Raw genomic sequence first — 139,480 nt, forward strand, 5'->3', positions numbered from 1 at the left:
TCTTATGGTCAAACAAAATTTTATGGAATATTACCCACCATCACCAATCTCTAATGGTGGCTGAGAATATCACCAAGAAAATACAAATTCTAAGCACTCCAATCCATGGAGTTTTGCTTCAGAGAAACAAGATGAGCAAGAAAACCAGATGGGATATTTCCCTCCACCACAAAATGATGCAAGTCATGATTCTAATGGTGACTGGGAAGGGAATTCTAATGCTCCATATGATATTCATCCAAAGATATCATCACTTGACCATACTTCAATAGAAAGCCCCTTTCAAAACTCACCACTCACACAAACTTCCATGAACCACTCAAGTCTCTCAAAGCTTGAGTCCATGCTAAAAAGATATGAGGAGGAGACAATGAAAGTTTGGAAAGAACAAGAGAACTCCATCAAAAACATGGAAGTGCAGGTAGCTCAATTGTTGAGTGCAACGAAGAAGGAGGAAAAACAAGAGGAAGAGGCTACTGAGTCAAGTGAATTTTTAGTGAAGAAGGAAGAGGTGGTGGAAGTATTTGAACCTGAAACTGCACTTGAGATGACAAGAGAACATGAACACTCACAACCTCCTCAAACCACCCTGGACCAAAAAGCCTCAACAATTGAATCTGAGATTAAAAGATATGAAGAGGAGATGAAGAAATATTGGGAAGATCAACAAACCTCCTCCATGAAAAAGCTATTAAGTCAAATGTTGAGTGCAAGGGAGGAAGTGGAAGAGCAAGAAAGTGAGAAAGACAACCAAAGAATTTCAAACTCAAGTGAAGCAGAGAAGTACATAGAGGAAAAGATCATGGAACCACCAATTCAAAAGGCTCTGGATGAATACAAAACTTCAATAATCACACAGCAACCAAGTCTTGAATCCAAAGAAGTGAAGGCAACTAGCAAGAGCACCAATCCTGTCCCTAATCCAGCAAGCAAGATCAATCAAGCCATTTGCAAAAGGAAGATTACTGAGGAAAGGCCAAGACAAGGGGCAATAGCTGAATCTTCTCCTCTCTTGAGGTCATTCCTCTTAACAAATTAGAAGAAGAGGAAGAAAGTAAAGAACAACATGCCAACAGTAGGTAACGTTTCTCTTCTTTGCTTTGTTTTCTTTCTTTGCTTTGTTTAAATTCAATAAAAGGGCATATGGTTACATTCTAAGTTTGGTGTTGCCCTGCAACAAATTATTTTCAATCCCTTTGGATGATTGCATCAATTCTACATGGAAGTGTCACACTAAGATTCTATGTTTAGTGTGCCACTTATTTTTCTATCCAAGTTATCCAGTAGCACCACTTGTCTGCATAATCACAATGCCTCTGCAAATTTATCTTTCTTTTGGTTTGACACTTTGTTATTCTGTTTACTCTAGTTATTTCTTTATTTTTAATGCTTCCACTTATTTTGCTTCTTAACTATTTTTGTTAATACATCACAAAGAGATCTTTATTCATGACAGCTTTTTGGCTTGGCAATTGTATTCAACATATAACAGTTCCTCTTGTTTAGTATTAGGTCAAATAAATTGACATAAGATTGCATTCTAAGTTTGGTGTTGCTATGCAACAAAAATTTGGTTCCCATATCTACTAGATACTTGCATCAATTCCAAGTGAAAGTGTCACACTAAGTTTGGTGTGCCACTTATCTTTTATGCAATGTATTATGCACACCTTCTTATGCTTACAATCACAATATTTCTGTTTCTCTGTGCCTTGATGGTTATTCCTCATTTTTGCTTGCTTAGAACATATGTATTACTAATATTTCATTGTGTAAGACATTCATGATCCATCTTAGCCCCATAGCCATTGTTCTAATTATTGTTTGAGGATGAGCAAGCATTCTGAGTATGGCAAGGGAAAGAAGGAAAAAATAGGAGGAAAAGGACAACAGTAGAGAAGATGAATTACAAGGTTGAAAAGTTCCTTTTCCTCTCATTTGTTTCTAGCACTTTAAATTGCATGATTGTCTTTATATTCTCTGTATGCATGTGTGGTATGAATAAGCATAGCTTGAATCTTGATTTGTAACATGTTTCTGTGGCATTATGACTACCAACTTGAGTTTTGTGAATTTAAAAGCAGTAAAGCATCATGATTATAAACAAACAAGGCATTAAAGAAGAGTTTAGCATGTGCATAAAAGTATTGGAAAGCTAAGTATGATTAATTGTTGCTCAATTGCATTGAATTTTATTTAATTGAAGTTTTCATCTAGGACATTTTGTGAAATCTTTTGAAATCATGAAAACCTTAAAAGAAGTAAATACAAATTAAGGGCAAGAAAGAAAAAGGGAAAGAATGAGAAAGCTGAAAGCTCTGAGTACCAATGACAATATGTTAAGTACTTGTGGTGTTTATGTATCAATCAAAAAGCTTGAAAACAAAACACTTAGAGTCAAGATTAGGCTCAAAGTGCAAATGCACTCTCTCAAAGCTCAAGGCTCTAAGCATCAATGATTAGAGAGTCAAGAAAAGAAACAAATGAGCTTAATGAAGTCCTCTAATTAAATGCTTGTGGTGCTTATGTATCAAGTGGTAATACTTGAAAACAAAGCAGTTAAAAGTCGTAGCTTTGTTATTAACTCATGGGGCAAAGCACCCAAAAGGAGAAGCTAATAAGAAAATCAAAAGCTTGTTTCAAGGAAGAATTATAAGAAAAAGATTTCATAAATTGAGCTAGATAGAAGCATCACTCATTTATATTTCTTTTTGTGATTGTAGCATGCATAAGAAACTAGCCTACCATGAACATTAACTTGCTATTCTTCTTCCCTTGGATTGTCAATCTTAATTGCATGATTCTTTTCTTGCTTGGGGACAAGCAAGGTTTAAGTTTGGTGTTGTGATGACATGTCACCATGTCATGTTTTTCTATGCTTTTTCATACAAGAAATTGATGAATTGTGCTTAAATATTGAATGCTTTTGTACTTAATTAGTATATTTCTTTGATCTTTTAATTTTATAAATCTTGTAGGAAATAAGGAGAAAAAGAAGCCAAGAAGCATAAAATAAGCTAAAAAGGAGAAAAAAAAAAAGCTTTGGGGCACACTTTGAATTTGGAGCACACTTTGGAGCCTTAGGCCACACTTTTAAAAGCGTGGCCCATGACCAAATCAAGGAAGATTGACAATCAACACACAAAGCTCGGTTCATGCGAAGAGCCTAGCTTTATCGTGATGCAATTTCAACTTGGAAGCAAGAATTTTCACTAAGTTAAGCTTGGGCGCTCACAGCATGACCATGCCTCCTTCAAGGGGCTATAACTTGAGCTACAAATGTCCGATTGATGTGCTTCTAGTTTCGTTGGAAAGCCGACAATTAGAGCTTTCCAACGATATATGGAAATCCATATTTAGAATGAATTTGGGGCATGAGTGAAAGGCATCTTGAAGAACCAAAAATAAGCAAAAATAAACCAAAGTGCAACCACCAAGATTCGAAGGGGGAGACACAAGGAAACCAAGGAAGAAGCGCTCAGTTGGAGAGCTTAGAGCTCTTGGTAAGAGCTTTGTCATGCTCTCTCCTCATGAAAATTCTATGGAAAATGTTTGCTAATGCACCCCACAAGTTTCGAACTAAGGAGCTCCCACTCAAGGCATGCGCTAGCCTTGTTTTCCTTCACAAAAATTGGGCACCCAAATGCCTCACCAAGGACTCGAAGATGGACCTCATTCCTCAAGCAAGGAGTGCTCAGCTCTTGCCAAGAGCTTAGAGCTCTCACAAAGAGCGCTACCACAAGTGCCAAGGAAACAAGCACTAAGGCTCAGCTCTTGCCAAGAACCGAGCTTGATCCTGGGAGTGTAACCCACAGCCTAAAAATTTAACCAAAATTCCTATTTAATTCAATTCTTCACCAATTGAACTAAGGCCAACTGGACCAATCTCTCTTCAAATCTAAAGCAAGCAAAGCTCACATCATCACTCAAAGGCACAAGAACAAGTTAGAATAGGAATTTCATTTAGTTGTAATTTGTTTTCATTTTCATTTTCATTTTCATTTTGTAAAGCCTATATAAGGCATCATTTTCATCATTGTTGGGAAGGCTGGCTCCAAGAGGGAGCTTTGTACTCTCTAGTTTTTAGTAGAACTTCTGATTTCTGTTTGGAATTTTGGATTGAGATTGAAGAAATTTTGTTTCAATTCTTGATCTAAAATTCATCTTGTTCTTCTTCTCCATAATTCTAAAAATCAAGGAATTGAATCCAACTTTCACTTGCTGCTTTACTTACATTTCTTCTGCAATTTATTTTCTATTTGATCAAGAGAGAATTGAGATCCAGATCTGCTTCTTGAGCTCATTGCTATTTTTGGATCTTCAATTTCTCTTTTAGATTTTACAATTGAGCTAAGTTTCTTCCTGTTTTGTTCTTCAAGCAATTTTACCTTGCTGTTTAGATATTTTGCAGATTCACTTCTACATTTCTCTAGTTTACTGCACTTCATTTTTTCAGTTCCTTTAAATTCCCAGCACCCAATTCAATTTACTTTCAAGCAATTTAATTCTTCTACATTTGTTTGGCATTTTACATTTTTGTTCATGATCTGATTTACTTTTTCTGCAAGTTTAATTCTCCTGCAATTGCTCTAAGCTTTGATCTATTGCTTTCTTTAATTTCCAGCACCCACTCCCATTTACATTCACTGCAATTTACATTTCTTATCATTTAAGTTTCTGCAATTTACATTTCTTGCTCTTTAAGTTTATGTCTAATTTACTTTATGCACTTTAAATTTTCTTGTCATTTACTTCTGCTGCATCAATTATCACTCACCAATGTTAGCTTGACTAAACTAATCACCCACTAAAGTTGCTTGATTCATCAATCCCTGTGGGATAGACCTCACTCTAAGTGAGTTTTACTACTTGATGCGACCTGGTACACTTGCCGGTGAGTTTAGGTGTTGGAATTCGTTTCCAACCCATCAAGTTTTTGGCACCGTTGCTAGGGATTGATTTAGATCAACAATGATTAAGTGGGTGAGGAGTCTAGATCAAGCATTTTCTTTGTTTTTGTTCTCTGTTTTAAGTTAATCGCAAGGTGTTTGAGCTATTGCCTCACTAAGAAATTCTTTCTCTGTGACATGAATTTCAATTTTCATTGATGTCGCATTTTACAAAATACAAATAGAGTTTAACTCATCTTATGGTCAAACAAAATTTTATGGGATATTACCCACCATCATCAATCTCTAATGGTGGCTGGGAATATCACCAAGAAAATACAAATTCTAAGCACTCCAATTCAATAATTAGAGATAATCAAATTAATTTTCTTTAAAATTATAAAATAAAGTTCAAAATCTAATTATTCAAATTAGCGCATATAAAATCGTCATTGTTTTTAAATCACTAAAGCTTTAAATCAATAATTAAAAGTACTCAATTAATACAAAAATTTCTGAAAATATGCTTTCAAATAAATAAAATAAAACATAAATAATTTATTATTTAATTTTTAAAATATGGGATCTTACATAGTGGATTATAGGAGGTTAAGAAGTTACATCAAATTTGTAGTGGATTTAGGTTGAACTTTTTGGTTGCTGCTGATGCCTGGAATGAACCGTTTCAAATTGTATAGTGCATGCTGTTTTATCCTTGTTAATGGCTGATTTCAGGCCTTGTTTTAATAGAGCAATGATGATGATGGCCTTATTATGCTAATTTTTATATTCTGCCTCATTCTCCCTCCCCTTGCCATTTTCTGTTTCTGCTTCTTCTGCAGGTTCTTAATTTTTTCCCTGTTTACATTTTCTTAGTTTAATTTGTTTGTTCAGTTTTTGTTAAATTAGTAAGTTTAGTTATGCATGCTTAGTGGATTATATGTGGTTAGGAAGTTATATCTGATTTGTAGTGGATTTAGGTTAAACTTTTTGGTTACTGCTGATGCTTGGAATGAACGGTTTCAAATTGTATAGTGCATTCTGTTTTATCCTTGTTAATGGCTGATTTCATGCCTTGTTTTAATTGAGTAATGATGATGATGGCCTTATTATGCTAATTTTTATATTCTGCCTCCATTCTCCCTCCCCTTGCCATTTTCTATTTCTGCTTCTTCTGCAGGTTCTCAATTTTTTCCCTGTTTACATTTTCTTAGTTCAATTAGTTTGTTCAGTTTTTGTTAAATTAGTCAGTTTAGTTATGCATGCTTAGTGGATTATATGTGGTTAGGAAGTTATATCTGATTTGAAGTGGATTTACGTTAAACTTTTTGGTTACTGCTGATGCTTGGAATGAACGGTTTCAAATTGTATAGTGCATTCTGTTTTATCCTTGTTAATGGCTGATTTCATGCCTTGTTTTAATTGAGCAATCATGATGATGGCCTTATTATGCTAATTTTTATATTCTGCCTCCATTCTCCCTCCCCTCGCCATTTTCTGTTTCTACTTCTTCTACAGGTTCTCAATTTTTTCCCTGTTTACATTTTCTTAGTTTAATTAGTTTGTTCAGTTTTTGTTAAATTGATCACTTTAGTTATGCATGCTTAGTGGATTATAGGTGGTTAGGAAGTTATATCTGATTTGTTGTGGATTTAGGTTGAACGTTTTGGTTGCTGCTGATGCTTGGAATAATTGGTTTCAAATTGTATAGTGCGTGCTGTTTTATCCTTGTTAATGGCTGATTTCATTCCTTGTTTTAATTGAGCAATGATGATGATGGCCTTATTATGATAATTTTTATATTTTGCATCCATTCTTCCTCCCCTTGCCATTTTCTGTTTCTGCTTCTTCTGTAGGTTCTCAATTTTTTCCTTGTTTACATTTTCTTAGTTTAATTAGTTTGTTCAGTTTTTGTTAAATTATTGAGTTTAGTTATGCATGCTTAGTGGATTATAGGTGGTTAGGAAGAAATATCTGATTTGTAGTGGATTTAGGTTGAACTTTTTGGTTGTTGCTGATGCTTGGTTTGAATGGTTTTCTGAGCTGTTTTAATTGACAAATGATGGTTGTTGCAGTTTTGTTTCAATTTGTATAGTGCTGCTTTATCCTTGTTAATGGCTGATTTCATACCTTGTTTTGATTGAGCAATGATGAAGATGGCCTTATTATGCTAATTTTTATATTGCTACAGATTGCCTTCGCTTGCTGCCGTTTAATTCATATAAATTGATCCTGATTAGTGCTGATTTGATTCTAGTGAGTTCATATGGGTTGATTTTGTTGTTTGTTTAAATTCAGAAATGTCCTATTTACTGCTAGAATGCTGCCAAAATTTCTAAAAATTTGCGTTAATTGAATTCCAATTTGAAGTTAATTTGGTTAAAATAGGTTATGGATTTCTTATGTCTAGGCAATTTGTCCATCACTTGTGGTTACTTTTATGCTTGCGTTGAGTTAAAGAATCTTGACATTATTCTTAATCTCTACTATTTGTTTCGATGTTGTCAAATGATATATGCTTTTAGTCCAATTGTGTATTTACTATTATTTTTCTTCACATTAATATAGGCACATTTGCAAGTTGAGAATAAAAAGTCTAAAGAATTAGCAATTAGAGCTTTTTAATCCATATTTGGGAAAGAGAAGGCAAGGAGAGTGTGATGTCATGGAAGAGTTACCACACCAACTTTGTTGAAGAAAAATTAAGAAATTGCCACCCTTAAGCAGCAACATGCAACTGAGAAAGCAACATTAGAGAACAAGGTTGATGTGATGCAAAAAGAAGAAGATGAACTAAAATCGCTTGTTAAGATGATGCTGCAACAAAAAAGCTCAGGAGTGGACCTTGACATGTTAGCTGCTCAATTAGGAAGCACTTTAGGCAATCCGAAAAATGATGCGCATGAAGAGGTATTATTTGTTGTTAAAGTTTCTATATGTTATCATATCTTAAATAATGGTTGATTATGATGATCTTGATTCAATTGTTTTGTGTATCTAAATAGAAGAATGTTATGATATATATGTTTGTCCTCTCTCTCAAAGATTTTTATTTAACATTATTAGTATTAAAGATGTGTAGTTTTTATTTGATTTTTTTTGTTTACAGGAAAACTATGTTGAAGGAGAAATCGAACTTGATTAAGGTCAAATTTTTAAAAGCAAATGTTACAAAGTAAAAGTCATGAACTTGTGGACATGATGGCTATTTGCTAGTTAGCTATTTCAACTCTCTTTTGCTATTATAATTTTTGCAAACTTAGATGATATTGCGAATCTTACAACAATTTTTATAAGTTAAATTTGATGGGAAATGTTCAATTATTTTTCTTTAGTGACTTGATTCAAATAGTTTAGATTATTTATTGACACTAAATAATTAAAAAAAACTTAAATTAATTTCATTCACGAGAAAACTATTGTAAATAAAAAATTATATATAACAAAAAAAATTGTTGTCAATAGTTACAAAAGACAATGGTGTTGAAACCGTTGTCAAAGATGACTACATAATAAAACTGTTGCCAAAACATGACTCCAACGGTAACGCTTTAAAACCGTTGTCTTAGATGACTATAAAATGGCAATGGTATTAAAACCGTTGCCGAAAAATGACATCAACGGTAACGCTTTAAAACCGTTGTCCTAGATGACTATAAACTGGAAATGGTTTTAAAATCGTTGCCAAAACCTGGCACCAACAGTAACAGTGTAAAACCGTTGGCTATGTGAATAATAAAACCACAACAGTTTAAAACCGTTGCCTATTCAGTTACGGTATTAAACCGTTAGATCGTTAATAAGAATGGTTCTAAACCGTTGCTTATCGAGTAATGGATCAAAACCGTTGTTTAAAATTTTCCCTCAAAACGGTTGTCTATGCCAATAACTGTGGCAACAGTTTTTCTGTTACCGTTGCCTTAGGTAAAAAACCGTTGCCTTTGAGCATTGGTAACGGCCGCATATACCACAGGTCAAAAACCATTGCCAAAGCGTTGCCTAAAGGGGAATTAAAATACACAAATTAAAGGCTTAGGAAGCAAGTTTTCAACCATAGAACAAAACTAGGAAGGAATTGTAAAGCCATGCAAATAGTATGACTAACTGTGTAAAGACTTGATAAAAGCCACTCAAATCAGCACAAGATAAACCATAAAATAGTGGTTTATCAAGTTGTCTTGACAGAGAAGCTATCCATAATTGGAATTCTTTGGATCCTTGAGAGAGGGATGAAGAATTCATGCTAGAATTGCTTTCTCACATTGGATTATATTTGGGGTTGGATGGATATTATGACATTTAATCCTACCAATACTTTGATCTATGAATTTGTGTGGTATAATCAGTGACCGAACTTCAAGTCTTCTCATGAGTAATTAAATCAAGACATTGGGCAATTGTTCATGCTTAGGGAGATTGGTGAGCCAAGACATTAGGATCTAATCATCTAAGATTGCCAAGCAATGTCAATGAATGCATTGATTGAGGAAGAGATGAAAATGATTTGATCCGGAGAGTTCAATATCTCCTGAAACCCAATGAATTCCCATCTCTGATCTACCCATTCTATTTACATTCTGCTCTTTAATTTCATGATTAATCCCCATTCCCATTTAATCTCTTGCCATTTAAGCTTCTGTCATTTAATTTCTCGCACTTTAATTTCTATCATTTAATTTCTTGCAATTTAAGTTTCCCGCCAAATTTACATTCTGCAATTCTCAACTCAATTTCGATTTAGTTCAACTAGAACAATTCTCCAGTTAACCTTGATCAACCAACCAATCCCTGTGGGATTCGACCTCACTCTACAGTGAGTTTTTACTTGACGACAATCCGGTGCACTTGCCGGTAGAAAATTATTGAGAGACAGTTTTCGAGTGAATCTAGTTTATGGCACCATTGCTGGAGATTGGTTTTGCATTGACAATTACTAAATTGCAGGATAACTAGATTGAGCACTTTTCTTTTCTTTTGTTAATAGCTTTTGTTTCAGTTTGTTACTGCTAATTTCTGCAATTTTAGTCGGTTTTATTTGCTCATTCACTTGTTAGCACACTAATCACTAGCTGTTTGTGATATTGCCTCACTATAGAAATTCCAATGTCTTTTGGTGATTATTGTTTGAGACAGAGCCTTTTGCAAGAACGAAAGGAGCAACCATCATATTTTGGCCAATCAAATTTCATGGGAAACCTTCCACCACCACAAGATAATCCCCCACAGAATGATCCCTGTTATTATGCTCATGGTGGGTGGGAGTGTCAAAAACATGAAACTGGGTACTTTCCAAAACCACAAAATAGTCCATATTTTGGTGAAATTGATCACTACTCAAGTTGTGGCTGGGAAGATCAAAATCAAAGAGATCTCACTTATTCATACCCCATTCATCAAGAGCCATCACCTTTCAATTATCCAACCTCACCTCCTAGTTTTACATGTCCAAATTCTTCACCATTTGAGTATGTCTCAACAAAAAATTCCTTCCCAGATTCATACAATTCATTTCACAATCCACAAAACTCATTCTATTACCCACAAAAGTCATACAACTTTCAGAACACACAACCACAAAATAACCAATTCCATTCACAAGCATATCCCAATCAACCATCCCAACCTTCACAACCTCCCTTAGATACACTTTCTAGGATTGAACTCCTCCTTGAAGAAATGATAAAGATAAAGGAAGAGGAGAAAATAGCAGAAAAGGAGCATGAAGAAAAATTGAGACAGAAAGCACCACCCTATTCTGAAGAACAATTCATTGAAGAGCTAATATCACAAAGAGAGACCACTTCTCTCTCTCCGGAAACTGAAGAGTTCATTCAATGGCTCAGAGCATCGACAGAAGAATAGGCCATCACTTGAAGAAAAATTGAAGCACACTTAGAGCATATAGCAAAACACTTCGGAGTGGTGCTTAGGAAGGAGGATGAGGATCAAATGGAGGTTACTGGGGAGGAATCAGAAGAACAAGAAAAAGAGGCACCCATACCAAGTGAGATTCATATGAAGAAGGAGGAGGTTTTGAGAGTATACAAGCCTAAGGCTCCATACCCACAAAGGCTACTAGGGGTAAGAAAGGAACATGCAAACTCACTCCCAAAAGACTCAATGCAACATCATGTAGAACAAAGGGAAGAAGTTAGTAAAGGGAGTCCACACTCCAACGAAACAGAGAGTTGCATAGAAGGTGAGTTCAGTGAACCACCAATTCAAGAAGCTCTTGATGAAAAGGATGCTCCAATTAACGTTGACCAACCAACCAATTCCTGTGGGATTCGACCTCACTCTACAGTGAGATTTTACTTGATGACAATCCGGTGCACTTGCCGGTAGAAAATTATTTACAGACAGTTTTCGAGTGAATCAGTAACAAGGTTCTTTCAATTTCGAGATCAAACTCGGCTAAACTAGAATTCGGTTGAGACCGAGTCATTCAACTTAGAAATCATAGATCATGCATTAAAGGAAATCTAGACTAAAAACAAATTAATGAAAGCAAGTAAACTATGTACAATATTCACATATTCACATAACCAATATCAAAGCACAAGTTGTAACCATTCCCCGGCAACGGCACCAAAAATTTGATGGTAAAATTATGGTCGGCCTAGAATTTTCATCGATGGAAAATCATGTCATAGGATAGTCCTAGACCAACTTATAACCCTATCGTCAAATTTTGATTTGGTTGTTACAAAGTCAACCCCAATATAAAGTAACCGAGAGTATTGGTCTCGGATCGTCCTCAAGAGAATGGACAAACATGTGCGTCAATATTGGTTAGAATTCCGGGGTTGGGGACCATAAGTAAGAATTTAAACTACCAAACTAAACATGCAAGGAATCTTAAAGTGCAAGAAACTAAATCAAGCAATCAAAGCAAGGGACAAGTAATTTCAATCTGGCCAAGGGAAGACATTGGTTGGTTCATCAACAAAATATTGTGCCAATTGTCTCATTTGCTCTTCTTGATTTCTCCTTGAGATTTCCATATCTTCAATCACCTCTCTTATATTTTTCCTTAAAGACTCACTGAGTTGGGAAATGAAGAGATATCTTTTGGAGAGTTCTTCTATTGCAAATTCTAGAAGATTTTGTAGAGGTGAATAGGTTAGACAATTACGGGATGATAGTCCTTGATGAATGGGGTATGCAGCATTAAAATCCCAGCCAAAATTTCGGTAGTTATCATAACAATATGAACTATTTTGTGGCTATGGGAGGTATTCTATTTTATTTGATTGCTCATACTCTATCATTCCTTAGTGATATTCCCAGCCACCATTAGGATAATGACTAGAATCATTTTGTGGTGATGGGCAATATCCCATATGACATGATTGATTAAAATGTGAGGTAAACTCCATTCTTACTTGCAAAATACTTTGTCTCAAACAATAATCACCAAAAGAAATTAGAATCTTCATTGTCACAAATGAGGGATTTTTAGTGAGGCAATAACACAAACACCTTAGTAGCAAGAGAAAATTAAAAGAAATTAAATGACAAAAACAAAAAAGAAAGGAAAAAAAAGTCTAATCTAGGTAATCAACCAACCGGTAGTTTGTTAATCACAATTAATCCCCAGCAATGGTGCCATAAAACTTGAATGTCCACTATAAAGTATTATATATTTTTGGAAAGTCCTAGATGTCAGCTTTCGAACGCCACTGGAATCAACTCATTTGGACCTTTATAGCTCAAGTTATGCCCATTTGAAGGTGAAGAGGTCAGTCTGTCAGTACCCCAGCGTGCCACACCCACTCTTTGGCGTGACACGCCTTCAATGTTGCTCTCTGGCTATTAGAACAGGCGTGCCACGCCCAGAACCCGCGTGCCACGCCCATTATGAAAATAGAGCTGGCGTGCCACGCCTTCGATATCAAGTGGCACGCACGCCCAGGTTTTGCAACGCTGAATTAATGGCCTTTTTCACCTCCAGTTTTAACGTCCACCCTAGAGTGTTATATATCGTTGGAAAGCTTTACAACTCAAGTTATGTTCCTTTGAAGATGAAGAGATCAGGCTGGTAACTCTACAGTGACGTATTTTGCTCCTTGTGATTTCGGGGGCAATATCTTCCTCAATTCCAGTGTCTATTATAAAGTGTTATATATGGTTGGAAAGCCCTGGATGTCTACATTCTAATGGCACTAGAATCACCCCATTTGAAGTTTTGTAGCTCAAGATATCTATATTTGAATGAGAGTAGGTCAGGCTGGCATATGCCCTGGCGTGCTACGCCCCCTTCTTGGCGTGCGACGCCCATAGTGGGGCTCAAAATTACCTCTCTGGAACTTAAGCTTGGCGTGCCACGCCCATAGTACCAAGTGGCACACCCTCTTTGAGACTTGGCTTCAAAAGCTTGGCGTGCCACGCCCAGAGCTTCAAGTGGCACGCCCAGCTTCACACTCCCAACTTTATTTGTTGTTCTTTTCACCTGAAATTCAACAGAAACCCATTTCAAAACAATGTACCATAATATATATCATTTAGTTCATGAAATTGCATTGATAAATGAGATTATGCTCTTTTTATGGTCCTTTTAGATAAGAAAAAGGGGGTCGATGATGCAAGTCATCAGAGAGCATATAAGTCTATTGCTACTTTAGAACTAAGTAAACAACTAAACTAACTATAACAAGAATCAAGGAATTGGGATTTTTGGGTTTCAAGTATGAATAATAAAAGGAACTCTTGGCTAGGCATAGGAATCAGGGTCACCATCCTTGTCTAATAACCATATCTTGACAATTATGAGGAACCAAACTCATTAAGTCTACTTCTATGCTTGAATTACGTTAAAAGTCTACTTCAATGCTTGAAGTACGTTAAATGGCTTGATAAATTTCAACTCATAAGTCCCAATCCAACTACTAATTGGCTTAGTAGTAGATTGGTGTCAATGGGTATCAACTTGACCACTAAGGGTTCCCAAATCACCAAATCAACTAGACCCAATGACTCAAGATCACCCAATTCCCTTAGCCTAGGCCAAGAGTAAAGAAAACTACTCCATAATCAAAGAAACATTTCATGAAACACATGGTATGCATTAACAAAAGACATATTTAAATTGTAAATTAATTGGAAATTACAAGTACCCACTAACAATTATCAATAGAAAACAATTCAAATAACACTATCGATCATAGAAAACATCAATGCACTAATAGAAATTCAAAATCCACGAAGTTCATAAAATGAAAAGAAAAGAGAAATAACAAGAAAACATAAATTTAACACAAGATCTAAACAAAATTATAACTAGCGAACTCAAAGGAAGTAAAAAGCGAGCCTTAATGAACAGATTTTCGGCAAGCTCCCACGAGCCCCGCAGGGGTTCGAAGCTCGACTTACCCTACGTTGTGAGATATGCTTATGATAATTGTGTGTGAATACTTTACTAGGGGCGATCATACCGGCACTAATGCACTGGATCCCATCAGAACTCCGCAGTTAAGCGTGCTTGGGCGAGAGTAGTACTAGGATGGGTGACCTCCTCGGAAGCCCTCGTGTTGCACCTCTTTTTATGACGCTATCTTGAATAGTTTAGCTAAAGCGAGCCTTAATGAACTGATTTTCGGCAAGCTCCCACGGGCCCTGCAGGGATTCACAGCTCGACTTACCCTACGTCGCGAGACATGCTTATGATAATTGTGTGCGCATACTTTAATAGGTTCGATCATACCAGCACTAATGCACCGGATCCCATCAGAACTCCGCAGTTAAGCGTGCTTGGGCGAGAGTAGTAATAGGATGAGTTAAGCATGCTTGGGCGAGAGTAGTACTAGGATGGGTAACCTCCTGGGAAGTCCTCGTGTTGCACCTCTTTTTTTTTTTACGTCGTGCATACCCTCGTTCTTTAAACGACGCTATCTCGAATAGTTTAGCTAAAGCGAGCCTTAATAAACTGATTTTCGGCAGACTCCCACGGGCCCCGCAAGGCTTCGCAGCTCGACTTACCCTATGTCGCAACACATGCTTACGATAATTGTGTGCAAATACTTTAATAGGTGCAATCATACCAGCACTAATGCACCGGATCCCATCAGAAATCCGCAATTCAGCATGCTTGGGCAAGAGTAGTACTACGATGGGTGACCTCCTAGGAAGTGCTCGTGTTGCACCTCTTTTTTTTTTTTTTACGTCGTGCTTATCCTCATTCTTTAAACGATGCTATCTCAAATAGTTTAGCTAAAGCGAGCCTTAATGAACTGATTTTTGGCAAGCTCCAACGGGCCCCGCAGGGCTTCGCAGCTCCACTTACCCTACGTCGAGAGACAAGCTTATGATAATTATGTGCGCATACTTTAACAGGTGCGATCATACCAGCACTAATGCACCGGATCCCATCAAAACTCCGTAGTTAAGCGTGCTTGGGCGAGAGTAGTACTAGGATGGGTGGTGCACGGAATTGTGATCACACTTTTCACAACTCCGCACAACTAACCAGCAAGTGCACTGGGTCGTCCAACTCATACCTTACGTGAGTAATGGTCGATCCCACCGGGATTGTCGGCTTGAAGCAAGCTATGATAAAAATGATTTTTTGTTTATGAAAAGTAAATAACATGAAATAAATGATACTTGTGATTCAGTAATGAGGAACAGGTTAAGGTTCCGGAGATGCTCTGTCTTCTGAATCTCTTCTTTCCTATTGTCTTCTTCTCCAAACACGCATGGTTTCCTTCCATGGCAAGCTGTATGATCCTCTCGGATGAAAAATACCAAGCATGGTTTCTGCACGACTAATCAACTGTCGGATCTCTCGTCTCGGATGAAAAATACCAGGTACAGCTACCGCACGGCTAATCATCTGTCGGTTCTCACTAGTGTTGGAATAGGATCTCTCTATCCTTTTGCACACTGTCACTGCGCCCAACATTCATGAGTTTGAAGCTCGTTACACTCACCCTTTCCAGATCCTACTCGGAATACCACAGACAAAGTTTAGACTTTCCGGATCCTAGGAATACTGCCAATTGGTTCTAGCCTCTACCACAAAGGTTCTAATCTCACGGACTCGGTCCGTGGATCAGAGACCCAAGAGATACGCACTCAAGTTGTCTCCCAATGACTACGATGAGCTCAGATAGAACGGGAATGGTTGTTAGGTGTGCATTCATAAAGTTGAGAATGATGATGAGTGTCACGGATCATCATATTCTTCATATTGAAGTACGAGTGAGTATCTTAGAACAGAATCAAACTTATTTGAAAAGAAAACAGTCGTAATTGCATTAATCCATTGAGACATAGTAGAGCTCCTCACCCCCACCTATGGGGTTTAGAGACTCATGACGTCAAAGATACAATATGAGATGTAAAAAATGTAATGAGTTACAAGATAAATCTCTAAAAGTAGTTTTTATACTAAACTAGTAACTTAGCTTTACAGAAAATGAGTAACTAAGTGCAGATAGTGCAGAAATCCACTTCTGGGACCCACTTGGTGAGTGTTTGGGCTGAGCCTTCAAGCTTCCACGTGCATATGCCTCAAATTGGAGTTAAAAGCCACCCTGGGTGCCAAAAAGGGCGTTTAACGCCAAGAAGTATGCCAGTTCTGGCATTTTATGCCAAAAAGTTTCTGGCTGGCGTTTAACGCCACTTTGGGCCATCAAATCTCGGGTAAAGTATGACCTATTATATATTGCTGGAAAGCCCAAGTTGTCTACTTTTCAACGCAATTAAGAGCACGCCAATTGAGCTTCTGTAGCGCCAGAAAATCCATTTCGAGTGCAGGAGGATCAGAATCCAACAACATCTGTAGTCCTTTCTCAGCCTCTGAATCAGATTTTTGCTCAGGTCCCTCAATTTTAGCCAGAAAATACCTGAAATTACAGAAAAATACACAAACTCATAGTAGAGTCCAGAAAATGTGATTTTTGAATAAAAACTAACAAAAATATAATAAAAAGTAACTAAAATATACTAAAAACTATGTAAAAATAATGCCAAAAAGGGTATAAATTATCCGCTCATCACAACACCAAACTTAAATTGTTGCTTGTCCCCAAGCAACTAAAAACAAAATAGGATAAAAAGAAGAGAATATACAACAAAATTCAAAAATATTAATAAAGATTAGTTTTAATTAGATGAGCGGGACTAGTAGCTTTTTGCTTCTGAACAGTTTTGGCATCCCACTTTATCCTTTAAAGTTCAGAATGATTGGCATCTATAGGAACTCAGAATCCAGATAGTGTTATTGATTTTCCTAGTTTAGTATGTTGATTCTTGAACACAGCTACTTTATGAGTCTTGGTCGTGACCCTAAGCATTTTGTTTTCCAGTATTACCACCGGATACATAAATGCCACAGACACATAACTGGGTGAACCTTTTCAGATTGTGACTCAGGTTTGCTAGAGTCCCCAGTTAAAGGTGTCCAGAGCTCTTAAGCACACTCTTTTTGCTTTGGACCACGACTTTAACCGCTCAGTCTCAAGCTTTTCACTTGACACATTCACGCCACAAGCACATGGTTAGGGACAGCTTGATTTAGCCGCTTAGTCCAGGATTTTATTCCTTTGGGCCCTCCGATCCATTAATGCTCAAAGCCTTGGATCTTTTTTACCCTTGCCTTTTAGTTTAAAGGGTTATTGGCTTTTTCTGCTTGCTTTTTCTTTTTCTTTCTTTTTTTTTCTTTTATTTTTTGCCATTTTTTTTTAGATTTTTTTTTGCAAGCCTTGTGTTTTTCACTGCTTATTCTTGCTTCAAGAATCAATTTTATGATATTTCAGATTATTAATAACATTTCTCCTTTTTTATTATTCTTTCAAGAGCCAACAATTTTAACATTCATAAACTTCACTATAAAAAATATGCATTGTTCTAGCATACATTCAGAAAGCAAGAAGTATTGCCACCATATCAAAACCAATTTCAGGATAAATTTTGAAATTATGCACTTTTTGTTCTTTTTGCAAATAAAAACATTTTTTATTTAAGAAAGGTGAGAGATTCATGGAATCATTCATAACTTTAAGACATAGACTCTAATCTTCAATGATCATGTAATAAACATAAAAGCAGACAAATAATAAAAGAAAAGAAATTAAAGACATACAAATAAATGACTCTAATACTAGTGCTCATGTAACTCTTAAAATAGGTTTCTAATACTGAAAGTCATCACAGAGTTAGGACTCAACAACCTCTTCAAGGGACAGCTTCTGGCGCTTTAGCTCCTGTATCTCACACCCTTGTTTCTCTTGTTCTTTGAGCAGTTTGCAGAGCATGCTATTTTGATTCTGCTACTCTTCTTTGAGTTGATTCACAGCTTCTTGCAGCTTGGTGATAGATGCCTCCAAGCGGGCCCAATAGTCAAACTGAGAAATTTCTGGGAGGAGCTCATGCGCCCCCCTCTTGATGAGGTTATCTTGAATTTGAGGTCCATCCATCACTTTTTTGGTGATTGGGCATTCAACTGGGATGTATTTATCCACACCCATCTTTACCCCGCATCTTTACATAACAGACTAATTAAGCTTGGGTAGGCTAATTTGGCCTCAGTGGATTCCTTGTTTGCAAACATGTAGATTTTAACAGGGATCAGCTGATGAATCTCTACCTCCTACCCCAGCATAACACAGTGAATCATCATTGTCCTCTTGACAGTGACTTCAGATTGGTTGCTGGTTGGGAGTATAGAACACCCAATGGAATCCAGCCAACCTTTAGCAACTGGTTTGAGATCTCCACTCTTTAGTTGGTTTGGGACACCTTTTGAATTGGTAATCCACTTGGTTCCAGGGAGGCATATGTCCTCTAGAAATTGATCTAGCCTTTTATCTTTGGCCATTCTCCTATTAAAGGATTCTGGATTCTGGATCATCTTGTAGTTGAGGAAGTTTGAGAACTTCTCTCACTTTGTCAAAGTGGAAGTAAATAATCTTCCCTCTGACCATAGTCCGAAAGGAGTAGAAAGTAGTTCCCTCTAATCTTTGCTTCTCTGTCATCCACAGATTTGCATAGAATTCCTAGATCATGTTTCTTTTAACATGTATCTCAGGATTAGCCAGGACTTCCCAGGCCCTATTTTGAATCTTCTCTTGGATCTTCGGGTATTCATCTTCTTTTAGATTGAACTTAACTTCCGGGATCACTGATCTTCTACACACGATTTTGAAGTAATGGTCTGCATGTTCTTTGGTGCAGAAATTCTCATGCATCCAAAGTGGCTTTGGGTTGCTTTCTTTCTTGCCTCTTGAAGTGGTTTGTTTTCCTTTGGGAGCCATGAGATTCGTTTGTTTTGGCTCAGGGATCACGGAAATCACACCAAACTTAGAGATTTTCTTGTACTCAAGAAAAAATAAATAAAAAGAAGATGAATAGAAGGAGAGAAGGATTCGAATGATGGGTTAAAGGGGATGGCCGAATGTAGATTTAAAAGGGAGGAATGGAATGGGTTGAATTTTTAGAAAAAAGATATGATTGAAAGATATGATTGATAAAAGATAAACATGATATGAAAAAGATAAGATTTTGTTTCAAAATTTAAAAGATATGAAAAAGATATGAGGAAGTTAAATCTGAATTTTTGTTTATGCATCTAAGAAATAAAAGATAATATGAATGAGTTAAAAAGATTTGAAAAGAAATTGGAAAGATGAATGACTTTTGAAAAAGAATTAAAAAAGAATTAAAAAGAATTTATAAGATTATTGACTTTTGGGAATGGAAATTAAAAAATGAATGTTTGTAATATTTGGATGCAGAAAATCTTGAACTAAAACTTGAAAGTTCGAAAAAAAATTGAATTGGAAATGAAATTACCTTCCCCTTGCTGTTCTGGCGTTAAACGCCCAGAATGATACCCATTTTGGCGTTTAACGCCCATCTGGTGGCCATTTTGGGCGTTTAACGCCCAGCCAGGTACCCTGACTGGCGTTAAATGCCAGAAAATCCTTTGTTACTGGGTTTTTTTTCTGAACACCCAGGATGCTACTGTTTCTGGCGTTAAACGCCCAGAATACTGCCTATTCTGGCGTTTAACGCCCAGAATGATACCTTTTCTGGCGTTAAAGGCCCAGAATGGTAGCCATTCTGGCGTTTAACACCCAAAATTCCTCTTTACTTGCATTTTGAAGCTAGTGAGCTCTTTTTCTCTGTGATTCCTCTGCGTTATGTCTTAAACCTCCATTTTTCTGACTTATTCACTGAAATACATTAGCTAACATGAGTAACAAAATTAAATAGACTTATATAATTGTTATAAACATCTAATTTTTTATAATGGCTGGGTTGCCTCCCAGCAAGCGCTTCTTTACTGTCTTTAGCTGGACTTTACTGAGCTTTTAATTTAGTCTCAGTTTTGAGCATTCTTGCAAAACATTGCCTTCAAGATAATGTTTGATTCTCTATCCATTAACAATGAACCTTTTATCAGAATCAACATCTTGAAGCTCTACATAACCATATGGTGATACACTTGTAATCACATATGGTCCCTTCCACCGGGATTTCAATTTCCCACAGAACAATCTGAGCCTAGACTTAAACAGCAGGACCTTTTGTCCTTGCTTAAAGACTCTAGATGATAGCCTTTTGTCATGCCATCTTTTTGCTTTCTCCTTGTAGATTTTAGCATTTTCGAAAGCATTGAGTCTGAACTCTTCCAGCTCATTTAACTGGAGTAATCTCTTTTCTCCAGCTACCTTAGCATCAAGGTTTAGGAATCTGGTTGCCCAGTAGGCCTTGTGTTCCAATTCCACTGGCAGATGACAGGCTTTTCCATACACAAGCTGGTATGGAAAGATCCCTATCGGAGTCTTGAATGCGGTTCTGTATACCCATAGAGCATCATCCAGACTTCTTGCCCAATCCTTTCTGCGGGTACTTACAGTCCATTCCAGGATTCATTTTAGTTCTCTATTCGAGACTTTAGCCTGCCCATTTGTCTGTGGATGATATGGAGTGGCCACTTTATGGTTAATTCCATATCAGACTAGAGCAGAGTCAAGCTGTTTATTACAGAAATGAGTGCCTCCATCACTGATCAGTATCCTAGGGACACCGAACCTGCTGAAGATATGCTTATGGAGGAACTTCATCACTGTCTTAGTATCGTTAGTAGGTGCTGCAATTGCCTCTACCCGTTTAGATACCTAGTCTACTGCCACCAGAATATAAGTGTTTGAGTATGATGGTGGGAAAGGCCCCATGAAGTCAATACCCCATACATCAAACAAGTCAATCTCTAAGATCCCTTGCTGAGGCATGGCATAACTGTGAGGCAGATTACCAGCTCTCTGGTAACTGTCATAGTTATGTACAAACTCTCGGGAGTCTCTATAGAGAGTAGGTCAGTAGAAGCCACATTGGAGGACTTTTGTGGCTGTACGCTCACCTCCGAAATGTCCTCCATATTGTGATCCATGGCAATGCCATAGGATCTTCTGTGCCTCTTTTCTAGGCACACATCTACGGATTACTCCATCTGCACACCTCTTAAAGAGATATAGTTCATCCCACAAGTAGTACTTTGCATCAGAAATCAACTTTTTGTTTGCTGCTTACTGTACTCTTTGGGTATGATTCTCACAGCTTTATAGTTTGCAATGTCTAGAAACCACGGGACTTCTTGAAGGGCAAAGAGTTGCTCATCCGGGAAGGTTTTAGAGATCTCAATAGGAGGTAGGGACGCTCCTGCTACTGGTTCTATCCGGGACAAGTGATCTGCTACTTGGTTCTCTGTCCCTTTTCTGTCTCTTATTTCTATATCAAACTCATGCAGGAGCAACACCCATCTTATGAGTCTGGGTTTTGATTCCTGATTTGTGAGGAGATATTTTAGAGCAGCATGGTTAGTGTACACAATCACTTTTGATCCTACTAAATAAGATCTGAACTTGTCAATGGCATAAACCACTGCAAGCAACTCCTTTTCTGTGGTTGTGTAATTCTTCTGAGCGTCATTTAAAACATGGATAGCATAATAAATGACATGCAAAAGCTTGTCAGGCCTCTGTCCCAATACTGCACCAATGGCATGGTCACTGGCATCACACATTAGTTCGAACGGTAATGTCCAGTCTGGTGCAGAAATGACTACTGCTGTGACCAGCTTAGCTTTCAGAGTTTCAAACGCCTGCACACACTCTGTGTCAAAGATAAATGGCATGTCAGCAGCTAGCAGATTGCTCAGAGGTTTTGCAATTTTTGAAAAATCCTTTATAAACCTCCTATAGAATCCTGCATGCCCCAGAAAGCTTCTGATTGCCTTAACATTGGTAGGTGGTGGTAATTTTTCAATTACCTCTACATTAGCTTGATCCATGATAAACCACTATTTTATGGTTTATAATGTGTTTAATTGTGTGGTTTTATCATGATCTTTACCCACTTATTCATATGATTAGCATGCATTTATATTTCCTTCCTAAAATTATTACATGATTGAAAACTTGCTTCCTAGAGACTTTTAATTATGTATTTTAATTCTCCTTTATTCCATTCGATGCCATGATCTGTGTGTTAAGTGTTTCAGGCTTTATAGGGCATGAATGAGTTGGAGCTTGGAAAGGAAGCTTGCAAAAATAGAAGGAACACAAGAAATTAAGGAGATGACCAGCGAGAAGTGACGCGGTCGCATGGCTCACGCGACCGCGCGGAAGAGAGGAAATCGCAGTGACGCGGTCGCATGGCTCACGCGACCGCGCGAATTGGAATAGCACAAGTGACGCGGAGGCGTGGACGACGCGCCCGCGTGGCAAAGCAAAACGCCGCAATACGCGTCAGCATGAATGACGCGATCGCGTGACATGCGCGATCTGCATAATCTGCAGAATTCGCTGGGGGCGATTTTGGGCCCTGTTTTGACCCAATTTTTGGCCCGGAAAAGCAGACTAGAGCCAGAGGACATGCAGAAACCAAAAACAACATTCAGTCTACACAATTTTAGTTTTTAGATCTAGTTTTACTCCTCCTCTAGGTTTTCTCTCTACACACTCATAGTTCTTAGGATTTTTATTTTCTATTGTTCTTTGCATTGGGATATCGAGAAGAGTTATTACCTCATCAAGACTTCGTCATTCTAGTTCATTTTCTTTACTTGGCTTTACTCTTCCATGTCCTTTAATTTACTCAATTTTACTATTGGATTATTTTAGAATTTATTAATACAAGAGTTACTTTTATTTTTAATTGATTCCTTTGAGTTTTATTTATCATATCTTTCTTTAATTCCCTTTCCTATGTTATGAGTTCTACATTCACAATGAGCGAGTAGTTCCCTGACTTGATGGGGAATTGATTGAAAGGAGCCCTTGAGTTGGAATGTTAAAAGGAGAAATTGAAATTGGGTTTATTGTTGGATGGCTCTCTAATCACTAATGCCAATCCTTCCAAGTAAGCGGATTGGGACTTGTGAGTAGAAACATCATTCCAACTTGTTTGACTTTCCCTTATTTAGTAAGGGATAACTAAACAGAACGACCTTCAATTATCAATTTATCTTGAGAGTACTGCAACAAGAATAGGGCTTCCAACTAATCTACTCCCAGTCAAGGCTTTTATTTAAATTACTTGATTTCCCCAATTTAATTTCCTGTTTATTCAACTCAAACTCTTTCTGAAAATATCTGATTAATAAAATAGCACACCTTTCTGCAACTCGTTGGGAGACGACCTGGGAATCATACTCCCAGTATTTTAATTTTAATTTTGTGACAACCTTTCTAAATTGATAAGCAGATTTCTGGTTGGTAGTTATTGATTGGATTTTATTTATTTGTATTTTATTTTATCTTGCTACCATGAGCTGCTTGTTTCTTTCGTTAGATGACGCGTTCACTTCCTGATCCAAACTTGCCAGTATTCGATCCTGAGATTGAAAGAACTATTTAACAAATAAGGCAAGCTCGGCGTCGGTTAGTCCTCTCTGAGGGCGTATCTGAAACGTCACTTGAGAAAGAAACCAGCCCCCATTCTACTGATTTGGTTGATTTACGTACAGGTAACATGGCAGCAGCTAGGAGAGTTACTATCCAGGAGGATGGAGCCCCTGATTTTACAATGCAACCATTTCAAGCGCATCACCCAGTGGTGGCTATAGAATTTGAAATAAAGACCGCACTGCTCAATTTGATGCCCAAGTTTCATGGCTTGCCTGCTAAAGAGCCTATCAAGCACCTGAGAGATTTTCAAGTAGCCTGTTCTACTGTCAGGTGTGATAGAGCAGATGAAACTTCAATTTTGCTGAAAGCTTTCCCGTTTTCTCTTGAGGGGAAGGCAAGAGAGTGGTACTACACTCAACCAGCAGCAACTGTATCCAACTGGGATACACTGAGAAGAGAATTCTTGGAAAAATTCTTTCCAGCCGAAGTTACTGATAAACTGAGGAAAGACATTTCCATGATTGTTCAGGATGAATCTGAGACTCTCTATGAATACTGGGAGCACTTCAATAATCTTCTGGAAGCATGCCCCCACCATATGATTGACAAGATAGTATTACTCAGTTAGGTCACTCAAGGCATGAGGCCCCAAGATAAGACCACATTGGAAAGTGCTAGCAATGGGTCTATGAAAAAGTACAAGACCACTGATGAGGCATGGCAATTGATCAGCGACTTAGCTGAATCTACTCGGAATCACAGGCAGAAACAAGGCCGTTCAAAAGCCGTTGCAGAAGTATCCTCTAGCAGAGAGACTGTTGCTCTAACTCAGAGTATCTATGAAATGACCAACTTGCTGAAGCAGATGCAATTGAATCAACAACAAGTTCAGCAAGCTCAACCTTCTCCACCACAGCAAAACCAACAGTTAGTCCCACAGAGAGTTTGCGGAATCTGTGCTGATTATAGCCACTATACTGATGAGTGTCCGCAGCTCCAGTAGGAAGAGAACACCGTAGCAGCCACTCATAACTTCTATGACCGCCCCAACCAAGGGTACAATCAAGGTGGCAATTACAACCATGGATGGTAGGACAATTCTAACCAGAATTGGAGGGACAACAACAACAGAGGAGGCAGAGACAATCAGGGAATTTAGAGGTGGAATAATAACAACAACAGGCAGCAGAACCAGAACCAGCCTTACAGAGCACCTCACCTAAGACAATCCCAAGGACCACAGAATACCCAACAGCAGACCTCTGAAATTACTTATCCTTCCTCATCTTCTAATGATGATTTACTACAATCTATCGATCGGAGACAACAAACCATGGAAAATAACATTAATGCCACTCTAAATGGTCTGAACGCTACTTTGCAAGCTCTTGTATCACAGATTGGATCAATGAATAACTCCAATAACCAGCCTTTGAGCTCCAGTGGAATTCCCTCTCAACCATTACCCAATCCCAAGGGTGGCATTAATGCCATCACCCTAAGGTCTGGAACCACACTGCAGGAGAGGAATCAGGAGGAGCCAAGCCCACCAAAACACGCCTCAGCTGAAGAGGTAGTGGAAATAGAAGATGTTGAAGAGGAAGAAGACACACAGGACATAGCTGAAGAAGAAGAAGTTCAACCATAGGAGGAAGCACCACAGGGCGCAGATACGGCACAAGACACCACTCCTATTCCATTTCCACAACTTGTAAGGAAGCCCAGGAAGCAGCTGGAACCTGATCCCAAAATGGTAGAGATATTCAAAAAAGTTGAGGTAAATGTTCCTCTTTTTGATGTTATTCAACAGGTACCTAAATATGCAAAGTTTCTAAAAGATTTATGTATACATAAAGACAAAATTAATGAATTAGAAACTATTCCTTTAGGTAGTTCCATATCTGCTTTAATGGGAGTTTTACCTGAAAAGTGTAGTGACCCAGGTCCTTGTATAGTTAATTGTACTATTGGTGGTGTGATAATTTCTGATTGCATGTGTGATTTAGGAGCATGTGTGAGTATAATACGTTTGTCTATATATGATATTTTGAGGCTCCCTCCCTTAAAAAGGTCGGCAGCTCGTTTTGTGTTAGCAGATAAGAGCATTATTACAGTGGTTGGAGTTGCTGAAGATGTATTAGTGGGCATTAAGGGACTCACATTCCCCACTGATTTTTATATTCTGGAGATGCCCCAAATTGACTCAGAGAAGCCATCATCAATCCTACATGGAAGACCTTTCCTGAAGACAACAAAGTTCAAATTGGATGCTTTTTCAGGAACATACTCTTTTGAAATAGATGGCCGATTAGTAAGTTTCAACCTGAATGGAGTTATGAAGCACCCTCCAGAAGATCATTCTATCTTCCAGTGTGACATCATAGATGAAACTGTAGCTAAAGTTCACCAGGAGGAATTAGAGGAGAAGCACACAGGACAAGGTCCAAGTGTGGGGACATTCTCAGAGGACAATGACAGTTCTTTACCATTGTTACCAGCTCCAGACAACCCAGAGCCTGACCATGACCAGAAGTTAGAATTAAAATCCCTTCCTCCACACCTCAAATATGCTTACCTTGAGGACAAGCAAAAGTGTCCAGTTATCATTGCAAAGGAACTTACTTCTCAACAAGAAGAGCAGTTACTAAGTGTGCTGAGGAGGCACAAGAAGGCAATTGGGTGGAGTTTGGCAGATATAGTAGGCATCAACCCTCAAGTATGTGAGCACAGCATATTTTTAAAAGAGGGAGCAAGGCCCGTTCGTCAACCCCAAAGAAGACTGAACCCCACTATCTTAAAGGTTGTCAAAAAGGAAGTGACCAGATTACTGGAAGCAGATATCATCTATCCCATCTCAGACAGTGAATGGGTAAGTGATGAGTGGATAATTTATATGTTTTTTTTTGGCATTGTTTTTAGTATGTTTTTAGTATGATCTAATTAATTTTCATTATATTTTTATTAGTTTTTAATTAAAAATCACATTTCTGGACTTTACTATGAGTTCGTGTGTTTTTCTATGATTTCAGGTAATTTCTGGCTGAAATTGAGGGACTTGAGCAAAAATCTGATTCAGGCTGAAAAAGGACTGCTGATGATGTTGGATTCTGACCTCTCTACACTCGGAATGCATTTTCTGGAGCTACAGAACTCCAAATGGCGCGCTCTCAACTACGTTGGAAAGTAGATATCCAGAGCTTTCCAGCAATATATAATAGTCCATACTTTGAATAAGGATAGACGACGTAAACTGGCATTCAACGCCAGTTTCATGCTGCATTCTGGAGTCAAATGCCAGAAACATGTTGCAAAGTGGAGTTCAACGCCAGAAACAGGCTACAAACTGGCGTTCAACTCCAAGAGAAGCCTCTACACGTGTAAAGCTCAATGCTCAGCCCAAGCACACACCAAGTGGGCTCAAAAAGTGGATTTCTGCATCATTTACTCAATTCTGCAAACCCTAGTAACTAGTTTAGTATAAATTGGATATTTTACTATTATGTTTATATCTTTGGATCATCTTTGATTAGTTTTTATGCTATATTAGACTTTCATGGGGGCTGTCCATTTGGCCATGCCTGGACCATTATCACTTGTGTATTTTCAACGGTAGAGTTTCTACACATCATAGATTAAGGTGTGGAACTCTGCTGTTCCTCAAAGATTAATGCAAAGTACTACTGTTTTTCTATTCAATTCAACTTATTCCGCTTCTAAGATATTCATTCGTACTTCAATATGATGGATGTGATGATCGTGACAGTCATCATCATTCTCAACTTAGGAACGCGTGCCTGACAACCACTTCCGTTCTACCTTAGATTGAATGGATATCTCTTGGATATCTAATACAGGGGACCGAGTCCGAGTTATTAGTGTCTTCGTGGTATAAGTTAGAACCCATGGACGGCCATTCTTGAGAATCCGAAAAGTCGAAACCTTGTCTGTGGTATTCCGAGTAGGATTCAGGGATTGAATGACTGTGACGAGCTTCACACTCGCGAGTGCTGGGCGTAGTGACAGACGCAAAAGGATCAATGGATCCTATTCCAGTATGATCGAGAACCGACAAATGATTAGCCATGCAGTGACAGCGCATTGGACCATTTTCACTGAGAGGACAGGTGGCCATTGACAACGGTGATGCCTAACATACAGCTTGCCATGGAAAGGAATAGGAAGGATTGGATGAAGACAGCAGGAAAGCAGAGGTTCAGAGGGATGAAAGCATCTCTATACGCTTATCTGAAATTCTCACCAATGAATTATATAAGTACCACTATCCTATTTTATATTTTATTTATCTTTTACTTATCAATTCATAAAATCAGTTGAATCCGCCTGACTGAGATTTACAAGGTGACCATAGCTTGCTTCAAGCTGACAATCTCCATGGGATCGACCCTTACTCACGTAAGGTGATGCACATAAACGTGTTATGCTACGATTTAGGAAATTGCACGATCGGCAAAATTCCTTCCGGCAAGTGCACCGGTTATCGTCGTCAAGTAAAAACTCACAATAGAGTGAGGTCGAATCCCACAAGGATTGGTTGAGTGAGCAATTCGGATTAGAAGTGTGTTCTAGTTGAGCGGAATCAAGATTTGAGATGAGAATTGCGGAATGTAAAATTGGCGGGAAAAGTAAATGACAAGGAAATTAAATGGCTGAATCTTAAATTGCATGAATTAAAGAGCAGAATGTAAATTGCTGAAATAAAAAGGGAATGGGGATGATTGCAAGAATTAAATTGCAGAATGTAAAGAGAAAGTGGAAATCAGAAATGGGGAATTCATTGGGTTTAGGAGATATTGAAATCTCCGAATCAAAACATGTATATCTCTTCCTCAACCAATGCATTCATTGAATTTTGCTTGGCAATTTTATATGATTGGATCCCAATTCCTTGGTTCACCAATGCTCTCTAAAAACAAACAAATTCCCAATCCCTTGGTTTAAATGTTCATAAGAAGAGATGATGCTTGATCACTGATTATACCACACAATTTCATGAACCACAATTTGGTAGGATTACATGTCACAATATCCATCCAAACCCCAATCCAATCCACTGTGAGAAAGCTTCTCTAGCATGAATCCTCCATTCCTTTCCCAAGGCTCCGAAGGATTCCAAGTATGAGTAGTTTCTTTCCCAAGACAACTACTCAATGGAATTAGATCGAGAAGCTTTCTAACAAAATTCAAGAGAAAAGATTGAAGAAGAAGATAAACTATTATTGATTCATTGAATTACAATAGAGCTCCCTAACCCAATGAAAGGGGGTTTAGTGAATCATAGCTCTGAATTCAATTACAAAGAAAAGGAAAACTAGCTAAAAGTGAAGTAAAAGTTCCCATCAGGGGCTGGATTCCCCTTCAATCCCCCCCTCACTAAATGCAGAAACTAAGGCCTTTAAATAGGCTCCCTAAATTACAAAATGAAAATGAAATTCAAAGCAAATTACAATCAAATGAAAATAAACTATTCTAGATGATTCTTGTGGCCTTGATTTGGTGTTGTTGATGGGCCTTGCTTGCTTGAAGGGCTGAGTGACATAATTGATCCAAAAAGGATAATGATCCATTAAACTACACTCAAATGTTGCACCCCCTTTCTTGAGTCGTCACTTTGTTCTCTTGTCAACCTTGCCAATTTGATGCCAAATATATACTATTATACCTCGTTGGAAAGCTATGGATGTCAGCTTTCTAACGCAACTGGAAGCACCTCAATTGGATCTCTACAACTCGAGTTATACTCCATGGAAGGTGAAGAGGTCAGCTGGCCTGATTGCATGTTGGTACTATGCTCTTCTATGCACATTACGGGGCTGTTTTCTCCCTCAATTTTTAGTATCCACCATGCATGCCATATATGCTTGGAAAGCTCTAGATGTCTTCTTTCCAATGCATTTTGAATCACCTCATTTGGAGTTTTGTAGCTCAAGTTATTTATGTTTGAAGAAGGCATGGTCAAGCTGTTCCATATAACACGTTTAAGCTTCAGTTTAAGGTTAAACTGAAGCTTAAACGTGGATAAAGGAAGGGCAGCCCTGGAGGTCGAACACGTTTAACCTCCAGTTTGAGGTCAAACTGGAGGTTAAACGTGGAAGCTTAGAATGGTAGCCCTGGAGGTGTCGAACACGTTTAACCTCCAGTTTGAGGTCAAACTGGAGGTTAAACGTGGAAATGGAGAGAGCAACCCTGGAGGAGAAAGGCTGTCGAACACGTTTAAGCTCCAGTTTGAGGTCAAACTGGAGCTTAAACGTGGAAATGGCTCCCTGGTGCTATTCCCACTTCTGGCGTTTAACCTCCAGTTTGAGGTGAAACTGGAGGTTAAACGTGGAAATGCTTCTTTGGTGAGACCTTCCATTCTGGCGTTTAACCTCCAGTTTGAGGTCAAACTGGTGGTTAAACTTCATTTCCAGCATTTCTTATCCTTCATGATTTTTGGCGTTTAAGCTCCAGTTTAGGCTTAAACTGGAACTTAAACTCCACATGTGATATTCAAGCTTCCTTTATTGATTTTGTTGCTTCCTTGCCTAGCCTCTTCTTCCCTGAAATCATCCAAACAGTTGCATCAAAGTCTTGCTAAAATTCATGAGAATTCTTCCATTCATAGCATTCAAGGAATATAACTAAAAACTCATGGAATTTGCATAAAAATCTTCATGTTTGAATTATTTAAGACAAGCATGACTATTTGGCCCAAATGATTACTTAAGGCTCAAGAAAATGCATAAAACAACTAAAAATAAAAGAAAAAGGCTAGTGAAACTAGCCTAAGATGCCTTGGCATCACAACACCAAACTTAATCCTTGCTTGTCCCCAAGCAAGTTCTGAATTATTGAGAAGAAAGAATGAAACAGAAAGTAAATTCATTAGCCATATCAGTAAGTAATTGACATTGATTAATGGGGTGTTCATGCAGAAAGTTGTTGCAGCATCACTTTATTGTTTCTTAGGTAAGAATGTCACTTTTTATGTTTCCACTAAAACACTGCTATGGCCTCTTGTTATTCACATATCCTTGGCAAGTTTCTTTTCTTTGTTTTTTCTTTTTCTTTGAGCTTATTTGCTCCTTGTTGCTCAGTGTCATGTGTTGCACAAGCCTTTGGCATTTTCTTTTCTTATCAGTGCACTACACATATCCACTACAGGCATTTTAGTTCACATTTCTTCTTGAGACATTGGTACCCAGCACCTCTTTGTGTGACTAAATGTTTTGTATTTAGGTTGCTCTTGATAATGGACTTTTGGTTGATAATCCCGGGTTAGTTAACCCAAGTTACCAAGTGTTGAAACACTCCTCAGAACCTATTCATCCAAGCATATCCTTAATACATAAACACCACAGGCATTTGTCTCAGAAGTTCAAACCATTGGTGCCTAGCTTATTTTCTCAATTTTTTTTTTGCTTTTTGGTTGCCCTTTTTCAGTGGCTTTTTCTTCTTCTTCTTCTTTCTTTTTCATGGCCAAAGACATTTATTCATCAAGATCCATAGACAGCATCCTAATTTCCACTAAAAGTGACAATTCTAACTTTATTTCTTAGTGAGCTGACTATTCAATCAAACATGCATACCACCACTTAATCTTATTTGATTTCTTACCAAATGGAATTGAGTTACTTTTGTTCAAACATTTCTTTTATTTTATGGAAACAGAACAAGCATGGCAAGCATACATTTAAGAAGATGAAGTTTATCCAGACACTTAGACTATCACTTATTTGGAAATTAAACAAACAGACAAACAAAAACTGCAATGACTCAAACTTAAAGCAGGGGTGCATGCAAACTTCCAATATCAGCAATTCAAAGTACAAGCAATTAAGTGACAATACAACCTTTTAGCATCTTCTTTGTTGTTCATCATCCTTCCTAGCCTTGGTGTTCTCTTTGATGATGATGTATATTCCTTCCATGAGATTGATTGTCTTCCTGCAAAGCTATTAGAAGTTGCTTGTTCCCCAAGCACTTTGAGAATTGGTTAGCATGCATGTATGTTTGTAGGCCTCTGAACTTAGATTGGTGTGTGAACACCAAACTTAGTTCCTTGCCATATGCAGCAATTTGGATCATATGCAGAAAACCTCATGTGCTTTTATTAAGAAAATAACTATGAACTAGAAAAAGAAACTATGAACTAGAAATTAAACTATTGGTTAAGTAGTTTCCCTGATTGGTTGGAGCTAGTGACTAGTCATGCTGAGGTAGAAATGTGCTTTTAATGAAGTTTTTGGTGGAACACCAAACTTAGAATCTCACATTCACCCTTGAATTGTTTTGGTGTGCAACACCAAACTTAGCTCCTTGCAATACAGATAAATCTACTTAACTCTTTTATTGAAATAACTAGAAAAGAAAAACTACCTTTGGTTGGGTTGCCTCCCAACAAGCGCTTCTTTAACGTCATTAGCTTGACATGCTGTTCCTGACTTTCTTCCTCTTCCTCCAGTTTGTTAAGAGGAATGACTTCAAGTGGATAAAGGAGCTAGTTAGTGCCCCTTGTTGTGAATGCTTCTTTCCAGCAAGCTTTCCCTTGTGATTGGCTTGAGTGAACTTGCTTGTTGGCTCAGGAGTTGGATTGTTCTTCGACCTTCTCTTCTTCATGGATATGGTCCTTTGTTTCTCGGTCACAATCCTCATTTTGGTGCTTGTTTCTACTGCCTTCACATCCTTGATCTCAGAACTTGGTTGTTGTTGGACAGTTGGAGTATCCTGTTCATCAAAATCTTCCTGAATTTGTGGTTCAATAAACCCTTCCTCTTTGCAACTCTCTGTTTCATTGGAGTGTGATCTCCCTTGATTAACCTTCTCCATTTCTTGTTCTTCTGATTCCTCCCTTGGGTTTGCCATGGTCTCACTAGAAGAATTGTGGGTAGGGATTTGCTTTGATAGATATCCAATTTGTGCTTCTAGCTTTTGAATGGCAGCACCTTGATTTTGTAAGTTGGATATCAATTCTTCCTTAAAGCCTTTCAAATCAGTTATGTCTTGACTCATGGTTGCAAGCATTCCTTCTATCCTGTTTAATTGATCTTGAAATTGTTGGTTCGGATTAGGTTGATGAGGTTGATTATCTTGGCTGTGATATGGTGGCTGGGAGTATGTGTTTTGTGTGGGCTGATAGAGTCTTTGGTTGGAGTGTTGGTAGTGGTATGACTCTTGTGTGTAGTGGAATGAGTCTTGTGGATAGTGAAATGAATTGTATGAATTTGAGAAGAAATTTTGTGCTGAGAAATGCTCAAGTGATGAAGAATTTGGATATGTAAAACTAGGAGGTGAGGTTGGATAATTCAGAGGTGATGGCTCTTGATGAATGGGGTGTGAATAAGTGAAATCTCTTTGGTTTTGATCTTCCCAGCCACAACTTGAGTAGTGATCAAATTCACTAAAACATGGACCATTTTGTGGCTCTGGGAAGTACCCCTTTTCCTGTTCCTGATACTCCCACCCACCATGAGCATAATAACATGAATCATTCTGTGGTGGTGGAGAGTTTCTCATGAATTTTGATTGACCAAAAGATAATGGATACTCCTTTCTTTTTTGCAATGTGCCCAGTCTCAAACAATACTCATCCAAAGATAGTGGAAATCCCATAGTGAGGCAATATCACAAACAGCTAGTGGTTAGTATGCTAACAAGTGAATAGGCAAAGAAAACAAATTAAAATTTGCAGAAATTAGCAGTAATAAACTGAAACAAAAACTATTAACAAAAGCAAAGAAAAATTGCTCAATCTAGTTAACTTCCAATTTGAGAATTGTCAATCGAAAACCAATCCCCGGCAACGGCGCCATAAACTTGATGCACATAAACGTGTTATGCTACGATTTAGGAAATTGCACGATCGGCAAAATTCCTTCCGGCAAGTGCACCGGTTATCGTCGTCAAGTAAAAACTCACAATAGAGTGAGGTCGAATCCCACAAGGATTGGTTGAGTGAGCAATTCGGATTAGAAGTGTGTTCTAGTTGAGCGGAATCAAGATTTGAGATGAGAATTGCGGAATGTAAAATTGGCGGGAAAAGTAAATGACAAGGAAATTAAATGGCTGAATCTTAAATTGCATGAATTAAAGAGCAGAATGTAAATTGCTGAAATAAAAAGGGAATGGGGATGATTGCAAGAATTAAATTGCAGAATGTAAAGAGAAAGTGGAAATCAGAAATGGGGAATTCATTGGGTTTAGGAGATATTGAAATCTCCGAATCAAAACATGTATATCTTTTCCTCAACCAATGCATTCATTGAATTTTGCTTGGCAATCTTATATGATTGGATCCCAATTCCTTGGTTCACCAATGCTCTCTAAAAACAAACAAATTCCCAATCCCTTGGTTTAAATGTTCATAAGAAGAGATGATGCTTGATCACTGATTATACCACACAATTTCATGAACCACAATTTGGTAGGATTACATGTCACAATATCCATCCAAACCCCAATCCAATCCACTGTGAGAAAGCTTCTCTAGCATGAATCCTCCATTCCTTTCCCAAGGCTCCGAAGGATTCCAAGTATGAGTAGTTTCTTTCCCAAGACAACTACTCAATGGAATTAGATCGAGAAGCTTTCTAACAAAATTCAAGAGAAAAGATTGAAGAAGAAGATAAACTATTATTGATTCATTGAATTACAATAGAGCTCCCTAACCCAATGAAAGGGGGTTTAGTGAATCATAGCTCTGAATTCAATTACAAAGAAAAGGAAAACTAGCTAAAAGTGAAGTAAAAGTTCCCATCAGGGGCTGGATTCCCCTTCAATCCCCCCCTCACTAAATGCAGAAACTAAGGCCTTTAAATAGGCTCCCTAAATTACAAAATGAAAATGAAATTCAAAGCAAATTACAATCAAATGAAAATAAACTATTCTAGATGATTCTTGTGGCCTTGATTTGGTGTTGTTGATGGGCCTTGCTTGCTTGAAGGGCTGAGTGACATAATTGATCCAAAAAGGATAATGATCCATTAAACTACACTCAAATGTTGCACCCCCTTTCTTGAGTCGTCACTTTGTTCTCTTGTCAACCTTGCCAATTTGATGCCAAATATATACTATTATACCTCGTTGGAAAGCTATGGATGTCAGCTTTCTAACGCAACTGGAAGCACCTCAATTGGATCTCTACAACTCGAGTTATACTCCATGGAAGGTGAAGAGGTCAGCTGGCCTGATTGCATGTTGGTACTATGCTCTTCTATGCACATTACGGGGCTGTTTTCTCCCTCAATTTTTAGTATCCACCATGCATGCCATATATGCTTGGAAAGCTCTAGATGTCTTCTTTCCAATGCATTTTGAATCACCTCATTTGGAGTTTTGTAGCTCAAGTTATTTATGTTTGAAGAAGGCATGGTCAAGCTGTTCCATATAACACGTTTAAGCTTCAGTTTAAGGTTAAACTGAAGCTTAAACGTGGATAAAGGAAGGGCAGCCCTGGAGGTCGAACACGTTTAACCTCCAGTTTGAGGTCAAACTGGAGGTTAAACGTGGAAGCTTAGAATGGTAGCCCTGGAGGTGTCGAACACGTTTAACCTCCAGTTTGAGGTCAAACTGGAGGTTAAACGTGGAAATGGAGAGAGCAACCCTGGAGGAGAAAGGCTGTCGAACACGTTTAAGCTCCAGTTTGAGGTCAAACTGGAGCTTAAACGTGGAAATGGCTCCCTGGTGCTATTCCCACTTCTGGCGTTTAACCTCCAGTTTGAGGTCAAACTGGAGGTTAAACGTGGAACTCCTTCCTGAGTGGCATTATCATTCTGGCGTTTAACCTCCAGTTTGAGGTCAAACTGGAGGTTAAACGTGGAAATGCTTCTTTGGTGAGACCTTCCATTCTGGCGTTTAACCTCCAGTTTGAGGTCAAACTGGTGGTTAAACTTCATTTCCAGCATTTCTTATCCTTCATGATTTTTGGCGTTTAAGCTCCAGTTTAGGCTTAAACTGGAACTTAAACTCCACATGTGATATTCAAGCTTCCTTTATTGATTTTGTTGCTTCCTTGCCTAGCCTCTTCTTCCCTGAAATCATCCAAACAGTTGCATCAAAGTCTTGCTAAAATTCATGAGAATTCTTCCATTCATAGCATTCAAGGAATATAACTAAAAACTCATGGAATTTGCATAAAAATCTTCATGTTTGAATGATTTAAGACAAGCATGACTATTTGGCCCAAATGATTACTTAAGGCTCAAGAAAATGCATAAAACAACTAAAAATAAAAGAAAAAGGCTAGTGAAACTAGCCTAAGATGCCTTGGCATCATAAGGTTTATTACTTGGACGACCCAGTGCACTTGCTGGTTAGTTGTATGAAGTTGTGAAACAGAATTAAGAACATGAACGTGCGTATTGAGTTTTTAGCGCCGTTACCAAGGAAGGAATGATCACGATTTCGCACACCAAGTTTTTGGCGCCGTTGCCGGGGATTGTTCGAGTTTGGACAACTGACGGTTCATCTTGTTGTTCAGATTAGGTAACTTTATTTTAATTTTAACCTTTTTGTTTTTATTATTCTTATTTTCGAAAAAATAAAAAAAATATATTTTTTTATTCAAAATTTTTAAGAATGAATTCTAGAGTTTCATGAAGCACGTTGAAGCCTGGCTGGCTGTAAAGCCTTGTCTAATTCATTTGGACTGAGGCTTCCACTTATCAGCATATGAAGTTGGATGAAGTATGAGCTGTTGTATGTCTGATTTGTATCTGCTGAAGCTTGGCTGGCCGTTGGCCATGTCTAGTGTTTTGGACCAGAGCTTTCACTGAAAGTTTGGCTGGCTAGTAAGCCATGTCTAATTCCTGGACTGGAGCTTTAGACTAACAGTGCAAGATTCCTGGAATTCCTATTAAAAATTTTGAAATCCTTATTTTTCTTTTTCCAATTAAATTTTTGAAAAAATATACAAAAAAAAATATTTAATAAAATCATAAAATCAAAAATATTTTTATGTTTCTTGATTGAGTATAGAGTCAATTTTTAAGTTTGGTGTCAATTGCATGTTTATCTCTTTCTTGCATTTTTCGAAAAATCATGCATGGTGTTCTTCATGATCTTCAAGTTGTTCTTGGTAAGTCTTCTTGCTTGATCTTTAAAATTTCTTGTTTGGTGTTGCTTCTTATTTTTCATATGCATTCTTGAATTATTAATGTCTAAAGAATAAAAAAAATTTTAAGTTTGGTGTCTTGCATGTTTTTCTTTTCTTAAAAATTTTCAAAAATAAGTCTTGATGTTCATCTTGATCTTCAAAGTGTTCTTGGTGTTCATCTTGACATTCAAAGTGTTCTTGCATATTTTTCTTGTCTTGATCCAAAATTTTCATGCATTGAGTCTTTGTGATGTTTTTCTCTTTCATCATTAAAAATTCAAAAATCAAAAAAATATCTTTCCCTTTTTCACTCATAAATTTTCAAAAATTTGAGTTGACTTTTTCAAAACTTTTTAAAATTTAGTTGTTTCTTATGAGTCAAATCAAATTTTCAATTTAAAAATTCTATCTCTTTCAAATCTTTTTCACTTTTTCTTTTATATTTTCGAACATTTCAATTTGATTCTCAAAAATCTTTTTCTTATTTTGTTTCATAATTTCAAAATCTTTACTAACAATTAATATGATTGATTCAAAAATTTTTCAAGTTGTTACTTGCCTATTAAGAAAGGTTCAATCTTTAAATTTCAAAATCATATCTTTTTGTTTCTTGTTAGTCAAGTAATCAACTTTAATTTTCAAAATAAAATCTTTTTAAATTTCTTTTTCAAATCTTTTTTCAAAATAAGTTTCAATCACATCTTTTTCAAAATCAATTTCAAAATCTTTTCTAACTTCTTATCTTTTCAAAAATTGATTTTCAAATCTTTTTCAATTAACTACTTGACTTTTTGTTTGATTTTAAAAGTTTACTATTTCAATCATATCTTTTTCAAAACTATCTAACTATCTCTTTCTTTCTAATTTTCGAAAATCCCTTCCCTCTTTTTCAAAATTCCTTTTTAATTAACTAATTGTTTTAACTTTTAATTTAATTTCATTTTTTTAAATTTTTCGAATTTTAATTTTAATTTTAAATTAAAAACAAAAATATTTTTCTTTTCTTTTCAATTATTTTCGAAAATTCCCTCTCTCATCTCCTTCTAATTATTTATTTATCTACTAACACTTCTCTTCTTCTTAAAAATTCGAACCCTCTCCCTCTTTCTGTGTTCGAATTTCTTTTCTTCTTCTACTCACATAAAAGAATCTCTATACTGTGACATAGAGGATTCCATATTTTCTTTTCTGTTTTCTTCTTTTTCATATGAGCAGGAACAAGGATAAGAACATTCTTATTGAAGCTGATCCTGAACCTGAAAGGACTCTGAAGAGGAAGCTAAGGGAAGCTAAAGCACAACTCTCTGGAGAAAATCTGACAGAAATTTTTGCAAAAGAAGGAGACATGGCCGAAAATAATAACAATGCAAGGAAGATGCTTGGTGACTTTACTGCACCTAATTCCAATTTACATGGAAGAAGCATCTCAATCCCTGCCATTGGAGCAAACAATTTTGAGCTGAAACCTCAACTAGTTTCTCTGATGCAACAGAATTGTAAGTTTTATGGACTTCCGTCCGAAGATCCCTTTCAATTCTTAACTGAATTCTTGCAGATCTGTGATACTGTTAAGACCAATAGGGTTGATCCCGAGGTCTATAGGCTTATGCTTTTCCCGTTTGCTGTAAGAGACAGAGCTAGAGTATGGTTTGAATCTCAACCTAAGGATAGCCTGAACTCTTGGGATAAGCTGGTCACGGCTTTCTTAGCCAAGTTCTTTCCTCCTCAAAAGCTTAGTAAGCTTAGAGTGGATGTTCAAACCTTCAAACAGAAAGAAGGTGAATCCCTCTATGAAGCTTGGGAGAGATGTAAGCAACTGACCAAAAAGTGTCCTTCTGACATGTTTTCAGAATGGACCATTCTGGATATATTCTATGATGGTCTATCTGAACTACCAAAGATGTCATTGGACCATTCTGCAGGTGGATCCATTCACCTAAAGAAAACGCCTGCAGAAGCTCAAGAACTCATTGACATGGTTGCTAATAACCAGTTCATGTACACTTCTGAGAGGAATCCTGTAAGTAATGGGATGCCTCAGAAGAAGGGAGTTCTTGAAATTGATACTCTGAATGCCATATTGGCTCATAACAAAATATTGACTTAGCAAGTCAATATGATTTCTCAGAGTCTGAATGGAATGCAAGTTGCATCCAACAGTACTCAAGAGGCATCTTCTGAGGAAGAAGCTTATGATCTTGAGAACCATGCAATAGCAGAGGTGAATTACATGGGTGAACCCTATGGAAACACCTATAATCCCTCATGGAGAAATCAACCAAATCTCTCATGGAAGGATCAACAAAAGCCTCAACAAGGCTTTAATAATGGTGGAAGAAACAGGTTTAGCAATAGCTAACCTTTTCCATCATCCACTCAGCAACAGACAGAGAATTCTGAGCAGAATCCATCTAGCTTAGCAAATATAGTCTCTGATCTATCTAAGGCCACTGTGAGTTTCAAGAATGAAACAAGGTCCTCCATTAGAAATTTGGAGGCACAAGTAGGCCAGCTGAGTAAAAGGGTCACTGAAACTCCTCCTAGTACTCTTCCAAGCAATACAGAAGAGAATCCAAAAAGAGAGTGCAAGGCCATTAATTTAACCATCATGGCCGAACCTACAAGGGAGGGAGAGGACGTGAATCCCAGTGAGGAAGACCTCCTGGGACGTCCAGTGATCAACAAGGAGTTTCCCTCTGAGGAACCAAAGGAATCTGAGGCTCATCTGGAGACCATAGAGATTCCATTAAACCTCCTTATGCCATTTATGAGCTCTGATGAGAATTCTTCTTTTAAAGAGAATGAAGATGTTACTGGACAGCAAGTTGCCAAGTACATTGGTGCAATCATGAAGTTGAATGCCAAATTATTTGGTAATGAGACTTGGGAAGATGAACCTCCCTTGCTCACCAATGAACTGAGTGATCTGAATCAACTGACATTGCCTCAGAAGAAACAGGATCCTGGAAAGTTCTTAATACCTTGTACCATAGGCACTATGACCTTTGAAAAGGCTCTATGTGACCTTGGGTCAGGGATAAACCTAATGCCACTCTCTGTAATGAAGAAACTGGGAATCTTTGAGGTGCAAGCTGCTAGAATCTCATTAGAGATGGCAGACAACTCAAGAAAACAGACTTATGGCCAAGTAGAGGACGTGTTAGTAAAGGTTGAAGGCCTTTACATCCCTGCTGATTTCATAATCCTAGACACTGGGAAGGATGAGGATGAATCCATCATCCTTGGAAGATCCTTCCTAGCCATAGCAAAAGCTGTGATTGATGTGGACAGAGGAGAGTTGATCCTTCAACTGAATGAGGACAACCTTGTGTTTGAAACTCAAGGATCTCCTTCTGTAATCATGGAGAGGAAGCATGAAAAGCTTCTCTCACTGCAGAGTCAACCAAAGCCCCCACAGCCAAACTCTAAGTTTGGTGTTGGAAGGCCACAACCAAATTCTAAGTTTGGTGTTGAACCCCCACAACCAAACTCTAAGTTTGGTGTTGGGAGGTCCCAACCTTGCTCTGATTATCTGTGAGGCTCCATGAGAGCTCACTGTCAAGCTATTGACATTAGATAACTACTTGTTGGGAGGCAACCCAATGTTATTTAATCATTTTTATTTTATTTTCTCTTTGTTATTTCATGTTTTATTAGGTTGATGATCATGTGGAGTCATAAAAACTACTTAAAAATCGAAAACAGAATGAAAAACAGCATTGAAAATAGCATAACCTGGAGGAAAGTAGTCTGGTGTTTAAACGCCAGAAACAAGCAACTGTCTGGTGTTTAACGCCAGAAATAGGCACCAAGCTGGCGTTTAACGCCAGAAACAAGCATCTACCTGGAATTAAACGCCAGAAACAAGCTACATTTAGGCATTTAACGCCAAAAACTGGAAGCAGTCTGGCGTTAAACGCCAGGATTACACAGCAAGGGCGTTTTACATGCCTAATTGGAGCAGGGATGTTAAGTCCTTGACCCCAGTTGATCTGTGAACCCCACAGGATCCCCACCACTTCTTCTCTCCTCTTCACACCTTTTCATAACTCTCTTCCCCAAAATAACCTCCACCAATCACCTCCAATTCCCCTCCAAAACCATCATATACCCACCTACACCCATCCACTCAAATCCAAACCATCACTCCTTCCTTTTCACACATCATAACCACCTTAAACCCCCAGTGGCCAAACCATTCACACACCACCATCTCCTCCATCTCTTCGTCTTCTCATCCTTTCTTTCTTCTTTTGCTCGAGGATGAGCAAACATTTTAAGTTTGGTGTGGAAAAAGCATTGCTTTTTTGTTTTTCCATAACTACTAATGCCTCAAGGGATACACTTCCCTCCACAAAACTATTTGGAGAAAATCAACACCTCCCTAAGAGAATTAAGTTCCAACATGGGACAACTAAGGGTGGAGCACCAAGAGCATTCCATCATCCTCCATAAAATTAGAGAAGATCAAAGAGCTATGAGGGAGGAGCAACAAAGACAAGGAAGAGACATAGAGGAGCTCAAGAGCACCATTGGTTCTTCAAGAAGAGGAAGACGCCATCCTCACTAAGGTGGACTCATTCCTTAATCTCCTTGTCTATTTATTTTACCGTTTTTCAATTTTTGAGCTTTATGTTTTATTTATGTTTGTGTCTTCACTATATGATCATTAGTGTCTAAATGTCTATGCCTTAAAGTTATGAATATGAATCCATCACCTCTCTTAAATGAAAACTGTTCTAAAAACAAAAGAACAAGAAGTACATGGTTTCGAATTCATCCTTGAAACTAGTTTGATTATTTTGATGTGGTGACAATACTTTTTGTTTTCTGAATGAATGCTTGAACAGTGCATATGTCTTTTGAAGTTGATGTTTATGAATGTTAAATATGTTGGCTCTTGAAGAATAAGGAAAAAGGAGACATGTTATTTGAGCAAGGGTAATAAAAAGGGTCCAAGGCTTTGAGCATCAGTGGATAGGAGGGCCTAAAGGAATAAAATCCTGGCCTAAGCGGCTAAACCAAGCTGTCCCTAACCATGTGCTTGTGGCGTGAAGGTGTCAAGTGAAAACTTGAGACTGAGCGGTTAAAGTCGAGGTCCAAAGCAAAAGAAAGAGTGTGCTTAAGAACCCTGGATACCTCTAATTGGGGACTTTAGCAAAGCTGAGTCACAATCTGAAAAGGTTCACCCAGTTATGTGTCTGTGGCATTTATGTATCCGGTGGTAATACTGGAAAACAAAGTGCTTAGGGCCACGGCCAAGACTCATAAAGTAGCTGTGTTCAAGAATCAACATACTGAACTAGGAGAATCAATAACACTATCTGAATTCTAAGTTCCTATAGATGCCAATCATTCTGAACCTCAATGGATAAAGCGAGATGCCAAAACTATTCAAGAGGCAAAAAGCTACAAGTCCCGCTCATCTGATTGGAGCTAAGCTTCATTGATATTTTGGAATTTATAGTATATTCTCTTATTTTTATCCTATTTAATTTTCAGTTGCTTGGGGACAAGCAACAATTTAAGTTTGGTGTTGTGATGAGCGGATAATTTATACGCTTTTTGGCATTGTTTTTAGTATGTTTTTAGTATGATTTAATTAATTTTCATTATATTTTTACTAGTTCTTAATTAAAAATCACATTTCTAGACTTTACTATGAGTTTGTGTGTTTTTCTATGATTTCAGGTAATTTCTGGCTGAAATTGAGGTACTTGAGCAAAAATCTGATTCAAGTTGAAAAAGGACTGCTGATGCTGTTAGATTCTGACCTCTCTGCACTCGGAATGGATTTTCTGGAGCTACAGAACTCCAAATGGTGCGCTCTGAATTGTGTTGGAAAGTAGACATCCAGATATTTCCAGTAATATATAATAGTCCATACTTTGAATAAGGATAGACGACGTGAACTGGCATTCAAAGCCAGTTCCATGCTGCATTCTGGAGTCAAACGCCAGAAACAGGTTGCAAAGTGGAGTTCAACGCTAGAAACAGGCTACAAACTGGCGTTCAACTCCAAGAGAAGCCTCTACACGTGTAAAGCTCAATGCTCAGCCCAAGCACACACCAAGTGGGCCCTATAAGTGGATTTCTGCATCATTTACTCAATTCTGCAAACCCTAGTAACTAGTTTAGTATAAATAGGACTTTTTACTATTATGTTTATATCTTTGGACTCAATTCTGCATCATTTTTATCTGTTCTTACTACATGAGAATTGAATTAGTAGAATTTGATTTGTAATTATTTTGAAGAGCTTATTTATTATTGATCAAGTGGACAAAAAAAATCATATAGTTGCATTCATATATATAGGTTGCATTGCATTGCATGAGTTTTACATGTTCTTACTCATTTATTTTATCTCCTTCAACTAAGAATGAGGACATGCTAATGTTTAAGTGTGGGGAGGTTGATAAACCACTATTTTATGGTTAGCATGCTATTGTTTACCCACTTATTCATATGATTAGCATGCATTTATATTTCCTTCCTAAAATTATTACATGATTGAAAACTTGCTTCCTAGAGACTTTTAATTATGTATTTTAATTCTCCTTTATTCCATTTGATGCCGTGATCTGTGTGTTAAGTGTTTCAGGCTTTATAGGGCATGAATGAGTTGGAGATTGGAAAGGAAGCTTGCAAAAATGGAAGGAACACAATAAATTAAGGAGATGACCAGCGAGAAGTGACGCGGCCGCATGGCTCATGCGACCGCGCGGAAGAGAGGAAATCGCAGTGACGCGGTCGCATGGCCCACGCGACCGCGCGGATTGGAATAGCACAAGTGACATGGAGGCGTGGACGACGCGCCCGCATGGCAAAGCAAAACGCCGCATGACGCGTCCGCATAAATGACGCGATCACGTGACATGCGTGATCTGCATAATCTGCAGAATTCGCTGGGGGCGATTTTGGGCCCTGTTTTGACCCAGTTTTCGGCCCGGAAAAGCAGACTAGAGCCAGAGGACATACAGAAACCAAAAACAACATTCATTCTACACAATTTTAGTTTTTAGATCTAGTTTTACTCCTCCTCTAGGTTTTCTCTCTACACACTCATAGTTCTTAGGATTTTTATTTTCTATTGTTCTTTGCATTGGGATATCGAGAAGAGTTATTACCTCATCAAGACTTCGTCATTCTAGTTCATTTTCTTTACTTGGCTTTACTCTTCCATGTCCTTTAATTTACTCAATTTTACTATTGGATTATTTTAGAATTTATTAATACAAGAGTTACTTTTATTTTTAATTGATTCCTTTGAGTTTTATTTATCATGTCTTTCTTTAATTCCCTTTCCTATGTTATGAGTTCTACATTCACAATGAGCGAGTAGTTCCCTGACTTGATGGGGAGTTGATTGAAAGGAACCCTTGAGTTGGAATGTTCAAAGGAGAAATTGTTATTGGGTTTATTGTTGGATGGCTCTCTAGTCACTAACGCCAATCCTTCCAAGTAAGCGGATTGGGACTTGTGAGTAAAAACATCATTCCAACTTGTTTGACTTTCCCTTATTTAGTAAGGGATAACTAAACAGAACGACCTTCAATTATCAATTAATCTTGAGAGTACTGCAACAAGAATAGGGCTTCCAACTAATCTACTCCCAGTCAAGGATTTTATTTAAATTACTTGATTTCCCCAATTTAATTTCCTGTTTATTCAACTCAAACTCTTTCTGAAAATATCTGATTAATAAAATAGCACACCTTTCTGCAACTCGTTGGGAGACGACCTGGGATTCATACTCCTAGTATTTTAATTTTAATTTTTGTGACAACCTTTCTAAATTGATAAGCGGATTTCTGGTTAGTTAAAAACTATACTTGCAACGCACAACTTATATCAATTCTTAATTAGCCAATTTCCGCCACGTCAATCCACCTCTATTCCCTTGTTCGAAATTTTGTACCCAAGGACAATTCCTTCAGTCACCATAAAGTGACATTTCTCCCAGTTTAAAACCAGGTTAGTCTTTTGGCACCTTTTTAGAACAAGTGATAGATGGTCAAGACAGGAGCTGAATGAGTCACCAAATACTGAGAAGTCATCCATGAAGACTTTCAAAAATTTCTCTACCATATTAGAGAAAATAGAGAGCATGCACCTCTGAAAGGTTGCAGGTGCATTGTACAGGCCAAATGGCATCCTTCTGTAAGCAAATACCCCAGATGGACAAGTGAATGCTGTTTTCTTTTGGTCTTGAGGATCTACTGCAATTTGGTTGTAACCTAAATAGCCATCCAAAAAGCAGTAGTATTCATGGCCTGCAAGTATCTCTAGCATCTGGTCTATGAATGGTAAAGAAAAATGATCCTTCCTGGTGGCTGTATTGAGCCTTCTGTAGTCAATACACATACGCCATCCTGTAACTGTTCTTGTAGGAACCAGTTCATTCTTTTCATTATGAACCACTGTCATGCCTCCCTTCTTGGGGACAACTTGAACAGGGCTCACCCAGGGGCTATCAGAAATAGGATAAATAATCTCAGCCTCTAGTAACTTAGTGACCTCTTTTTGCACCACCTCCTTCATGGCTGGATTTAGCCGCCTCTGTGGTTGAACCACTGGCTTAGCATCATCCTCCAATAGGATCTTGTGCATGCATTTGGCTAGGCTAATGCCCTTAAGATCACTTATAGACCACCCAAGAGCTGTCTTGTGTGTCGTTAGCACCTGAATTAGTGCTTTCTCTTCCTGTGGCTCTAAACCAGAGCTTATGATCACTAGAAAAGTGTCCTCTTCTTCCACAAATACATATTTCAGGGAGGGTGACAGTGGTTTGAGCTCAGGTTTATGAGGCTTTTCCTCTTCTTGAGGAATTTTTAGAGGTTCTTCTGTTTTCTCTGGTTCCTCCAGATCAGGATGAATATCTTTAAAAATGTCCTCAAGCTCTGATTTGAGAATCTCAGTCATATTGACCTTTTTCACCAGGGAGTCAATAATTTCAGTGCTCATGTAGTCTTTTGATGTGTCTGGATGCTGCATAACTTTGACAGCATTCAACTTAAACTCATCCTTAACAAGAAAATACCAAACTTAAAATTTTTCAATCAAAATAATAAAATAGGACAAGTAATTCGAAAATTATAATTAAAAGGAAAAAGATTTGGAAAAATTTTATAAAAGATTTTCGAAAAAAAGAAAATTGAAAAAGAATTTGTTTTGAAAAATATTTGAAAAGATAAATTTTTAAAATTGAAATTTTAACTTGACTAACAAGAATCTACCAAATTTTAAAATTTTGACTAAGTCAACCTAAGGAATTCGAAAATGATGAGTAAATAAAGGAAAAGATATTTTTTTTATTTTAATGAGGAAAGATAAAAACAAGTAAAGGACACCAAACTTAGAATTTTTAGATCAAAACAAAGGAAACAAACAAGAAAACTTTGAATGTCAAGATGAACACCAAGGACACTTTGAAGATCAAGATGAACACCAAGAACAAATTTTGGAAAATCTTTAGGAAAATAAAGACACAAAGGACACCAAACTTAAAGATTTTTTTTTATACTTTAGACACTAATAATTCAAAAAATTGAAAGAAAAATAAAAATAAATAATAAAAAAGACGTGCAATTGACACGAAACTTGAAACATGAAACTAAACTCAAACAAAAGACTTCAAAGGAAAATTAAAGATTAATAAAGAAAAATAAAATTTTTGAAAAGAAAATAAAAGACTCAAATTTAGTGACTCTAAACCAAAAAGATAAATTTTTCCTAATCTAAGCAACAAGATGAACCGTCAGTTGTCCAAACTCGAACAATCCCCGGCAACGGTGCCAAAAACTTGGTGCACGGAATTGTGATCACACTTTTCACAACTCCGCACAACTAACCAGCAAGTACACTGAGTCGTCCAAGTAATACCTTAAGTGAGTAAGGGTCGATCCCACGGAGATTGTCGGCTTGAAGCAAGCTATAGTTATCTTATAAATCCTAGTCAGGAGATTAATGATAAAAATGATTTTTTTTTGTTTATGAAAAGTAAATAACATGAAATAAATGATACTTGTGATTCAGTAATGAGGAACAGGTTGAGGTTCTGGAGATGCTCTGTCTTCTGAATCTCTGCTTTCCTATTGTCTTCTTCTCCAAACACGCATGGTTTCCTTCCATGGCAAGCTGTATGATCCTCTCGGATGAAAAATACCAGGCACAGTTTCCGCACGGCTAATCAACTATCGGATCACTCGTCTTGGATGAAAAATACCAGCATTAATGCACCGGATCCCACCAGAACTCCGTAGTTAAACGTGCTTAGGCGAGAGTAGTATTAGGATGGGTTACCTCTTGGGAATTCCTCGTGTTGTACCTTTTTTTTACGTCGTGCTTACCCTCGTTCTTTAACCGATGCTATCTCGAATATTTAACCTAAAGCAAGCCTTAATGAACTGATTCTCGGCAGGCTCCCACGGGCCCAGCAGGGCTTCCCAGCTAGACTTACCCTATGTCGTGACACATGCTTATGGTAATTGTGTGTGTATACTTTAATAGGCGCAATCATACTAGCACTAATGCACCGGATCTCATCAGAACTCCACAGTTAAGCGTGCATGGGCGAGAGCGGTACTAGGATGGGTGACCTTCTGGGAAGTGATAAACCCCGATTGCGTGGTTTATCTTGTGCTTATTTTAGGGGGGTTTTATCACTTTTTTCCACATTAATTCAATGAAAAAGCATGGTTTTGTAATTCTCCCTTGAATTATGCTTAAGTGTAAAAACATGCTTTTTAGGCCTTTAAATTGGTGATTTTAATTCACTTTAATTCCATTCGATGCCTTGATGTGTTTGTTGAGTCATTTCAGGTTCATAAGGCAAGTATTGGATGGAAGAAATGAGGAGAAAGGCATACAAAGTGGAGAATGCATGAAGAAACAAAGACTAGGAATTCATCGATACACGAGCACGCGTACAAGGCGCGCACGCGCGAAAGTGGTTTTACATAGAGATGTGCACGCGTACATGCCGCAGCCGCGTGGATGAAGAAACAGCCAATCGACGCGCACGCGCACATGGCGCGTACGCGCCGATACTCTCACGTGACCCACTTAAAGGCAAAATGCTGGGGGCGATTTTTGAGCTGCCTAGGCCCAAATCCAACTTGTTTATGAGTGTATTTCATGCAGAATTGAAGTCCAAGCAAAGGAGGGGGCAATTAGTTAGTCAACACGAGCCTTTAGTTAGTTTTCTAGAGAGAGAAGCTCCCTATTCTCTCTAGAATTAGGTTAGGATTAGGGTAGATTATTATAGATCCATGTTTAATTCCTTGCTTTCATCTTGCTTCTTTTATAATTTCTCATGTCTATGTCTTGATCTCTTTAGTTGTAATGTTAATTCCTCATTTTGTCTTCTTTTGTGATGATGAACTCATGTTGGATTTGGTTTAAAATTAATGCAACTTGATGTTGATATTTCTTTCATGATTGATCTTTCTTGCCATTGTTAAGTTCTTGCTTATAATAGTCATGGTTCTCCTTAATTTTAGCAATTTGTGATGTTTACTTTTCTTGCCTACTAGGTGTTTGATAAAATGCTCCCTATAGTTTCTGAGTAGTTCTCTTGACCCTTGGCCTAGGCTAAGGAGATTGAATGATCTTGAGTCCTTGGGTTTTGTTGAATTGGTAATTTTAGAACCCTTGTGGATCAATTTGATAACCATTGACTCTAGCCTACTACTAAGTCAATTAGTAGCCAGGTTGGGACTTATGGATTGATGTTGATCAAGCCATTTGACGTACTCCAAGCCTAGGAGTAAACATTACGTACTTAAGGCTTTAGTGAGTAGACCTAATGAGCTCGGTTCCGCATGATTATCAATGTTTGAATTGTTGGCAAGGATAGTGATCTCAATTACCTAAGTCTTAGCCAAGAGCCCTTTATCCCGCTCATTTTAATTGCTTGTTTATTCTACACGTCTTGCTCATTTTATTGCTCCTTTTATCAACCAAAACCCCCCTTTTACCCCTTCATAGCTAATAATTGACCACTTCATTGCTATCCTCGTGAGACGACACTGAGTCTAAATACTTCGGTAACTTTTCATTGGGGTTTGTACTTGTGACAAAACCATATTCTTAATTTGATTTGAGGATTGACTATTGGTTTGGACTATACTAACAACGGAATTATTTTGTGGAATTCTGAACTGGTATAAATCCTTGTATCAGGAAGTCCTCGTGTTGCACCTTTTTTTTTTCTTTACGTTGTGCTTACCCTCGTTCTTTAAATGACGCTATCTCGAATCAGTTAGCTAAAGCGAGCCTTAATGACTTGACTTTCGACAGCCTCCTACGAGGCCCGTAGGGCTTCGCAGCTCAACTTACCCTTTGTCGCGATACATGCTTATGACGACTGTATGCACATACTTTAATAGGTATGATCATACCAGCACTAATGCACCGGATCCCACCAGAACTCCGTAGTTAAGCGTGCTTGGGCGAGAGTAGTACTAGGATGGGTGACCTCCTTGGAAGTCCTCGTGTTGCACCTCTCTTTTTTTTTTTTACGTCGTGCTTACCCTCGTTCTTTAAACGACGCTATCTTGAATAGTTTAGCTAAACCGAGCCTTAATGACCTGATTTTCGGTAGGCTCCCATGGGCCCCACAAGGTTTCGTAGCTCGACTTACCCTATGTCGCGACACATGCTTATGATAATTGTGTGCAAATACTTTAATAGGTGCGATCATACCAGCAGTAATGCACCAGATCCCATCATAAATCCGCAGTTAACCGTGCTTGGGCGAGAGTAGTACTTGGATGGGTGACCTCCTCGGAAATGGGTTGGATTGGGCCCAAAATTAGCTGCAAAATTGCTGGGGGCGATTTAATTAAAGTGGACCCATGGACAGCATCGGCGCGCACGCATACATGGAGCGTGCGCGCCCATGAGCGCAAAGAAACATATGGAAAAATATATATCATTTTGAGCCCCGGATGTTAGCTTTCCAACGCAACTGAAACCGTCTCATTTGGACCTCTGTAGCTCAAGTTATGGTCGTTTGAGTGCAAAGAGGTCAAGCTTGACAGCTTTACGGTACCTTTATTTCTTCATGAGTTCTCCTACTTTGCAAGCTTTTTCTTCATTCCTTCCATCCAATACTTGCGTTATAAATCTGAAATCACTCAACAAATACATCAAGGCATCGAATGGAATTAAAGTGAATTAAAATCACCAATTTTAGGGCCTAAAAAGCATGTTTTCACATTTATGCACAAATCAAGGGAGAATTGAAAAACCATGCTATTTCATTGAATAAGTGTGGGAAAAGGTGATAAAATCCCCTAAAATAAGCATAAGATAAACCACAAAATCGGGATTTATCAGTGACCTCCTGGGAAGTCCTCGTGTTGTACCTTTTTTTTTTTTACGTCGTGCTTACCCTCGTTCTTTAAACGACGCTATCTCAAATAGTTTAGCTATAGTGAGCCTTAATGAACTGATTTTCGGCAAGCTCCCACGGGACCTGCAGGGCTTCGCAACTCGACTTACCCTACGTCGCAATACATGCTTATGATAATTGTGTGCACATACTTTAATAGGTGCGATCATACCAACACTAATGCACCGGATTCCACCAGAACTCTATAGTTAAGCGTGCTTGGGCGAGAGTGGTACTAGGATGGGTAACCTCCTTGGAAGTCCTCGTGTTGCACCTCTTTTTTTTTATGTCGTGCTTACCCTCGTTCTTTAAACGACGCTATCTCGAATATTTTAGCTAAAGCAAGGCTTAATGACCTGACTTCCGGCAGGCTCTTACGGGGTCCGCAGGGCTTCGCAGCTCAACTTACCCTATGTAGCGATACATGCTTATGACAATTGCATGCGCATACTTTAATAGGTGCGATCATACTAGCACTAATGCACCGGATCCCAGTAGAACTCTGCAGTTAAGCGTGCTTGGGCGAGAGTAGTACTACGATGGGTGACCTCCTGGGAAGTCCTCGTGTTGCACCTCTTTTTTTTCTTACGTGGTTCTTACCCTCGTTCTTTAAACGACACTATCTCGAATAGTTTAGCTAAAGCGAGCCTTAATGGCCTGACTTTCGGCAGGCTCTTACGGGGCCCACAGGGTTTCGCAGCTCGACTTACCCTATGTAGCGATACATGCTTATGATAATTTTGTGCACATACTTTAATAGGTGTGATCATACCAGCACTAATGCACCGGATCCCACCAGAACTCCGTAGTTAAGCGTGCTTGGGCTAGAGTAGTACTAGGATGGGTGACCTCCTGGGAAGTCCTCGTGTTGTACCTTTTTTTTTTACGTCGGGCTTACCTTAGTTTTTTAAACGACGCTATCTCGAATAGTTTAGCTACAGTGAGCCTTAATGAACTGATTTTCGGCAAGCTCCCACGGGCCCTGCAGGGCGTCGCAGCTCGACATACCCTACGTCGCGATACATGCTTATGATAATTGTGTGCACATACTTTTACTAGGTGCGATCATACCAACACTAATGCACCGGATCCCACCAGAACTCCGTAGTTAAGCGTGCTTGGGCGAGAGTGGTACTAGGATGGGTGACCTCTTGGGAAGTCCTCGTGTTGCACCTCTTTTTTTTTTTATGTCGTGCTTACCCTCGTTCTTTAAACGACGATATCTCGAATATTTTAGTTAAAGCGAGGCTTAACGACCTGACTTCCGGTAGGCTCCTACGGGGCTCGCAAGGCTTCGCAGCTCGACTTACCCTATGTAGCGATACATGCTTACCACAATTGCATGCGCATACTTTAATAGGTGCGATCATACTAGCACTAATGCACTGGATCCCAGTAGAACTCTGCAGTTAAGCATGCTTGGGAGAGAGTAGTACTATGATGGGAGACCTCCTGGGAAGTCCTCGTGTTGCACCTCTTTTTTTTTTTTCGTGGTTCTTACCCTCGTTCTTTAAACGACACTATCTCGAATAGTTTAGCTAAAGCGAGCCTTAATGACCTGACTTTCGGCAGGCTCTTACGGGGCCCGTAGGGTTTCGCAGCTCGACATACCCTATGTAGCGATACATGCTTATGATAATTGTGTGCACATATTTTCATAGGTGTGATCATACCAGCAGTAATGCACCGGATCCCACCAGAACTCCGTAGTTAAGCGTGCTTGGACTAGAGTAGTACTAGAATGGGTGACCTCCTGGGAAGTCCTCATGTTGTGCCTTTTTTTTTTACGTCTTGCTTACCCTCGTTCTTTAAATGATGCTATCTCGAATAGTTTAGCTATAGTGAGCCTTAATGAACTGATTTTCAGCAAGCTCCCACGGGCACTGCAGGGCTTCGCAGCTCGACTTACCCTACGCCGCGATACATGCATATGGTAACTGTGTGCACATACTTTAATAGGTGCGATCATACCAACACTAATGCACCGGATCCCATCAGAACTCTGTAGTTAAGCGCGCTTGGGCGAGAGTGGTACTAGGATGGGTGACCTCCTAGGAAGTCCTCGTGTTGCACCTCTTTTTTTTACGTCGTGCTTACCCTCGTTCTTTAAACGACGCTATCTCGAATAGTTTAGCTAAAGCGAGCCTTAATGACCTGACTTTCGGCAGGCTCCTACGGGGCCTGCAGGGCTTCACAGCTCGACTTACCCTATGTAGCGATACTTTAATAGGTGCGATCATACCTGCACTAATGCATCGGATCCCATCAGAACTCTGCAGCTAAGCGTGCTTTCGCGAGAGTAGTACTACGATCGGTGACCTCCTGGGAAGTCCTCGTGTTGCACCTCTTTCTTTTTTTTTACGTCGTGCTTATCCTAGTTCTTTAAACGACGCTATCTCAAATTGTTTAGCTAAAGCGAGCCTTAATGACCTGGCTTTCGGCAGGGACCTACGAGGCCCGCAGGGCTTCGCAGCTCGATTTACCCTATGTAGCGATACATGCTTATGATAATTGTGTGCACATACATTAATTGGTGTGATCATACCAGCACTAATGCACCGGATCCCACCAGAACTCTGTAGTTAAACGTGCTTAGGCGAGAGTAGTACTAGGATGGGTTACCTCCAGCGAAGTCCTCGTGTTGTACCTTTTTTTTTACGTTGTGCTTACCCTCGTTCTTTAAACGACGCTATCTCGAATAGTTTAGCTAAAGAGAGCCTTAATGACCTGACTTTCGGTAAGGTCCTACGAGACCCGCAGGGTTTCGCAGCTCGACTTACCCTATGTAGCGATACATGCTTATGATAATTGTGTGCACATACATTAATTGGTGTGATCATACCAGCACTAATGCACCGGATCCCACCAGAACTCCATAGTTAAATGTGCTTAGGCGAGAGTAGTACTAGGATGGGTTACCTCCAGGGAAGTCCTCGTGTTGTACCCTATTTTTTTTTATGTCATGCTTACCCTCGTTCTTTAAACGACGCTATCTCGAATAGTTTAGCTAAAGAGAGCCTTAATGACCTGACTTTCGGCAAGGTCCTACGAGACCCGCAGGGTTTCGCAGCTCGACTTACCCTATGTAGCGATACATGCTTATGATAATTGTGTGCACATACATTAATTGGTGTGATCATACCAGCACTAATGCACCAGATCCCACCAGAACTCCGTAGTTAAATGTGCTTAGGCGAGAGTAGAACTAGGATTGGTTACCTCCAGGGAATTCTTCGTGTTGTACCTTTTTTTTTACGTCGTGCTTACCCTCGTTCTTTAAACGACGCTATCTCGAATAGTTTAGCTAAAGCGAGCCTTAATGACCTGATTTTCTGCAGGGTCCTACGAGGCCCGCAGGGTTTCGCAGCTCGACTTACCCTATGTAGCGATACATGCTTATGATAATTGTGTGCACATACATTAATTGGTGTGATCATACCAGCACTAATGCACCGGATCCTACCAGAACGCCGTAGTTAAACGTGCTTAGGCGAGAGTAGTACTAGGATGGGTTACCTCCAGGGAAGTCCTCGTGTTTGATGAGCGGATATTTTATACGCTTTTTGGGGTTAATTTCATATAGTTTTTAGTATGATTTGGTTAGTTTTTAGTATATTTTCATTAGTTTTTAGGTAAAATTCATATTTCTGGACTTTACTATGAGTTTGTGTGTTTTTCTGTAAAAGGACTGCTGATGCTGTTGGATTCTGACCTCTCAACACTTGGAATGGATTTTCTGGACCTACAAGAGTCCAATTGGCGCGCTTCAAATTGCGTTGGAAAGTAGACATTCAGGGCTTTCCAAAAATATATAATAGTCCATACTTTGCTCAAGGATAGATGACATAAACTGGCGTTCAACGCCAGTTCCATGTTGCAGTCTGGCGTCCAGCGCCAGAAACAGATTACAAGTTGGAGTTCAACGCCAGAAACAGCTTACAACCTGGCGTTGAACGCCCAAAACAGCCCAGTAACATGAGAAGCTTAAGTCTTAGCCCCAGCAAACACCAAGTGGGCCCCAGAAGTGGATTTCTGCACTATCTATCATAGTTCACTCATTTTCTGTAAACCTAGGTTACTAGTTTAGTATTTAAACAACTTTTATAGATTTATTTTGTACCTCATGACATTTTAGATCTGAACTTTGTAATCTCTGACGACATGAGTCTCTAAACTCCATTGTTGAGGGTGAGGAGCTCTGCTGTGTTTCGATGAATTAATGCAATTATTTCTGTTTTCCATTCAAACATGCGTGTTCCAATCTAAGATATTCATTCACGCTTAATTATAGAGAAGGTGATGATCCGTGACACTCATCACCTTCCTCAATCCATGAACGTGTGTCTGACAACCACCTATGTTCTACATCAGATTGAATGAGTATCTCTTAGATTCCTTAATCAAAATCTTTGTGGTATAAGCTAGATTGATGGCAACATCCATGAGAATCTGGAAAGTCTAAACCTTGTCTGTGGTATTCTGAGTAGGATTCTGGGATTAGATGGCTGTGACGAGCTTCAAACTCGCGAGTGTTGGGCATAACGACAGACGCAAAAGGATCAATGGATCCTATTCCAGCATGAGTGGGAACCGACAGATGATTAGCCGTGTAGTGACAGCGCACGTGGACCCTTTTCACTGAGAGGACGGATGGTAGCAATTGACAACGGTGATCCACCAACACACAGCTTGCCATGGAAGGAACTTTGCACTTTTGCATGCATGAGGGAAGAGGAATACAAGAGAAAAGTTGAAATTCAGAAGATAAAGCATCTCCAAAACCCCAACATATTCTCCATTACTGCATAACAAGTAACCAAAAACTTCATGCTCTCTTTTTCATTTGCAAGTCAACTGATAACCACAAATTAATATCCTGACTAAGAGTTGCAAGATAACCATAGCTTGCTTCAAACCAACAATCTCCGTGGGATCGACCCTTACTCACATAAGGTATTACTTGGACGACCCAGTGCACTTGCTGGTTAGTGGTACGAGTTGTGAAAAGTGTGATTCACAATTCGTGCACCAAGTTTTTGGCGCCGTTGCCGGGGATTGTTCGAGTTTGGACAACTGACGGTTTATTTTTTTGCTTAGATTAGGAAAAATTTTTTCTTTTAAAATCCTTATTTTCTCTTTTTAAATTTTTTCGAAAATTTTATAAACTGATAATTGAGTTTTTCTGTTTGATCTTTAGTTTTTCTTGTTCTGTTTCTTTTCTTTTTTTTCTTGTGCCTTTTCAAAACTTTAGTTTTCGAAAAAAATTTTTATTCTTATTTATTTAAAACTACTTCTTCAAAACAAGTGTTACATTTACTGCCCAATAGGCTAGAGCGTTGGTCTATGTTCTTGGTAATTGGGTATCTTCTTTTTAAATTATTTTTTTTTTCAAAAATAATTTTTCTATTAAATCTTGTGCCAAACTTTAAGTTTGGTCTTTTCTTGTTGATTTTTCTTTGGTTTTCAAAAATTTTATTTTGGTTTTCAAAAAATTTTAAGTTTGGTGTTCTACCTTCATGTTCTTGTTATTCTTGTGACTCTTCGAGGTGTTCTTGAGTCTTCCTTGTGTTTTAATCTTAAAATTTTTAAGTTTGGTGTCCCTTGGTGTTTTCCCTCCAAAATTTTCGAAAACAAGGAGCATTAGATCTAAAAATTTTAAGTTGTGTGTCTTTTATGTATTTTTCTCTTTCATCATAAAATTCAAAAATAAAAAAAAAATCTTTTCTTCATTCCACTCATAATTTTCGAAAAATTAGCATTAAATTAGTCATCAAATTTAAAAATCATTTCTTTTTCAAATCATATCTTTTCCAATCAAATCCTGTCAATCATATCTTTTTCAAAACTTCCTAACAATATTTTTTTTCTTTTTCTCTCTCTTCATTTTTCGAAAATCTTTACCCATTTTTATTTATTTTATTTTAATTTATTTTCTAAATAAATAAATAAATAAATAAATATGTTTTTTTCTCTATTTTACATCATCTCCCTTTCTCCATCATGGATCTAAGTGGAAATGAACAGTCCAGAAGGACTCTGGGGTCATATGCTAACCCCACTACTGCTTTATATAGGAGTAGTATCAGTATACCCTCCATTGGCCGAATTCAAAGAGAGACTACAAGATACAAGAATGGCTAATATAAATATGGAAGTACAATTAAAGCAAACAAAGCAGCAGCTGTCAAAACAAATAACAGAATAGTGCCAAGCAGTTCAAATGAGAAGTGGAAAAACATTAGATGCCCCACCTCAAGGTAGCAGCAATCCAAGAAATGAGCAAACCACCCAAAATCCATCTGAGGACAGTAAGATCCCAGAGAGGAATAATTCTGGCAATCAAACGCCAGAAATTGGGTGAAAAGCTGGCGTTAAACGCCCAAATCATGCTCAATCCTGGCGTTCAACGCCAGAAATAAGCAAGGAATTAGCGTTGAACACCCAAAAGAAGCACAGTTCTGGCGTTCAAACACCAGGAACAAGTAAGGAGTTGGCGTCCAACGCCCCTCCAGCTTCTGACTCTGGCAATCAAAGTCCTGTGAGGGATCAGACACACACCAGTGCTGATAACAACCCCTCTAAAAAGGCTTCTCCAACCACCTCTGTAGGGAGTAAACCTGCAGGAACTAAGGTTGAGGAATACAAAGCCAAGATGCCTTATCCTCAAAAACTCCACAAAGAGGAGCAGGATAAGCAATTTGCTCGCTTTGCAGACTATCTTCGGACTCTTGAAATAAAGATTCCGTTTGTAGAGGCACTTGAGCAAATACCTTCTTATGCCAAGTTCATGAAAGAGATCTTGAGTCATAAGAAGGATTGGAGAGAAACTGAAAGAGTTTTCCTCACTGAAGAATGTAGTGCAGTCATTTTGAAAAGCTTCCCAGAAAAGCTTAAGGATCCCGAGAGCTTTCTAATACCATGCACACTAGAGGGTAATTGCACCAAGACAACTTTATGTGATCTTGGAGCAAGCATCAATCTAATACCTGCATCCACTATCAGAAAGCTTGGTTTAACTGAAGAAGTCAAACCAACCCGGATATGTATCCAACTTGCTGATGGCTCCATTAAATGCCCATCAGGCGTGATTGAGGACATGATTGTCAGGGTTGGGCCATTCGCCTTTCCCACTGACTTTGTAGTGCTGGAAATGGAGGAACACAAGAGTGCTACTCTCATCCTAAGAAGACCTTTCCTAGCAACTGGACGAACTCTCATTGATGTCCAAAAGGGGGAAGTCACCCTGAGAGTCAATGAAGATGAGTTTAAGTTGAATGCTGTCAATGCCATGCAGCATCCAGACACACCAAAAGATTGCATGAAAGTTGATCTTATTGACTCTTATCGAAGATATCTTTAAAGATGTTCAGTCTGATCTTGAGGATTCAGAGGAATTGAAAGGGCCTCCAAAATTTCCTCAGGACGCGTAAAAACCTCCTAAACCCGAGCTCAAACCATTACCACAATCCCTGAAATATGCATTTCTGGGAGAAGGTGACACTTTTCCAGTGATCATAAGCTCTGCTTTAAATCCACAGGAAGAGGAAGCACTAATTCAAGTGCTAAGGACACACAAGACAGCTCTTGGGTGGTCCATAGGTGACCTTAAGGGCATAAGCCCAGCTAGATGCATGCACAAGATCTTATTGGAGGACAATGATAAGCCAGTGGTTCAACCACAGAGGCGGTTAAATCCAGCCATGAAGGAAGTGGTGCAGAAAGAGGTCACCAAATTACTGGAGGCTGGGATTATTTATCCTATTTCTGATAGCCCCTGGGTGAGCCCTGTCCAAGTTGTCCCCAAAAAGGGAGGCATGACAGTGGTTCATAATGAAAAAAATGAACTGGTTCCTACAAGAACAGTTACAGGGTGGTGCATGTGTATTGACTATAGAAGGCTGAATACAGCCACCAGAAAGGATCATTTTCCTTTACCATTCATAGACCAGATGCTAGAAAGACTAGCAGGTCATGATTATTACTGTTTTTTGGATGGCTATTCAGGCTACAACCAAATTGCAGTAGATCCCCAGGATCAAGAGAAAATAGCATTCACATGTCCATCTGGAGTGTTTGCTTACAAAAGGATGCCATTTGGGCTGTGTAATGCGCCTGCAACCTTTCAGAGATGCATGCTCTCTATTTTCTCTGATATGGTGGAAAAATTTCTGGAAGTCTTCATGGATGACTTCTCAGTATATGGAGACTCATTCAGCTCCTGTCTTGATCACCTGACATTGGTTTTGAAAAGATGCCAAGAGACCAACCTGGTTTTAAACTGGGAAAGATGTCACTTTATGGTGACTGAAGGGATAGTCCTTGGACATAAAATTTCAAACAAGGGAATAGAAGTGGATCAAGCTAAAATAGAAGTAATTGAAAAATTACCACCACCTGCCAATGTTAAGGCAATCAGAAGCTTTTTGGGGCATGCAGGATTCTATAGGAGGTTTATAAAGGATTTTTCAAAAATCGCAAAACCTCTAAGCAACCTGCTAGTTGCTGACACGCCATTTGTGTTTGACACAGAGTGCCTGCAGGCGTTTCAAACTCTGAAAGCTAAGCTGGTCACAGCACCAGTTATCTCTGCACCAGACTGGACATTACCATTCGAATTAATGTGTGATGCCAGTGATCATGCCATTGGTGCAGTACTGGGGCAGAGGCATGAAAAGCTTCTGCATGTCATTTATTATGCTATCCGTGTTTTAAATGATGCCCAGAAAAATTACACAACCACAGAAAAGGAATTACTTGCAGTGGTCTATGCCATTGACAAGTTTAGATCATACTTAGTAGGATCAAAAGTGATTGTGTACACTGACCATGCTGCTCTTAAACATCTACTCACAAAGCAGGATTCAAAACCCAGGCTCATAAGATGGGTGTTGCTTCTGCAAGAGTTTGATATAGAAATAAGAGACAGAAAAGGAACAGAGAACCAAGTGGCTGATCATCTGTCCCGGATAGAGCCAGTAGAAGGGACGTCCTTCCCCTCTCTTGAAATCTCTGAGACCTTTTCGGATGAGCATTTGTTTGCCATTCAGGAAACACCATGGTTTGCAGACTGATGAGAGAACTTTTGCGTGGTCTAGAAATTTACGGATAAATCCTTGTTGCAAGTATAGTTTCTAAACCTTCAAAAGTCCTTTCATACAAATATTTTGGTTGTCACAAGTAACAAACCCCTTTGAAATTGATAACCGAGTATTCAAACCTCGGGTCATCTTCTCAAAGAATTGCAGGGAGGTATGTTCTTATTATTGGTTATGAGTTTGTAAATTGGGGTTTTGGAAGTAAGGAGGGAATATGTTATATGACAAGTAAAATGAAATAATAATAATAAAATCTCTTGGCAAGGTATAAGAATTGGAATTCCTATCCTAGTTATCGTTATCAAGTGTGAAGAGAATTGGGTTTTAATCCCACTTGGTCAGCCTTTATTAAACAAAGGAATGTTAAGTGGACTGATTAGCTTGATTCTCAAGTCCTAGTCAACTCCTGTGGAGAGACTAGTGTTAGAGCAATCCTAGCTAAAGCAAAATCTGCCAATTTCAATCACTTGCTGTGTTTGATAACTCAAGTACTACCAATCACTTGACCAAAGCCAAAAGGGAGAAAAATATCTAAATTAAATTAAAAGCATCAATATAAGCAAAGCAATCTTAAATCTGAAAATACCTCGAATTGCATTAACAAAAGGAATTAAATCTGGCATAGATGTTCATAAATTAAATTGAGAAAATAAATAAAAATAAAAAACCTGGGATTGAGAGTCACTCCTAAAACTAAGAAATCCTAAATCCTAATCCTAAGAGACAGGAGAGAACCTCTCTCTCTAAAAACTACATCTACTCCTAAAATTGTGAATATGAGAGCCTCCTCATGAATGGATGTATTCCCCCACTTTATAACCTCTAATCTGTGTTTTCTGGGCTGCAAACTGGGTCAAAAACAGCCCAGAAATCGCTGGAGAAGAATTCAAACACGCTGATTTCCGTCACTGCGACGCAGCCGCATGGATCACGCGGTCGCGTCACCTAGCGTGAGGGAAATTATATAATATTATATATCAAATCGAAGCTCCGGACGTTAGCTTTCTAATGCAACTGGAACCGCGTCATTTGGACCTTTGTAGCTAAAGTTATAGCCATTTGAGTGCGAAGAGGTCAGTCTGGACAGCTTAGCAGTTTCTCCAATCTTCTTGTATTCCTTCCACTTTTGCATGCTTCCTTTCTATCCTCTGAGCCATTCCTGCCCTGTAATCTCTGAAATCACTTAACACACATATCAAGGCATCTAATGGTGATAAGAGAGGATTAATAATGAGCAAATATAAGATCAAAGAAGCATGTTTTCAATCAAAGCACATAATTAGGAAGGCAAATGTAAAACCATGCAAATAGTATGAATAAGTGGGTAAAGAGTAGATAAAAACCACTCAATTGAGCACAAGATAAACCATAAAATAGTGGTTTATCACAGACATTGCAAACTATAAAGCTGCAAGGTTCATACCCAAGGAGTACAGCAGGCAACAAAAGAAAAAATTAATTACTGATGCAAAGTACTACTTGTGGGATGAACCCTATCTCTTTAAGAGATGTGCAGACGGAATAATCCATAGGTGTGTGCCTAGAGAAGAAGCACAGAGGATCCTATGGCATTTCCATGAATCACAATATGGAGGCCATTTCGGAGGTGAGCGAACAGCCACCAAGGTCCTCCAATGTGGCTTCTACTGGCCTACCCTATATAGAGATTCCCGAGAGTTTGTACGTAACTGTGACAGCTGCCAAAGAGCTGGTAATCTGCCTCATGGTTATGCCATGCCTCAACAAGGGATCTTGGAGATTGAGTTGTTTGATGTATGGGGAATCGACTTCATGGGACATTTCCCACCATCATACTCAAACACTTATATTCTGGTGGCAGTTGATTATGTATCAAAATGGGTAGAGGCCATTACCACACCCACTAATGATACTAAGATAGTGCTGAAGTTCCTCCAGAAACATATCTTCATCAGGTTTGGTGTCCATGGAGTACCAATCAGTGATGGGGGCACTCACTTCTGCAACAAACAGCTTTACTCTGCCATGGTCCGGTATGGGATTAGCCACAAGGTGCCACTCCATATCATCTACAGACAAATGGGCAAGCTGAAGTTTCTAATAGAGAACTAAAAAGAATCCTGGAACGGACTGTAAGTACCTGTAGAAAGGATTGGGCAAGAGGCTTGGATGATGCTCTGTGGGCTTACAGAACAGAATTCAAAACTCCTATAGGGACCTCTCCATACCAGCTTGTATATGGTAAGGCCTGTCATCTGCCCGTGGAACTGGAACATAAGGCCTACTGGGCAACCAAATTCCTGAACTTTGATGCCAAATTAGCTGGAGAAAAAAGATTGCTCCAGCTAAATGAGCTAGAGGAATTTAGACTCACTGCTTTCGAAAATGCCAAGCTTTATAAGGAAAAATCAAAAAGATGGCATGACAGAAAGTTGTCATCAAGAGTCTTTGAACCCGGACAAAAGGTTTTGCTGTTTAACTCTAGGCTCAGGCTATTTCCTGGGAAACTGAAATCCCGGTGGAGGGGACCATATGTGATTACAAGTGTATCACCATATGGTTATGTGGAACTTCAAGACATTGATTCTGATAAGAAGTTCATTGTTAATGGATAGAGAATCAAACACTATCTTGAAGGTAATGTTGAGCAAGAGTGCTCAAGGCTGAGGCTAGATTAAAAGCTCAGCAAGGTCCAGCTAAAGACAATAAAGAAGTGCTTGCTGGGAGGCAACCCAGCCATTGAGAAAACTTTTTCTGTTGTTTTGCCCTATTCGTGATTTTATTTGTTTATATAAAGTTCACTATTAATAAGGCAAGAAGTCAATTGCATAGGTTCACAGGGTTACAGAAGGATTCAGCAATCAAAACAGAGAAAAAGAGCTCACTGGCAAGAAAACGCCAGTAAGAGGCACAACTGGGCATTAAACGCCCAAAAGGAGCATCTACTGGGCGTTTAACGCCAGTAATGATAGCCATCTGGGCGTTAAACGCCAGAAAGAAGCAGCTTCTGGGTGTTTAACACCAGATTGACAGCATCCTGGGCGTTCAAAAAAACGCCCAGTGACAAAGGAGTTCCTGGCATTCAACGCCAGAAAGAAGCAACAGCTGGGCGATGAACGCCCAGGAGAAGCAGCATTCGGGTGTTAAACGCCCAAAACATGCAGCATTTGGCCGTTTAACACTAGGATGGTGGGGAGGAGGTAAATTCGTTTTTATTTCACATTTTTTTTAATTTTCATGTTTCAATTCATGATTTCTTACATAAACATGTTACAAACCCTAATTTCTAAAAACCCTAATTTCTAAGAACCCTACTTTAAAAATATCAAATGTATCTTAATCCATAAACCCAAATTCTTTTTCAATCCAATCCAACTCTTTTTCAAATTTTCCAAAACAAATCTATCTCTTTTCCTTCTAAAATCTTTTCAACTTATCAATATCTTTTTCAAATCTCCACATTATCTTTTTCAAAATCCAAATTTATCCTTTTCAAATATCTTTCATATCTTTTCAATTTTAAATCACATCTTTTCATATCATACCTATTTTTTATAAATCATATCTTCTATCTTATCTTTTTTTTTATAAAAAAAATTTGAAAACCCACCCCCCCATCCCTTTTAAATCCACATTCGGCCTCCCTCCTCTCATCCACCATTCGACACTAGATCTCCTTCTATCCCTCTCCTTTCTTTTCTTTTGCTTGAGGACAAGCAAACCTCTAAGTTTGGTGTGTTTATCCGTGATCACTAAACTATACCCACTAAGATCATGGCTCCTAAAGGAAAACAACCCACTCCAAGAGGCAAGAAAGAGAGTATTCCAAAACCACTTTGGAATCAAGGGAAGTTCTTAACAAAAGAACATTCAGACCATTACTACAAAATAATGGGTCTAAGATCATCCTGGAAGTCAGGTTCGATCTGAAAGAAGATGAATATCTGGAGATCCAAGAGCAGATTCGAAACAGGAACTGGAAAGTCCTAGCTAATCCTGAAACAAAAGTGGGAAGGATTATGGTTCAGGAGTTCTACGCTAATCTGTGGCAAACAGACAGGCAGAGAATATCTAGAACTGCCCTCTATGACTATCAGACTGTGGTCAGAGGAAAAGTTGTTCACATCCACCTTGACAAAATCAGGGAGATCTTTAAGCTACCTCAGCTGAAAGATGACCCAGACTCCTTCAATAGGAGAATGATGAGAACAAACAAGGGTCCGGATAAGATTCTAGAGGATATATGCATCCCTGGAGCTAGGTGGACCACCAGCAGCAAGGGTGTCCCAAATCAACTCAAAAGAGAATATCTCAAACCAGTCGCCAGAGGATGGCTGGACTTCATTGGGCGTTCTATATTGCCCACTAGCAACCGTTCTGAAGTCACCGTTAAAAGAGCAATGATGATCCATTGCATTATGTTGGGAAAAGAAGTGGAAGTTCATCAACTGATTCCATCTGAATTTTACATACTTGCAAACAAGAACTCCAAAGATGTCAGGTTGGCTTATCCAAGCCTAATCTCTATGCTCTGCAAAGATGCTGGAGTAAGGATGGGAATAACGGAATACATCTCAGTGGAGCTACCAATCACTAAAACCACAATAGAAAAACAACAAGTGCAGGATGACCCCATCAAGAGGAGGGCGCAAGAATTTCTCTCGGAAGTCCCTCAATTTGAATATTGGGAATAGTTGGAAGCATCTGTTACCAAGTTGCAAGAATCTATGGACCAAATAAAGGAAGAACAGCAAAATCAAAATAGTATGCTCTGCAAACTGCTCAGGGAACAAGAAGAGCAAGGGCGTGAATTAAAGGAATTGAAACGTCAGAAGTTATCTCTTGAAGGACCAAGCACCCCACAGACTAGAGGAACATCCACATCCCAAACTCAAGGTTGTTGAGTTCTAATCATAGCCTTAACTCTGTGATAATTGCTCTTATTTGAGTTTTACCTTAGAAGTTATAGTAGTAATTAGTAGTTATTTTATCTCCAATTAAGCTATAATTTATTTTTCTCATCATCATTAAACATGAATAAAATAGAAGATTTTCTTTAGAATAAGGAGGCAATAGTTTTCGAATTTTTATAAAACAAATTCTAATTGTTTACATGTGGTGGCAATGCTTTCTGCCTTCTGAATGAATGCCTGAACAGAGCATATGTCTTTCGAATTTGATGTTCTTGAATGTTAAATATGTTGGCTCTTGAGAGAATGATGAACATGAGACATGTTATTGATAATCTGAAAAATCATAAAAATGATTCTTGAAGCAAGAAAAAGCAGTGAATACAAAGCTTGCAAAAAAAAAAAGCAAGCAGAAAAAGCCAATAGCCCTTAAAACCAAAAGGCAAGGGTAATGAAAAGGACCCAAGGCTTTGAGCATCAGTGGATAGGAGGACCTAAGGGAATCAAATCCTGGTCTAAGCGGCTAAACCAAGCTGTCCCTAACCATGTGCTTGTGGCGTGAAGGTGTCAAGTGAAAACTTGAGACTGAGCGGTTAAAGTCAAGGTCCAAAGCAAAAAGAAGAGTGTGCTTAAGAACTCTGGACACCTCTAATTAGGGACTTTAGCAAAGCTGAGTCACAATCTGAAAAGGTTCACCCAATTATGTGTCTGTGGCATTTATGTATCCGGTGGTAATACTGGAAAACAAAGTGCTTAGGGCCACGGCCAAGACTCATAAAGTAGCTGTGTTCAAGAATCAACATACTGAACTAGGAGAATCAATAACATTATCTGAATTCTGAGTTCCTATAGATGCCAATCATTCTGAGCTTCAATGGATAAAGTGAAATGCCAAAATTGTTCGGAAGCAAAAAGCTACTAGTCCCGCTCATCTAATTAGAATCTGAGCTTCACTCAAGAACTCTGAGATATTATTACTTTGTGACTTATTTGTATTCTATTTTATTTGTCTAGTTTCTTGGGGACAAGCAACCGTTTAAGTTTGGTGTTGTGATGAGCGGATATTTTATACGCTTTTTGGGGTTAATTTCATATAATTTTTAGTATTATTTGGTTAGGTTTTAGTATATTTTCATTAGTTTTTAGGCAAAATTCATATTTCTGGACTTTACTATGAGTTTGTGTGTTTTTCTATAATTTCAGGTATTTTCTGGCTGAAATTGAGGGAGCTAAGCAAAAATCTGATTCAGGCTTAAAAAGGACTGCTGATACTGTTGGATTCTGACCTCTCAACACACGGAATGAATTTTCTGGAGCTACAAGAGTCCAATTGGCGCACTTCCAATTGCGTTGGAAAGTAGACATCCAGGGATTTCTAGCAATATATAATAGTCCATACTTTGCTCCAGGATAGACGACATAAACTGACGTTCAACGCCAGTTCCATGTTGCAGTCTGGCGTCCAGCGCCAGAAACAGGTTACAAGTTGGAGCTCAACGCCAGAAACAGGTTACAACCTGGCGTTGAACGCCGAAAACAGCCCAGGCACGTGAGAAGCTTAAGTTTCAGTCGTAGCACACACCAAGTGGACCCTAGAAGTGGATTTCTGCACTATCTATCATAGTTCACTCATTTTCTGTAAACCTAGGTTACTAGTTTAGTATTTAAACAACTTTTAGAGATTTATTTTGTACCTCATGACATTTTAGATCTGAACTTTGTAATCTCTGACGGCATGAGTCTCTAAACTCCATTGTTGGGGGTGAGGAGCTCTGCTGTGTTTCGATGAATTAATGCAACTATTTCTGTTTTCCATTCAAACATGCGTGTTCCTATCTAAGATATTCATTCGTGCTTAATTATAGAGAAGGTGATGATCCGTGACACTCATCACCTTCCTCAATCCATGAACGTGTGTCTGACAACCACCTCAGTTCTACATCAGATTGAATGAGTATCTCTTAGATTCCTTAATCAGAATCTTTGTGGTATAAGCTAGATTGATGGCAGCATCCATGAGAATCCGGAAAGTCTAAACCTTGTCTGTGGTATCCCGAGTAGGATTCTGGCATTGGATGGCTGTGACGAGCTTCAAACTCGCGAGTGTTGGGCGTAGTGACAAACACAAAAGGATCAATGGATCCTATTCCAGCATGAGTGGGAACCGACATATGATTAGCCGTGTAGTGACAACGCACGTGGACCCTTTACACTGAGAAGACGGATGGTAGTCATTGGCAACGGTGATCCACCAACACACAGCTTGCCATGGAAGGAACTTTGCACTTTTGCATGCACGAGGGAAGAGGAATACAAGAGAAAAATTGAAATTTAGAAGACAAAGCATCTCCAAAACCCCAACATATTCTCCATTACTGCATAACAAGTAACCAAAAACTTCATGCTCTCTTGTTCATTTGCAAGTCAACTGATAACCACAAATTAATATCCTGACTAAGAGTTGCAAGATAACCATAGCTTGCTTCAAACCAACAATCTCCGTGGGATCGACCGTTACTCACGTAAGGTATTACTTGGATGACCGAGTGCACTTGCTGGTTAGTGGTACGAGTTGTGAAAAGTGTGATTCACAATTCGTGCACCAGTGTTGTACCTTTTTTTTACGTCGTGCTTACCCTCGTTCTTTTAACGACGCTATCTCGAATAGTTTAGCTAAAGCGAGCCTTAATGACCTGACTTTCGGTAGGGTCCTACGAGGCCTGCAGGGCTTCGCAGCTCGACTTACCCTATGTAGCGATACATGCTTATGATAATTGTGTGCACATACATTAATTGGTGTGATCATACCAGCACTAATGCACCGGATCCCACCAGAACTCCATAGTTAAACGTGCTTAGGCGAGAGTAGTACTAGGATGGGTTACCTCCAGGGAAGTCCTCGTGTTGTAACTTTTTTTTTTTACGTCGTGCTTACCCTCGTTCTTTAAACGATGCTATCTCGAATAGTTTAGCTAAAGCGAGCCTTAATGACCTGACTTTCGGCAGGGTCCTACGAGACCCGCAGGGTTTCGCAGCTCGACTTACCCTGTGTAGCGATACATGCTTATGATAATTGTGTGCACATACATTAATTGGTGTGATCATACCAGCACTAATGCACCGGATCCCACCAGAACTCCGTAGTTAAACGTGCTTAAGCGAGAGTAGTACTAGGATTAGTTACCTCCAAGGAAGTCTTCGTGTTGTACCTTTTTTTTTACATCGTGCTTACCCTCGTTCTTTAAACGATGCAATCTCGAATAGTTTAGCTAAAGCGAGCCTTAATGACCTGACTTTCGGCAGGGTCCTACGAGGCCCGCAGGGTTTCGCAGCTCGACTTACCCTATGTAGCGATACATGCTTATGATAATTGTGTGCACATACATTAATTGGTGTGATCATACCAGCACAAATGCACCGGATCCCACCAGAACTCCGTAGTTAAACGTGCTTAGGCGAGAGTAGTACTAGGATGGGTTACCTCCAGGGAAGTCCTCGTGTTGTACCTTTGTTTTTCACGTCGTGCTTACCCTTGTTCTTTAAACGACGCTATCTTGAATAGTTTAGCTATAGTGAGCCTTAATGAACTGATTTTCGGCAAGCTCCCACGGGCCTTGTAGGGCTTCGCAACTCGACTTACCGTACGTCGCGATACACACTTATGATAATTGTGTGCACATACTTTAATAGGTGCGATCATACCAGCACTAATGCACCGGATCCCACCAGAACTACGTAGTTAAGCGTGCTTGGGCGAGAGTGGTACTAGGATAGGTGACCTCCTGGGAAGTCCTTGTGTTGCACCTCTTTTTTTTTTACGTCGTGCTTACCCTCATTCTTTAAACGACGCTATCTCGAATAGTTTAGCTGAAGAGAGCCTTAATGACCTGACTTTCGGCAGGGTCTTATGAGGCATGCAGGGTTTCGCAGCTCGACTTACCCTATGTAGCGATACATGCTTATGATAATTGTGTGCACATACATTAATTGGTGTGATCATACCAGCACTAATGCACCGGATCCCACCAGAACTCCGTAGGTAAACATGCTTAGGCGAGAGTAGTACTAGGATGGGTTACCTCCAGGGAAGTCCTCGTGTTGTACCTTTTTTTTTTACGTCGTACTTACCCTTGTTCTTTAAACGACGCTATCTCGAATAGTTTAGCTATAGTGAGCCTTAATGAACTGATTTTCGGCAAGCTCCCACGGGCCTTGCAGGGCTTCGCAACTCGACTTACCCCACGTCGCGATACATGCTTATTTTAATAGGTGCGATCATACCAGCACTAATGCACTGGATCCCACCAGAACTCCGTAGTTAAGCGTGCTTGGGCGAGAGTGGTACTAGGATGGGTGACCTCCTGGGAAGTCCTCGTGTTGCACCTTTTTTTTTTTTTTACGTCGTGCTTACCCTCTTTCTTTAAACGACTGACGTTAGGATTTTTGCCAGTAAAGAATGTCATAAAAACAGTCACGTTGTAGATATAGTCTCTAAACCGACAAAAATCCCTTCGTACAAATGTTTTGGTTGTCACAAGTAACAAACCCCTTTTAAAATTGATAACCGAGTATTTGAACCTCGGATCGTCTTCTCAAGGAATTGCAGGGAGGTATGTTCTTATTATTGGTTATAAGTTTGTAAATTGGGGGTTAGGAAGTAAGGTGGGAATATGTTGAATGATAAATAAATTAAAATAATAATAATAAAATAAACTCTTGGCAAGGTATGAAGAACTGGAAGTCCTATCCTTGTCAATTGCGATGAGAATTGGGTTTTAATCCCACTTTGTTAACCTCTAACTATGAAGGTAGATCAAGTGGATTAATTAGCTTAATCCTCAGGTCCTAGTCAATTCCTACGGAAAGACTAGAGTTATTGGAGCAACTCCCAATTTCAACCACTGCTTTATTTGACAGCTCAAGCGTTACCAATAAATCAACCAAAGCCAAAAGAGAAAAATCCAAATTATTTATATAATAAAAAGGAGCAATCATAAGTCTGAAATACCTCAAGATATATATTAAATAGAAAATCAATCTAAACATAGAGAGTCATAAACAAAATTGAGAAAAGAAATAAAAAGAACATTGAACCTGGGAAGAAGTTGAAATAATAAAGTTGAAATAATAATACATCTTAATTCCTTTAAGAGGAATCCTAATCCTAAATCCCAAGAGAGAGGAGAGAACCTCTCCCTCTAAAAACTACATGAAAAGTGAATTATGGAAGCGCTCTTATTAATGGATGCATTCCTCCACTTTATAGACTCTAATCTATGTTTTCTGGGCCGAGAACTGGGTCAAAAACAGCCCAGAATTCGCTGGTCTCGAATTCAAATGCGCTAATTTCCGTCGCTGCGACGCGGCCGCATGGATCACGCGGTTGCGTCGTCTAGCATCAGGGGAACTATATCATATTATATATAAAATCGAAGCCCCGGACGTTAGCTTTCCAACGCAACTAGAACCGCGTCATTTGAACCTCTGTAGCTAAAGTTATAGCTGTTTGAGTGCAGAGAGGTCAGGCTGGACAGCTTAGCAATTTCTCCAACTTCTTGCATTCCTTCCACTTTTGCATGCTTTCTTCCCATCCTCCAAGCCATTCCTACCTTATAATATCTGAAAACACTTAACACATATATCAAGGCATCTAATGGTAATAAGAGAGGATTAATAATAAGCAAATATAAGTCCAAAGAAGCATGTTTTCAATCAAAGCACATAATTAGGAAGGAAATATAAAATCATGCAAATAGTATGAATAAGTGGGTAAAGAGTTAATAAAAACCACTCAATTGAGCACAAGATAAACCATGAAATAGTGGTTTATCAATCTCCCCACACTTAAACACTAGCATGTCCTCATGCTAAGCTCAAGAGAAGCTATAAAGAAATGAAGAGGAATGGTAGAATGTATGAAATGTAACCTATGAATGCAACTACATGCTAAATGCTTTTACTTACTTGGTTAAGAGTAAATAAGTTCTCCAAGAATAAATATGAACTGGATTTCACTAATTCAAATCATAAAAATGAAGTACAAATAGACTTGCAAGAAGAAAATAGCTCATGAAAGCAGGGAACAAGGAATTGAGCATCGAACCCTCACTGGTAGTGTATACACTCTAATCACTCAAGTGTTTTAGGTTCGATTCTCTCGATTCTCTACTAACCTTGCTTTGTAAGTCTTGCTCTTCATCTAACAATCAACATAAATTTAATGCATAAATACACAAATCAGGAGGTCTTTTAAGGGTTGTAATGGGATTAGGGTCAAGGTAGGATTGTATTTGGTCAAGTGGACTAAAATCTGAATCCTTAATTAACTTAAACTTTTCCCACTAACTTAAACAATCCATGTAATCATAATACAACATCTAACCATCCATTAACCATGTTTTCCACATATTCATGCATTCTAATTTCAAGTACAACTCATATGCATTGCTTTCACTACTTACTTTGGGGCATTTTGTCCCCTTTTATTAATTTCTCTTTTTCTTTTCTTTTTCTCTCTCTTTTTCTTCTATTTCTTCTTTTTTTTTATTATTATTTTTTTTTCTTTTATTTTTCTCAATGCATATGATTAATTTATTGAATGCATGAACATGTCCTATTTCTTTCACATTTTCATAAAGATATATAACACCCAATTCTTAAACCAAACATTTTCAAACCCACTTTTCCCACACTTAAATCATAAGCATTTTCATTAGTCTAAGCTAACTAAGGATTCAAATTAAGGACATTATTGTTTTTTCGCTTAGAGTTAGTGATGAGCTAAAGTAAAGAACAAAGGGTAAAATAGGCTCAACATTGGTTTACAAGGGATAATGAAAGGTAAGGCCATATGGGTATGTAAGCTTAGTGAAACAAAGGCCTCAATCATGTAAGTGCATGCATACATTAAACCATGGAAATATAGAATTAAGCAAGACAAAGATCACAATTTTAGAGAGAAAAATACACATCAAAAATAAAATATTGGTTGGTAAAATACAACCAATTCAAATAGGCTCAAAAATCTCACAGGTTTTGTGTGTTCGAGCTCTAAACCATGTTCCAGTATAATGTTTCTTCAAACAAGTGTAATATTAAATTTTATTCAAATTAGTGAAATGCTCTAAAAGGTTTCTTGAAAAAGAAAATATTACTTCAACCAAGTGGTAAAATATGCAAAAATCAAACAAACATGCAAATGCAACAACTAATCTACAAAGAAAATTTAAACATTGGTGTTTGAGACAAGAAAGTACTAACCCATGGAGATCGGTATTGACCTCCCCACACTTAAAGATTGCACCGTCCTCGGTGCATGCTGAGATGTGCAGGTGGACGGGTTACTCCAACTGACGCTTGTAGATGGAGGCGCCTTAGTTGGAGATCTCTTGGTTCCTTTCCTTACTGGTGTCTTGTCAGTGGCCTTATTTTTTCCTTTCTTGGTACCCATGCCTAAGGAAGAAGAAAAAGGAAGAGTGTGAAATATAGAAAACTAAGACCGGAAGGGAGGAAATTCCAAGTGATAAGGAATGCCAAAGGAAAGATGATAGTCCATCTACATGGTAACTACAACATGTAGGGAAGACAACAATAAAGATTAAAAAGGGCAATTCAAAATAATTAGATGCAAGAGGGTAAAAACATGCAAATAATAGGCATGAGAAGCATAGCTCAAGCATCAAGTAATAAATGTGCCAAATTAAAGAGCATGTGTAATGATGACAATTGTGAATGATAATCCCAAATACATTGGGCGTGCAAGTTAAAATAGGGATGAAAATAATGTAATCCAAATGTATATGAGAGCCATAAGTAAATGTCAATTGTCAAATCTCTTCTCCGAGTAGCCACGTGCTCAAATAAAATAAGGCACTTATCCAAATAAAACTCCAACACCAATGAGAATAATGCAATGAATGAAATATGCAAATAAATGAAGTAAAATAAAATGAGAGGGAAAAGGGATGAGAAGAAGAAAAAGAAAGTGAGAAAGGAGAGAGAAGGAAGAAATTAGGATTAGAAAAGAGAAGATAAGAAAATTGGCACCAATCTGGATAGGTTGTGCGACGCTGGCGACGCGGTCGCGTGGGTGACGCGGCCGCGTGGTGCGTGATAAGGTTGGGTGACGCGGACGCGTGGGGCACACGATCGCGTGACTTGATTTGTGCTAGTGGCGCGAGTGCAGCCTCGCGGTCGCACAACTTTCTGTTCAACTCTCAGTATTGCCAAAATCTAGGGTGACGCGATCGCGTGGTCGACGTGATCGCGCGGGTGGCCTTATTTCCAATATGACGCGGATGTGTGGGTGACGCATTCGCGTGGCAGGGCTTGTGCTACTAGCACGGGTCCAGCCCAATTCCAGCTCAACTTTCTGCCATACACCCTTTTTACGCCGATTTCAGGTCACGCGGCCGCGTGGGTGACGCGGTCGCGTGGGAGGCCATTATTCCCATATGACACGGTCGCGTCAGCGACGCGGTCGCGTGGGGTGATTTATGCCATTAGCACGCCTCCAGCGCTGCTCCTGCGAAACTTTCTGTTTATATTAATATTGTCTCCCATCTCCTTGCGACGCGGACGCGTCGCTGATGCGGTCGCGTTGCGTGCTCGCTCTCCTTCTCTATTTTTTTTGTAATCTGAAAAATGCAGAATGCAGTGTTAATATGAATGTGATGCAAAACTTTAGGTTCAATATAACAAAATAAAATAAAATTTAAAAACAAATAAAACTAAATAAAAATGAAAAAGGACGATCATACCATGGTGGGTTGTCTCCCACCTTGCACTTTTAGTTAAAGTCCTTAAGTTGGACATTTGATGAGCTTCCTGTTATGGTGGCTTATGCTTGAATTCATCCAGGAATCTCCACCAGTGTTTGTGATTCCAGTAACCTCCGGGGTCCCAAACTAAACATGTAAAGACCTTAAGAAGCTTCAAACAGATTCTTAGGCTCCCGGGGTAACAAGTGTCAGAGCAGATTCCAGGATCCCAAATCTTGCTTTTACACCCATCCATGTCGGGATCTGTATTTTTCCAACTGGGTGATAAGTGATTTGAATTCTCACTGTAGCTACCAAACAGCGTCCTAGACCCATTCAGTTGAGCTTTACACCAACCTTTGCATTTAAACTTTGAGCACACAACCATGTTGAACCTTGCTTGACAATTCTTATCACTGGCTATCTTCCTCTTACTCTTAATGCCACAAAGAGCTCTAAGTTGACCATCCGTCTCCAGTAGCCCATATTCAAGTGGGATTAGAAAGCTATGGGATATGAATTTTACCCACTTGAATGTTGTGAAGGATGATGGCAACTTAGGGGGAGGTATTTTTAATGAAATTGCAAGCTCCACTCCCTTGTGCTCTTTTCTGATAACTACCACTTCTTTGCAAGCTTCTTCAATTTCAACCTCTTCCTCTTGGTAGCTCTCTTTCAATTCAATCTCCTCTTCATTGCTTTCCAAGGGCATGAGAGGTTGTGCTTCTTCTTCTTGAATCTCCATCTCTTGATCAACCTCTTCCAAGTCTTCAACTATGATATGCTTTGGAGGTTGTACACCCTCCTCAGCATCAATTTCAACCATCTCGGAAGGAGGCTCTATGACTGGACTTTCCCATGGAGGTTCTGCATCTCCTAAGTCTTCAACCACTTCTTCTTCTTCTTGAACAATGACAGCTTCTTCTACTTGTTCTAGTACGAATTCATTCTCTGTCTTGTCCACTGGGGTTTCTGGTATCTCCTTCATGCTATGCTCTTCACTAGACTGTCCACATGGGGTTGTGGCTGATCCTTGTGTATTTAAGCGTCTAGAAGCCCATTGAATTAATACTTGCCCTAGTTGTTGAACGGTTGACTTAAATTTAATTACTGTTTCCCTTAGGCGATCCTCTGCTTCTCGGGTTGCCGGACTTGGACATGATACAAAAGAAAGTGGTGGTGGTTGGGAGTGATTGGATTGGAATTGGGGTGGTTCTATATAAGGTTCATATGGCTCATAAGGTGGTTGGTATGGTGGTTGAGGGTTAGGGTCATATGGAGGTGAATGGCGGAAAGGGGCTTGTGAGTATGGTGGTCCAAAGTCATGTTGAGGAAAGGGTTCATAGGCATATGGTGGTGGTTGTTGATAGTCCATTGGAGGTGGTTGTTGCCATGAGGGTTGATCAAATCCTTGTGGCTCCTCCCATCTTTGATTGTTCCAACCTTGATGCCTGTTCTCATTGTAATTTCTTCTTCCTGCAACATTATTGTAACCAGGCTCATAGCCAAAGGGGTGAGAGTTCATAGTAACAAATAAAAAAAATAAAAACAAATTTAAATTAAAAGGTTATTTAAATTTTGAAATTTGAATTTTAAATTTTTGAAATTTGAATTTTTGAAATTTGATTTTTGAAATAAGATAAGATAAGATAAAAATTTTAAAAATAAAAATCTGAAATTTTTTTTTTCGAAAAAATTAATTAAAAATATTTTTGAATTTAATGAGGAAAGAGAAAAACAATAAAATGACACCAAATTTCAAATTTTTAGATCAAAACGAAGAAAACAACTAAGAACAGCTTGAAGGTCAAGATGAACGCGAAGAACAACTTGAAGATCAAGATGAACACTAAGAACAAATTTAAAAAAAAAAATTTTTATAACTAAATAAAAACAAATAACCTCTTAATTTATGAAAAAGCAAAAATAAAAATAAAAACAAATAAACAAGCAAAAATCAAAAAAAATATTTACAATAACCAATAATAAGGCACACGTTTGCAATTCTCCGGCAACGGCGCCATTTTGACGTTAGGATTTTTGCCAGTAAAGAATGTCATAAAAACAGTCGCGTTGTAGATATAGTCTCTAAACCGACAAAAATCCCTTCGTACAAACGTTTTGGTTGTCACAAGTAACAAACCCCTTTTAAAATTGATAACCGAGTATTTGAACCTCGGGTCGTCTTCTCAAGGAATTACAGGGAGGTATGTTCTTATTATTGGTTATAAGTTTGTAAATTGGGGGTTAGGAAGTAAGGTGGGAATATGTTGAATGATAAATAAATTAAAATAATAATAATAAAATAAACTCTTGGCAAGGTATGAAGAACTGGAAGTCCTATCCTTGTCAATTGCGATGAGAATTGGGTTTTAATCCCACTTTGTTAACCTCTAACTATGAAGGTAGATCAAGTGGATTAATTAGCTTAATCCTCAGGTCCTAGTCAATTCCTATGGAAAGACTAGAGTTATTGGAGCAACTCCCAATTTCAACCACTGCTTTATTTGACAGCTTAAGCGTTACCAATAAATCAACCAAAGCCAAAAGGAAAAAATCCAAATTATTTATATAATAAAAAGGAGCAATCATAAGTCTGAAATACCTCAAGATATATTAAATAGAAAATCAATCTAAACATAGAGAGTCATAAATAAAATTGAGAAAAGAAATAAAAAGAACATTGAACCTGGGAAGAAGTTGAAATAATAAAGTTTAAATAATAATACATCCTAATTCCTTTAAGAGGAATCCTAATCCTAAATCCTAAGAGAGAGGAGAGAACCTCTCCCTCTAAAAACTACCTGAAAAGTGAATTATGGAAGCGTTCTTATGAATGGATGCATTCCTCCACTTTATAGACTCTAATCTGTGTTTTCTGGGCCGAGAACTGGGTCAGAAACAGCCCAGAATTCGCTGGTCTCGAATTCAAATGCGCTGATTTCCGTCACTGCGACGCGGCTGCCTGGATCACGCAATCGCGTCGTCTAGCGTCAGAGGAACTATAGCATATTATATATCAAATCGAAGCCCCGGACGTTAGCTTTCCAACGCAAGTGGAACCGCGTCGTTTGGATCTCTGTAGCTAAAGTTATAGTCGTTTGAGTGCAGAGAGGTCAGGCTGGACAGCTTAGCAATTTCTCCAACTTCTTGCATTCCTTCCACTTTTGCATGCTTTCTTCCCATCCTCCAAGTCATTCCTGCCTTATAATATCTGAAAACACTTAACACATATATCAAGGCATCTAATGGTAATAAGAGAGGATTAATAATAAGCAAATATAAGTCCAAAGAAGCATGTTTTCAATCAAAGCACATAATTAGGAAGGAAATATAAAACCATGCAAATAATATAAATAAGTGGGTAAAGAGTTAATAAAAACCACTCAATTGAGCACATGATAAACCATGAAATAGTGGTTTATCAACGACGCTATCTCGAATAGTTTAGCTAAAGCGAGCCTTAATGACCTGACTTTCGGTAGGCTCCTACGGGGCCCACAAGGCTTCGCAGCTCGACTTACCATATAAAGCCATACATGCTTATGACAATTGCATGCGCATACTTTAATAGGTGCGATCATACCAGCACTAATGTACCGGATCCCATCAGAACTCTGCAGTTAAGTGTGCTTGGGCGAGAGTAGTACTACGATTGGTGACCTCCTGGGAAGTCCTCGTGTTGCACTTCTTTTTTTTTTTTTTTACGTCGTGCTTACCCTCGTTCTTTTAATGACTCTATCTCGAATAGTTTAGCTTAAGCGAGCCTTAATGACCTGACCTTCGGCAGGGTTCTACGAGGCTCACAGGGCTTCGCAGCTCAACTTACACTATGTATGTGGAACATGGTTTATGAGCCAAAGAACACACAACCTGTGAGATTTTGAGCTTATTTATATGGTTACATAATTTAACCATAAATATATTTATTCTTGTGTGTTTTTTTCTCTATAATTGCAATGTTTGCTTTGTTCCATTCTATATGTCCATTATTTAGTATATTTACATGCTTGCACATGATTGAGGCCATTGTTTGATTTTAGCTCACTTATCCCAAATAAGCCTAACCTTTAAATCACCCTTGTCAGCCACTTTGAGCCTTTTAATCCCCATTTGTTCTATATTTTACCACATCACTAGCCTTAAGCGGAAAACAAATTAATTATCCCAATTGAATCTTTGGTTAGCTTAAGATAGAGATTGTGCATCAAATAAGTGTGGGGAAATTGTGGGAACATGGGTTAATAAGGGAATGTATCATGTTTCTAATTTATTTGAATATTGGGAATTTGGGAACCTACTCATGTAAAACTAGAAAAAAATAAAAAATAAAAAAAAATCCATGTGCATTGATAAGTTATGTTTATTTCTCTACAAAAAAAAAAGAGAAAAATCCAAAAAAATATTCAATAAATAAGTAAATAAATAAGGGGACAAAATTATCCCAATGCTAAGTTAATAAAAAGATCAATGCATATGTGATAAAAGTAAAGAAATATCAAAATTTTGGTACATGAGTATGGGAATCATACAAAAGTGGGAATTATGGGTAGCTATGTATGAATTTAAAAGTATATAGAGTATATGTATATTAGGTGAGAGCTTAGGATAATTAAAGATTCATATTATAGCTCACTTGGCCATACATATATCCTTTACCTTTACCTCAGCCCCATTACAACCCTGAAAAGACCTCATGATGTTTGCATTGGTACATTACATATTTGTTGATTGGTTAGATGAAGTACAAAGTTTTAGAAAGCATGACTAGAGAAGAGTAGAGTGATTGACCCTAGACACTTGAGAGTTAGAGTGATATACACTACCAGTAAGGGTTCAGTGCTTAATTCTATGTTCCCTGCTTTCATGAGCTATCTTCTTACAAGTTTACTTGTCTTTTATTGTATAATTTGAATTAGTGAAATTTGATTTATGTATATTCTTGGAGAATTTGATTTACTTTTAACCAAGAAGGTAGAATCATTTTGCACGTAGTTGCATTCATATAGGTAGGTTGCATTTCATACTCTCTATCATTCCTCTTCATCTTTATAGCTTCTCTTGAGCTTAGCATGAGAACATGCTAATGTTTAAGTGTGGGGAGGTTGATAAACCACTATTTTATGGTTTATCGCTCAATTAAGTGGATTTTATCAACTCTTTACCCACTTATTCATACTATTTGCATGGTTTTACATTTGCCTTCCTAATTATGTGCTTTGATTGAAAACATGCTTCTTTGGCTTTAAATTACCAAAAATTAATCCTCTCTTATTACCATTAGATGCCTTGATATGTGTGTTAAGTATTTTCAGAGATTACAGGGCAGGAATGGCTCAGAGAATAGAAAGGAAGCATGCAAAAGTGGAAGGAATATAAGAAGTTGGAGAAACTGCTAAGCTGTCCAGCCTAACCTCTTTGCACTCAAACGGCTATAACTTTAGCTACAGAGGTCCAAATGACGCGGTTTTAGTTGCGTTGGAAAGCTAACGTCCGGGGCTTCGATTTGATATATAATATGCCATAGTTTCCCTGAAGCTAGGCGACGCGACCGCATGCTCCATGCGGCCGCGTCGCAGTGCGAAAATCAGCGTGTTTGAATTCGCAACCAGCGAATTCTGGGCTGTTTCTGACCCAGTTTGCGGCCCAGAAAACACATATTAGAGGCTATAAAGTGGGGGAATGCATCCATTCACGGAGGAAGCTTTTCATATTCACAATTTTAAGATTTAGATGTAGTTTTTAGAGAGAGAGGTTCTCTCCTCTCTCTTAGGATTAGGATTAGGATTTCTCTTAGTTTTACGAGTAACTCTTGATCCCAGGTTCAAGGTTCTTTTTATTTATTTTCTCAATTTAATTTATGAACACCTATGCCAGATTTAATTTCTTTTGTTAATGCAATTCGAGGTATTTTCAGATTTAAGATTGCTTTGCTTTATTTATATTGATGCTTTTAATTTAATTTAGATATTTTTCTCCCTTTTGGCTTTGGTCAAGTGATTGGTAGTACTTGAGTTATCAAACTCAGCAAGTGATTGAAATTGGCAGATTCTGCTTGAGCTAGGATTGCTCTAACACTAGTCTCTCCACAGGAGTTGACTAGGACTTGAGAATCAAGCTAATCAGTCCACTTAACCTTCCTTTGTTTAATAAAGGCTGACCAAGTGGGATTAAAACCCAATTCTCTTCACAGCCGATAAGGATAACTAGGATAGGAATTCCAATTCTTATACCTTGCCAAGAGATTTTATTATTATTATTTTATTTTACTTGTCATATAACATATTCCCTCCTTACTTCCAAAACCCCAATTTCCAAACTCATAACCAATAATAAGAACATACCTCCTTGCAATTCCTTGAGAAGACGACCCGAGGTTTAAATACTCGGTTATCAATTTTAAAAGGGGTTTGTTACTTGTGACAACCAAAACGTTTCTAAGAAAGGTTGATTGCTTGGTTTAGTAACTATACTTGCAACGAGAGTTTACTACAACCTTTAAACCATCAATCTTCAGTTCTTCAGTTACCTCCAGGGAAGTCCTCGTGTTGTACCCTTTTTTTTTAAGTAGTGCTTACCCTTGTTCTTTAAACGACGCTATCTCGAATAGTTTAGCTATAGTAAGCATTAATGAACTGATTTTCGGCAAGTTCCACGGGCCTTGCAGGGCTTCGCAGCTCGACTTACCCTACGTCGCGATTAATGCTTATGATAATTGTGTGCACCTACTTAAATAGGTGCGATCATACCAGCACTAATGCACCGGATCCCACCAGAACTCCGTAGTTAAGCGTGCTTCGGCAAGAGTGGTACTAGGATGGTGACCTCCTGGGAAGTCCTCGTGTTGTACCTCTTTTTTTTTTACGTCGTGCTTACCCTCGTTCTTTAAACGATGCTATCTCAAATAATTTAGCTAAAGCGAGCCTTAATGACCTGACTTTCGGCAGGCTCCTACGGGGACCGCAGGGCTTTGCAGCTCAACTTACCCTATGTAGCGATACATGCTTATGATAATTGTGTGCACATACTTTAATAGGTGTGATCATACCAACACTAATGCACCGGATCCCACCAGAACTTCGTAGTTAAGCGTGCTTGGGCTAGATTTGTACTAGGATGGGTGACCTACTGGGAAGTCCTCGTGTTGTACCTTTTTTTTTACGTCGTGCTTACCCTCCTTATTTAAACGATGATATCTCGAATAGTTTAGCTATAGTGAGCCTTAATGAACTGATTTTCGGCAAGCTCCCATGTGCCCTGCAGGGCTTTGCAGCTCGACTTACCCTACGTCGCGATACATGCTTATGATAATTCTATGCACATACTTTAATAGGTGCGATCATACCAGCACTAATGCACCAGATCCCACCAGAACTCCATGGTTAAGCGTGCTTGGGCGAGAGTGGTACTTGGATGGGTGACCTCCTGGGAAGTCCTCGTGTTGCACCTCTTTTTTTTTTATGTCGTGCTTACCCTCGTTCTTTAAACGACGCTATCTCGAATATTTTAGCTAAAGCGAGGCTTAATGACCTGACTTTCGGCAGGCTCCTACAGGGCCCGCAGGGCTTCGCAGCTCGACTTACCCTATGTAGCGATACATGATTATGACAATTGCATGAGCATACTTTAATAGGTGCGATCATACCAGCACTAATGCACCGGATCCCATTAGAACTCTGCAGTTATGCGTGCTTGGGCGAGAGTAGTACTACGATGGGGGACCTCCTGGGAAGACCTCATGTTGCACCACTTTTTTTTTTTTACGTCGTGCTTACCCTAATTCTTTAAATGATGCTATCTCGAATAGATTAGCTAACGCGAGACTTAATGACCTGACTTTCGGCAGGCTCCTACGGGGCCCGCAGGGCTTCGCAGCTCGACTTACCCTATGTAGCGATACATGCTTATGATAATTGTGTGCACATACTTTAATAGGTGCGATCATACCAGCACTAATGCACCGGATCCCACCAGAACTCCGTAGTTAAGCGTGCTTCGGCGAGAGTGGTACTAGGGTGGGTGACCTCTTGGGAAGTCCTCGTGTTGCACCTCTTTTTTTTTTACGTCATGCTTACCCTCATTCTTTTAATGACGCTATCTCAAATAGTTTAGCTAAAGCGAACCTTAATGACCTGACTTTCGGCAGGCTCCTACGGGGCCCGCAGGGCTTCGCAGCTCGACTTACCCTATGTAGCGATACATGCTTATGATAATTGTGTGCACATACTTTAATAGGTGTGATCATACCAGCACTAATGCACCGGATCCCACCAGAACTCCGTAGTTAAGCGTGCTTGGGCTAGATTTGTACTAGGATGGGTGACCTACTGGGAAGTCCTCGTGTTGTACCTTTTTTTTTACGTTGTGCTTACCCTCGTTCTTTAAACAAATGATATCTCGAATAGTTTAGCTATAGTGAGCCTTAATGAACTGATTTTCGATAAGCTCTCATGGGCCCTGCAGGGCTTTACAGCTCAACTTACCCTACGTCGCGATACATGCTTATCATAATTGTGTGCACATTCTTTAATAGGTGCGATCATACCAGCACTAATGCACCAGATCCCACCAGAACTCCGTGGTTAAGCGTGCTTGGGCTAGAGTAGTACTAGGATAGGTGACCTACTGGGTAGTCCTCGTGTTGTGCCTTTTTTTTTTACGTCATGCTTACCCTCGTTCTTTAAACGACGCTATCTCGAATAGTTTAGCTATAGTGAGCCTTAATGAACTGATTTTCGGCAAGCTCCCACGGGCCCTGCAGGGCTTCGCAGCTCGACTTACCCTACGTCGCGATACATGCTTATGATAACTGTGTGCACATACTTTAATAGGTGGGATCATACCAATACTAATGCACCGGATCCCACCAGAACTCCGTAGTTAAGCGTGCTTGGGCGAGTGTGGTACTAGGATGGGTGACCTCCTGGGAAGTCCTCGTGTTGCACGTCTTTTTTTTTATGTTGTGCATACCCTCGTTCTTTAAACGACGCTATCTCGAATATTTTAGCTAAAGCGAGGCTTAAGGACCTAACTTCCGTCAGGCTCCTACGGGGCCCGCAGGGCTTCGCAGCTCGACTTACCCAATGTAGCGATACATGCTTAGGATAATTGTGTGCACATACATTAGTTTGTGTGATCATACCAGCACTAATGCACCGGATCCCACCAGAACTCCGTAGTTAAACGTGCTTAGGCGAGAGTAGTACTAGGATGGGTTACCTCCAAGGTAGTCCTCGTGTTGTACCCTTTTTTTACGTCGTGCTTACCCTCGTCCTTTAAACGACGCTATCTCGAATAGTTTAGTTAAAGCGAGCCTTAATGACCTGACTTTCGGCAGGGTCCTACGAGGCCCGCAGGGTTTCGCAGCTCGACTTATCCTATGTAGCGATTCATGCTTATGCTAATTGTGTGCACATACATTAATTGCTGTGATCATACCAGCACTAATGCACCGGATCCCACCAAAACTCCGTTGTTAAACGTGCTTAGAAGAGAGCAGTACTAGGATGGGTTACCTCCAAGGAAGTCCTCGTGTTGTACCTCTTTTTTTTTACGTCGTGCTTACTCTCGTTCTTTAAACGACGCTATCTCGAATAGTTTAGCTAAAGCGAGACTTAATGACCTGACTTTCGGTAGGCTCCTACACGGCCCGAAGGGCTTTGCAGCTCGACTTACCCTACGTCGCGATACTTGCTTATGATAATTGTGTGCACATACTTTAATGGGTGCGATCATACCAGCACTAATGCACCAGATCCCACCAGAACTCCGTAGCTAACCGTGCTTGGGCGAGAGTAGTACTACGATTGGTTACCTCTGGGAGGTCCTCGTGTTGCACCTCCTTTTTTTTCTTTTTACCTCGTGCTTACCCTCATTCTTTAAATGACGCTATCTCCATTAGTTTAGCTAAAGCGAGCCTTAATGACCTGACTTTCGGTAGGCTCCTACGGGGCCCGCAGGGCTTTGCAGCTCGACTTACCCTATGTAGCGATACATGCTTATGATAATTGTGTGCTCATACTTTAATAGGTGCGATCATACCAGCACTAATGGACCGATCCCACCAGAACTCCGTAGTTAACCGTGCTTCGGCGAGAGTGGTACTAGGATGGGTGACCTCCTGGGAAGTACTCGTGTTGCACCTCTTTTTTTTTTTCTTACGTCGTGCTTACCCTCGTTCTTTAAATGACGCTATCTCGAATAGTTTAGCTAAAGCGAGCCTTAATGACCTGACTTTTGGCAGGCTCCTACGAGGCCCGCAGGGCTTCGAAGCTCGACTTACCCTATGTAGCGATACATGCTTATGATAATTGTGTGCACATACTTTAATAGGTGCAATCATACCAGCACTAATGCACCGGATCCCACCAGAACTCCGTGGTTAAGCGTGCTTCGGCGAAAGTGGTACTAGGATGGGTGACATCCTGGGAAGTCCTCGTGTTGCACCTCTTTTTTTGTTTTAAGTCGTGCTTACCCTCGTTCTTTAAACGATGCTATCTCGAATAGTTTAGCTAAAGCGAGCCTTAATGACTTGACTTTCGGCAGGCTCCTACGGGGCCCGTAGGGCTTTGCAGCTCGACTTACCCTATGCAGCGATACATGCTTATGATAATTGTGTGCACATACTTTAATAGGTGTGATCATACCAGCACTAATGCACCGGACCCCACCAGAACTTCGTAGTTAAGCGTGCTTGGGCTAGATTTCTACTAGGATGAGTAACCTCCTGGGAAGTCCTCGTGATGTAGCTTTTTTTTTTACGTCGTGCTTTCCCTCGTTCTTTAAACGACGCTATCTCGAATAGTTTAGCTATAGTGAGCCTTAATGAACTGATTTTCGGCAAGCTCCTATGAACCCTACAGGGCTTCAAAGCTAGACTTATCCTACGTCGCGATACATGATTATGATAATTGTGTGCACATACTTTAATAGGTGCGATCATACTAGCACTAATGCACCGGATCCCACCAGAACTCCATAGTTAAGCGTGCTTGGGCGAGAGTGGTACTAGGATGGGTGACCTCCTGGGAAGTCCTCGTGTTGCATCTCTCTTTTTTTTTTACGTCATGCTTACCCTCGTTCTCTTAACGACGCTATCTCGAATAGTTTAGCTAATGCGAGCTTTAATAACCTGACTTTCGTCAGGGTCCTACGAGGCCCGCAGGGCTTCGCAGCTCGACTTACCCTATGTAGCGATACATGCTTAGGATAATTGTGTGCACATACATTAATTGGTGTGATCATACCGGCACTAATGTACCGGATCCCACCAGAACTCCGTAGTTAAACGTGCTTAGGCGAGAGTAGTACTAGGATGGGTTACGTCCAAGGAAGTCCTCGTGTTGTACCTTTTTTTACGTCGTGCTTACCCTCGTCCTTTAAACAATGCTATCTCGAATAGTTTAGCTAAAGCGAGCCTTAATGACCTGACTTTCGGCAGGGTCCTACGAGGCCCGCAGGGTTTCGCAGCTCGACTTATCCTATGTAGCGATTCATGCTTATGATAATTGTGTGCACATACATTAATTGGTGTGATCATACCAGCACTAATGCACCGTATCCCACCAAAACTCCGTTGTTAAACGTGCTTAGGCGAGAGTAGTACCAGGATGGATTTCCTCCAAGGAAGTCCTCGTGTTGTACCCTTTTTTTTAAGTAGTGTTTACCCATGTTCTTTAAACGACGCTATCTCGAATAGTTTAGCTATAGTGAGCCTTAATGAACTGATTTTCGGCAAGCTCCCACGGGCCTTGCATGGCTTCGCAGCTCAACTTACCCTACGTCGCGATAAATGCTTATGATAATTATGTGCACATACTATAATAGGTGCGATCATACCACCACTAATGCACCGGATTCCCCCAGAACTCCGTAGTTAAGCGTGCTTCGCCGAGAGTGGTACTAGGATGGGTGACCTCCTGGGAAGTCCTCGTGTTGTACCTCTTTTTTTTTTTACGTCGTGCTTACTCTCGTTCTTTAAACGACGCTATCTCGAATAGTTTAGCTAAAGCGAGCCTTAATGACCTGACTTTTGGCAGGCTCCTACGGGGCCCGCAGGGCTTCGCAGCTCGACTTACCCTATGTAGCGATACATGCTTATGATAATTGTGTGCTCATACTTTAATAGGTGCGATCATACCAGCACTAATGCACCGGATCCCACCAGAACTCCGTAGTTAACCGTGCTTCGGCGAGAGTGGTACTAGGATGGGTGACCTCCTGGGAAGTCCTCGTGTTGCACCTCTTTTTTTCTTACGTCGTGCTTACCCTCGTTCTTTAAACGACGCTATCTCAAATAGTTTAGCTAAAGCGAGCCTTAATGACCTGACTTTCGGCAGGCTCCTACGGGGCCCGCAGGGCTTCGCAACTCGACTTACCCTATGTGGCGATACATGCTTATTATAATTGTGTGCACATACTTTAAAAGGTGTGATCATACCAGCACTAATGCACCGGACCCCACCAGAATTTCGTAGTTAAGCGTGCTTGGGCTAGATTTCTACTAGGATGAGTGTCCTCCTGGGAAGTCCTCGTGTTGTATCCTTTTTTTTTACGTCGTGCTTACCCTCGTTCTTTAAACGACGCTATCTCGAATAGTTTAGCTATAGTGAGCCTTAATGAACTGATTTTCGGCAAGCTCCCATGGGCCCTGCAGGACTTCGCAGCTCGACTTAACCTACGTTGCGATACATGCTTATGATAATTGTGTGCACATGATTTAATAGGTGCGATCATACCAGCACTAATGCACCAGATCCCACCTGAACTCCGTAGTTAAGCGTGCTTGGGCGAGAGTGGTACTAGGATCGGTGACCTCCTGGGAAGTCCTCGTGTTGCACCTCTTTTTTTTTATGCCCTGCTTACCCTCGTTCTTTAAACGATGCTATCTCGAAAATTTTAGCTAAAGCGAAGGTTAATGACCTGACCTCCGGCAGGCTCCTACGGGGACCGCAGGACTTCGCAGCTCGACTTACCCTATGTAGCGATACATGCTTATGACAATTGCATGCGCATACTTTAATTCACTAATGCACCGGATCCCACCAGAACTCCATTGTTAAGCGTGCTTCGCGAGAGTGGTACTAGGATGGGTGACCTCCTGGGAAGTCCTCGTGTTGCGCCTCCTTTTTTTTTTACGACATGCTTACCCTCGTTCCTTAAACGACGCTATCTCAAATAGTTTAGCTAAAACGAGCCTTAATGACCTGACTTTCGGCAGGCTCCTAAGGGGCCCGCAGGGCTTCGCAGCTCGACTTACCCTATATAGCGATACATGCTTATGATAATTGTGTGCACATACTTTAATAGGTGCAATCATACCAGCACTAATGCACCGGATCCCATTAGAACTCTGCAGTTATGCGTGCTTGGTCGAGAGTAGTACTACGATGGGTGGCATCCTGGGAAGTTCTCATGTTGCACCTCTTTTTTTTTTTTTTATGTCGTGCTTTTCCTCGTTCTTTAAATGACGCTATCTCGAAAAGTTTACCTAAATCGAGCCTTAATAACCTAACTTTCAGCAGGCTCCTACGGTGCCTGCAGGACCTCGCAGCTCGACTTACGCTATGTAGCAATACATGCTTATGATAATTGTGTGCACATACTTTAATAGGTGGGATCATACCAGCACTAATGCACCGGATCCCACCAGAACTCCGTAGTTAAGCGTGCTTCGGCGAGAGTGGTACTAGGATGGGTGACCTCCTGGAAAGTCCTCGTGTTGCACCTCTTTTTTTTAAGTCGTGCTTACCCTCGTTCTTTAAACGAGGCTATCTCGAATATTTTAGCTAAAGCGAGCCTTAATGACCTGACTTTCGGCAGGCTCCTATGGGGCCCGCAGGGCTTCGCAGCTCGACTTACCCTATGTAGCGATACATGCTTATGACAATTGCATGCGCATACTTTAATAGGTGCGATCATACTAGCACTAATGCACCGGATCCCATTAGAACTCTGCAGTTATGCGTGGTTGGGCGAGAGTAGTACTACGATGGGTGACCTCCTGGGAAGTCCTCGTGTTGCACCTCATTTTTTTTTTTACGTCGTGCTTACCCTCGTTCTTTAAATGACGCTATGTCGAATATTTAGCTAAAGCGAGGCTTAATGACCTGACTTTTGGCAGGGTCCTACGGGGCCCGCAGGACTTCGCAGCTCGACTTACCCTATGTAGCGATACATGCTTATGATAATTGTGTGCACATACTTTAATAGGTGCGATCATACCAGCACTAATGCACCGGATCCCACCAGAACTCCGTAGTAAAGCGTGGTTTGGCAAGAGTGGTACTAGGATGGGTGACCTCCTTGGAAGTCCTTGTGTTGCACCTCTTTTTTTTTTACGTCGTGCTTACCCTCGTTCTTTAAACGACGCTATCTCGAATAGTTTAGCTAAAGCGAGCCTTAATGGCCTGACTTTCGGCAGGCTCCTACGGGGCCTGCAGGGCTTCGCAGCTCGACTTACCCTATGTAGCGATACATGCTTATGTGTGCACATACTTTAATAGGTGTGATCATACCAGCACCAATGCACCGGACCCCACCAGAACTTCGTAGTTAAGCGTGCTTGGGCTAGATTTGTACTAGGATGGGTGACCTCCTGGGAAGTCCTCGTGTTGTACCTTTTTTTTTACGTCGTGCTTATCCTCTTTCTTTAAACGACGCTATCTCGAATAGTTTAGCTATAGTGAGCCTTAATAAACTGATTTTTGGCAAGCTCCCATGGGCCCTGCAGGGCTTCGCAGCTCGACTTATCCTACGTCGCGATACATGCTTATGATAATTGTGTGCACATACTTTAATAGGTGCGATCATACCAGCACTAATGCACCAGATCCCACCAGAACTCCGTATTTAAGCGTGCTTAGGGGTGAGTGGTACTAGGATGGGTGACCTCCTGGGAAGTCCTCATGTTGCACCTCTATTTTTTTTATGTCGTGCTTACCCACGTTCTTTAAACGACGCTATCTCGAATAGTTTAGCTAAAGCGAGCCTTAATGACCTGACTTTCTGCAGGCTCCTAAGGGGCCCACAGGGCTTCGCAGCTCGACTTACCCTATGTAGCGATACATGCTTACGATAATTGTCTGCACATACTTTAATAGGTGTGATCATAGCAGCACTAATGCACCGGATCCCACTAGAACTCCGTATTTAAGCGTGCTTGGGCTAGATTTGTATTAGGATGGGTGACCTCCTGTAAAGTCCTCATGTTGTACTTTTTTTTACGTCGTGCTTACCCTCGTTCTTTAAACGACGCTATCTCGAATAGTTTAGCTATAGTGAGCCTTAATGAACTGATTTTTGGCAAGCTCCCATGGGCCCTGCAGGGCTTCGCAGCTCGACTTATCCTATGTCGCGATCATACCAGCACGAATGCACCAGATCCCACCTGAACTCCGTAGTTAAGCGTGCTTGGGCGAGAGTGGTACTAGGATCGGTGACCTCCTGGGAAGTCCTCGTGTTGCACATCTTTTTTTTTATGTCTTGCTTACCCTCGTTCTTTAAACGACGCTATCTCGAATATTTTAGCTAAAGCGAGGCTTAATGACCTGACTTCTGGCAGGCTCATACGGGTCCCGCAAGACTTCGCAGCTCGACTTACCCTATGTAGCGATACATGCTTATGACAATTGCATGCACATACATTAATAGGTGCGATCATACTAGCGCTAATGCACCGGATCCCGTTAGAACTCTGCAGTTATGCGTGCTTGGGCGAGAGTAGTACTATGATGGGTGACCTCCTGGGAAGTCCTCGTGTTGCACCTCTTTTTTTTTTTTTTTTTTTTTACGTCGTGCTTACCCTTGTTCTTTAAATGACGCTATCTCGAATTGTTTAGCTAAAGCGAGTCTTAATGACCTGACTTTCGGCAGGCTCCTACGGGGCGTGCGGGACTACGCAACTCGACTTACCCTATGTAGCGATACATGCTTATGATAATTGTGTGCACATACTTTAATAGGTGTGATCATACCAGCACTAATGCACCGGATTCCACCAGAACTCCGTAGTTAAGCGTGCTTGGGCTAGATTTGTACTAGGATGGGTGACCTACTAGGAAGTCCTCGTGTTGTACCTTTTTTTTTTACGTCGCGCTTACCCTCGTTCTTTAAACGACGCTATCTCGAATAGTTTAGTTATAGTGAGCCTTAATGAACTGATTTTCGGGAAGCTCCCATGGGCCCTGCAAGGCTTCGCAGCTCGACTTATCCTACGTCGCGATACATGCTTATGATAATTGTGTGCACATACTTTAATAGGTGTGATCATACCAGCACTAATGCACCAGATCCCACCAGAACTCCGTAGTTAAGCGTGCTTGGGCGAGAGTGGTACTAGGATCGGTGACCTCCTGGGAAGTCCTCGTGTTGCATCTCTTTTTTTTTTATGTCGTGCTTACCCTCGTTCTTTAAACGACGCTATCTCGAATATTTTAGCTAAAGCGAGGCTTAATGACCTGACTTCCGATAGGCTCCTATGGGGCCCGCAGGGCTTCGCAGCTCGACTTACCCTATTTAGCGATAGATGCTTATGACAATTGCATGCGCATACTTTAATAGGTGCGATCATACCAGCACTATTGCACCAGATCCCACCTGAACTCCGTAGTTAAGCGTGCTTGGGCGAGAGTGGTACTAGGATGGGTGACCTCCTGGGAAGTCTTCGTGTTGCACATCTTTCTTACCCTCGTTCTTTAAACGATGCTATCTCGAATAGTTTAACTAAAGCGAGCCTTAATGACCTGACTTTTGGCAGGCTTCTACGGGGCCCGCAGGACTTCACAGCTCGACTTACCCTATGTAGCGATACATGCTTATGATAATTGTGTGCACATACTTTAATAGGTGTGATCATACCAGCACTAATGCACCGGATCCAACCAGAACTCCGTAGTTAAGCGTGCTTGGGCAAGATTTATACTAGGATGGGTGACCTCCAACGAAGTCGTCGTGTTGTACCTTTTTTTTTACGTCGTGCTTACCCTCATTCTTTAAACGACGCTATCTCGAATAGTTTAGCTCTAGTGAGCCTTAATGAACTGATTTTCGGCAAGCTCCCATGGGCCCTGCAGGGCTTCGCAACTCGACTTATCCTACACCGCGATACATGCTTATGATAATTGTGTGCACCTACTTTAATAGGTGCGATCATACCAGCACTAATGCACCAGATCCCACCTGAACTCTGTAGTTAAGCGTGCTTGGGCGAGAGTGGTACTAGGATGGGTGACCTCCTGGGAAGTCCTCATGTTGCACCTCTTTTTTTTTTATGTCGTGCTTACCCTCGTTCTTTAAACGACGCTATCTCGAATATTTTAGCTAAAGCGAGCCTTAATGACCTGACTTCCGGCAGGCTCCTACGGGTCCCGCAGGGCTTCGCAGCTCGACTTACCCTATGTAGCGATACATGCTTATGACAATTGCATGCGCATACTTTAATAGGTGTGATCATACCAGCACTAATGCACAGGATCCCATTAGAACTCTGCAGTTATGCGTGCTTGGGCGAGAGTAGTACTACGATGGGTGACCTCCTGGGAAGTCCTCGTGTTGCACCTCTTTTTTTTTTACGTCGTGCTTTCCCTCGTTCTTTAAAAGACGCTATCTCGAATAGTTTAGCTAAAGCGAGCCTTAATGACCTGACTTTCGGCAGGCTCCTACGGGGCCCGCAGGGCTTCGCAGCTCGACTTACCCTATGTAGCGATACTTGCTTATGATAATTGTGTGCACATACTTGAATAGGTGTGATTATACCAGCACTAATGCACCGGATCCCATCAGAACTTCATAGTTAAGCGTGCTTGGGCTAGATTTGTACTAGGATGGGTGACATCGTGGGAAGTCCTCATGTTGTGCCTTTTTTTTTTACGTCGTGCTTATCCTCGTTCTTTAAACGACGCTATCTCGAATAGTTTAGCTATAGCGAGCCTTAATGAATTGATTTTCGGCAAGCTCCCATGGGCCCTGCAGGGCTTTGCAGCTCGACTTACCCTATGTAGCGATACATGCTTATGATAATTGTGTGCACATACTTTAATAGGTACGATCATACTAGCACTAATGCACCGGATCCCACCAGAACCCCGTAGTTAAGCGTGCTTCGGCGAGAGTGGTACTAGGATGGGTGACCTCCTGGAAAGTCCTCGTGTTGTACCTCTTTTTTTTTTTACGTCGTGCTTACCCTCGTTCTTTAAAAGACGCTATCTTGAATAGTTTAGTTAAAGCGAGCCTTAATGACCTGACTTTTGGCAGGCTTCTACGGGGTCCGCAGGGCTTCGCAGCTCGACTTACCCTATGTAGCAATACATGTTTATGATAATTGTGTGCACATACTTTAATAGGTGTGATCATACCAGCACTAATGCACCGGATCCAACCAGAACTCCGTAGTTAAGCGTGCTTGGGCTAGATTTATACTAGGATGGGTGACCTCCAATGAAGTCCTCGTGTTGTACCTTTTTTTTTACGTCGTGTTTACCCTCATTCTTTAAACGACGCTATCTCGAATAGTTTAGCTCTAGTGAGCCTTAATGAACTGATTTTCGGCAAGCTCCCATGGGCCCTGCAGGGCTTCGCAACTCGACTTATCCTACGCCGCGATACATGCTTATGATAATTGTGTGCACATACTTTAATAGGTGCGATCATACCAGCACTAATGCACCAGATCCCAACTGAACTCCGTAGTTAAGCGTGCTTGGGCGAGAGTGGTACTAGGATGGGTGACCTCCTGGGAAGTCCTCGTGTTGCACCTCTTTTTTTTTTATGTCGTGCTTACCCTCGCTCTTTAAACGACGCTATCTCGAATATTTTAGCTAAAGCGAGCCTTAATGACCTGACTTTTGGCAGGCTCCTACGGGGCCCGCATGGCTTCGCAGCTCGACTTACCCTATGTAACGATACATCCTTATGAAAATTGTATGCACATACTTTAATAGGTGCGATCATACCAGCACTAATGCACTGGATCCCACCAGAACTCCGTAGTTAAGCGTGCTTCAGCGAGAGTGGTACTAGGATGGGTGACCTCCTGGGAAGTCCTCGTGTTGCACCTCTTTATTTTTTTATGTCGTGCTTACCCTCGTTCTTTAAACGACGCTATCTCGAATAGTTTAGCTAAAGCCAGCCTTAATGACCTGACTTTCGGCAGGCTTCTAAGTGGCCCGCAGGGCTTCGCAGCTCGACTTACCCTATGTAGCGATACGTGCTTATGTGTGCACATACTTTAATAAGTGTGATCATAGCAGCACTAATGCACCGGATCCCACCAGACCTCCGTAGTTAAGCGTGCTTGGGCTAGATTTGTACTAGGATGGGTGACCTCCTGGAAAGTCCTCGTGTTGCACCTCTTTTTTTTTTTTTTTTACGTCGTGCTTACCCTCGTTCTTTAAATGACGCTATGCCGAATAGTTTAGCTAAAGCGAGCCTTAATGACCTGACTTTTGGCAGGCTCCTACGGGGCCCGCAAGGCTTCGCAGCTCGACTTACCCTATGTATACATGCTTATGATAATTGTGTGCACATACTTTAATCGGTGTGATCATACCAGCACTAATGCACCGGATCCCACCATAACTCCGTAGTTAAGCGTGCTTGGGCTAGATTTGTACTAGGATGGGTGACCTCCTAGGAAGTCCTCGTGTTGTACCTTTTTTTTTACGTCGTGCTTACCCTCGTTCTTTAAACGACGCTATCTCGAATAGTTTAGCTATAGTGAGCCTTAATGAACTGATTTTCGGCAAGCTCCCATGGGCCCTGCAGGACTTCGCAGCTCGACTTAACCTATGTAGCGATACGTGCTTATGTGTGCACATACTTTAATAAGTGTGATCATAGCAGCACTAATGCACCGGATCCCACTAGACCTCCGTAGTTAAGCGTGCTTGGGCTAGATTTGTACTAGGATGGGTGACCTCCTGGAAAGTCCTCGTGTTGCACCTCTTTTTTTTTTTTTACGTCGTGCTTACCCTCGTTCTTTAAATGACGCTATGCCGAATAGTTTAGCTAAAGCGAGCCTTAATGACCTGACTTTTGGCAGGCTCCTACGGGGCCCGCAAGGCTTCGCAGCTCGACTTACCCTATGTATACATGCTTATGATAATTGTGTGCACATACTTTAATAGGTGTGATCATACCAGCACTAAAGCACCGGATCCAACCAGAACTCCGTAGTTAAGCGTGCTTGGGCTAGATTTATACTAGGATGGGTGACCTCCAATGAAGTCCTCGTGTTGTACCTTTTTTTTTACGTCGTGTTTACCCTCATTCTTTAAACGACGCTATCTCGAATAGTTTAGCTCTAGTGAGCCTTAATGAACTGATTTTCGGCAAGCTCCCATGGGCCCTGCAGGGCTTCGCAACTCGACTTATCCTACGCCGCGATACATGCTTATGATAATTGTGTGCACATACTTTAATAGGTGCGATCATACCAGCACTAATGCACCAGATCCCACCTGAACTCCGTAGTTAAGCGTGCTTGGGCGAGAGTGGTACTAGGATGGGTGACCTCTTGGGAAGTCCTCGTGTTGCACCTCTTTTTTTTTATGTCGTGCTTACCCTCGCTCTTTAAACGACGCTATCTCGAATATTTTAGCTAAAGCGAGCCTTAATGACCTGACTTTTGGCAGGCTCCTACGAGGCCCGCATGGCTTCGCAGCTCGACTTACCCTATGTAACGATACATCCTTATGAAAATTGTATGCACATACTTTAATAGGTGCGATCATACCAGCACTAATGCACTGGATCCCACCAGAACTCCGTAGTTAAGCGTGCTTCAGCGAGAGTGGTACTAGGATGGGTGACCTCCTGGGAAGTCCTCGTGTTGCACCTCTTTATTTTTTTACGTCGTGCTCACCCTCGTTCTTTAAACGACGCTATCTCGAATAGTTTAGCTAAAGCCAGCCTTAATGACCTGACTTTCGGCAGGCTTCTAAGTGGCCCGCAGGGCTTCGCAGCTCGACTTACCCTATGTAGCGATACGTGCTTATGTGTGCACATACTTTAATAAGTGTGATCATAGCAGCACTAATGCACCGGATCCCACCAGACCTCCGTAGTTAAGCGTGCTTGGGCTAGATTTGTACTAGGATGGGTGACCTCCTGGAAAGTCCTCGTGTTGCACCTCTTTTTTTTTTTTTTTTTACGTCGTGCTTACCCTCGTTCTTTAAATGACGCTATGCCGAATAGTTTAGCTAAAGCGAGCCTTAATGACCTGACTTTTGGCAGGCTCCTACGGGGCCCGCAAGGCTTCGCAGCTCGACTTACCCTATGTATACATGCTTATGATAATTGTGTGCACATACTTTAATCGGTGTGATCATACCAGCACTAATGCACCGGATCCCACCATAACTCCGTAGTTAAGCGTGCTTGGGCTAGATTTGTACTAGGATGGGTGACCTCCTAGGAAGTCCTCGTGTTGTACCTTTTTTTTTACGTCGTGCTTACCCTCGTTCTTTAAACGACGCTATCTCGAATAGTTTAGCTATAGTGAGCCTTAATGAACTGATTTTCAGCAAGCTCCCATGGGCCCTGCAGGGCTTCGCAGCTCGACTTATCCTACGTCGCGATACATGCTTATGATAGTTGTGTGCAGATACTTTAATAGGTGCGATCATACCAGCACTAATGCACCGGATCCCACCAGAACTCCGTAGTTAAGCGTGCTTCGGCGAGAGTGGTACTAGGATGGGTGACCTCCTGGAAAGTCCTCGTGTTGCACCTCTTTTTTTTTAAGTCGTGCTTACCCTCGTTCTTTAAACGAGGTTATCTCGAATATTTTAGCTAAAGCGAGCCTTAATGACCTGACTTTCGGCCGGCTCCTATGGGGCCCGCAGGGCTTCGCAGCTCGACTTACCCTATGTAGCGATACATGCTTATGACAATTGCATGCGCATACTTTAATTGGTGCGATCATACCAGCACTAATGCACCGGATCCCATTAGAACTCTGCAATTATGCGTGCTTGGGCGAGAGTATTACCATGATGGGTAACCTCCTGGGAAGTCCTCGTGTTGCACCTCTTTTTTTTTTTTTACGTCGTGCTTACCCTCGTTCTTTAATTGACGCTATCAAGAATAGTTTAGCTAAAGCGAGACTTAATGACCTGACTTTTGGCAGCTCGACTTACCCTATGTAGCGATACATGCTTATGATAATTGTGTGCACATACTTTAATAGGTGCGATCATACCAGCACTAATGCACCGGATCCCACCAGAACTTCGTAATTAAGCGTGCTTCAGCGAGAGTAGTACTAGGATGGGTGACCTCGTGGGAAGTCCTCGTGTTGCACCTCTTTTTTTTATGTTGTGCTTACCTTCGTTCTTTAAAGGACGCTATCTCGAATATTTTAGCTAAAGCGAGGCTTAATGACCTGACTTCCGACAGGCTCCTACGGGTCCCGCAGGGCTTCGCATCTCGACTTACCCTATGTTGCGATACATGCTTATGACAATTGCATGCGCATACTTTAATAGGTGCGATCATACCAGCACTAATGCACCGCATCCCATTAGAACTCTGCAGTTATGCGTGCTTGGGCGAGAGTAGTACTACGATGGGTGTCCTCCTGGGAAGTCCTCGTGTTGCACCTCCTTTTTTTTTTTACGTCGTGCTTACCATCGTTCTTTAAATGACGCTATCTCGAATAGTTTAGCTAAAGCGAGCCTTAATGACCTGAGTTTCAGCAGGCTCCTACGGGGCCCGCAGGGCTTTGCAGCTCGACTTACCCTATGTAGCGATACATGCTTATGATAATTGTGTGCACATACTTTAATAGGTGCGATCATACCAGCACTAATGCACCGGATCCCACCAGAACTCCGTAGTTAAGCATGCTTCGGCGAGAGTGGTACTAGGATAGGTGACCTCCTGGGAAGTCCTCGTGTTGCACCTCTTTTTTTTTACGTCGTGCTTACCCTCGTTCTTTAAACGAAGCTATCTCGAATAGTTTAGCTAAAGCTAGCCTTAATGACCTTTCGGTAGGCTCCTACGGGGCCCGCAGGGCTTCGCAGCTCGACTTACACTATGTAGCGATACATGCTTATGATAATTGTGTGCACATACTTGAATAGGTGTGATTATACCAGCACTAATGCACCGGATCCCATCAGAACTTCGTAGTTAAGCGTGCTTGGGCTAGATTTGTACTAGGATGGGTGACATCGTGGGAAGTCCTCATGTTGTGCCTTTTTTTTTACGTCGTGCTTATCCTCGTTCTTTAAACGACGCTATCTCGAATATTTTAGCTATAGTGAGCCTTAATGAACTGATTTTCGGCAAGCTCCCATGGGCCCTGCAGGGCTTTGCAGCTTGACTTACCCTATGTAGCAATACATGGTTATGATAATTGTGTGCACATACTTTAATAGGTGCGATCATACTAGCACTAATGCACCGGATCCCACCAGAACCCCGTAGTTAAGCGTGCTTCGGCGAGAGTGGTACTAGGATGGGTGACCTCCTGGGAATTCCTCGTGTTGCAGCTCTTTTTTTTTTACGTCATGCTTACCCTCGTTCTTCAAAAGACGCTATCTCGAATAGTTTAGCTAAAGCGAGCCTTAATGACCTGACTTTTGGCAGGCTTCTACGGGGCCCGCAGGGCTTCGCAGCTCGACTTACCCTATGTAGCGATACATGCTTATGATAATTGTGTGTACATACTTTAATAGGTGTGATCATACCAGCACTAATGCACCGGATCCAACCAGAACTCCGTAGTTAAGCTTGCTTGGGCTAGATTTATACTCTGATGGGTGACCTCCAATGAAGTCCTCGTGTTGTACCTTTTTTTTTACGTCGTGCTTACCCTCATTCTTTAAACGACGCTATCTCGAATAGTTTAGCTCTAGTGAGCCTTAATGAACTGATTTTCGGCAAGCTCCCATGGGCCCTGCAGGGCTTCGCAACCCGACTTATCCTACACCGCGATATATGCTTATGATAATTGTGTGCACATACTTTAATAGGTGCGATCATACCAGCAATAATGCACCAGATCCCACCTGAACTTCGTAGTTAAGCATGCTTGGGCGAGAGTGGTACTAGGATGGGTGACCTCCTGGGAAGTCCTCGTGTTGCACCTCTTTTTTTTTATGTCGTGCTTACGCTCGTTCTTTAAACGACGCTATCTCGAATATTTTAGCTAAAGCGAGCCTTAATGACCTGACTTCCGGCAGGCTCCTACGGGTCCCGCAGGGCTTCGCAGCTCGACTTACCCTATGTAGCGATACATGCTTATGACAATTGCATGCGCATACTTTAATAGGTGCGATCATACCAGCACTAATGCACCGGATCCCATTAGAACTCTGCAGTTATGCGTGCTTGGGCGAGAGTAGTACTACGATGGGTGACCTCCTGGGAAGTCCTCGTGTTGCACCTCTTTTTTTTTTACGTCGTGCTTACCCTCGTTCTTTAAATGACGCTATGTCGAATAGTTTAGCTAATGTGAGCCTTAATGACCTGACTTTTGGCAGGCTCCTACGGGGCCCGCTGGGCTTCGCAGCTCGACTTACCCTATGTAGCGATAAATGCTTATGATAATTGTGTGCATATACTTTAATAGGTGTGATCATACCAGCACTAATGCACCGGATCCCACCAGAACTCCGTAGTTACGCGTGCTTGGGCTAGATTTGTACTAGGATGGGTGACCTCCTAGGAAGTCCTCGTGTTGTACCTTTTTTTTTACGTCGTGCTTACCCTCGTTCTTTAAACGACTCTATCTCGAATAGTTTAGCTATAGTGAGCCTTAATGAACTGATTTTCGGTAAGCTCCCATGGGCCATGCAGGGCTTCGCAACTCGACTTATCCTACGTCGCGATACATGCTTACGATAATTGTGTGCACATACTTTAATAGGTGCGATCATACCAGCACTAATGCACCAGATCCCACCAGAACTCCGTAGTTAAGCGTGTTTAGGCGAGATTGGTACTAGGATTGGTGAACTCCTGGGAAGTCCTCGTGTTGCACCTCTTTTTTTTTTTTTATTGTCGTGCTTACCCTCATTCTTTAAACGACGCTATCTCGAATATTTTAGCTAAAGCGAGGCTTAATGACCTGACTTTCGGCAGGCTCCTATGGGGCCCGCAGGGCTTCGCAGCTCGAGTTACCCTATGTAGCGATACATGCTTATGACAATTGCATGCGCATACTTTAATAGGTGCGATCACACCAGCACTAATGCACCGGATCCCATTAGAACTCTGCAGTTATGCGTGCTTGGGCGAGAGTAGTACTACGATGGGTGACCTCCTGGGAAGTCCTCGTGTTGCACCTCTTTTTTTTTTTTACGTCGTGCTTACCCTCGTTCTTTAAATGACGCTATGTCGAATAGTTTAGCTAAAGCGAGCCTTAATGACTTGACTATTGGCAGGCTGCTACGGGGCCCGCAGGGCTTCGCAGCTCGACTTACCCTATGTAGCGATACATCCTTATGAAAATTGTATGCACATACTTTAATAGGTGCGATCATACCAGCACTAATGCACTGGATCCCACCAGAACTCCGTAGTTAAGCGTGCTTCAGCGAGAGTGGTACTAGGATGGGTGACCTCCTGGGAAGTCCTCGTGTTGCACCTCTTTTTTTTTTTTACGTCGTGCTTACCCTCGTTCTTTAAACGACGCTATCTCGAATAGTTTAGCTAAAGCCAGCCTTAATGACCTGACTTTCGGCAGGCTTCTACGGGGCCCGCAGGACTTCGCAGCTCGACTTACCCTACGTAGCGATACGTGCTTATGTGTGCACATACTTTAATAAGTGTGATCATAGCAGCACTAATGCACCGGATCCCACCAGAACTCCGTAGTTAAGCGTGCTTGGGCTAGATTTGTACTAGGATGGGTGACCTCCTGGAAAGTCCTCGTGTTGTACCTTTTTTTTTTTTACGTCGTGCTTACCCTCGTTCTTTAAACGACGCTATCTCGAATAGTTTAGCTATAGTGAGCCTTAATGAACTGATTTTCGGCAAGCTCCCGTGGGCCCTGCAGGGCTTCGCAGCTCGACTTATCCTACGTTGCGATACATGCTTATGATAATTTTGTGCACATACTTTAATAGGTGCGATCATACCAGCACTAATGCACCAGATCCCACCTGAACTCCGTAGTTAAGCGTGCTTGGGCGAGAGTGGTATTAGGATGGGTGACCTCCTGGGAAGTCCTCGTGTTGCACCTCTTTTTTTTTATGTCTTGCTTACCCTCGTTCTTTAAACAACGCTATCTCGAATATTTTAGCTAAAGCGAGGCTTAATGACCTGACTTCCGGCAGGCTCCTACGGGTCCCGCAGGGCTTCGCAGCTCGACTTACCCTATGTAGCGATACATGCTTATGACAATTGCATGCGCATACTTTAATAGGTGCGATCATACCAGCACTAATGCACCGGATCCCATTAGAACTCTGCAGTTATGCGTTCTTTGGCGAGAGTAGTACTTCGATGGGTGACCTCCTGGGAAGTCCTCGTGTTGCACCTCTTTTTTTTTTTTTTTATGTCGTGCTTACCCTCGTTCTTTAAATGACGCTATCTCGAATTGTTTAGCTAAAGAGAGCCTTAATGACCTGACTTTCGGCAGGCTCCTACGGGGCCCGCAGGGCTTCGCAGCTTGACTTACCCTATGTAGCGGTATATGCTTATGATAATTGTGTGCGCATACTTTAATAGGTGCGATCATACCAGCACTAATGCACCGGATCCCACCAGAACTCCGTAGTTAAGCTTGCTTCGGCGAGAGTGGTACTAGGATGGGTGACCTCCTGGGAAGTCCTCGTGTTGCACTTCTTTTTTTTTACGTCGTGCTTACCCTCGTTCTTTAAACGAAGCTATCTCGAATAGTTTAGCTAAACCGAGCCTTAATGACCTTTCGGCAGGCTCCTACGGAGCCCGCAGGGCTTCGCAGCCCGACTTACCCTATGTAGCGATACATGCTTATGATAATTGTGTGCACATACTTTAATAGGTGTGATCATACCAGCACTAATGCACCGGATCCCACCAGAACTCCGTAGTTAAGCGTGCTTGGACTAGATTTTTACTAGGATGGGTGACCTCCTGGGAAGTCCTCGTGTTGTATCTATTTTTTTTTACGTTGTGCTTACCCTCGTTCTTTAAACGATGTAACGGCCAAGCGCCGAAGAAACGGCGCTTTTTCTGGATCAAACGGAATTTTTACAGAATTTTTAGAAATTTCTATGCATATGAGCACCTCCACTGCACAGGTGCTGCGTCATCAAGCTGCTGAGTCAGCATCTTGATTGCACAGGACACCTCTCCTGATCTAAGTAGGCACGTCGCAAAGAGTTGCGTTTTTGAGCCACTTTGGGCCCGAATTTCAAAATTCTAATTTCCGTGGTTAGTCTCTATGTGACGAGCCGGTCAGGAATTTCGAGAAAAAAATTATATTAATATAATATTCATATATTATTATTTTATTCAAAATATTATATTATTATCTTCTCTACTGTGATTAATGTTGATCTATGTTTAGTAATATAATAACTGAGCTTGAAATCGACCGGTAACGGATAATACCAGCATTCTTAGATGAACTTAGCACTGCTAATGCTTCATCATATATCTTTTATTCTTATGATTATCCAGTTACTAGTGTCATTTACTCTAAGTAACTTAATGTTTATCCATTAGTAGTGTAATTACTTAAGTTCTAATACATCTAGCTTTAGTAATTATCCTTTCCTGAGATATTTTGACAAGTAACTTTTGGATAATCATCATCCAAAAGCCACGACCTTCCTTGGACAGCTTGGCTATCATTTTTGTTCTTGGAAAAGCTTAGAACACCATGAAAGAAAACCATGAAGTTTCCATGAACACCTGAGCTACTTTCTCCGTTCTTTTTCAAACCGAAACCCCTATCAAAAATCTAATCTTACCAAAGTGTTCACCTCTTCCTCCTCTTCATTTCTATGTCACTTTTCATGGAGTAAATCAAGGTATGAAGGCTGCTCCTCCTCCTTGAAGATTCGGCCATGGTGGTTCCTTAAGTTAATGATGTTTTCTTCATGTTCTTTCTTAGGATCTCTTATTCAATCACCAAAAGCTCCAAGAAAACGTGATTTCTAGTTACCTTAAGGTGAGGAAAACCTTCTTTTCATCATCATGAAGCTTCAGCCTTCATGGTTCATAAGATTCTAAAGTTGTTTTTGATGTTAAAATAGGCGTAAAAGTGCTTCTGGAAGCTTGTTTTTGGTGCGATCTCGGACAGCAGCAAAGGAGGTAAGGTTTGGTAACTTAGTCAATGATTGGCTGTGTTCTTGAAGTGTTAAACCAGATCTTGTTGCTTGAGATTTGATTTTGGGTGTTTGTGTGATGGTTTGATCATGGAAACTTGTTTAATGCTTGAAAATCATGTTTATGATGGTTTTGAAGTGGCTGTTGGTGCTGCTGGAAAACGTGACATTCTAGCCATGAAAATCATGATTTTTGATGCTTATTTGATGTGTATTTGATGGCTGAAAAGTTTCTCTTTGGTTTGATAAAAATCGGGTTCAAATCGGTTTCCGAAAAGATTGAAAAACTAGCTGAAAATCAAGCAGAAATCTGATGAACTTTTAAAAAAAAATGTTTTTGGTTTTTGGAAGAATATGAAAACGTGTATTCAAGGAGTTTTGGGGTCAAAATGCAATTATTAAAAAGTTTGGGGTTGAAAATTAATTAATCAAAAGTTGAGGGGCTAAAGTGCAAATATTAAAAGTTATAGGGGTCAAAGTACAATTTCCAAGAAGTCCGGGGGTCAAAATGCAATTTTTGAAAGTTAAATAAAATATTATTATTTTAATAATAAAATATTAATATATTATTTTATTAATAATATTATTTTAAAAATAATATTATTTTATTAATAATAATAAAATATTGATAAAAAGACAGTTTTCCCTGAAAGCCTCAGGAAGGCAGATTTGAGTCTAGAATTCTCTAATTTCCTTTACTAAACACCTAAGAAGAGGTATAAGAGAAGATATAGAGGTATATGAGGTAAAGAAACAAGATTTTGAAACCTGTGTTTAAGTTAAAAAGAAAAGGAGTTAAAAGTGATATAGCTGTGTACCTGACCTTACAGAGTAAACAGAGAATTGTAAAATGAGCTTTCTGTGATGTTGTAATGCTTAATTTATGATGATTGCTAAATGATGGAAAGTATGGTTATATGTGAATTATGAGCCTTCAGGCAATGCTTGTGAATGTTGTGTGGGGACGCCCGTATTGTGATGTTGCTTCCCAGACAGGCTGCGGTAGAGGCCTGACTTGCATAACTGCGGTATATTGAGACCTGAGCAAATACCAGCCCTGCAAGTCGAGAGCACTTGGTAGAGGGTATGCGGTACTTAATCTGGGATTAAGTTCTGGGAAGGCCTTATCTGACTTGGAGGGTCGGATTGCGTCGAGTGCGGGTCGAAACCGACAAATGAGCTCATTACCTGCAGTAGGGACAGACATGCATCATACTTGTTTGTGCATTATTTATTGCTTATCTTCTTGTGTTCTTGTTCTATTCCTTGTTTGTTTGAGCATAACTGTGTGATTGCATATTAATGTGTGAATGTGCATTTACTTCCTATTTTCTCTCTTGTTCATGTGTTAGTTTATGTTGCTGTTATGTACATATTACTCTATATTTATTTATACTTCTATGACCACGGACAGTATAAACGAACTTAACTGTAAACCCCGACCTTACTAAGAACTCCCCAGTTTTTACCCCTTACACCTCTACAGATGGACACGGGAGTCCTATTCTATGATATTGATCCACCGTACATCCACGAGGACCCGGTGCGTGGCGAGTATTACATCTACTGTGCGGTACCTCGTATCCGTAATTATGTAGTTCGTGGTAGATCTTTCCAGTACCCTATTAGGACAGCATACTTTAATCCTGATGCACCCTATGACTTTCCTTTATCTTGGTTACACCCCGGCGGACCTGGGATACCTCATCCTGAGGAGCAGATGCCACCTCCACCTGACTATCCTCCTCCACCTGAACTTCCTCTACCTGATGAGCCTATACCTGCCCAGCATATCCATGAGGCACCTCCTGCACCCTTTGTCCTTGATGAGTGGGGTGTTCCTGTGTTACCACCTGAGCTTGATCCTTTACCTGAGCCGATCGAGCCTCCTGTCTTTGATGAGCAGCAGGGACATGAGTATGATCAGATCATGGAGGTGCCACCTCCTTCTCCCGACTGTATTTTGTTTAGTATCTATCCTTTTTATGGTTCCTGTGGCCAGCAGTGGTTCCTCTGCTATCACTCCGGAAGAAGAAGAGGACGAGGAAGAAGAAGATCTAGAGGAAGATCCTAACTTCATAGTTATCTCCTCTGACAGTGATGACGATGAGCCAGATAAGGTGCCAGTAGGCGAGCATCACCATTCGCCCGGTGATTTTCCGTGAGGTACTCTAGACCAGGATTGAGGAGACTTTTTGAGACGCCTAGTCTAACTTCAGTACATTAGAGTGTCTCCCTCACTTTTGTTAGCATGATTAGAGGGAATAGGCATATATCAGAGTTAGGCTAGCCTGGGTGCCAGCTTAGGGGCTTTTGGTCAGGCCAGGCCCTGGGGCGTCTTATGTACATATATGTATATACTATATGAGTCACTGACTTAGGGGTGCTGTACCATAGCTCTATGCTTATATAACTGAACCACTTCTGTAACATGATGTATATTATAGTGTGTTGTTCCATATTCTGTTATCTTTTGTCTTATGTATGTGAATGTTTAATTATCCCTTGATATATGGAAGGTATGCGACTTTAAATTATTCTTGTTAAAAAAAATTACTTGTAAAATTCGCGGGGTTTTAACAACGTACAGGCTTATATTTATTAATTAATAATACAAAAAGGAAAAACAAGTTGGTAACATTCGATTTCTAGTATGATCTAGACATGCTGGAAGTTGGGTCGTTACAATTTTGTATCAGAGCGGTTCTTCCTGTTAGAGCCTGGGGAATGGACTGAATCATGCTTTATTGCATGCTCTGTGGTGTGTCTCATGCTTATAGGGTATCTATGTGATATGTGTTGCATGAATGTCTTTGTGCTTTCATTCTGATAATGTTCACGCCCAACCTGAGGTATTAAGACTGATCACCTTGGTATTGATTGTTTGGTATGAACAGAATCAGGATGCCTCCACAGAGATGTAGCGATCGGGAAGGGTCTACTGTTAACAATCCGCCACGAAATGATGATAATCTGTTTGCTGCGATTCACGCTATGGCTGAGGCTGTGCGTGAAATGGCGACTGCTACTACCCGAGCAGTTAACCGTCTGGGGGAACGTAATGGAGAGCGTAACAATGACCGTAATGGTGAGAATGGTGGGAATGGTGATGGAGATAACATGAATCATGATAGGCCTATGACATTAGCTGCTTTCTTGAAAGTTAATCCACCGAAGTTCAAGGGTACGACTGTAGCAACTGAAGCTGATAATTGGTTCCGAGGCATAGAAAGGTCCTTGAGGGCACAGCATGACCCGGAAGAACAGTATGTAGAATTTGCTACTTATATGTTGGAAGGGGATGCTCAGGACTAGGGGCAGGGCATTCAACGTTTATTGCAGCAAGATGAGGGTAATATTTTGTGGGATGTTTTTAAAGAAGAGTTCTATAAGAAGTACTTTCCTAGAGCTACTCATGAGGCAAAGGAGATGGAGTTGATGCAGTTGAAACAGGGAAGTATGTCCGTTGCTGAGTATACAAGGAAGTTTGAAGATTTATATCATTTTTCCAAGGTTTGTCAAGGGAATCCAGCAGATTTTGAAGAGTGGAAATGTTTGAAATTCGAAGGGGGACTCCGTGATGATTTGTTGAACTCAGTGGTTCCATTGGAAATACAGATTTTTGCGGAGTTGGTTAATAAGAGTCAGCCATATATGTATCCTTACCCTTACCTTGGCCCCATTACAACCTTGAAAAGACCTCATGATGTTTGCATTAATATATTAAATGTTGTTGATTGGTTAAGAGAAGAACAAAAAAATTAGAAAGCATGATTAGAGAAGGATCGAGTGATTTCCCTATACACTAGAGAGATTAGAGTGTACATACATCATCAGTGAGGGTTCAATGCTTGAATTTCTATGTTCCCTGCTTTCATGAGCTGCCTTCTTGCATTTTTATCTGTTCTTACTGTATAGGAATTGAATTAGTGGAGTTTGAATTGTGATTGTCTTGAAGAGCCTATTTACTTTGATCAAGTAGACAAGAATCATATAGTTGCATTCATATATATAGGTTGCATTGCATTACATGAGTTCTACATGTTCCTACTCATTTATTTTATCTCCTTCAACTAAGCATGAGGACATGCTAATGTTTAAGTGTGGGGAGGTTGATAAACCACTATTTGTGCTTAATTGTATGGTTTTATCAATTCTTTACCCACTTATTCATATGATTGGCATGCATTTATTTTTCCTTCTTGAAATTATTACATGATTGAATACTTGCTTTCTAAAGACTTTTAATTATGTATTTTAATTCTCCTTTATCCCATTCGATGCCGTGATCTGTGTGTTAAGTGTTTCAGGCTTTATAGGGCATGAATGACTTGGAGATTGGAAAGGAAGCTTGCAAAAATGGAAGGAACACAAGAAATTGAGGAGATGACCAGCGAGAAGTGACGTGGACGCATGGCTCACGTGACCGCGCGACATAGAGGAAATCCCAGTGACGCGGACGCATGGCTCACGCGACCGCTCGGATTGGAACTGCACAAGTGACACGGAGGCGTGGACGACGCGCACGCATGGCAAGGCAAAACGCTGAATGACGCGTCTGCTTGAATGACGCGATCGCGTGACATGCGCGATCTACAGAATCTCCAGAATTCACTGGGGGCGATTTTGGGCCATTTTAACCCAATTTTCGGCCCAGAAGAGCAGACTAGAGCCAAGGAACATGCAAAAACGAAAACAACGATTCTTTACAGAGAATTCTCAGTTTTAGATCTAGTTTTTACTCCTCCTCTAGGTTTTCTCTCTACACATTCATAGTTCTTAGGATTTTATTTCTATTGCTTTTTACATTGGGATATTGAGAAGAGTTATTACCTCAGCAAGACTTCGTCAATCTAGTTTGTTTTCTTTACCTGTCTCTTACTATTCCATGTCCTTTATTTACTCAGAGTTACTCTTAGATTATTTTTAGGATTTATTAATACAAGAAATATTTTTATTTTTAATTGATCCCTTTGATTATTATTTATCATGTCTTTCTTTAATTTCCTTTCCTATGTTATGAATTCTACATTCACAATGAGCGAGTAGTTCCATAACTTGGATGGGAGTTGATTGAAAGGAAAACCTTGAGTTGGGATGCTTAAAAGAAAAATTGTAATGGGGTTTATTGTTGGATTGCTCTCTAGTCACTGACACCAACCCTTCCAAGTAAGCGGATTGGGACTTGTGAATAGAAATAGCTTTCTAACTTGCTTGACTTTCCCATACCTAGTAAGGGATAACTAAATAGAACAACCCTCAATTATCAATTAATCTTGAGAGCACTCCACAAGAATAGGGCTTCCAACTAATCTACTCCCAGCCAAGGCTTTTATTTAAAATTACATAATTTCTCTAATTTAATTTCCTGTTATTCAACTTATACCATTTTTTGAATACATCTGATTAATAAAATAGCACACTTTTCTGCAACTCGTTGGGAGACGACCTGGGACTCATACTCCTAGTATTTTAATTTAAATTTTGTGAAAACCTTCAAAATTGATAAGCGGATTTCTGGTTGGTTAAGAACTGTACTTGCAACGTATTCCTTATATTAATTTCTTAACTCACCAATTTCCGCCACGTCAAAGTCCTCGTGTTGCACCTCTTTTTTTTTATGTCGTGCTTACCCTCGTTCTTTAAACGACGCTTTCTCGAATATTTTAGCTAAAGCGAGGCTTAATGACTTGACTTCCGCAGGGCTTCGCAGCTCGACTTACCCTATGTAGCGATACATGCTTATGACAATTGCATGCGCATACTTTAATAGGTGCGATCATACCAGCACTAATGCACCGGATCCCATTAGAACTCTACAGTTAAGCATGCTTGGGCGAGAGTAGTACTACGATGGGTGACCTCTTGGGAAGTCCTCGTGTTGCACCTCTTTTTTTTTTTTTTTTTTACGTCGTGCTTTCCCTCGTTCTTTAAATGACACTATCTCGAATAGTTTAGCTAAAGCGAGCCTTAATGACTTGACTTTCGGCAGGCTCCTACGGGGCCCGCAGTGCTTCACAGCTCGACTTACCCTGTGTAGCGATACATGCTTTATGATAATTGTGAGCACATACTTTAATAGGTGTGATCATACCAGCACTAATGCACCGGATCCCACCAGAACTCCGTAGTTAAGCGTGCTTGGGCTAGAGTAGTACTAGGATGGGTGACCTCCTGGGAAGTTCTCGTGTTGTGCCTTTTTCTTTACGTCGTGCTTACCCTCGTTCTTTAAACGACGCTATCTCGAATAGTTTAGCTATAGTGAGCCTTAATGAACTGATTTTCGGCAAGCTCCCACGGGCCCTGCAGCGCTTCGCAGCTCGACTTACCCTACGTTGCGATACATGCTTATGATAACTGTGTGCACATACTTTAATTGGTGCGATCATACCAACACCAATGCACCGGATCCTACCAGAACTCCGTAGTTAAGCGTGCTTGGGCGAGAGTGGTACTAGGATGGGTGACCTCCTGGGAAGTCCTCGTGTTGCACCTCTTTTTTTTTTCGTCATGCTTACCCTCGTTCTTTAAACGACACTATCTCGAATAGTTTAGCAAAAGCTAGCCTTAATGACCTGACTTTCAGCAGGCATGATGGGAGCGGAAATTGGCGAGTTAAGAATGATTATAAATATGCGTTGCAAGTATAGTTCTCAACCAACCAGAAATCCGCTTATCAATTTAGAAGGGTGTCACAGAAATTAAAATCAAAATACTGGGAGTATGAATCCCAGGTCGTCTCCCAACGAGTTGCAAAAAAGTGTACTATTTTATTAATCAGATGTTTTCAAAAAGGTTTGAGTTGAATGGCAGAAAACTAAATTTGAGAATTTATATAATTTTAAATAAAAGCCTTGACTGGGAGTTGATTAGCTGGAAGCCCTATTCGTGTTGGAGTACTCTCAAGATTAATTGACAATTGAGGGTTATTGTGTTTAGTTGTCCCTTACTAAGTAAGGGTAAGTCAAACGAGTTGGAATGCTGTTCTATCCACATGTTCCAATCAACTCTTGAGAGGATTGGTGTTAGTGAATAGAGAGCAATCCAACAATAAACCCAATTACAATCTCTCTCTTGTGCATCCTAACTCAAGGGTTCCTTTCAATCAACTCCCCATCAAGTTAGGAAACTACTCGCTCATTGTAAATGTAAAATTCATAACATAAGAAAGGGAATTAAAGAAAGACATGATAAATAATGATCAAAAGATTAATTAAAAATAAAAGTAATTCTTATATTAATAAATGCTAAAATAATCCAATAGTAAAATTAAGTAAATTAAAGAACATGGAGGAGTAAGAGACAAGTAAAGAAAACGAACTAGAATGTCGAAGTCTTGACGAGGCAATAACTCTTCTCAATATCCCAATACAAAAACAACGAACATAACAAATCCTAAAAACTATGAATGTGTAGAGAGAAAACCTAGAGGAGAGGAAAACTAGATCTAAAAACTAAAAACTATGCGGAATGAATTTTGTTGTCGGTTTCTGCATGTTCTCTGGCTCTAGTCTGCTTTTCTGGGCCGAAATCGCCCCCAGCGATTTTGCAGATTATGCAGATCGCGCATGTCACGCGGTCGCGTCATCCATGCGGCCGCGTCATTCGGCTTTCTGCTTTTCCACGCGGTCACGTCATCCATGCGGCCGCGTCGCTTGTGCTATTCCATGCCGCGCAGTCGCGTCATCCATGCGACCGCGTCGCTGCGATTTCCTTTCTTTCGCGCGGTCGCGTCATTCATGCGGCCACGTCACTTCTCGCTGGTCATCTCCTCAATTTCTTGTGTTCCTTCCATTTTTTGCAAGCTTCCTCTCCAATCTCCAACTCACTCATGCCCTATAAAGCCTGAAACACTTAACACACAGATCACGGCATCGAATGGAATAAAGGAGAAATAAAATATATAAGTAAAAGTCTCTAGGAAGCAAGTTTTCAATCATGCCATAACTTTAGGAAGGAATTATAAATGCATGCTTATTTAACGAATAAGTAGGTAAAGATCATGATAAAACCACATAAATAAACACAATATAAACCATAAAATAGTGGTTTATCAACCTCCCCACACTTAAACATTAGCATGTCCTCATGCTTAGTTGAAGGAGATAAAATGAATGAGTAAGAACATGTAAAACCTATGAAATGCAATGCAACCTATATATATGAATGCAACTATATGATTTTTGTACACTTGATCGAAAGTAAGTAAGCTCTTCAAAACAATTTCAAATCAAATTCCACTAACTCAATTCTTATACAGTAAGAACAGATAAAAATGCAAGAAGATAGCTCATGAAAGCAGAGAACATAGAAATTCAAGCATGGAACCCTCACTGATGATGTATGTACACTCTAGTCTATCTAGTGTATAGGGTCATCACTCTATCCTTCTCTAATCATGCTCTCTAATTTTTGTTCTTCTCCTAACCAATCAACAACATTTAATATACCAATGCAAACATCATGAGGTCTTTTCAAGGTTGTAATGGGGCCAAGGTAAGGGTAAGGATATATATATGGCTAAGTAAGCTTATAAATTGAATCTTTAATTAACCCAAGCTTTAACATAACCTATATATATATATATATATATATATATATATATATATATATATATATATATATATATATATATATATATATATATATATATATATATATATATATATATATATATTCTATATAACCTTAGAATTCATACCTAGCTACCCAGAAATCCCTTTCACATCCATACTCATGTATCAACCTTTTATTTTGATTTTATCATACATGCATTGATCCTTGAATGCTTGACTTAGCATTGGGGTAATTTTGTCCCCTTATTTATTTATTGAGTATTTTTGGATTTTTTTATAAACATAGAAACATAAAAATAACACAGCTTATCAATGCACATAGATTTTTAATTCTTATAGTTTCACATGAGTAGGTATCCAAATTCCCATAATATTATCATCACTCATTCCCTTATTATCCTTTGTTCCCACAATTTCCCATACTTAAATAACACACAATTTTATATTAAGCTAACCAAAGATTCAATTTGGGATATATAATTGTTTTTCCACTTAAGGCTAGTATTGTAGTAAAATATAGAACAAATGGGATTTAAAGGCTCAAAGTGGCTAACAAAGGTAATTGAAAGGGTATGGTTTATTTGGATAAGTGAGCTAAACAATTAATGGCCTCAATCATATGCAAACATATAAATATAATAAACATTGGACATATAAGATGAAACAAAATTAGATTACAGTCATAGAGAAGTAAACACACAAGAATAAAATAATTATGGTTAAATAATGTAACCATTCATAAAGGGCTCAAATCTCACAGGTTGTGTGTTCTTTAGCTCAAAAATCATGTTCCAAATACAACTTCAAGACAAATTTAACATAAAATTTTTGATTAAAATTAGTGAAATTTTGTTCCAAAGATAGGGTCTTAGAAGAAATTTATTTTCTTTTCAATCAAGTAGAACATGCATGCAATTAACCTATTACTATGCAATTTATCCTATTCTATAAAAGAAAAATCTAACTAAATATCCTAATTTATTGGTGCTAGGGAAGAGAAATTACCTCCGGAAGTCAGGTACTGACCGACCTCCCCACACTTAAGGCTTTGCACCGTCCTCGGTGCCATCTGTCAAGAACAAAGGTGGGCTGGTAGCAGTATCTCCACAGTTGGGACCATCATGGCTCCCTGTGCTGGTAAAGGAAGTGGAGTCCGGGGTGTCTGAGTCCTTGAATTTTCCCATGATCAGCTCCTTGAGGTATGTGAATCGGCGCTTGTTACGGCGCTCTCTCATCTTAGCTTTGTGTTCTTGCCGATCCAACTTTTCAAGTATCTGCTGGAGCAGCTGATCAGTAGTGGGTGCTTGTGGTGTTGAAGAAGGAATATCTTCAACTGGTTCAGTAGGCTGGCTGATAGTGGCTGCTGGAAGTCTAAGGTACTTCCCGTTAGGGACATACTGATCATCCCGGGGAAGCATGGCTTTGGTGTCCCCAGCTCTGTAGGAGACTCCGACTGCTGAGACAAGATCTGAGACTAGGGCGAGAAAAGGTAAGTTGCCCGCGATTTGTACGTGTCCCATGGCATTTTGGATATGTCTTGGTAGATTCAGAGGTTGGTCTGTAAGGATGCACCATAGTAGGACGGGCATGTCCGTAGTGAAGGAGGATTCGTGAGTGCTCGAAAAGACGTAATGGGACATAATCTGTGCCCATACGCGAGCCTCCAAGGTAAGTGCTGAAGCCGAAATTCCCTTAGGGTGGGTACAATGGTATCCGTAGATCCATCGGCTGCCAGGTAGTGCGATAACTCTGAGAACGGCATCCCAGTCAAATTGGTGCATCTGGCGCTTGAGTGCGGCTTCTTGAAAGGCATCCAATCCTTCTAGAATAGGGGGGAGACTTAGAACTTTTTGAATGGCCTCTTCTGTAATGGGGACTTGCTTCTGACGGACATAGACAGACTGCAGGGTCGGCAGGTGGAAGTTGGAGTAGAACTCGACTACCCAAGAAAGATTGACCTGCCTTGGATGTCTTTGTAGGAAACCCCATTGTCTTCGGGCAATCTACGGCTCAACAAATGTAGCAATGTGGTTTGGGAGGAGAAGAAGGTATTCGTTGTTGTAACTCCTTTCTACCAGGATGGGGAACATCTGCTCACAGTAGCGATCAGGGAATCTGATGAGTATTTTTGGTGAAACAATGAATTTCTCCCAAAACACACAAATCTAACCGGCAAGTGTACCGGGTCGTATCAAGTAATAAAAACTCACGGGAGTGAGGTCGATCCCACAGGGATTGAAGGATTGAGCAATTTTAGCTTAGTGGTTAATTTAGTCAAGCGAATCAAGATTTGGTTGAGTGTTTTGTGATTTGTAGAAATTAAATTGCATGGAAGTAAAGAGAACAGGGAATTAAAGTGCTGAATCTTAAAGAACAAGAAATTAAATAGCAGAAACTTAGAATGCAAGAAATGTAAATTGCGGAATCTTAAAGTGCAAGAAATGTAAACGGCTGGAATTGTAAAGGGAATTGGGGATTGGATTTGCAGAATTTAAACAAGGAAAAGTAAATTGCATCAAGCAGAGAAGTAGAAGAAGGTTTGGGTTAGATTGGATCTTGAAGCAGAAAAGTAAATGAACATGAAAACAGTAAACAGAATGTAAATTGGAATTTCAGATCTCAGGGGTCCAGAGACTAGAAAACCAGGTCTAGATCTCACTACCTTCCTTGATCCAACAAGAACAATTGCAAGGGAAAAGTAAATTGCAAAGAAAATAGATGAAGAACAATTAACCCAAACTGAAATTCAATTAAGCAGTAAATAAACAGAGAGATCCAAGGATGAGATTGAAACAGAATTTCTTCAATTCTTCAACCCAAGATCCAAGACAATTGTAATAGAAATTGAAAGCAATAAAACTGAGAGGAAGAGAAGTGAATTCTCCTTCCCCAAGACAAAGAAATTAAAGATCACTCAATATCCAAAGCTCTCTGAAAACTATTATGAAAATTCCCAAAAGAAAGCTCTCCGAAGAACTTGAATTCTATCCTATTTATACACTTTCTTCCAATGATCTTCAAGCCTTGAGTTGGGCCTTTGCTCTTGGTGGAATTGGGTTGAAAGAGGCCTTGGTTGATTGCTCTTGAAGTTTGGAGAAGAACCAAAGTGAACCAATTGAACCGGGTTGGAGTTTTGCAAAAGATGGACCAAAAGTTTGAGCAAAAGTTAGGGGCTAACTTTTGCCCAAACTTTTCATATCAGCACCCATATCCAGTTGATACCAACGTTGGTGCCAAAGTTAGGGGTCTAACTTTGGCTTCAACGTTGGCCTTACCTTGTGCACTTGTGGCGCCAACGTTAGCCACCAAGTTAGGGGCTAACGTTGGCGCAAACTTTTGCTCCTCCCCTTGTGATTTTCATGTGCCAACGTTAGCCACCAAGTTAGGGGCTAACGTTGGCGCAAACTTTTGGTGCCCAGGGAGGTTTTCTTCATGCCAACGTTAGCCTCAAAGTTAGGGGCTAACGTTGGCGCAAACTTTTGGTGCCCAGGGGTGATTTTCATGTTCCAACGTTAGCCCAAAAGTTAGGGGCTAACGTTGGGGCTAACTTTTCACCCAAAAGTGTGTGCAAAAGTTTGAGGCTAACTTTAGGTCCAGCTTTTTGCTTCCTGGTTCAATTTCACTTATTCCATTGTCTTCTCTTTACTCCTAGCTATTCCTTCTTGCTTCAACCTTTCTCCAAGCTTTCTTCACCTATCATTAATCAACCAAACACATCAAAGCTATGCTTAAAATCATGAGATATTCATTCTTTCATAATATGTAACAATTATAGTATAAAACGTCATGAAATAGCATGAATTCATACATGGTTGATTAAATCAAAGGAAACATGAAAATCTACCCAATTAGCTTGCTTATGGCTCAAGAAAGTGCATAATTCTAATGAAAACAAAAGAAAAAGACTAGTTAAAATTGGCTAAGATGACTTGTCATCACAACACCAAACTTAAAGCTTGCTTGTCCTCAAGCAAGAAATAAATTTATGCTCCAAGGTTCTTTCAATTAAGATGGATTGAAGAATGACTTGTAAAGTCCAGTGAGTGAAGTGATCAAGTACAGTGGGGTGAACTCTAAATCATGTGCTCTTGCAAGGGCTTCAGTGCTCACTAGTCCTCACATATTGGGAGTCTTAGGTCATAGGATTTTCATCCAAATGGTATCATGGAGATCTCTTTATATGTAGTCACCTTGAAGCAGCTTATAATTTCAGTGCTTTGGCCTCGACTCTAAGTGTCATGTCTCAAAGCGGCTCTTTAGATAAGCTTTCAATCAATACTCCTAAACCAGTTGGTTTTAAGGTATTAGGTGTTGAAGCACCCCTAAGGATTTACTTGCTCAAGCCTCTTTCCTTGACACAGCTCAACCACAAGCATTTACTAGGCTAACAACTCTTTGATTTTTGTTTCTTCTTTCTTTTTCTGCCTAGTAATTGATGCTCAGAGCCTTGGGCCATGTTCTTTTTGCTTTTGTATTTTCTTTATTTTCTTTTGTTTTGTTTGCTGCTTCTTGGATCAATAGATTTTTGAGAATCTCTACAATACTTCTTTGAACTTCATGTCCCGCCTATGAGCTCCCATGCAAGTTTTCACAAGCATGCAACCTCAATACATAATCATACAACTAGAACCACCACTTCTCCTAATCTTTTGCTTGCCTCAAAATTGTTTAATTCCTCAATCCTTCTTTTCAAAGAACTTTCATGTGATGCATTCTTGAAAATTGAGTGCAAACAAGTTTTGAAGATAAGAATGTTGTGAATGATCAAACATCTTGCTTATTGAATTATAAAGAAAAACTATGCTATGCATGCAGGCAGGGGTATATAAAAAAAAACTATACTATGCAGACAGGCAGGGCAAATAAGGATACAATCCAACTTGCAATAGCAGCAATATTTGATGTAAACAATCACTTAACAATACAACCTGTTGGAGTTCACTTACTTTCCTTCTCATCACCATTGCTGGCCTTTTTGTTCATCTTTTGTTTCTTTGGTTGATGATGCTTAATCCCTCCAAAGGCTTGTATGACATTCTGCAATGATATTAAAAGTTGCTTGTTCCCCAAGCACTTGGAAACAATGGTTAATCTGCATGATTTATTTGTGGGCTTTTTGAACTTACTTTGGTGTGGGAACACCAAACTTAGTACCTTGCCAATGGTTCTCATACATCAGATTAACCATGTGTGAAACTCTTTTTTTTTCTTTTTCAAAAGTGATAGAACTAAAAACTAGAAAATAGCAGAATAATTAACTAGTTTGTCTAGATGCTCGAAGCTAGCATTATTGCAGAAAGTGAGAATGTGTTTTTGGTGGAACACCAAACTTAGAATTCTTCATTCTCCTTTATATTGTTTTGGTGTGTAACACCAAACTTAGCTTCCTGCAATCTAGATAAAGCTAGTTAACCTTTTTATTGAAATAGATATGGAAAGATAGTTACCTCCGGTTGGGTTGCCTCCCAACAAGCGCTCTTTTATTGTCACTAGCTTGACATCCTTCACTCTGTTCTCATGGAAGTTGAGGCTTCTGTTGCCTTAGGGCTCTTGCTATGGGCTTCCTTCCCTCTGTTTCTCTTTCCATAGCCCTCTTACTTTCCTCCATGACTCCCTTCTCTTTCAACACAGCATCCTTTTCATGGCTCTTTGGGTTCAGAGTCCCCTCCTTCTCACTTAATTCAGCAAGGTTTTGAACTAGTTATTCCATTTGCCTTTCAAGTCTTCTGAGTGAAGCCTCCTGGTTCTTGCTTATCATCTCTTGATGTTTCTTTATTTCTTCCCGCTCTATTACCATCATTTCTTGAATTTTTATGGACCTCTCCATCAACATTTCTAGAATATAGATTCTTTGAAAGGTTGGAAGTGGTTGTGGCTGTGTCAATTGTGGTGGTTGATGAAGGTCATTTTGAGCGAATGGTGAGGTAGGACGGGGTTGGAAGTGTGTGTGATTGTTGTTGTGGGGGTGTGTTTTAAGCTGGTTTTTGAAGCTGGGATTGTTGCAGTTGAAGTCCCTTGGTTTTTGGTTTTGGTTCTCAACCCCCCTCCCATTAGAATGAGTTCTCCAAGGTGGATTGTACACATCATTCTGAGGCCTGTGTTGGAGCATGCTAGAGTGATTGCTTGGAGATTGTAGCTGCTCATAATTCTGTTGCTCATGGTTAATGACCCCAAAACTGTGTTCAGCTTGATTACTCCCATATGAGCTTTGAGTCAGGTTGTATGTATGTATTACAGCATGTCTCAACTCAGTGATTTTCCTAGCCATCATGTCCAGTTGTTGTAGAGTCTGCTGATGTATCTGCTTGTTTTGGCTTATTACTGCACGAGCACCTTCAATTTCTTTCTCTTGTGTGAATGGATGCACTTCTGCCTCTGTCTTAACAATTCTCTGTGATGGGTTCAATTTGACTAAGAGTCCATTCATCAGTTCTTCCCATCCGATAATGCTTCCTTGTGGAAAAGCTTCAAACCATTGGGCAACATCATTCATGGCTATGGATAGTTGCTTCGAACTATGGGTTACATTATCATCCAAGGTGGGGATATTACTCTCATGATTGCTAGAATTTGTTGAGTTCCCCTCCATGATCTGCACAGTCACAAAAATTCAAGTGATTATTGAATATTTTCAAGCTCAGAATGTGATTCAGAAGGTTAGCTGGCACAAAGTATCAAACAGTTGATGGACTTGGGAGATTAGTGGCATAAATTGCTTCTCTTGTGTAAGCAAGAGCATTGTATAGAGCCAGAAATTTCCCAGAAAACTTCACTTTGTTGCTAAAGCGAAGTTTCAGTCATCTCAGGCAAAAATTCAAACAGTTAGTGGGTTAGTCAAAATTAAAGAAAAAGTGCTTGATCTAGATTACCACCTCACTTAATCATTGTCAATCTAATCAATCCCCGGCAACGGCGCCAAAAACTTGATGAGTATTTTTGGTGAAACAATGAATTTCTCCCAAAACACACAAATCTAACCGGCAAGTGTACCGGGTCGTATCAAGTAATAAAAACTCACGGGAGTGAGGTCGATCCCACAGGGATTGAAGGATTGAGCAATTTTAGCTTAGTGGTTAATTTAGTCAAGCGAATCAAGATTTGGTTGAGTGTTTTGTGATTTGCAGAAATTAAATTGCATGGAAGTAAAGAGAACAGGGAATTAAAGTGCTGAATCTTAAAGAACAAGAAATTAAATAGCAGAAACTTAGAATGCAAGAAATGTAAATTGCGGAATCTTAATGTGCAAGAAATGTAAACGGCTGGAATTGTAAAGGGAATTGGGGATTGGATTTGCAGAATTTAAACAAGGAAAAGTAAATTGCATCAAGCAGAGAAGTAGAAGAAGGTTTGGGTTAGATTGGATCTTGAAGCAGAAAAGTAAATGAACATGAAAATAGTAAACAGAATGTAAATTGGAATTTCAGATCTCAGGGGTCCAGAGACTAGAAAACCAGGTCTAGATCTCACTACCTTCCTTGATCCAACAAGAACAATTGCAAGGGAAAAGTAAATTGCAAAGAAAATAGATGAAGAACAATTAACCCAAACTGAAATTCAATTAAGCAGTAAATAAACAGAGAGATCCAAGGATGAGATTGAAACAGAATTTCTTCAATTCTTCAACCCAAGATCCAAGACAATTGTAATAGAAATTGAAAGCAATAAAACTGAGAGGAAGAGAAGTGAATTCTCCTTCCCCAAGACAAAGAAATTAAAGATCACTCAATATCCAAAGCTCTCCAAAAACTATTATGAAAATTCCCAAAAGAAAGCTCTCCGAAGAACTTGAATTCTATCCTATTTATACACTTTCTTCCAATGATCTTCAAGCCTTGAGTTGGGCCTTTGCTCTTGGTGGAATTGGGTTGAAAGAGGCCTTGGTTGATTGCTCTTGAAGTTTGGAGAAGAACCAAAGTGAACCAATTGAACCGGGTTGGAGTTTTGCAAAAGTTGGACCAAAAGTTTGAGCAAAAGTTAGGGGCTAACTTTTGCCCAAACTTTTCATATCAGCACCCATATCCAGCTGATACCAACGTTGGTGCCAAAGTTAGGGGTCTAACTTTGGCCCCAACGTTGGCCTTACCTTGTGCACTTGTGGCGCCAACGTTAGGCACCAAGTTAGGGGCTAACGTTGGCGCAAACTTTTGCTCCTCCCCTTGTGATTTTCATGTGCCAACGTTAGCCACCAAGTTAGGGGCTAACGTTGGCGCAAACTTTTGGTGCCCAGGGAGGTTTTCTTCATGCCAACGTTAGCCTCAAAGTTAGGGGCTAACGTTGGCGCAAACTTTTGGTGCCCAGGGGTGATTTTCATGTTCCAACGTTAGCCCAAAAGTTAGGGGCTAACGTTGGGGCTAACTTTTCACCCAAAAGTTTGTGCAAAAGTTTGAGGCTAACTTTAGGTCCAGCTTTTTGCTTCCTGGTTCAATTTCACTTATTCCATTATCTTCTCTTTACTCCTAGCTATTCCTTCTTGCTTCAACCTTTCTCCAAGCTTTCTTCACCTATCATTAATCAACCAAACACATCAAAGCTATGCTTAAAATCATGAGATATTCATTCTTTCATAATATGTAACAATTATAGTATAAAACCTCATGAAATAGCATGAATTCATACATGGTTGATTAAATCAAAGGAAACATGAAAATCTACTCAATTAGCTTGCTTATGGCTCAAGAAAGTGCATAATTCTAATGAAAACAAAAGAAAAAAGACTAGTTAAAATAGGCTAAGATGACTTGTCATCAGAATCGCGCAGTGTCCTTTGCTGGGAAGGCTCATTCTTTATCATCAACCTTTATGATCCTCTTAATTTTCTTTGTTGAGGGCTTAACCGCAGTTGAAGAAGGCTGATAAACCACTATTTTATGGTTTATATTGTGTTTAATTGTGTGGTTTTATCATGATCTTTACCCACTTATTCATTAATGTAGCATGCATTTATATTTCCTTCATGAAATTATTACATGATTGAAAACTGCTTCCTAGAGACTTTTAATTATGCATTTTAATTCTCTTTTATTCAATTCGATGCCGTGATCTGTGTGTTAAGCGTTTCAGGCTTTATAGGGCATGAATGAGTTGGAGATTGGAAAGGAAGCTAGCAAAAATGGAAGGAACACAAGAAATTGAGGAGATAACCAACGAGAAGTGACGCGGCCGCATGGCTCACACGACCGCGCGGAAGAGGAGAAATCACAATGATGTGGCCGCATGGCTCACGCGACCGCGCAGAATGGAAAAGCACAAGCGACGCAGAGGCGTGGACGATGCGAATGCGTGGCATGGAAAAACGCGAATGACGCGTCCGCATGGATGACACGATCGCGTGACATGTGCGATCTGCATAATCTGCAGAATTCACTGGGGGCGATTTTGGACCCTATTTTGACCCAGTTTTCGGCCCAGAACAGTAGACTAGAGCCAGAGAACATGCAGAAACCAAAAACAACATTCATTCTACACAGTTTTAGTTTTAGATCTAGTTTTACTCCTCCTCTAGGTTTTCTCTCCATACATTCATAGTTCTTAGGATTAAATTTTCTCTTACTTTTTGGCATTGGAACACTGAGAAGAGTTATTACCTCATCAAGACTTCGTCATTCCAGTTCGTTTTCTTTACTTGGCTTTACTCTTCCATGTTCTTTGCTTTGTTTAATTTTACCATTGGAATATTTTTAGGACTATTTAATACAAGGATCACTTTTATTTTTAATTGACTATTTTGATTTTTATTTACAATGTCTTTCTTTAATTCCTTTTCATATGCTATGAATTTTACATTCACAATGAGCGAGTAGTTCCCTAACTTGATGGGGAGTTGATTGAAAGGAACCCTTGAGTTGGAAAGCTTAAAAGAAAGATTGTAATTGGGTTTATGGTTGGATTGCCTTCTAGTCATTAACACCAATCTCTTTTAATTAAGTGGATTGCAACTTGTGAACAGACGTAGCATTCCAACTTGTTTGACTTTCCCTTACCTAGTAAAGGATGACTAAACAGGACAAACTTTAATTGTCAATTAATCTTGAGAGTATTCCAACAATAATAGGGATTCCAACTAACCAACTCCCAGTCAAGGCTTTTATTTACATTATTCAAATTCACCAATTTAATTTCTTGTTTACTCAACTCAAACCTTTTTGAAAACATCTGATTAATAAAATAGCACACTTTTCTAGAATTCGTTGGGAGACGACCTGGGACTCATACTCCCAGTATTTTAATTTCAATTTTCTGTGACACCTTTTTAAATTGATAGGCAGATTTCTGACGAGTTAAGAACTATACTTGCAACGTATATAAATTAACAATTTTTAATTCGCCAATTTCTGCCCGCATCAATTTTTGGCGCTGTTGCCGGGGAGTTGCAATAGAGTGCTAAAGTTATTAATTAGAATTTATTTGTTTGCATTTTATTTTATTTTGCTACTATGAGCTGCATGTTTCTTTCGTCAAATGACGCGTTCACTTCCTGATCCAAGCCTGCGAATATTCGATCCTGAAATTGAAAGGACTATTTCACGAATAAGGCGAGCTCGGCATCGGTTAGTCCTCTCTGAGGACGGATCTGAAACGTTAGTTGAAGAAGAAACCAGCCCCCATTCTACTGATTTGGTTGATTCACGTGCAGAAGACATGGCATCTAGGAGAGTTACCATCCAGGAGGAAGGAGCCCCTGATTTTACAATGCAACCATTTCAAGCGCATCACCCAGCAGTGGCTACAGATTTTGAAATAAAGACCGCACTGCTCAATTTGATGCCCAAGTTTCATGGCTTACCTGCTCAAGAGCCTATCAAGCACCTGAGAGATTTCCAAGCAGCCTGTTCTACTGTCAGGCGTGATGGTGTTGATGAAACTTCAATTTTGCTGAAAGCTTTTCCGTTTTCTCTTTAGGGAAAAGCAAGAGAGTGGTACTACACTCAACCCCTAGCAAATGTATCCAACTGGGATACGCTCGGAAAAGAGTTTTTGGAGAAATTCTTTCCATCTGAAGTTACTGATAAACTGAGGAAAGACATTTCCACGATTGTTCAAGATGACAACGAGACTCTCTTTGAATACTGGGAATGCTTCAATAATCTTCTGGAAGCATGCCCCCACCATATGATTGACAAGATAGTGTTACTCAGCTATATCACACAGGGTATGAGGTCCCAAGATAAGACCACATTGGAAAGTGCTAGCAATGGGTCTATGAAGAAGTACAAGACCACTGATGAGGCATGGCAATTGATCAGTGACTTAGCTGAATCTACTAGGAACCACATGCAGAAACAAGGCCGTTCAAAAGCCGTTGCAGAAGTATCCTCTAGCAGAGAGACTGCTGCTCTAGCTCAGAGTATCTGTGAAATGACCAACTTACTGAAGCAGATGCAATTGAATCAACAACAAGTTCAGCAAGCTCAACCTTCTCCAGCACAGCAAAGCCAACAGTTAGTCCCACAGAGAGTCTGCGGAATTTGTGCTGATTATAGCCATTATACTAATGAATGCCCGCAGCTCCAGCAAGAAGACAACATGGTGGCATCCACTCATAACTTCTATGAACGCCCTAACCAAGGGTACAATCAAGGTGGAAATCATAACCATGGATGGCAGGACAATTCTAACCAGAATTGGAAGGACAACAATAACAGAGGAGGCAGAGACAATCAGGGAAATCAGAGGTGGAATAATAACAACAACAGGCAGCAGAACCAACCTTATAGAGCACCTCACCTGAGGCAATCCCAATGACCACAGAATACCCAATAGCAGACCTCTCAAATTACTTATCCTTCTTCATCTCCTAATGATGAGTTACTACAATCTATTGATAGGAGACAACAGGCCATGGAAAATAACCTTAGTGCCACTCTAAATGGTCTGACCTCTGCTGTACAAGCTCTCGCCTCACAGATTGGATCAATGAATAACTCCAGTAACCAACCTTTGAGCTCCACTGGAATTCCCTCTCAACCATTACCCAATCCAAAGGGAGGCATTAATGCCATCACCCTAAGGTCCGGAACCACACTGCAGGAAAGGAATCAGGAGGAGCCAAGCCCACCAGAACACGCCTCAGCTGAAGAGGTAGTAGAAATAAAAGATGTCGAAGAGGAAGAGGACATATAGAACATAGCTGAAAAAGAAGAAGCCCAACCACAGGAGGAAGCACCAAAAGGTGCAGACACTACAGAAAACACCTTTCCCATTCCATTTCCACAACTTGCAAGGAAGCCCAGGAAGCAGCTGGAACCCGATCCCAAAATTGTAGAAATATTCAAAAAGGTTGAGGTAACTGTTCCTATTTTTGATGTTATTCAACAGGTACCAAAATATGCAAAGTTTCTAAAAGATTTATGTATACATAAAGATAAAATTAATGAATTAGAAACTATTCCTTTAGGTAGTTACATATCTGCTTTAATGGGAGGATTACCTGAAAAGTGTAGTGACCCAGGTCCTTGTATAGTTAGTTGTACTATTGGTGGAGTAGTAATTTATGATTGCATGTGTGATTTAGGAGCATGTGTTAGTATAATGCCTTTGTCTATATATGATATTTTGAGGCTCCCTCCCTTAAAAAGGTCGGCAGCTCGTTTTGTGTTAGCAGATAAAAGCATTATTACAGTGGCTGGAGTTGCTGAAGATGTTTTGGTGAACATTAAAGGGCTTACGTTTCCCACTGATTTTTATATCTTGGAGATGCCCCATAATGACTCAGATAAGCCATCATCAATCCTACTTGGAAGACCATTCCTGAAGACATCAAAATTCAAATTGGATGCTTTTTTAGGAACATACTCTTTTGAAATAGATGGCCGAATAGTAATCTTCAATCTGAATGGAGTCATAAACAACCCTCCAGAAGATCATTCTATCTTCCAGTGTGATGTCATAGATGAAACGAGGAAGAATTAGAAGAATGGCACACTGGACAAGGTCCAATTGTGGGGATCCTCTTGACTAACAATGAGGGTACTTCGGCATTTTCACAAGCTCCAGACAATCCAGAGCCTGCCCATGATCAGAAGTTAGAGTTGAAACCTCTTCCTCCACATCTCAAATATGCTTATCTTGAAGATGAGCAAAAGTTTCCAGTTATCATTGTAAGGGAACTCACTTCTCAACAAGAAGAGCAGTTACTTGATGTACTGAGGAGGCACAAGAAAGCAATTGGGTGGAGTTTGGCAGACATAGTAGGCATCAACCCTCAAGTATGTGAGCACAGAATATTTTTAGAAAAGGGAGCAAGACTTGTCCATCAACCCCAAAGAAGATTGAATCCCACTATCTTGGAAGTTGTCAAAAAGGAAGTGACCAGACTGTTGGAAGCAGGTATAATCTATCCTATTTCAGACAGTTAATGGGTTAGCCAAGTACAAGTGGTGCCCAAGAAGTCTGGAGTCACTACAGTAAAGAATGAGCATGGAGAGCTCATAGCAACTAGGGTTCAGAATGCTTGGAAAGTCTGCATTGATTACAGGCGTCTCAACGAAGCCACCCGTAAGGATCACTACCCACTTCCATTCATTGATCAAATGCTGGATCGCCTGTCAGGTAAATCACATTATTGTTTTTTAGATGGTTACACAGGTTATTTCCAGATTCATATAGCTCCTGAGGATTAGGAAAAGACCACTTTTACATGTCCTTTTGGGACTTATGATTACAAGAGAATGCCCTTTGGCTTGTGCAATGCACCAGCTACTTTCCAAAGGTGCATGATGAGTCTTTTCTCTGATCTTATTGAAGACTGTATGGAGGTTTTTATGGATGATTTTAGCGTTTATGGTGATTCTTTTAGCCTTTGCTTAGATGGATTTTATTCCTTTAGGCCCTCCTATCCACTGATGCTCAAAGCCTTGGATCCATTTTATTACCCTTGCCTTTTGGTTTTAAGGGCTATTGGCTTTTTGCTCTTGCCTTTTGGTTTAAAAAGCTTTTGGCTTTTTCTGCTTGCTTTTTCTTTTTCTTGCTCTCTTTTTTTTTCGTATTTTTTTTGCAAGCTTTGTTCTTCACTGCTTTTTCTTGCTTCAAGAATCATTTTTATGATTTTTCAGATTATCAAATAACATTTCTCCTTTTTCATCATTCTTTCAAGAGCCAACAATTTTAACATTCATAAGCAACAAATTCAAAAGACATATGCACTGTTCAAGAATTCATTCAGAAAACAAAGAGTATTGCCACCACATCAAAATAATTAAACTATTTTAAAATTCGAAATTCATGTACTTCTTTTTCTTTTTCGGAAAATAATTTTCATTTAAGAAAGGAGATGGATTCATAGGACATTCATATCTTTAAGACATAGACACTTAGATACTAGTGATCATATAGTAAAGACACAAACATAATTAAACATGAAGCATAGTAAACAAAAAACAGGAAAATAAGAACAAGGAGATTAAGGAATGGGTCCACCTTAATGAGGGTGGCGTCTTCCTCTTCTTGAAGAACCAATGGTGCTCTTGAGCTCCTCTATGTCTCTTCCTTGCCTTTGTTGCTCTTTCCTCATAGCTCTTTGATCTGCAGTCAATTGCTCTACCACTGAATTATGGAAAAACAAAAGCAATGCTTTTACCACACCAAACTTAAAAGGTTTGCTCGTCCTCGAGCAAAAGAAAAAAGAAGTGGAGAAGATGGAGGAGATGGAAGTGTGTGAATGGGTGGGTTTGGGAGGGAAATGGTTTGAATTTGAATGGTGAGGTAGGTGGGGATCCTGTGGGGTCCACAGATCCAGTGGGGTCAAGGATTTAGCATTCCTGCTCCAATTATGCGTACAAGATGCCCTTACTGTGCAATCCTGGTGTTTAACGCCAGACTGCTGCCTGTTTCTGGCGTTAAATGCCCAAATGTAGCCTGTTTCTGGCGTTTAACGCCAGATTGATGCTTGTTTCTGGCGTTAAACGCCAGCTTGGTGCTTGTTTCTGGCGTTAAACGCCAGACAGATGCTTGTTTTTAGCGTTTAAACGCCAGAATGATCTTCCTCCAGGGTGTGCTATTTTTCATGCTGTTTTTCATTCAGTTTTTGATTTTCCATTTGTTTTTGTGACTTCACATGATCATCAACCTAAAGAAAACATAAAATAGCAATGGAAAATAAATAGATATAATTAAATAACATTGGGTTGCCTCCCAACAAGCGCTTCTTTAATGTCAATAGCTTGACAGTGAGCTCTCATGGAGCCTCACAGATAATCAGAGCAAGGTTGGGACCTCCCAACACCAAACTTAGAGTTTGGTTGTGGCCTCCCAACACCAAACTTAGAGTTTGACTGTGGGGACTTTGGTTGACTCTGTAGTGAGAGAAGCTTTTCATGCTTCCTCTCCATGGTTACAGAAGGAGAACCTTGTGTCTTATAGTTTGCAATGTCTTCAAACCATAGAGCTTCCTGAATAGCAAACAATTGCTCATCCGGAAAGGTTTCAGAGATCTCAGTAGGAGGGAGGGATGCTCCTGCTACTGGTTCTATCCGGGACAGGTGCTCAGCTTCTTGATTCTCTGTCCCTTTTCTGTCTCTTATTTCTATATCAAACTCTTGCAGAAGTAACACCCATCTTATGCGCCTGGGCTTTGAATCCTGCTTTGTGAGTAGATATTTAAGAGCAGCATGGTCAGTGTACACAATCACTTTTGATCCTACTAGGCATCATTTAAAACACTGCTAGCATAATAAATGACATGCAGAAGCTTGTTATGCCTCTGTCCCAATACTGCACCAATGGTATGGTCACTGGCATCACACATTAGTTCAAATGGTAATATCCAGTTTGGTGCAGAAATAACTGGTGCTGTGACCAGCTTAACTTTCAGGGTCTCAAACGCCTGCAGACACTTTGTGTCAAACACAAATGGCGTGTCAGCAGCTAGTAGATTACTCAGAGGTTTTGCGATTTTTGAAAAATCCTTTATAAACCTCCTATAGAATCCTGCATGCCCCAGAAAGCTTCTGATTGCCTTAACATTGGCAGGTGGTGGTAATTTTTCAATTACTTCAACTTTAGCTTGATCCACCTCTATTCCCTTGTTTGAAATTTTATGCCCAAGGACAATCCCTTCAGTCACCATAAAGTGACATTTTTCCCAGTTTAAAATTAGGTTGGTCTCTTGGCATCTTTTCAGAACAAGTGCTAAATGGTTAAGGCAGGAGCTGAATGAGTCTCCAAATACTGAAAAGTCATCCATGAAGACTTCCATAAACTTCTCTACCATATCAGAGAAGATAGAGTGTATGCACCTCTGAAAGGTTGCAGGTGCATTACACAGACCAAAAGGCATCCTTCTGTAGGCAAACACTCCAGAAGGACATGTGAATGCTGTTTTCTCTTGGTCCTGAGGATCTACTGCAATTTGGTTGTAACCTGAATAGCCATCCAAAAAGCAGTAATATTCATGACCTGCTAGTCTCTCTAGCATCTGGTCTATGAATGGTAAAGGAAAATGATCCTTCCTGGTGGCTGTATTGAGCCTTCTATAGTCAATACACATACGCCACCCTGTAACTGTTCTTGTAGGAACTAGTTCATTCTTTTTATTATGAACCATTGTCATTCCTCCCTTCTTAGGGACAACATGGACAGGGCTCACCCAGGGGCTATCAGAAATAGGATAGATAATCCCTGCCTCTAGTAACTTAGTGACCTCTTTCTGCACTACCTCCTTCATGGCGGGATTTAGCCGCCTCTGTCGTTGAACCACTGGCTTAGCATCATCCTCCAATAGGATCTTGTGCATGCATCTGGCTGGGCTAATGCCCTTAAGATCACTTATGGACCACCCAAGAGCTGTCTTGTGTGTCCTTAGCACCTGAATTAGTGCTTTCTCTTCCTGTGGCCCTAAAGCAGAGCTTATGATTACAGGAAAAGTGTCACCTTCTGCCAGAACTGCATATTTCAGGGATGGTGGTAGTGATTTGAGCTCGGGTTTAGGAGGTTTCTCCTCTTCTTGAGGAGTTTTTAGAGGTTCTTTTATTTCCTCTGGTTCTTCCAGATCAGGCTGAACATCTTTAAAAATGTCCTCTAGCTCTGATTCGGGACTCTCAGTCATATGGACCTCTTCCACCAGGGAGTCAATAATATCAACGCCCAGGCAGTCGTCTGATGTGTCTGGATGTTGCATAGCTTTGACAACATTCAACTTAAACTCATCCTCATTGACTCTCAGGGTTATCTCCCCTTTTTGGACGTCAATGAGGGTTTGTCCAGTTGCTAGGAATGGTCTTCCTAGAATGAGAGTTGCACTCTTGTGCTCCTCCATTTCCAGCACTACAAAGTCAGTAGGGAAGGCAAATGGCCCAACCTTGACAATCATGTCCTCAATTATGCTTGATGGGTATTTAATGGAGCCATCAGCAAGTTGAAGACAGATCCGTGTTGGTTTGACCTCTTCAGTCAAGTCAAGCTTTCTGATAGTGGATGCAGGGATTAGGTTGATGCTTGTCCCAAGATCACATAGTGCTGTCTTGGTGCAGTTACCCTCTAATATGCATGGTATCATAAAGCTCCCGAGATCTTTAAGCTTTTCTGGGAAGCTTTTCAGAATGACTGCACTGCATTCTTCAGTGAGGAGAACTCTTTCAGTTTCTCTCCAATCCTTCTTATGACTCAAGATATCTTTCATGAACTTGGCATAAGAGGGTATTTGCTCAAGTGCCTCTGCAAACAGAATCTTTATTTTAAGAGTCCTGAGAAAGTCTGCAAAGCGGGCAAACTGCTTATCCTGCTCCTCTTTGTGGAGTTTTTGAGGATAAGGCATCTTGGCTTTGTATTCCTCAACCTTAGTTGCTGTAGGTTTATTCCCTACAGTGGTGGTTGAAGAAGCCTTTTTAGAGGGGTTGTCATCAGCACTTGTGTGTGTCTGATCCCTCACTGGCAATTGAGTGCCAGAGTTAGAAGCTGGAGTGACGTTAGACGCCAACTCCTCCTCTGTTCCTGGCGTCTGAACACCAGAACTGTGCTTCTTTTGGGCGTTCAACGCCAGTTCCTTGCTTGTTTCTGGCGTTGAACGCCAGTCCTGAGCATGGTCTGGGCGTTCAGCGCCAGCCTTCCACCCAATTTCTAGCGTTTTAACGCCAAAATTATTTTTTCCCGGGCTCTTACTGTCCTCAGATGGATTTTGGGTCGTTTGATCATTTCTTGGCTTCCTGCTTCCTTGAGGTGGGATATTTAATATTTTCCCACTTCTTAATTGAACTGCTTGGCATTCTTCTGTTATTTGTTTTGACAGCTACTGCTTTGTTTGCTTCAATTGTTCTTCCATATTTATATTAGCCATCCTTGTCTCTTGTAGTCTATTTTTGAATTTGGCTAACTGCTGTGTTAGAAAATCCAATTGCTGATTGAATTCAGCAGCTTGTTCTACAGAACTGAATTCAGCAGTTACTGTTTTGGCCTCTTCTTTCATGGAAGGGTCACTGTTTAGGTACAGATGCTGATTTCTGGCAACTGTATCAATGAGTTCTTGAGCTTCTTCAATTGTTTTTCTCATGTGGATAGATCCACCAGCTGAGTAATCTAGAGACATCTGAGCTCTTTCTGCAAGCCCATAATAGAAGATGTCTAACTGAACCCACTCTGAAAACATTTCAGAGGGGCATTTTCGTAGCATCTCTTGTATCTCTCCCAGGCATCATAAAGAGATTCATTATCTCCTTGTTTAAAGCCTTGGATGTCCAGCCTTAGCTGTGTTATCCTTTTTGGAGGAAAGTATTGATTCAGGAATTTTTCTGTCAGCTGTTTCCATGTCCTTATGCTAGCCTTAGGTTGGTTATTTAACCACCTCTTGGCTTGGTCTTTTACAGCAAATGAAAACAGTAATAATCTGTAAACATCCTGATCTACTTTCTTATCATGTACTGTGTCAGCAATTTATAAAAACTGTGCCAGAAACTCAGTAGGTTCTTCATGTGGAAGACCGGAATACTGGCAGCTTTGCTGCACCATGATAATGAGCTGAGGATTCAACTCAAAGCTACTGATTCCAATGGAGGGTATGCAGATACTACTCCCATATGAAGCAGTAGAGGGGTTAGCATATGACCCCAGAGTCCTTCTGGACTGTTCATTTCCACTTAGATCCATGATGGAGAAAAGGAGATGATGTAAAAAAATTATTTTTATTTATTTATTTATTTATTTCAAAAATAAAATAAATTAAAAAAATAAATAAAAATGGGTGAAGATTTTCGAAAAAATGAGGAGAGAGAAAGTGGTTAGAAAGTTTTGAAAAATATATGATTCTTTTTTTTTGAAAAGGGTTTTAAATTTTGAAATAAAAAATCTAAATTTTAAAATTGATTTTCGAAAAATTGCTTTAAAATAGAGGGAAAAGATATTTTTGAATTTAATGAGGAAAGAGAAAAATAATAAAATAACACAAGATCTAAAATTTTTAGATCTAATGCTCCTTGTTTTCGAAAATTTTGGAGGGAAAACACCAAGGAACACCAAACTTAAAAATTTTAAGATCAAGACACAAGGAAAACTCAAGAACGCCTTGAAGACTCACAAGAACAACAAGAACATGAAGAAGGAACACCAAACTTAAAATTTTTAGAAAACCAAGCTAAAATTTTCGAAAAACAAAGAAAAATCAACAAGAAAACACCAAACTTAAAGTTTGGTACAAGATTTAATAGAAAAAATTATTTTTTGAAAAAGAAGATTTTGAAAAGAAAATATCCAATTACCAAGAACATAGACCAACGCTCTAGCCAACTGAGTTATGGATATAACAATTGTTTTGAAAGAGTAAATTTTTTTTTTATAACTAAGAACAAAAATTTTTTGAAAATTAATGTTTTGAAAAGGCACAAGAAAAACAAGAAAAGAAACAGAACAAGAAAAATTAAAGATCAAACAAGATAAATAATATTTTTTTTTGAAAAATTTTTGAAAAGAAAATAAAAGACTCTGACCCAAAAGACAAACATTTCCTAATCTAAGCAACAGGATTCACCGTTAGTTGTTCAAACTCAAACAATCCCCGGCAACGGCGCCAAAAACTTGGTGCACGAATTGTGAATCACACTTTTCACAACTAGTGCCACTAACCAGCCAGTGCACTGGGTCGTCCAAGTAATACCTTACGTGAGTAAGGGTCGAATCCCACGGAGATTGTTGGTTTGAAGCAAGCTATGGTTATCTTATTATTCTTAGTCAGGATGCCAACAACAGTGTTTTTCAACTTCAATTGTAAAGAGTCAAATGGCATAAATATAAATACTTATTGTGCAATGATGGAGAATATGTTGGGGTTTTGGAGATGCTTTGTCTTCTTTATTTCAGTTTTTCTCTTGTACTCCTCTTCACACACGCAAGGCTCCTTCCATGGCAAGCTATATGTAAGGTGTCACCGTTGTCAATGGCTACTTTCCGTCCTCTCAGTGAAAATGGTCCAAATGCTCTGTCACAACACGGCTAATCATCTGTTGGTTCTCGATCATGTCGGAATAGAATCCCTTGATTCTTTTGCGTCTGTCACTATGCCCAACAATCGCGAGTTTGAAGCTCGTCACAGCCATTGAATCCTTGAATCCTACTTGGAATACCACAGACAAGGTTTAGACTTTCCGGATTCTCATGAATGCCGCCATCAATTCTAGCTTATACCACGAATATTCTGATTAAGAAATCTAAGAGATACTCATTCAATCTGATGTAGAATGGAGGTGGTTGTCAGGCACACGTTCATGGATTGAGGAAGGAGATAAGTGTCACGGATCATCACCTTCTTCATAGTGAAGCGCGAATGAACATCTTAGATAGGAACAAGTGTGTTTGAATGGAAAACAGAGATAATTGCATTAATTCATCAAGACGCTGCAGAGCTCCTCACCCCCAACAATGGAGTTTAGAGACTCATGCCGTCAAAGAGTACAAAGTTCAGATCTAAAAATGTCATGAGGTACAAAATAAATCTCTAAAAGTTGGTTAAATACTAAACTAGTAACCTAGGTTTACAGAAAATGAGTAAACTATGATAGATAGTGCAGAAATCCACTTATGGGGCCCACTTGGTGTGTGCTGGGGCTGAGACTAAAGCTTCTGGGCTGTTTTGGGCGTTCAACGCCGGGTTGTAACCTGTTTCTGGCGTTGAACTCCAACTTGTAACCTGTTTCTGGCGCTGGACGCCAGACTACAACATGGAACTGGCGTTGAACGCCAGTTTACGTCATCTATCCTTGAGCAAAGTATGGACTATTATATATTTCTAGAAAGCCCTGGATGTCTACTTTCCAACGCAATTGGAAGCGCGCCATATGGCCTCCTATAGCTCCAGAAAATCCATTTCGAGTGTAGGGAGGTCAGAATCCAACAGCATCAGCAGTCCTTTTTCAGCCTGAATCAGATTTTTGCTCAGCTCCATCAATTTCAGCCAGAAAATACCTGAAATCACAGAAAAACACACAAACTCATAGTAAAGTCCAGAAATGTGATTTTTAATTAAGAACTAATAAAAATATACTAAAAACCAACTAAATCATACTAAAAACTAAGTAAAAACAATGCCAAAAAGCGTATAAATTATCCGCTCATCAGAGGGTTCAATGCTTGAATTTCCATGTTCCCTGCTTTCATGAGCTATCTTCTTGCACTTTTATCTGTCTTACTGTATAATGATAGAATTAGTGGAATTTGATTTGCAATTGTTTTGAGGAGCCTATTTACTTTTGATCAAGTGGGCAAGAATCATATAGTTGCCTTCATATATATAGGATTGCATTGCATTGCATGGATTTCTACATGTTCATACTTATTTATTTTATCTCCTTCAATTAAGCATGAGGATATGCTAATGTTTAAGTGTGGGGAGATTGATAAACCACTATTTTATAGTTTATATTATGTTTAATTGTATGGTTTTATCATGATCTTTACCCACTTATTCATTAATTTAGCATGCATTTATATTTCCTTCCTGAAATTATTACATGATTGAAAACTGCATCCTAGAGACTTTTAATTATGCATTTTAGTTATTCCATTCGATGCCGTGATCTGTGCGTTAAGCATTTCAGGCTTTATAGGGCATGAATGAGTTGGAGATTGGAAAGGAAGCTAGCAAAAATGGAAGAAACACAAGAAATTGAGGAGATAACCAGCGAGAAGTGACGCGGCCGCATGGCTCACGCTACCGCGCGGAAGAGGAGAAATCGCAGTGATGCGGCCGCATGGCTCACGCGACCGCGCAGAATGGAAAAGCACAAGCGACGCGGAGGCGTGGACGACGCGAACGCGTGGCATGGAAAAACCCGAATGACGTGTCCGCATGGATGATGCGATCGCGTGACATGCGCGATCTGCATAATCTGCAGAATTCACTGGGGGCAATTTTGGACCCTATTTTGACCCAGTTTTCGGCCCAGAATAGCAGACTAGAGCCAGAGAACATGCAGAAACCAAAAACAACATTCATTCTACACAGTTTTAGTTTTAGATCTAGTTTTACTCCTCCTCTAGGTTTTCTCTCCATACATTCATAGTTCTTAGGATTAAATTTTCTCTTACTTTTTGGCATTGGAACACTGAGAAGAGTTATTACCTCATCAAGACTTCGTCATTCTAGTTCGTTTTCTTTACTTGGCTTTACTCTTCCATGTTCTTTGCTTTGTTTAATTTTACCACTGGAATATTTTTAGGACTATTTAATACAAGGATCACTTTTATTTTTAATTGACTATTTTGATTTTTATTTACAATGTCTTTCTTTAATTCCTTTTCATATGCTATGAATTTTACATTCACAATGAGCGAGTAGTTCCCTAACTTGATGGGGAGTTGATTGAAAGGAACCCTTGAGTTGGAAAGCTTAAAAGAAAGATTGTAATTGGGTTTATGGTTGGATTGCCTTCTAGTCACTAACACCAATCTCTTTTAATTAAGTGGATTGCAACTTGTGAACAAACGTAGCATTCCAACTTGTTTGACTTTCCCTTATGATGGCAAGTGAATGCAAGGTGTTTATTGGCATGCCGGCAAAGGGCATGAGTAGCATAGATCAAGCATCACTCGTAACAAACTATCACGTTTGTATTGACAATTAAATTAAATGAATAAAATAGTAAAGGGAATTTGTGAAAAGCAAGCATTGAATATTAGAGTAGAAAAATGTAGAGAAGTTCATAATGCCATATGGGCTTTTTCACAAACACATAGCATGCATGTAGAAGAAGCTTTTGAAAATAAGGATTTAAACATGCAAGTAATCCTTTAAAAAACAATATAATTGTCAAACAAATTTACAACAATCCACAAGCATATAATAATAAATAGTGACTCATATAAATTGATAACACTAAGTAAAAGAGAAAAGAAAAAAAAGAAAATATGAATAATGAAGGGAAAAAAAAAAGAAAAGAAGATGATATATAAAAATAAGAAGAATAATAGAAAAGAAAGGAGGGAAGGAGAAAGAAAAACCTTGTTAATGGGGGTGAGAGAGAGTAAAAGGTGAGAAAGAAGGAAGAAGGGAAGAAGGGAGGGAGAAGAAATAAGGAGGGAAAAAAGAAAATAGGATTTGGGGAGAAAATGATATGATAATTGCCAAATTATGAAAACTGTGCGGTGCAAGCGATGCGGTCGCGTGGGGCACGCGGTCGCGCACCTTGCACTTAAACTTAATGACGCGATCGCGTCGGTCACGCGGTCGCGTGACCCGTTTTAGGCTAATGGCGCGAGGGTAGCCTCGCACTCGCACAACTCTGTGTTCAAAATCATATTAGTGCCAAATTTTGGGTGACGCGATCGCATGGGGCATGCGATCGCGTGAGTGGGCAAATATTAGGATGTGACGCGGCCGCGTGAGGCACGCGGTCGCATGAGATGGACTGCGCGTCCAGCACCAGTCTAGCACCACTCTAGCACAACTTTTGGCTGTGCACCCTTATTACGTCAAAATCCAGGTCACGCGGCCGCGTGGGAGGCCATTATTCCCATATGACGCGGTCGTGTGGGACGATTTGTGCTATTGGCAAGCCTCCAACCCTGCTCCTGTGTAGCTCTCTGTTCATATTATTATTGTCTCCCAGCTCCCTGCGACGCGGACGCGTCAATGAGGCGGTCGCGTCGCGTGATTTTTTTTTTTTTGTAAAAATATGTGAATGCAAATGCACGAAATGCACTAATGAAGAGAAGAGTTATTGAATTAGAAAATTAAAAATTAGGAAAAGAACGATCATACCATGGTGGGTTGTCTCCCACCTAGCACTTTGCTTTAACGTCCGTAAGTTGGACGCTCCACTAGCTCAGTCTTCGGCTCTGTGGGGATCTTCCAAGAGGAAGATCTCAATCTCCTTGTTTTTCTTTAGCTTCTCGCCATGGTACAGCTTTAAACGATGTCCATTAACTTTGATAGGTTCAGAGCTTGAAGGATGGCTTAGGTGATAAACTCCGTACGGTTCGGCCATCTCTACTCTGTATGGACCTTCCCATCTTGATCTCAACTTGCCTGGCATGAGCCTCAGTTGAGATTTGTAAAGGAGGACTAAGTCCCCAGGTTGGAACTCTTTCCTCTTGATGTGTTGATCATGTATTGCCTTCATCTTCTCCTTGTATAGTCTTGAGTTCTCATAAGCTTCTAGGCGAAGGCTTTCTAGTTCCTGTAGTTGCAACCTTCTTTCAGCTTCGGCTTTTCCAATCAATTCCCATGTTGCATTCCTTTACTGCCCAAAAGGCTTTATGCTCTATTTGAACAGGGAGATGACAAGCTTTTCCATAAACTAAGCGGAAAGGACTCATCCCGATGGGTGTTTTGTATGCTGTTCTGTATGCCCAGAGTGCATCTTGTAGCCTGGTGCTCCAGTCTCTTCTATGAGGTTTGACTATCTTCTGCAAGATACACTTTATCTCTCTATTTGACACCTCGGCTTGCCCATTAGTCTGAGGATGGTAGGCTGTTGCAACTTTATGAATTATCCCATGCTCCTTCATTAGTCCTGTTAGTCTCCTGTTACAAAAATGGGTGCCTTGATCGCTCACGATTGCTCGTGGTGATCCAAAGCGACAAATAATATGGTTTCTCACAAAGGAAACAACAATGTTAGCATCATCATTGCGGGTAGGAATTGCTTCCACCCATTTGGAAACGTAATCCACAGCTAACAATATATAGAAATAACCATTAGAATTTGGAAATGGACCCATGAAGTCAATGTCCCAAACATCAAAAATTTCACAGAAAAGTATAATCTGTTGAGGCATCTCATCCATCCTGGATATATTACCAAATTTCTGTCATGGAAAACAAGATCTACAAAATTCAGCAGCGTCCCTAAAAAGAGTAGGCCACCAGAATCCACAGTCAAAGATTTTTCTAGCAGTTCTTTGAGGGCCAAAATGTCCTCCACTCTCAGATGAGTGACAGGCCTTTAAGATGGACTAGAATTCTGATTGAGGCACACACCGTCTTATTACCTGGTCAGCGCCACATCTCCATAAATATGGGTCATCCCATATATAATATTTAGACTCGCTTTTCAGCTTGTCTCTTTGATGCTGAGAAAAGTTTGGAGGAAAGGTGCGGCTAACTAGATAATTAGCTACAGGTGCATACCAAGGGACTATCTCAGATACTGCTTGCAGGTTATCAAATGGGAAATTATCGGCTATAGGAGTGGAGTCGTCTGTAATATGTTCAAGGCGACTCAAGTGGTCTGCCACTAAATTCTGGTTACCACTCCTATCCTTAATTTCTAAATCAAATTCTTGTAATAGCAGTATCCAACGTATAAGCCTTGGTTTGGACTCCTTTTTAGATAATAAATACTTTAGAGCTGTGTGGTCTGAATACACTACTACTTTAGTACCAAGTAAATAGGCTCGAAATTTATCCAGAGAAAAAATAATAGCAAGAAGTTCTTTCTCAGTAGTAGTGTAATTCGACTGAGCTGCATCTAAAGTTTTAGACGCGTAAGCAATAACAAAAGGATCCTTACCTTCACGCTGAGCCAGTACTGCTCCTACTGCATGGTTGGAAGCATCACACATTATTTCAAATGGTTGGCTCCAATCTGGTCCTCTCACAATTGGGGCTTGAGTCAGTGCGGTCTTCAGTTTATCAAATGCTTGTTTGCAATTTTCACTGAACTCGAACTCAATATCTTTCTGCAGTAATCTGGATAAGGGAAGTGCTACCTTACTGAAGTCCTTAATGAATCTCCTGTAAAAACCTGCATGGCCAAGGAAAGAACGGACCTCCCTCATAGAAGAGGGGTAAGGTAAACTAGAAATAACATCCACCTTTGCTGGATCTACAGAAATGCCCAGTATTAGACACAACATGTCCTAGTACAATCCCTTGTTTAACCATAAAATGACATTTTTCAAAATTTAATACCAGGTTTGTACTGACACATCTATCTAATACTCTAGATAATCCATCTAAGAAAAGGCTAAAGGAATCACCATAAACACTAAAATCATCCATAAAAACCTCTATACAGTCCTCAATAAGATCAGAGAAAAGACTCATCATGCACCTCTGGAAAGTGGCTGGTGCATTGCACAAGCCAAAGGGCATTCTCTTGTAAGCATAAGTCCCAAAAGGACATGTAAAAGTGGTCTTTTTCTGATTCTCAGGAGCTATATGAATCTGGAAATAACCTATGTAACCATCTAAAAAGTAATAATGCGATTTACCTGACAGGCGATCCAGCATTGGATCAATGAATGAAAGAGGATAGTGATCTTTACGGGTTGCTTGGTTGAGGCGTCTGTAGTCAATGTAGACCCTCCAAGAATTCTGAACTCTAGTTGTCAGGAGCTCTCCATGCTCATTCTTCACTGCAATAACTCTAGACTTCTTTGGCACCACATGTACTGGGCTTACCCATTCACTGTCTGAGATGGGATAGATGATATCTGCCTCTAGTAGTCTGGTCACTTCCTTTTTGACAACCTCTAGGATGGTGGGGTTCAGTCTTCTCTGGGGTTGACGGACAGGTCTTGCTGCCTCTTCTAAAAATATCCTATGCTCACAAACTTGAGGGTTGATGCCTACTATGTCTGCTAAACTCCAACCAATTGCCTTCTTGTGCCTCCTCAGCACACCAAGTAGCTGTTCTTCCTGTTGAGAAGTGAGTTCCCTTGCAATGATAACCGAAAACTTCTGCCCGTCTTCAAGGTAAGCATATTTGAGGTGTGGAGGAAGGGGTTTTAATTCTAACTTCTGATCATGTTCAGGCTCTGGGTTGTCTGGAGATGGTAACAGTGGTAAGCCAATGTCATTGTCCTCTGAGAATGTCCCCACACTTGGACCTTGTCCTGTGTGCTTCTCTTCAAATTCATCCTGGTGAACTTTAGCCACGGTTTCATCTATAATGTCACACTTGAGGATAGAGTGATCCTCTGGAGGATGCTTCATAACTCCATTCAGATTGAAGATTACTACTCTGCCATCTATTTCAAAAGAGTATGTTCCTGAAAAAGCATCTAATTTAAACTTTGAGGTCTTCAGGAATGGTCTTCCGAGTAGGATTGATAATGGTTTATCTGAGTCATTTTGGGGCATTTCCAGGATATAAAAATCAGCGGGGAATGTGAGTCCCTTAATGCCTACTAGTACATCTTCAGCAACTCCAACTATTGTAATAATGCTTTTATCTGCTAACATAAAATGAGCTGCCGACCTTTTTAAAGGAGGGAGCCTCAAAACACCATATATAGACAAAGGCATTATACTCACACATGCTCCTAAATCACACAGGCATTCAGAAATTATCACACCACCAATAGTACAATTAACTATACAAGGACCTGGGTCACTACACTTTTCAGGTAAACCTCCTATTAAAGCAGATATGGAACTCCCTAAAGGAATAGTTTCTAAGTCATTAATTTTGTCTTTATGGATACATAAATATTTTAGAAACTTTTCATACTTAGGTACCTGTTGAATAACATCAAATATAGAAACAGTTACCTTAACCTTTTTGAATATCTCTACCATTTTTGGATAAGGTTCCAGCTGCTTCCTGGGCTTCCTTGCAAGTTGTGAAAATGGAATAGGAATGGTGTTTTCTACAGTGTCTGTGCCTTTTAGTGCTTCCTCTCGTGGTTGCACTTCTTCTTCTTCAGCCATGTCATGTATGTCCTCTTCTTCTTCAACATCTTCTATTTCCACTACCTCTTCAGCTGAGGCGTGTTCTGGTGGGTTTAGCTCCTCCTGGTTCCTCTCCTGCAGTGTGGTTCCGGACCTCAGGGTGATGGCATTAATACCACCCTTGGGATTGGGTAATGGTTGAGAGGGAATCCCACTGGAGCTCAAAGGTTGGTTATTGGAGTTATTTATTGATCCTATCTGGGAGACAAGAGCCTGCAAAGTAGCGGTCAGACCATTCAGAGTGGCATTAATGTTATTTTTCATGGTCTGCTGTCTCCGATCAATAGATTGTAGTAAGTCATCATTGGCAGATGCAGAAGGATAGGGAAATTGAGAGGTCTGCTATTGGGTATTCTGTGGTCCTTGGGACTACCTTAGGTGAGGTGCTCTATAAGGCTGATTCTGATTCTGCTGCCTGTTCTTGTTGTTATTCCACCTCTGATTTCCCTGATTATCTCTGCCTCCTCTGTTGTTGTTGTCCCTCCAATTCTGGTTAGAATTTTCTTGCCATCCGTGGTTGTAATTGCCACCTTGATTGTACCCTTGGTTGGGGCGGTCATAGAAGTTATGTGTGGCTGCCACGGTGTTGTCTTCCTGCTGGAGCTGCGGACACTCATCAGTATAGTGGCCATAATCAACGCAAATTCCACAAACTCTTTGTGGGACTAACTGTTGGTTTTGCTGTGCTGGAGAAGGTTGAGCTTGCTGAACTTGTTGTTAATTTAATTGCATTTGCTTCAGCAAATTGGTCATTTCACAGATACTCTGAGTTAAAGCAGTAGTCTCTCTGCTAGAGGATACTTCTGCAACGGCTTTTGAATGGCCTTGTTTCTGCCTGTGATTCCTAGTAGATTCAGCTAAGTCACTGATCAATTGCCATGCCTTATCAGTGGTCTTGTACTTTTTCATAGACCTATTGCTAGCACTTTCCAATGTGGTCTTATCTTGGGGCCTCATTCCCTGTGTGACATAACCGAGTAACACTATCTTGTCAATCATATGGTGGGGGCAAGTGGTGCACGAAATTGTGATGTCAATGTTCACATTACTCTCTTACAATTTCGCACAACTAACTAGCAAGTGCACTGGGTCGTCCAAGTAATACCTTACGTGAGTAAGGATCGATCCCACGGAGATTGTTGGCTTGAAGCAAGCTATGGTTATCTCGTAACTCTTAGTCAGGATATAATATCAATAATAATTCTTAATTTGAATTGTGAAAAGTAAGAAGGGCAGAACACAAATTATACTTGTATGCAGTAATGGAGAATATGTTGGAGTTTTGGAGATGCTTTGTCTTCTGAAATTCTGCTTTCCTCTGTTTCTGATTCACGCACGCCCGTCCTCCTATGGCAAGCTGTGTGTTGGTGGATCACCGTTGTCAATGGCTACCATCCATCCTTCCAGTGAAAAGGGTCCAGGTGCGCTGTCACAGCACGGCTAATCATCTGCAGGTTCTCAATCGTACCGGAATAGGATTTACTATCCTTTTGCATCTGTCACTACGCCCAGCACTCGCGAGTTTGAAGCTTGTCACAGTCATTCAATTCCTGAATCCTACTCGGAATACCACA

At 40.0% G+C, this 139,480-nt stretch overlaps 13 non-coding genes and 74 pseudogenes across 13 annotated transcripts; 86 read left to right on the plus strand and 1 right to left on the minus strand.

Moving 5' to 3' along the window:
* The first annotated feature begins 14,309 nt into the window (after positions 1–14,309).
* Positions 14,310–14,428, plus strand: LOC148555828 (5S ribosomal RNA). Its single transcript, XR_015891436.1, has one exon. It is a non-coding gene; the product is annotated as a 5S ribosomal RNA (ribosomal RNA).
* Positions 14,429–14,578: 150 nt separating this feature from the next.
* LOC148555829 (5S ribosomal RNA) lies at positions 14,579–14,733 on the plus strand (annotated as a pseudogene).
* A 182-nt stretch (positions 14,734–14,915) lies between these two features.
* On the plus strand, positions 14,916–15,034 carry LOC148555830 (5S ribosomal RNA; annotated as a pseudogene).
* Positions 15,035–38,571: 23,537 nt separating this feature from the next.
* Positions 38,572–38,675, minus strand: LOC148555831 (small nucleolar RNA R71). The gene has a single exon (XR_015887721.1). It is a non-coding gene; the product is annotated as a small nucleolar RNA R71 (small nucleolar RNA).
* A 10,548-nt stretch (positions 38,676–49,223) lies between these two features.
* Positions 49,224–49,342, plus strand: LOC148555832 (5S ribosomal RNA; annotated as a pseudogene).
* Positions 49,343–50,390: 1,048 nt separating this feature from the next.
* Positions 50,391–50,509, plus strand: LOC148555833 (5S ribosomal RNA; annotated as a pseudogene).
* A 180-nt stretch (positions 50,510–50,689) lies between these two features.
* On the plus strand, positions 50,690–50,808 carry LOC148555834 (5S ribosomal RNA). Its single transcript, XR_015891579.1, has one exon. It is a non-coding gene; the product is annotated as a 5S ribosomal RNA (ribosomal RNA).
* Positions 50,809–50,990: 182 nt separating this feature from the next.
* Positions 50,991–51,109, plus strand: LOC148555835 (5S ribosomal RNA). The gene has a single exon (XR_015891781.1). It is a non-coding gene; the product is annotated as a 5S ribosomal RNA (ribosomal RNA).
* Positions 51,110–51,289: 180 nt separating this feature from the next.
* On the plus strand, positions 51,290–51,408 carry LOC148555836 (5S ribosomal RNA). Its single transcript, XR_015891525.1, has one exon. It is a non-coding gene; the product is annotated as a 5S ribosomal RNA (ribosomal RNA).
* Positions 51,409–51,590: 182 nt separating this feature from the next.
* LOC148555837 (5S ribosomal RNA) lies at positions 51,591–51,709 on the plus strand (annotated as a pseudogene).
* Positions 51,710–51,891: 182 nt separating this feature from the next.
* Positions 51,892–52,010, plus strand: LOC148555838 (5S ribosomal RNA; annotated as a pseudogene).
* Positions 52,011–52,189: 179 nt separating this feature from the next.
* Positions 52,190–52,308, plus strand: LOC148555839 (5S ribosomal RNA; annotated as a pseudogene).
* A 152-nt stretch (positions 52,309–52,460) lies between these two features.
* LOC148555840 (5S ribosomal RNA) lies at positions 52,461–52,579 on the plus strand (annotated as a pseudogene).
* Positions 52,580–52,763: 184 nt separating this feature from the next.
* On the plus strand, positions 52,764–52,882 carry LOC148555841 (5S ribosomal RNA; annotated as a pseudogene).
* A 178-nt stretch (positions 52,883–53,060) lies between these two features.
* On the plus strand, positions 53,061–53,179 carry LOC148555842 (5S ribosomal RNA; annotated as a pseudogene).
* Positions 53,180–67,010: 13,831 nt separating this feature from the next.
* Positions 67,011–67,129, plus strand: LOC148555843 (5S ribosomal RNA; annotated as a pseudogene).
* A 477-nt stretch (positions 67,130–67,606) lies between these two features.
* LOC148555844 (5S ribosomal RNA) lies at positions 67,607–67,725 on the plus strand (annotated as a pseudogene).
* Positions 67,726–67,904: 179 nt separating this feature from the next.
* On the plus strand, positions 67,905–68,023 carry LOC148555845 (5S ribosomal RNA; annotated as a pseudogene).
* A 181-nt stretch (positions 68,024–68,204) lies between these two features.
* Positions 68,205–68,323, plus strand: LOC148555846 (5S ribosomal RNA; annotated as a pseudogene).
* Positions 68,324–68,483: 160 nt separating this feature from the next.
* Positions 68,484–68,602, plus strand: LOC148555847 (5S ribosomal RNA). Its single transcript, XR_015891340.1, has one exon. It is a non-coding gene; the product is annotated as a 5S ribosomal RNA (ribosomal RNA).
* Positions 68,603–76,547: 7,945 nt separating this feature from the next.
* LOC148555848 (5S ribosomal RNA) lies at positions 76,548–76,666 on the plus strand (annotated as a pseudogene).
* Positions 76,667–79,710: 3,044 nt separating this feature from the next.
* Positions 79,711–79,828, plus strand: LOC148555849 (5S ribosomal RNA; annotated as a pseudogene).
* A 181-nt stretch (positions 79,829–80,009) lies between these two features.
* On the plus strand, positions 80,010–80,128 carry LOC148555850 (5S ribosomal RNA; annotated as a pseudogene).
* Positions 80,129–80,306: 178 nt separating this feature from the next.
* LOC148555851 (5S ribosomal RNA) lies at positions 80,307–80,425 on the plus strand (annotated as a pseudogene).
* Positions 80,426–80,606: 181 nt separating this feature from the next.
* On the plus strand, positions 80,607–80,725 carry LOC148555852 (5S ribosomal RNA; annotated as a pseudogene).
* A 183-nt stretch (positions 80,726–80,908) lies between these two features.
* Positions 80,909–81,027, plus strand: LOC148555853 (5S ribosomal RNA; annotated as a pseudogene).
* Positions 81,028–81,208: 181 nt separating this feature from the next.
* LOC148555854 (5S ribosomal RNA) lies at positions 81,209–81,327 on the plus strand (annotated as a pseudogene).
* Positions 81,328–81,506: 179 nt separating this feature from the next.
* On the plus strand, positions 81,507–81,625 carry LOC148555855 (5S ribosomal RNA; annotated as a pseudogene).
* Positions 81,626–81,804: 179 nt separating this feature from the next.
* On the plus strand, positions 81,805–81,923 carry LOC148555856 (5S ribosomal RNA; annotated as a pseudogene).
* Positions 81,924–82,103: 180 nt separating this feature from the next.
* On the plus strand, positions 82,104–82,222 carry LOC148555857 (5S ribosomal RNA; annotated as a pseudogene).
* Positions 82,223–82,698: 476 nt separating this feature from the next.
* Positions 82,699–82,816, plus strand: LOC148555858 (5S ribosomal RNA; annotated as a pseudogene).
* Positions 82,817–83,002: 186 nt separating this feature from the next.
* Positions 83,003–83,120, plus strand: LOC148555859 (5S ribosomal RNA; annotated as a pseudogene).
* Positions 83,121–83,305: 185 nt separating this feature from the next.
* Positions 83,306–83,424, plus strand: LOC148555860 (5S ribosomal RNA; annotated as a pseudogene).
* A 481-nt stretch (positions 83,425–83,905) lies between these two features.
* Positions 83,906–84,024, plus strand: LOC148555861 (5S ribosomal RNA; annotated as a pseudogene).
* Positions 84,025–84,207: 183 nt separating this feature from the next.
* Positions 84,208–84,326, plus strand: LOC148555862 (5S ribosomal RNA; annotated as a pseudogene).
* Positions 84,327–84,799: 473 nt separating this feature from the next.
* Positions 84,800–84,918, plus strand: LOC148555863 (5S ribosomal RNA; annotated as a pseudogene).
* Positions 84,919–85,100: 182 nt separating this feature from the next.
* LOC148555864 (5S ribosomal RNA) lies at positions 85,101–85,219 on the plus strand (annotated as a pseudogene).
* A 479-nt stretch (positions 85,220–85,698) lies between these two features.
* Positions 85,699–85,817, plus strand: LOC148555865 (5S ribosomal RNA; annotated as a pseudogene).
* Positions 85,818–86,281: 464 nt separating this feature from the next.
* LOC148555866 (5S ribosomal RNA) lies at positions 86,282–86,400 on the plus strand (annotated as a pseudogene).
* A 185-nt stretch (positions 86,401–86,585) lies between these two features.
* On the plus strand, positions 86,586–86,704 carry LOC148555867 (5S ribosomal RNA; annotated as a pseudogene).
* A 179-nt stretch (positions 86,705–86,883) lies between these two features.
* Positions 86,884–87,002, plus strand: LOC148555868 (5S ribosomal RNA; annotated as a pseudogene).
* A 182-nt stretch (positions 87,003–87,184) lies between these two features.
* On the plus strand, positions 87,185–87,303 carry LOC148555869 (5S ribosomal RNA; annotated as a pseudogene).
* A 174-nt stretch (positions 87,304–87,477) lies between these two features.
* Positions 87,478–87,596, plus strand: LOC148555870 (5S ribosomal RNA; annotated as a pseudogene).
* A 178-nt stretch (positions 87,597–87,774) lies between these two features.
* Positions 87,775–87,893, plus strand: LOC148555871 (5S ribosomal RNA; annotated as a pseudogene).
* Positions 87,894–88,074: 181 nt separating this feature from the next.
* LOC148555872 (5S ribosomal RNA) lies at positions 88,075–88,193 on the plus strand (annotated as a pseudogene).
* A 132-nt stretch (positions 88,194–88,325) lies between these two features.
* On the plus strand, positions 88,326–88,443 carry LOC148555873 (5S ribosomal RNA; annotated as a pseudogene).
* A 181-nt stretch (positions 88,444–88,624) lies between these two features.
* Positions 88,625–88,743, plus strand: LOC148555874 (5S ribosomal RNA; annotated as a pseudogene).
* Positions 88,744–88,935: 192 nt separating this feature from the next.
* LOC148555875 (5S ribosomal RNA) lies at positions 88,936–89,054 on the plus strand (annotated as a pseudogene).
* A 179-nt stretch (positions 89,055–89,233) lies between these two features.
* LOC148555876 (5S ribosomal RNA) lies at positions 89,234–89,352 on the plus strand (annotated as a pseudogene).
* Positions 89,353–89,533: 181 nt separating this feature from the next.
* Positions 89,534–89,652, plus strand: LOC148555877 (5S ribosomal RNA; annotated as a pseudogene).
* Positions 89,653–89,818: 166 nt separating this feature from the next.
* LOC148555878 (5S ribosomal RNA) lies at positions 89,819–89,937 on the plus strand (annotated as a pseudogene).
* Positions 89,938–90,115: 178 nt separating this feature from the next.
* LOC148555879 (5S ribosomal RNA) lies at positions 90,116–90,234 on the plus strand. Its single transcript, XR_015891739.1, has one exon. It is a non-coding gene; the product is annotated as a 5S ribosomal RNA (ribosomal RNA).
* Positions 90,235–90,415: 181 nt separating this feature from the next.
* LOC148555880 (5S ribosomal RNA) lies at positions 90,416–90,534 on the plus strand (annotated as a pseudogene).
* A 181-nt stretch (positions 90,535–90,715) lies between these two features.
* Positions 90,716–90,834, plus strand: LOC148555881 (5S ribosomal RNA; annotated as a pseudogene).
* A 179-nt stretch (positions 90,835–91,013) lies between these two features.
* On the plus strand, positions 91,014–91,132 carry LOC148555882 (5S ribosomal RNA; annotated as a pseudogene).
* A 182-nt stretch (positions 91,133–91,314) lies between these two features.
* On the plus strand, positions 91,315–91,433 carry LOC148555883 (5S ribosomal RNA; annotated as a pseudogene).
* A 178-nt stretch (positions 91,434–91,611) lies between these two features.
* On the plus strand, positions 91,612–91,730 carry LOC148555884 (5S ribosomal RNA). The gene has a single exon (XR_015891430.1). It is a non-coding gene; the product is annotated as a 5S ribosomal RNA (ribosomal RNA).
* Positions 91,731–91,911: 181 nt separating this feature from the next.
* On the plus strand, positions 91,912–92,030 carry LOC148555885 (5S ribosomal RNA; annotated as a pseudogene).
* A 175-nt stretch (positions 92,031–92,205) lies between these two features.
* On the plus strand, positions 92,206–92,324 carry LOC148555886 (5S ribosomal RNA; annotated as a pseudogene).
* Positions 92,325–92,507: 183 nt separating this feature from the next.
* LOC148555887 (5S ribosomal RNA) lies at positions 92,508–92,626 on the plus strand (annotated as a pseudogene).
* Positions 92,627–92,797: 171 nt separating this feature from the next.
* Positions 92,798–92,916, plus strand: LOC148555888 (5S ribosomal RNA; annotated as a pseudogene).
* Positions 92,917–93,096: 180 nt separating this feature from the next.
* Positions 93,097–93,215, plus strand: LOC148555889 (5S ribosomal RNA; annotated as a pseudogene).
* Positions 93,216–93,393: 178 nt separating this feature from the next.
* Positions 93,394–93,512, plus strand: LOC148555890 (5S ribosomal RNA). Its single transcript, XR_015891484.1, has one exon. It is a non-coding gene; the product is annotated as a 5S ribosomal RNA (ribosomal RNA).
* A 180-nt stretch (positions 93,513–93,692) lies between these two features.
* LOC148555891 (5S ribosomal RNA) lies at positions 93,693–93,811 on the plus strand (annotated as a pseudogene).
* A 175-nt stretch (positions 93,812–93,986) lies between these two features.
* LOC148555892 (5S ribosomal RNA) lies at positions 93,987–94,105 on the plus strand (annotated as a pseudogene).
* Positions 94,106–94,289: 184 nt separating this feature from the next.
* On the plus strand, positions 94,290–94,408 carry LOC148555893 (5S ribosomal RNA; annotated as a pseudogene).
* Positions 94,409–94,586: 178 nt separating this feature from the next.
* LOC148555894 (5S ribosomal RNA) lies at positions 94,587–94,705 on the plus strand (annotated as a pseudogene).
* Positions 94,706–94,885: 180 nt separating this feature from the next.
* LOC148555895 (5S ribosomal RNA) lies at positions 94,886–95,004 on the plus strand (annotated as a pseudogene).
* Positions 95,005–95,159: 155 nt separating this feature from the next.
* On the plus strand, positions 95,160–95,278 carry LOC148555896 (5S ribosomal RNA; annotated as a pseudogene).
* A 179-nt stretch (positions 95,279–95,457) lies between these two features.
* Positions 95,458–95,576, plus strand: LOC148555897 (5S ribosomal RNA; annotated as a pseudogene).
* A 183-nt stretch (positions 95,577–95,759) lies between these two features.
* On the plus strand, positions 95,760–95,878 carry LOC148555898 (5S ribosomal RNA; annotated as a pseudogene).
* Positions 95,879–96,054: 176 nt separating this feature from the next.
* LOC148555899 (5S ribosomal RNA) lies at positions 96,055–96,173 on the plus strand (annotated as a pseudogene).
* Positions 96,174–96,351: 178 nt separating this feature from the next.
* LOC148555900 (5S ribosomal RNA) lies at positions 96,352–96,470 on the plus strand (annotated as a pseudogene).
* A 478-nt stretch (positions 96,471–96,948) lies between these two features.
* LOC148555901 (5S ribosomal RNA) lies at positions 96,949–97,067 on the plus strand (annotated as a pseudogene).
* A 180-nt stretch (positions 97,068–97,247) lies between these two features.
* On the plus strand, positions 97,248–97,366 carry LOC148555902 (5S ribosomal RNA). Its single transcript, XR_015891213.1, has one exon. It is a non-coding gene; the product is annotated as a 5S ribosomal RNA (ribosomal RNA).
* A 181-nt stretch (positions 97,367–97,547) lies between these two features.
* Positions 97,548–97,666, plus strand: LOC148555903 (5S ribosomal RNA; annotated as a pseudogene).
* A 178-nt stretch (positions 97,667–97,844) lies between these two features.
* On the plus strand, positions 97,845–97,963 carry LOC148555904 (5S ribosomal RNA; annotated as a pseudogene).
* Positions 97,964–98,148: 185 nt separating this feature from the next.
* Positions 98,149–98,267, plus strand: LOC148555905 (5S ribosomal RNA). The gene has a single exon (XR_015891674.1). It is a non-coding gene; the product is annotated as a 5S ribosomal RNA (ribosomal RNA).
* A 183-nt stretch (positions 98,268–98,450) lies between these two features.
* On the plus strand, positions 98,451–98,569 carry LOC148555906 (5S ribosomal RNA; annotated as a pseudogene).
* Positions 98,570–98,745: 176 nt separating this feature from the next.
* LOC148555907 (5S ribosomal RNA) lies at positions 98,746–98,864 on the plus strand (annotated as a pseudogene).
* A 181-nt stretch (positions 98,865–99,045) lies between these two features.
* LOC148555908 (5S ribosomal RNA) lies at positions 99,046–99,164 on the plus strand. Its single transcript, XR_015891801.1, has one exon. It is a non-coding gene; the product is annotated as a 5S ribosomal RNA (ribosomal RNA).
* A 180-nt stretch (positions 99,165–99,344) lies between these two features.
* LOC148555909 (5S ribosomal RNA) lies at positions 99,345–99,463 on the plus strand (annotated as a pseudogene).
* Positions 99,464–99,649: 186 nt separating this feature from the next.
* LOC148555910 (5S ribosomal RNA) lies at positions 99,650–99,768 on the plus strand (annotated as a pseudogene).
* A 176-nt stretch (positions 99,769–99,944) lies between these two features.
* LOC148555911 (5S ribosomal RNA) lies at positions 99,945–100,063 on the plus strand (annotated as a pseudogene).
* Positions 100,064–107,008: 6,945 nt separating this feature from the next.
* On the plus strand, positions 107,009–107,127 carry LOC148555912 (5S ribosomal RNA). The gene has a single exon (XR_015891683.1). It is a non-coding gene; the product is annotated as a 5S ribosomal RNA (ribosomal RNA).
* Positions 107,128–107,317: 190 nt separating this feature from the next.
* On the plus strand, positions 107,318–107,436 carry LOC148555913 (5S ribosomal RNA; annotated as a pseudogene).
* Positions 107,437–107,614: 178 nt separating this feature from the next.
* Positions 107,615–107,733, plus strand: LOC148555914 (5S ribosomal RNA; annotated as a pseudogene).
* Positions 107,734–139,480: the final 31,747 nt, after the last annotated feature.

This window comes from Arachis ipaensis, chromosome B6 (assembly GCF_059453495.1).
Source record: "Arachis ipaensis isolate K30076 ecotype BB chromosome B6, ASM5945349v1, whole genome shotgun sequence".
Classification (NCBI taxonomy): Eukaryota; Viridiplantae; Streptophyta; class Magnoliopsida; order Fabales; family Fabaceae; genus Arachis; species Arachis ipaensis.